At 41.8% G+C, this 144,179-nt stretch overlaps 1 protein-coding gene across 15 annotated transcripts; it reads left to right on the top strand.

Annotated features, from left to right (window-relative positions):
* The first annotated feature begins 36,226 nt into the window (after positions 1–36,226).
* Positions 36,227–106,952, top strand: RHOBTB1 (Rho related BTB domain containing 1). Of its 15 annotated transcripts, none has more exons than XR_014016990.1 (12): positions 36,801–37,039; positions 39,104–39,154; positions 67,864–68,065; positions 68,583–68,686; positions 85,149–85,334; positions 87,906–88,885; positions 90,580–90,698; positions 97,714–97,864; positions 99,276–99,360; positions 101,383–101,471; positions 102,453–102,725; positions 103,692–103,874. XR_014016990.1 is itself a non-coding variant. In XM_081248187.1 (12 exons), exons 3-12 carry the CDS (start codon positions 67,874–67,876, stop codon positions 104,782–104,784), a joined length of 2,031 nt encoding a protein of 676 aa, XP_081104313.1. In that variant the 5' UTR covers positions 36,801–37,039; positions 39,104–39,154; positions 67,864–67,873; the 3' UTR covers positions 104,785–104,918. The 15 variants fall into 15 exon arrangements, 14 of the variants coding, with proteins under 14 accessions (XP_081104308.1, XP_081104307.1, XP_081104312.1 ...); XM_081248187.1 differs by lacking the exons at positions 102,453–102,725; positions 103,692–103,874 and adding exons at positions 104,136–104,241; positions 104,766–104,918; XM_081248182.1 differs by lacking the exons at positions 36,801–37,039; positions 99,276–99,360; positions 102,453–102,725; positions 103,692–103,874 and adding exons at positions 36,227–36,309; positions 104,136–104,241; positions 104,766–106,952.
* The last annotated feature ends 37,227 nt before the right edge of the window (positions 106,953–144,179 follow it).

The raw sequence follows: 144,179 nt of genomic DNA, 5'->3' as shown, positions 1-144,179 counted from the left end.
AACTCTAAACCCAGATCTCACCCAACAACTGGGTGTTCTGTAAGTCAGGGGTCCCCAACCCCCAGTCCATGGACCAGTACTGGCCTGTTAGGAACCAGGCCACACAGCAGGTGGTGAGTGGTGGGCGAGCTAGCGAGCGAAGCTTCATCTGTATTTACAGCCGCTCCCCATTGCTCGCATTACCGCCTGAGCTCCGCCTCCTGTCAGATCAGCAGCGGCATTAGATTCTCATAGGAGCGCGAACCCTACCGTGAACTGCGCATGCGAGGGATCTAGGTTGCACGCTCCTTATGAGAATCTAATGCCTGATGATCTGAGGGGGAGCTGAGGCGGTGATGCCAGCACTGGGGAACGGCCGCAAACACAGATTATCATTAGCAGAGAGGTGTGACTGCACAGAGACCATAATAAGTCAATTGCTTCCAGACTCATATCAACACCCTATCAGTGAGTGGCAAGTGGCAATTAAGCAGCATCTGGTGGCAGGCTTTAAGTCAGAATCCGACACTTAGTTTAGTCTGCCCATTATTTCATTTACCACTTCCGTCTGCGCCTTTTTCCCACAATGAGCATTGTCTCAGCCACAGTTATGGTAAGCCAACAAGCCAACCCTAGCCAAAATGAATAAAACACAAACGTCGCTGGAGAGCTTCTCTGTAAAGGGGGAAAGACCCAATGATGAGACAGCAGAAGACTCTAAGACTGCCCACAAAAAGAAAGCTGCGTTTAAAAGAAAATACCGAGAGTCCTACTTAAATTACGGGTTCACCGCAACAGGTGATTCACATTCTCCAAGCCCGCTTTGTATAATATGTGGTGACGGGCTACCCAAGGAAGCCATGAAACCTTCAAAACTGCTGCTCCACATGGAGACCAAGCACCCCGCATTAAACGACAAGACTTGGGCTTCCCTGGTGGCGCAGTGGTTGGGAATCTGCCTGCCAATGCAGGGGACACGGGTTCGAGCCCTGGTCTGGGAAGATCCCACATGCCGCGGAGCAACTAAGCCCGTGAGCCACAACTACTGAGCCTGCGCATCTGGAGCCTGTGCTCCGCAACGGGAGAGACCACGACAGTGAGAGGCCCACGTACCGCAATGAAGAGTGGCCCCCGCTTGCCGCAACTGGAGAAAGCCCTCGCACAGAAACGGAGACACAACACAGCCAAAAATAAATAAATTAAAAAAAAAACCAAAAACGACAAGCCTTTGTGGAGTTTTTCAAAAGAAAAAAATGTGAACACAAAGAACAGCAGCAATTACTGAAGGCCACCACTTCATCAAATGTGTCTGCACCAAGAGCATTATTCTTAGTGGCTAAATGCATTGCTAAAGCTAAGAAGCCCTTTACTATTGGTGAATAGTTGATCCTGCTTGCTGCTAGGGACACTTGTCATGAACTTTTAGGAGAGGCGGCAGTTCAAAAGGTGGCACGTGTTCATCTTTTGGTTAGCACCGTAACTAGACAAATTGATGCAACAGCAGCAGAGGATGAGACACAACTGTCAGAGAGGATTAGTGAGTCTCCGTGGTACGCCATCCAGGTTGACGAGTCTACCGATGTTGACAACAAGGCAACAATGCTTCATTTTCTGTGATATATTTTTCAGGAGGATGTGCACCAAGGACATGTTATGTGCACTTCTGTTGCCAACCAACACCACAGCTGCAGAACTATTCAAGTCTTTGAATGATTGATTACATATCAGGAAAACCGAACTGGTCATTTTGTGTAGGTATATGCATGGAGAGAGCGGCTGCCATGACTGGACGGCTTTCTGGGTTCTCTACTCAGGTCAAAGAGGTCGCTTCTGAATGTGAGTATACGCACTGTGTCATCCATAGAGAAATGCTGGCTAGCCAAAAAATGTCCCCTGAACTTAACGTTTTGGAGGATGCGATTAAAATTATCAACCACGTTAAAGTACACACCCTTAACTCACGTCTGTTCGTGCAGCTCTGTGAGGAGACAGACGCAGAGCACACATGTACTCTCTTATACACAAGAGTGGGATGGCTTTCTAAAGGCAGATCACTGGCCAGCGTTTTTGAGTTACGAGAGCCACGCCAGAGATTTCTTTTAGAAAAACAGTCACCACTGGCAGCACATTTCAGTGACACAGAATGGGTCACAAAACTTGCTTACTTGTGTGACATAGTCAACCTGCTCAGTGAACTCAATCTGTCACTTCAGGGGAGAACAACCACTGTGTTCAAGTCCACAGATAAAGTGGCTGAATTCAAAGCCAAACTGGAATTATGAGGGTGATGAGTGAACGTTGGGATTTTTGACACGTTTGAAACATTAGCAGAGATTTTGAAAGAGACTGAGCCAGGGCCTTCTTTCTCCCAGCTGGTGCATGATCACCTATCCCAGCTTTCAAAAGAGCTTGAGCATTACTTCCCAACCATAAAAGACCCCTAACTGGGAAGGAATGGATCCACGACCCATTTGTGAATAAGCCAGGTGAATCGGCTTTGTCCGTGCTAGACGAAGATCAACTGCTTGAGATCGCAAATGACGGTGGCCTTAAAAGTCTGTCTGAGACAACTTCAGATCTCTATATGTTCTGGATTAAAGTCAAGGCAGGATTTCCTGAGATGGCCACAAAGGCACTGAAAAGCCTGCTTCCATTTCCAACATCCTATCTCTGTGAAGCAGGGTTTTCTGCAGTGACAGAGACCAAAACAAGATTACAGAGTAGACTGGACATAAGCAACACACGTCGGGTGTCACTGTCTCCCGTCACCGCCAGGCAAGACCATCTAGCTGCAGGAGAACAAGCTCAGGGCTCCCACTGATTCTGCATTAGGGTGAGTTGTATAATTATTTCATTTCATATTACAATGTAATAATAACAAAGTGCACAATAAATGCAATGCGCTTGAATCATCCAGAAACCATCGCCCCACCCCCAGTCCATGGAAAAATTGTCTTCCACACAACCGGTCCCTGGTGCCAAAAAGGTTGGGGACCACTGCTGTAAGTGGTACTCTTATCTCCGTGGAAATTGGAGAAACCCTGTCTGATCATTCACCTGTATGTATATTTTGGAATCTGATTTTTTAAATTAATTAATTTATTTATTTTGGGCGGCATTCGGTCTTTGTTGCTGCACGCGGGCTTTCTCTAGTTGTGGCGAACGGGGGCTACTCTTCCTTGCAGTGCGCGGGCTTCTCATTGCAGTGGCTTCTCTTGTTGCAGAGCACAGGCTCTAGGTGCGCGGGCTTCAGTAGTTGTGACACATGGGCTCAGTAGTTGTGGCGCACGGGCTTAGTTGCTCTGTTGCATGTGGGATCTTCCCGGACCAGGGATCAAACCTGTGTCCCCTGCATTGGCAGGTGGATTCTTAACCACTGTGCCACCAGGGAAGTCCCTGGAATCTGATTTTAAACTAAACACTGTGAACACAACGACATGTGTTCGTAGTGAACTTAAGAGTTTACTGTACACTCCTTATCAGGGAATTGGAAAAGCAAAGAGAAACAATAGTTATTATACTAAGCAGTTTCATAACTGTCTTTCATTGTCTATTCATATCTCATTATTTGGTCTGGCTATAGAATTAGTTATGAGTCCAATTCCAGTGATCACATTTTGTTACTTGATCACATTTGTTTGCTTCCAAGTATACATTTATATTATTCACCGAAAACTAATCCGAAAAAAGGTCTTAAATCTGTTTAATTGGAGCTGGTAGGAGTGAGGGTACTACTAACTAATTAGAAGCTTAGTGATGCACAGATAAAATATTCTGGATTTTGACCATGCAGGTTGGGTATTAGGAGTCTTACAGTCAGCCCTCTGTATCCGCAGGTTCCGAATCCACAGACCCTGCATCCCCAGATGATTCAACCAACCGCATATCGAAAATATTCAGGAAAAAAGAATTCCAGAAAGTTCCAAAAAACAAAACTGGAATTTGCCATGCCAGCAACTATTTTCATAACATTTACATTGTACTCACAACTATTTACACAGCATTTACACTGCATTATGTATTATAAGTAATCTAGAGATGATTTAAAGTACACAGGAGGATGTGCAGAGGTTATATGCAAATACAATACCATTTTATATAAAGGACTTGAGCATTCTTGGATTTTGGTATCTGTGGGGTCCTGGAATCAATCCCCTTGCTAATGCTGAGGGATGACTGTATGTCAGGTTATGGAGATAGACGTAAAATTTTGGAGATTATTTTTTCATCTTAGAAAATAATAGGTATCAAATGTCATTTATTAAATCATTCTGATTTAATTTAATGAGGTCATCTTTCCAACTTGCAATAATTTTGCCTAAACTAGTTCAAATATTAGAAACTTTTCTTTAAAACAAAGGTCATCACCGAAGACTGAAATTGTATAACCTAAACAGGAACTCATTTCAGTGTTTACCATACCTCCCCACTTTGAGTAAATTCTTCCTAATATCTAACTCAGTTCTCTCCCAAAATGTTCTCTGCAAGCAATGTAATACTGAATCATCTTCCTTCATCTGGATTTTTCATGCTTTTAATGCTTGCTTTGAATCCGTATTCTTTTCGCATTCTCCCTGGCCTCGGGTTTCCTCCAGACCAGTATTTCTATTAAGAAATTAGTTTCCTCTGTGTTACTGACAGCATCATTTCAGTTGCCAGGGTTGTTTCTTTGGAATAGAAGACCCAAAGGGTGTGGCCCTCCTCACTGTATTGATAGTTCCAGTGTTTCTATGATACAACCCCCAAATAATTTTTTCAGCATTCCTTCAGAAATGAGGCACTCATTAAAAACAAAAACAAACAAAAGAGGGCTATCTTCAAAAAGAGGTCTAAGCTTCAAGAAGAGGGTGGGGCTTCCCTGGTGGCGCAGTGTTTGAGAGTCCGCCTGCCGATGCAGGGGACACGGGTTCGTGCCCCGGTCCGGGAAGATCCCACATGCCTCGGAGCGGCTGGGCCCGTGAGCCATGGCCGCTGAGCCTGCGCGTCCAGAGCCTGTGCTCCGCAGCGGGAGAGGCCACAGCAGTAAGAGGCCCGCGTACCGCAAAAAAAAAGAAGAGGGTGAACGCTTTTCTTTCCTGGATGCTATTTGGAATGCAGACAGGAAGATGAACTAAATGACCTCTTGATGATCCCCCAGCCCTATGATTTCGTGATAATCTTACCTTCCAGCACCTCATTTTCTCCAAACACTAAAATCTGCCCTAAGATATGAGAGTGTTTAACTGATGAAAACCTTTTTATGGAGGAAAGATTCTGCCTGTCTCCTTGGAAGTAATTTCCCTAACAATTGCTTACATTTATATTCAAGGCAGCCCATCTCTAATCATTAAATCCAAAGAAAGTCATAAAAGAAAAATTAGCAGACATACTATGTAACGATACGCAATTTATTTCTTGACTTTTCCCTTTGTTGCTCTTCATTAGAAACATTTATTCTTATAGGCGTGGTTAAAGGATTCATGAACTCTACTTTGTTAAACCTAAAAATCGTCCTTGCTTTCTACACCACGGTGATTGTTAAACAGGAGAGCTTTGTGAACACCAGTGGACATTTTACTTCCAAGGCTGCCTTCTGAGCAGGGTTGCCATAGAGCAAATTACACCTGACAAGGCTGTTTGGGGAAGATGAGCTGCAGTTAGATTAGGCAATCCCTGAGCCTGCCATTCAATCCACTGGTTTTGCACACCAAGCCAATGATGCTACTTGGAAGCACAATTAGGTTACTAGCTCTTATTACTTTGTAATCAGCTATTTGTGGGCCAGCAGAAAACTTTAAAAATAATTCCTACAAATGAAAAGTGAAAAACAGACCTCTTACATATCAGATGGATGACCTGCTTGACTCTAGATTCAGGTGCTATTGGTATTATTTATTACATTATTACTACTAATAATGGGGACGGTAGGACTGCTGCATAAAAACTCTACACTGAGCTCATCTCTGGCGGGGCTTTACATATTTTTATTGACTTGTGACAACAGTTCTTTGAAGTTTTACCAAAATAAAAGTGGTGAGTTACTCATATATTCTGGGATCTTTTTTCAGATATTGACTTTGTGTGTCCATGAATATTTTTACAATGAGCTGTTCAGCATTCCGCTCATTATTTTTTGTTGTTGTTTGGTCCAACTGCAGTTTGGATGATCTAGAATGAACAGAGAAAACCGTAGCATTAATCTTGAACTGTAAAAGCCCTATTTGTATTGTGACACAAATATAAACGTAAAGCAAGCAGGAAAAAACACTAAGTAAGCTCTTTTCTGAGCTCAGTATTGTTAGAAAATATTTAACTCTTATGTTGTTGGGTAGCTTTTCTATTGTGTGTACTGTCAGTGCAAAAAAGAATGATGCTAGGGTCAAAAATGGTTATGAACTTTTACGGTAAACTATTTTTATGAAAATTTTACCAGTTTCTCAGGTAAATGTGCAGCACTGAATTTAATTACCAAGATCCATGAAATATAAAATTAATATTCAATACAGGTCTGAATTGTATGGATCAGCATATATTTTATATAAGGCAGTAAAAGAAAAAAAGATATGTTATTAGGCTCCCCTGGCGGCGCAGTGGTTGAGAGTCTGCCTGCCGATGCAGGGGACACAGGTTCGTGCCCCAGTCCGGGAGGATCCCACATGCCATGGAGCGGCTGGGCCCGTGAGCCATGGCCGCTGAGCCTGCACGTCCAGAGCCTGTGCTCCGCAAAAGGAGAGGCCACAGCAGTGAGAGGCCCGCGTACCGCAAATATATATATATATATATATATATATATATGTTATCATTAATATTCCTGTCCCTTGAATAAACACACGTCTTGTGGATGGAATAGAGGGTTTATACACCTAAAGAAGGTAGCATTTAGTTGTGTCTACCACTCATATCACCTAAGCCCCACTGTATCTGAAACTGGAAAGCATTTTCTATGCAATCAGCCTGACTGGACCAACAAAACCTATTTTTTTTAATTACAGCACTGAGAGAAAGGTTGATATTAATTATAATAGGCAAAGGATCACTGACCACAATGACATTCTGCTAAATGACAAACCACAGTCCATAGCCTTGAATGACCCCTCTGCCAGGTATCACCTGAGACCACACTGAAATGCAGTTTCCAGGGGATGGTTTTACCCAGTTGGCCTTATATGTATCAATCAAGCAGTTGCCTCAGTTTGCCAGTTCTCTCCTTGCTGACATCAGAACTGAGATGGTTAAAAATGTTTGAAGGCCTGTAGCCTGCTCTCTAGGGCTTTCACCTTGGGATGGCAGGAGGGATTATAAGGTCTCTATTATTCCATGTCCACAACTCCTAAGACTGCAGCTTAAAAGTGACCCAAAAAGCTACATCTATGTCACTGTGTAATAAATGGTTAGTTGTTTGCTAATGAAAGACCTAAAGACTCTCAAGGTTGAGGGGGACCTTAAAGGTCATGAATGACTATCCTACACTCTTCTGATGACTGAAGTGACGTTCAAACACCACTGACTATAGGAATCTCTTGGCCTCCCAACTTCAGACTGTTCTAGTTGATAGAAAGTCCTTAAATCAAACTATGTGTCTCTCTGTAAATTCCCCTTACTGGTCCTAGATGTAACCTTTAGCACTAAGGAAATGTTTACTTCCCCTTTGATATCCTGACAAGCTCCTTTCCAATACTTCCTCATTCTCTTGGGTTTCCTTCCTTCAAAGTCCTCGTTACTTTCCTCTGCACCATGCTCCAATTTTTTGAAACATTTTGCACACATGGAGTATAATCTGACCTGCACAGGATGAAACACACTTAGCAATAGCTTTATTCTAAGCACTGTCTTTCTGTAAACACGGAACTGCTTTTATGGCAGCTATATCCAAGTGACACTTTAAATTCCTAAGTGCTACTCAAATATCTAAGCCAAGTCAAATGTACCCCATCCTGTATCTGCGTAGTTGGCTTTTTGCCTTTCTGTTCTGGTCCCTATAACGGACTTCACATTTATTGCCAACAATGTCACCTCATCAAATTTGTTCCATCCTGTCAACTTCAATTTTTTTTTTCCACTTGGAATGGGGAGTATATTCTAATTCTGTCATCTCACTAAGTGAAATCTTAACGTGTGTCATTGGCAAATCTGACTAGCATACTTTCTATTTACTATAATACCTGTTTTTTTAAAGTGTTGACAATACTGAGAACAGGGGCCTCACCATCTGACTGTCCTTCCAGACAGACACTGATGATTTCATTATTATCCTCTGCGTGGGGCTATTCAACAAGTTGCCAACACCCTTGACTTCTCGCTCCTACCTCCTCATCCTAGCCACAAGGATGCTGTGGTGCCGCCTTGGCACACATCCTGTAGAAATCCAGGTGCACTGAATTATCCCCACTGGTTAGTCCAGTCACCCTTTCAGAGAAGGGAAGGATGCTTATCTACATGATCTCTTCCTTGGTGAAGCTTTTGGAGCGCAGCTAGAAGCCTCACCACACTGATTTCAGGCTCAATGGTACGTAGGTTTTGAGAAGCCACCTCCCTCCCCCTTTTGAAAATCAGGTCCCCGTGTGCCAGTCCTTCGCTGTGTCTACATCTCCTGCTTCCCACAGTTCCTCAAGGATGGTCAGCAGTGGTTCAGCAGGTTTCATCTGCAGCAGGGACCTCACCTCACACAATGTCCCTAGAACCTGCCTCAGTGTCTAGAACATCAGAGACGTCCTGTTCTTTTTAAGAATCTAAACACTCAGAATTTGGTATTTTGACCTAAATGGGAAGGAAACCCAAAAAAGAGGGGATATATGTATATGCATAGCTGATTTATTTTGCTGTACAGCAGAAACTAACACAACACTGTAAAGCGAAAATTAACTTTTAAAAATTCTGGAATTTTCGTTGTTAGATTCATGCTTTAAAACTCTGCAATAGGGCCTCCCTAGTGGCGGAGTGGTTGAGAGTCCGCCTGCCGATGCAGGGGACACGGGTTCGTGCCCCGGTCCGGGAAGATCCCACATGCCGCAGGACAGCTGGGCCCGTGAGCCATGGCCGCTGAGCCTGTGCGTCCGGAGCCTGTGCTCCGCAACGGGAGAGGCCACAACAGTGAGAGGCCCACGTACCGCAAAAAAAAAAAAAAAAAATTCTAATGTGTAAAATGAATTTTTTCTTCAGACAGTTATATATATTTATTGCAGAGGGTTTTGGTTTTTTTTTTGCGGTACACGGGCCTCTCACTGCTGTGGCCTCTCCCGTTGCAGAGCACAGGCTCCGGACGCACAGGCTCAGCGGCCATGGCTCACGGGCCCAGCCGCTCCGCGGCATGTGGGATCTTCCCGGACCGGGGCACGAACCCGTGTCCCCTTCATCGGCAGGCAGACTCTCAACCACTCCGCCACCAGGGAAGCCCCATTAGAATTTTGATTGGACAAAGCAACACTCCCACACCTGACCACGTGGCACACCTACTGAACGCCCTTCTGAGTTCTCTTCTTGTGCTTGTAAATGGCATTTCCCGGGTTTCCAGAAAGATGGTTTCTGGAAATTCATCTGGAAACATTTGGGGCACTAGTTTTCCTGCTGGGGCTAAGATGGAGTCAAGTTTGAATTGTTTGCTGGGAGGGAGAGCAAAGGGCAGGGGCATTAAAGAACACAAGAGGAAGGTGAACTCGGGTCTGGAGGAGGAGAAAGGGATGCACGTTTCCAGTTCGGTCCCTTGAAGCCTCACCCTTCTGTGCCCCACACAACTGGAGTCCCTCTGTTCTCTCTTTATTTTCCTCTAGGGACAAATTCTCTTAGGACCTGGCCCCTCTTCTACTAGTACAATCTAACCTGCACCTCTCCCTTCATCAACCCCTTAAGGGAAATTTAAGCCAGAGGGAAGAGAGAATTTCAGGAGAAACAGCTTCTAAAAACAACAAGTAAATGATGACCAAACCTCAGATTTCAGTGAAGCCCTGGCCATTGAGATTATTCAAAAGAATAATAGGAATGCTAACATCACTTCTTTGCCCCAAGATTGCAATCATTTCTAAGGGGTGAAAAAAAAAAAATGGGACAAAGTTCCCACCAAGCAGAATCCTTGAAAGCATCTAGAGCGTAGGCATCCTCTTACATTCTCTTTCTTCATCTTCTCTTCCCTCTTAGCAACAGTCGTCTATCATTTCCATTCCAAAGACACAAAGAAAACAGAAATCTTACAAATCTGTTCTCTTTCTCATCTACCCATGTTACCATCCCCTCTAAGCTGCAGGTCCATCTTTTATTGGAACAATGTGTTCCTTTAACTTGAAGAGCAGACAAAGAAAAACATGTGTATCCTGAGGTTTGTTGTGTTTTTTTTTTAACTGGTCTCAGATCATTTGGGGGTTTTCCTTTATATCTGCTATTCCCTTGTCTGCACAACTCTTCACTTGGATTTTCCCAAGGCCGATTCATACCATTCAAGCCTCCCATCAAGAGTCACTCCCTAAGGAGTTCCCTGGTGGTCTAGTGGTTAAGACTCCACGCTCCTACTGCAGGGGACCCGGATTCGATCCTGGTCAGGGAACTAAATCCTGCATGCTGCAACTAAGATCCCACATGCCACAACTAAGACCTGGCGCAATCAAATAAAAAAATAAATATTAAAAAAAAAAAGAGTCACTCCCTTCTCAGAGGACTGACTTCCTTAACCAGCACATCTGAAACTACAACACCACGTTGTTCCTTCTCCTCTTACCTTCCTTCATTTTTCTTAAAAGCACGATTGCTGCCTAGAATTAAAGACATGCTCTATTTGTTTGCTGTCTTTCTCCCCTACTAGAATATCAGCCCTCTAAGAACAGGGATGTGACCTTGTTCGTATCAGAGTCCCAGTGCCTGGAACACTGCTGCTACATGGAAGTTTCTCAGTAAACATATGCTTAATGAGTGAAGCAATAAATGGATTATTTAAAGCAGAGATGCAGAGACACTGGAAAGAAGGTCATATAAAAACCACCACAGCAGAATGATGTGCAGCCACATGGCAGAAATTGTTTTAAAGTAACTTTTGTTTTATTTTTTTAGATGATAATATAATCAAAATTGCTCTGACCATCTGAAAACCACTTCATAGACAAAAATGTGGAGAGGTAAAATTTTAAAGAAATTACTCATAATCCTAATACCGAAAACAATGACGTTAAGAGCTTTAGGGTATGTTTAGAATTTTTGCAAGCTCCTCAATCTTTTCAAGGCATTTTTCCTTTTGAAATTTACATGCTATAGAATTCTTCTAATCTGTTCCCTGAACTTTTAAAAATCTGTTCTCATAAATTTACCATACTTCTCTGATATTTTTCAGAACTTCTATCCCATCACAGTTTTTAAAACTCTATTTTTATCGTTCTTTAAGATTCCTGTTACTTCCACCTGTTCAACCGGCTCTCCCTTATGAGTCAGAATTTGATTTCTTTGAGCTTTCAGTTCCTCCACTCATTTCCTCCAATATTTGGACAATGAAATTGCCAAGAAGGCAGGTCAATGACCTATCTGATGTCCTGAGTTTAGCTGAAAATGAATTCCAGGATAGCTGGTTAGAGACCACCATCAATACCATATGTCATAAAACACTTGTCTCATTTAGTCTTCAGACTTTATTCTACCATTAAGGATATACCATAAGAATGAAGGTAATGGAAAAATGCTCAAAAGAGACTTCCTAAGAAATCTATATTCATTCATTCAACACTTAATTATTGGGGACCTGTTTGAAGCTCTTGAGATACCAAAATGAAAGCAAAGAATATACTACTTGGGAAAAGCACACCAATAATTCTTCTACAAATATTTATTGAACACCTATTATGTGCCAGACACTATGCTAGGCATATAAGCAGGGAGGAATCATAATATCAATGATCAGACACACCTGGATTTAAATCTCAATTACATTCTAGCTTATAAATTGCTGAATAATTTACTTTATCTAGAAACTAAGAATAACAACGCACACTTAAAGGACTACTGTTAGGCTTGAGAAGTTAAATCATCCAAGGTACTGGTGATATAAAGATGAGCAAAATAAATTCCCTTTTCTCAAGATGCTTGAAGTCTAGTAGATAATATACATAAAAACTAAGCATTTCGATAATACTTATTGAATAAAATCAAATCTAATACAGGACAAAATGTGATACTATAATACTAATTAACTTTCCTACTGAATGGTAAGTTTCTTTGCACACCTAGAACCCCTAATATAGTATCTTTTGAGTAATGGAATACTCAACAAATGTTAAACGGATGAACAAGTAGCTATTTTATAAGTGACTCTTGCACAATATCACCCTAAAGTCATGAAATTTTCTCTTAAGGCAGAATATTTACTTCCAGAAGCCTCACTTTAGTATTATTTAAATTCTCCTTTAAGATTTAGAAATGAAAGCAGATTAATTTCTGCCTATACAGTAGGATTACAGTAGATCCTGTCCCTAATTTTTCAAGTTTTATATAAAGAAGGTTGAAAGCCCTGAGGGTATTTTAAGTTGTATCTCCCATGTAAAACTCACAAGTTGATTTTCGCTCTTCACTTCAAATTCTTCTGTCTAGAAATAAGTAACAATTTGGCAACTTCGGAAATGTTTGCATATTTTCCTCGGTACAAAATGACTTTATAAAGAAAGACTGAAAGAGCCGGGGTTTCTGGTTGTTGGAGCACTGAAAGGTAAAAAGTACAAACAGTGACTAACACGTTAGTCATAACAAGCAGCTGTTCCTTAACAGGACAAGAAATAACATGTTTAAAATTCTGCAGGAAAGTCAGGATAGACAGAATGAAGGATTTTTATCAGCTGAGAGTGACTCAAAATTAGGTGACCCTAGAAAAGCATGTGATGTAAAGATTTCTTAGGATGATACAGCTATCCTTGAAGTAATTTTAATTAGCTTTTCATTAAGCTTTCCTTAATAAAAGGCAGACAAGATGACTTTCCAACGTCTTAAATTTCTAGCAGAAGCATGAGAGACTTTGCTCATTTTCCATGTGTCCCCTAGAGGGCAGCGGTGGCCCAAAACACAGGAAAGGATTTTCTGTCAGTCTCATCCGCTGGTGACAACCTCCACGCCAGTCCCTTTACCATCTCTCACTGGTCTGCCTTCTGTAAGCAAGCTGGCAGTGCTATGTTTATTTCTGAGTACCTAACTAGTAAAATCATCAAATACTAGAAAAGAACGTTGCATGGAGTATATTTTTACAGAGACTGGAAGGAAAGAACATTATATGAAGATTGTTATTTTATGTTTGTGTATATCACTTCACACACACACATACCCTAGCTGGTCCTTTTTATGCATTTCCATGCATTTTGGAGTAGAGAATGGTGTTAAACATTTGGGGGGAAAAATAAGATGGGTCAAGACAAAGAAATCAAAGTTTTTTTCCTTTAGTTGGCTTGAAACAATCCATAGTTATTACTGAATGCCTATTCATTCATTCATTCACTCAGGAGTTAGCTACGTGTAAGAACCATTGTATTAGATGCTACATTTGGTAATGTGTGAAATAAAGCAACTACAGCAGGGAGCTTATGAATAAGAAAGTGATGCTAAATCACATGATACAGAGAAAAATGACACAGGAGTGTACCCAACTATCAACAATGTGCCATAAAAATCTTTGCTCCCCTAACACATGGTGTGGATTTCTTTTGGAGGCCCATGGGTCTGAAATCCTTGCCCAGTCCAACAGAGCACAAAACTTTCTATTTAAAAGGTGATGATGAAACACAGGAAGCTTCCTAAATGGGAAGGGAGAGCCTGAGTGTGTGTGCTTTTCTAATGCTGAGGTTTTCTTTTTTAGTTAATATTGCTTGTTTAAATATTTTATTCTGCTCATAGATATTTTTATGCAAAGGGTGCAACTTTCAAAAGAGACTTTTTGCAAGGCTGCCCTAAAAGCCTCTTATCATGCTTGTGGAATTTATCTTCCGGGATCTTTTTTATTGTATTAAGATTACTTGCTGATTAAATTTCTTCATTCACTTTCATTTTATGAAATTGGGAGCAAGATGCAAACCTCAAGTCTGTGAAGAAAAAGATTAACGATGTCAGAATTATAATTCAGTCAATATGTGCTGAGCCATTTGGGTTTTCTGTATGAGCAGAGGGTAATGAAAACGGTCTACCTGTACGGCAATGAGTGGCTCTGAGGACATTCCTGCCATAACTTTGGGTCAAACCAAATGACATGGTTTGTGTGATTGCTTGTTTATTCAGACTGCTTTGGCTGGAAGTTACACATATTTGCAATACTTCCTGGGGGACTTCTGCCATCACATCTGAATCCATGGTCTGCACTACAATCGAAGACTTTAAGACATGAGAAAATGGACTTCCAGTCCTAACGATATAGCAGATGGTCTAACTCACCATTTATGATGGTCCAACTCTAGATTAGGAATGACGTATTTGTTTAAGTACATTGAAACCTGTGGATAGCTTAAGTGATATTGTTTTGAAGAGGGCAAGTAGCAGAATCAGCGCTGTCAGTTATGTACAGGTTATGTTTAGGAATCCAGGACCAACCCAGCAAGGGGACAAAATTGTTACAAGTGGACAAGAAACCATTGCATTTTTTAAATTATTTCTATTTGGCCAAAATTGACTAAGCCATATTTTATTTTCAGGGCTGCAGTAAATAACCTTAAATCTTCATCAAAGGACGGGTGAGTGTCTAAGTACTTGTCAAGTGTAAAACTTCTTTAGAAGAAAACAGAAAATGAGGACTGTTTGAGAAAGACTTAACCATTTACTCTAGACATTTTATGAAGGGGAAAAAAAACACTATATAATTTGCTTCTTCCTGAAGATGTGGAAATTTCCCCTAAAAGGTAAAAAAAAAAAAAATTGTTTGTAGAAAGAGTAGATATTAGAGCTAATTTGCCCTCCTGACTTTATTTTGCATTTGTAGTTTGAGATGAGCCTATAAAGTGGCTACTCTTAGACATTAATCATTTCTCTCTCCACTACCATTTCTGAGTGCTATATTTAAAAGGAAAATAGAACCATTGTGTGTATTTTGATGTATTATCTGTTGTAGAAAAGTGTCTCTTTTCCTGTTCAGAAGGGTTATATTGGAGGTCAGAGATAGCCAGATGATTTTAATGTCGGTTCCAACAAAAACTACAGATCACTAACTGCAAATAATTCATCGGCAGACATTTTCTACCATGTGGCTCATTTTGAAAGTTTCTTCTCATAACACTCCTACCACTGGATCTCAGGTGCAGAAAAATGACCAGTTCCTTTAAAAATATTATAAACAATCACTACATTTAATAGCACTGCAATAACATATTAATAGAATAACCTATTTTACTTTTATAGCTTTTCTTTTTAAAGTTTAAATTTGTAGCTTTATTAAATTTATAGCTTTATTAAAAGCACTTCCACACATGGCAACTCATTTAAACTTCACGCTGATCCTAGATGGGTGTAGTTAAATCCATTCCAGAGAACTTGGGGGACTTTCCCAAGGTCGCATAGCTAGGAAATGGCTGAGCTCATTCTCGGGCCAGGTCTCCCCACTTTGAGTCTAGATCTAAGTGACATTCTAGTGACTCTGTATTTACAATCATTGAATTCATTTTATCATACAAGGCAGCCTACTTATAGCTGACGTAACATAGTGCTATTATCATGTGGCGGGCAGCAGACTCAAAGCACAGGTCTCCTTTTTAGAGAGGAGGAAGCAGAGCCCCAGCACGTCTAAACGCATCCAGAATCACACAGCTAGTGAGCCGTGGAGCCAGGGACACACCAGGTGAGTCCGAATCCAAAGCCACACTGCCTGCCAGAAAAGCACTTTCTTTCCAGGGCGGCTATTATTCTAGACCGGGCTTTCACACTTCCCTAGTTGTTCTATTCTAAAACTGTCGGCGGGGCGGTTCTGTGCTGCCTTCTGCCTTGATGTTGTACATTTTCATTGAATCCGAGGTTTTCTACATGTTCCAAATGATTGGTGTGGGCCCTCTGTTTAAAGTGTAACTTGCAAGGCATGGCACCTCCCAAACATCAACAGAGGACCAACTGAAGTAATGCCGGAAGCCTAGCCCTCTTAAAGTGACAGCCACCCCTCCCGTTCCTGTGGTTAGCTGAGTACAGAACAGAGTTAGTGACCCTCCCCTACCCACAAACCGAACCCCAAGTCACAAAAGATACGGAAGAGCTGTAGAAAGAAGTTTGAAAAAGACTCCGCAAGCCTGCTCTCACCACTGTGGCCGTGATGGGGATTGCATCTTCCTGAAGCTGTAATAACAAGTTCAAGGGTATTAGAGGTGGTAAGCAATGCAGCAGGCCAGTGGGGGGACGGCGGGGGAGGTAGCTAAGCTTCCAGCACTGCCCAGAACGCCACAGAAAATGCAGTCCCACTGTAGCCATTACAAGTGCTTCATGACTTGGGCTGTGATTGCCCGTAAGTAAGAACGTGTCGGATGGATGGTGGGGACGTGGTCCAAAAGTAATATCATTTACAACTCTCTCATGAATATTTCCAGTTTAAATATTTGGCCCAACTGAATAGTTCAAACTCTCAGATACTATGAATATGACTTTCGGAAAAAGCAGTCATTTATTTGATACAACGTGATGTGTTGCAAACACAGATCATTAAATTTCCCATTCTCTAAGGGGGTACTTTGTTCCTGTGGGCAGCTTACTTACAACTGGCAAAACCACATGCCTGACTGTGGACGTCAGACTCTTGTTGGATTACTTAGATAAACATACTATTTGATTAAATTCACCAGCGTAATCAATAGGGGTTCTGGCTGTCTCATTAATTACATTCTATGGAAATTCTATGGATGCATCATTTAATTAGATTTTTCACTTAGTACTTATCAGAGTATAGGAAACGTCATCACAGTTTCTTTGCACATAGTAATGAAATCACTGGTACATTACCAAGATTAAATCATGAAAGAATATCTACCCTTCTGTTTTCCTTCCTGCTAAAATTATTCAAGCTTCTTACAGCACCACCTGTGATAGGCGGGACATGCAGAATTTCAAAGCTTTCCACAACACTTACCAATCTCCATGTCGAAAAATATTAGTATTTCCAGTCTACTATTTATCATTATGGCATTTTAGACCCTAATAGCTAATTCTTAAGAATATTAATAACATCTACCTTTATTTAGTGCTCAATATGTTCAGTGAATGTGTTAAGTGCTCCACTTACATGATCTCACTTAATCTTCAGAGGAACACATTGAGGTTTCTGTCCATTATACAGATGTAGAAACTGAGGCACCAGTCACATAGATGGTAAAGGACAGAGTCAGGACTGAAATCCAGATGTGACTCATACCAAGGCCCATCTAATCTAACCCACTTATTTCACAGATCCAGCAACAAGCCCCGGGGTGGGGTAACCTGTCTTTCCAAAGGGCACACAGCTGGAGAGTGGCATACAAAACTAGGATTCAGGCTTCCATCTGTTACCTTTATTGCCATGAGCCATCACTACAGACCTGAGCTACTCAACTTTTAATTTGTTTCTTCATTTCTATGTCAGCATAGAGCAGCCAGGCTCAGAGACATGTAAGCAATATCCATTAGCACTGCTGCCTGTGATGTGTAGAGCAATCACATTTTTAATGGACTCTGTCTGAGTCCTTCCTTGCCTGCATAGCTCTTAAGGAGGTCTGGAGTTAATTTATTGCTCACCTGGAGTCAGCACTTGGCATAGTTCCTCCAATGGTAGAGTTGGATGTCTGTGGATTTTGCTTTCTCCCATACCCCTGGAAACTTTTCCCAGAGAACGTCATACTGTAGCTCCCTGTTCCAAGAACCAAGAACTGTGACTGCTTCATAAAGAGCCTTCTACTCTGAACAGCACAGATGTGGCCATGGCTTTTCCTTGCATTAAATAACTCGGATGAAAATTTTTATCATGAATGAGTGTTGAATTTTATCAATTGTTTTATCTGCATCTATCGAGATCATGTGGTTTTCTCTTCTACTAATGTGGTGATTTACATTATTGATTTCCTTAATAGTAAACCAACCTTGCATTCTTGATCACTTGGTCTTGATGGATCATCCTTTGTTCAGTTGCTGGATTTTCTAATATTTTGTTCGGGACATATGGCTCTATGCTCCTGACATCCTTCTCAGGGTTTCTCATATTACGCTGGCCTCACCTTGGTCCGAGTGGTGGTCACATAGGTATTTGCATACATTAAAAGTCATTGAGCTTAAGATGTTAGACATTTTACTGTGTGTAAATTGCATTTCATTTAAGTACAATGTAAAAAAATCGTTCACATGGCTTTACCTTGTCCTGGAGCCAAATTGATGAGAATGGCCTTCAAGGCTTCTGTCTGCTTGGACAGCTGAGTAACCACTGTTGCTGCACCTTACACTGTGGCTGCAGAAGACTTCGCTTAGTTACTCTAACCATCACATTATTTCACGCTCTCAGAACTTTGCTACTGCTCTTCCTCTGGCACAGAATGACTCCCCCATACGACTCTTTCTCCACCTGGGAGAATTCCTTTCATCTTTCAAGGCTTAACACAAATGCCGTTCCTTCTAGGACATTTCCTGGAAGAGGCTGACACCACCACCCCCCGCCCAGCCCAGCCACTGGCAGATGAGTCAATCCCTTCTCCGTGCTGCCACTGCACTAGGCACACAGTGTTCTAGCACACAAAACAGATGCTGTGTGTGAATGTTTCTGTCTCTTCTGTTAGGCTAAACGATTTTCTGAGTCTCCTTCTCATCTTTGGGTATCTAGGGCCCAACAGCACGCAACAGGAGGACTTGGAAACACTGAAAGAATGAATGCTTCCTCCAATACAAAGCTGGGGGAAGGGAAAGAGTATAATATGGTAAAGTTGTTACCACTTTATAAAACCAATAAACAAACAGATGAATGTCTCCTCCAAAACAATTTTGAGAGGAGGGGAAAAGATATGGTATAATTATGTCTATGTATTGTTGCATTAAAAATTAACTCAAGGGACTTCCCTGGCAGTCCAGTAGTTAAGACTCTGTGCTTCCACGGCAGGGGGCCGGGTTGAATCCCTGATCAGGGAGCTAAGGCCCCACATGCTGTGCAGTGCAGCCAAAAAAAAAAAAAAATTAACTCAAAACTTGGAGGCTTAACACAACTACTATTTCACTTATTTGCTCCCCATTCTGCAGCTTAGGTAGGACTCTGTAGGGGTACCTGCTCCTCATGGCATCGTTTTGGGGTGCCTCAGCTGGGGCTGGAGGAGCCACTTCCAAGACAGCTTCATTCAGCTGGCTGTCAGCTAGGAGCTCAGCTGAGGTTGTCTGCTAGGGCCTGCCTGTTTATGGATACATGGGGCCTCTCCACGTGGCTAGGCTACGCTTTTTAAGAACGGCAGTCCCAGCGCAGTCCAACTTCTTACATTGTAAGTAGTTTCCTACGAAGTCTGCAAGCAGAAGCTGCCAGGCCTTCTTAAGGCTTAGGCCCAGAAGTTCAACCACACTCTACTGGCTAACGCAGATCCCAGGGCCAGCCTTCCACGAGGGACCTCCCTCGTGGAATACTGAGAGGCGGGGTCCACTGGGGACCACCAAAGTAACATGCGACCACAATGAGAACATCACCATATAAATTGTAAAACTGAAGTCATTTTTACTTCAAACTCCTACTCTTTCCTCTCTGTTGATGGTTGATATTTTGTGAGATGTTTTTGAAAAAAAATTTAGAAGTTCATATCTACACAATCGTTTAATTCCCAGTTTTGCCTTATAGATCCAGTCATGCTTACTCATCAAATAAAAAGAAAAAACTTAGCTCCTCCGACCTGTGCAATATCAAGGTCCCAAACCCTTTAAAAACTAAAACCTGTTGGGTTTCTTTTGCAAGAGACCAGCTCAGAAATGTTGATTTCTAAAGGAAATGAGAGTTTAGCAATTTTATACTGGACAAATCTTCAGAAAATTTACAATCACATAAGTGTTCTTTACAACACACTGTGCTCAAAATTCAATGTTTTCAGGCTTCGATTGTATGCTTATAAAATGGTATCAAGTTCCCTGTGATTCCCTCATTTAGAGGTGCTTGACTTTCCCACCTCCCTAAATTTGGCATTAGCCTTCTTGTGCCCTGTACTCAGTCTTTTAACCACATGTTCTGAGAACCCAATTACTGACTTTGTAATCCGATTAACGGTGGGGGTCTGTCTGTCCTGGCAGAGAAAATACACTCACAAGTGATATCTGCTCGCAGTTAAGTCCTTCCACTTCGCAGAGGTATTGTATAGTGGTTATGAATTTGGGTTTGAATCTAGACTTAGAATTTTAATCCTTAAACTGCCCTTTCAAGGGATATGATCTTGCACAAATGACTTAGCTCTCTATACCTCAGCTTTCCCATCTGTACAGTGGAGAGGAGACTAGTACCTCAGATGGCTGCCATGAGGATTACATGATTTGATAAAGCTTGCAAAGCACTGAATAGAGTGTGTCAGGCACGGAGTAAACATTCAGTACATGTTATTGTTGTTATTATTATGACCAGTGGACAAACTGTTAAGAATACTCTTTCAGTTTTTCAGAAATAGATTACTCAGTTTGTGATTATCCTAAAACCTTGGGCTCCATCCCCTTACTTATTCTGTGGACTTGCTCTTTAGCATTTTCATTATCAATTAGCAATTGATTCAGGTTGGTTTTGAGGATGGGAGAAGGACGGAAGGTGAACTGACTTCTAAGGCTTAGTGGCGGTTACGCCACTGCACCAAATTGTTTGGGAACAGCTGTAGTCACTCCGAAGAGGATTACCAGCCTATTAACAGATGAGGTCCACATGACAGTATTTCAGTGTGTTCACTGATAAAAATTAATGGCTAAAAATGGTTATGAATTTAATAACATGTTTAAACAAAAAATACCTCGTCTACCATGAGAGTACATATTAATTTTCAAAGTAGTGACATTCTTTTTTCAAACAACAAACAAGCTTGGTGTACACATGGGTTTTTGTTTCTTTTGCAATCAAACACTGGACCCTTTTGAGGATCTATCATTAATAGGTTATAGATGACAAATTTAGACTGAGAATGCTTTCCAATACTGGGTCTGCTGCTACAGTGCTACCTTAACTACTTACAGTGTTTTATAATCAGCATTGCTGGTATATACTGAACTGACATTTTAAATGAATATATTTGTGCTGTGTAATGATGGCTGGCAGTTATCTGTGGTTTGGAGTAACCCAGGACAGTTACTCCTTGACTAACTGACCACAATGACCCACATGTCCGCCCAATCAGGGAGGAGCCTCCGTGCTGTTTAGAAGGACTGATCCGCGCGGTACACTTGTGGTATTATTAACATTGATGTTCACAGAGTGTGTTTGAGGAACACTGTGGGTTGTTGATAGGTATTCTAAGACCACAAAGAACGGATCCTGGCCAAATAAGCACAGGTAGCTCAACATAGACTATTTCCCACTGAGAAATGCACAATTAACTTTCACCTATAAATGCCCTGAGAAGTCTTGTAGTAAGAAAAATAACTTTGCTTAAGAGGATAAAATGTAAAGTATTTCTCCAACTGACTCTACCGTTTATAAAGAAGGACTTCTCCCCTTCATTAACAGAGTTTCACCCAGCGCCGGTCCAACAGAATCAACTTTGGGAAATGCTACTTGACTATTTTATCTCCTTCTGTTTATTAGTAAATTCACTACTAGATAATTCCAAAAATTCTTTGGTCTACTTTCCTTCAATTCAGTTTTGCTCCCCTCTCCTCACCCTTTCCGACCCACTAAATTGCCAGATTTAGCAAATGAAAATACAGGATCCCCAGTTAGATCTGAATTTCAGAAAAACAATGAATAACTTTTTTAATGTAGGTCCCAAACATTGCATGGGACAGCTGAATGTAATTGGGGGTCCTGTATTTTATCTAGCAACCCTGACCCCAAGCCGAATGAGAGCCATCAGTAATTAATGAAACTGTCAGCTTAATTTAGTAACAAGTACATGGAAATAATTCATTCAATGTCTGTTGAATATGTTTTTTGAATCTTTCATAATAACAAAAGTGTGAAGTGCTTTTTGAGATCACCAAATCTTTGGTCTCCTTATCATAATTTCAACATGAAAAGTGTATTCACTCTGGACTGCCATGAACTCTGGTACTCCAATCTGAGCACTTTCATTTTAGAGATGAGGAAATTGGGCCCTGAGAGAAGTGACTTGACTTGCCCAAGGAAATTCTCCCGCAAGGAGTTGATAACGGCCAGTCTCGAGTTCTCGTTACCTAACTCTCCAGCCAATGGTCTGAACCCCCAACCAGGCTGTCTTCATTGTTGTACACTGTATTTGGTAGAGCCAGAAAATACCAATTAAAAAACAAAAAGGTGACGAACGGGTTAATAAATGTTCTGAATAATAGAGTTAGCTAAGTTTACCATTTTAACTGATAAAATCACAATAAAATTGAATACACTAAAATACATTTAAAGCTTAAATTATACTGAACATAACTTAAATTTTTATGACTCATAAGGCACATGAGTATGTCCCAGTATCCCAGTCCCCCATTTTTGTATAATATGCAAGAATACAAATTTAAAGAGGATTCCAGGTATCTTTCGGGTGCCTATGTGTTTCTATTTGTAAACTATTGTTCAGGATATGTACACTTTTCCAATCCATTTGCCACCTCAAACGTGTTACTGGGAAGAAACATCAAGCTCAGCAATAATCAAACAGTACGAAAGTCATGCTTATAAGAACAGTTGTGATGGGTTCCTTTCCATAGAAAGCAGAAGAATTATTTACACGCACAGATGGTATATCATCTTTACTATTAAAAAGAGGTATTATTTGGACTGAGGTATAGAAAACATGCTGCACCGTGCCCAACACATAGTGGATGCTACCTAAATATTGACTAGTATAATTACAGATTAAAAAGTCAGGTGGGGGCTTCCCTGGTGGCACAGTGGTTAAGAATCTGCCTGCCAATGCAGGGGACACGGGTTCGAGCCCTGGTCTGGAAAGATCCCACATGCCTCGGAGCAGCTAAGCCCGTGCACCACAACTAATGAGCCTGCGCTCTAGAGCCCACAAGCCACAACTACTGAGCCCGCGTGCCACAACTACTGAAGCCTGTGCGCCTAGAGCCCGTGCTCTGCAACAAGAGAAGCTACTGCAATGAGGAGCCTGTGCACCGCAACAAAGAGTAGCTCCTGCCCGCTGCAGCTAGAGAAAGCCCGCGTGCAGCAACGAAGATCCAACACAGCCATAAATAAATTAATTAAATTTTTTTTAAAAGTCAGGTGGTCATGGATTCAACTAGAGTTTATCATACTAAGTGAAGTAAGTCAGAAAGAGAAAGACAAATACCATATGATATCACTCATATGTGAAATCTAAAATATGACACAAATGAGCCTATCTGTGAAACAGAAGTAGAATCAGGAACATAGAGAATAGACATAGACTGGGGGTTGCCAAGGGGGAGAGGGGTGGGGGAGGGATGGATTGGGAGTTTGGGATTAGCAGATGCAAACTATTATATATAGGATGGATAAACAACAAGGTCCTACTGTAGAGCACAGGGAACTATATTCATTATCCTGTGATAAACCATAATGGAAAAGAATATGAAAAAGAATATATATATATGTATAACTGATTTACTTTGCTGTACAGCAATAATTAATACAACACTGTAATTTAACTGTACTTCAATAAAAGTAAATTAAAATAATTATCAATATCTCAAAAAGAAAATCAGGTAGTGATCATGGTATTTATTACTATTATTCATGCACACTAGTACCTTACCTGTTTATTATACTTTACTCTTTGCAGAATATTTGCATGATCTCAAAGTGCCCTTTCATGGATGATCAATGTAATGTTGGCAGTGGTTACAGTGGAACAAATAAAGCCATAAAGGATAATTTTCCATTAAAACTGCAGCTCTGTCTTAAGTCACATAGGTGGCCTTGTATAACTAAGGAAACCTGTGAAAGTTTTATCATTCACCTTTATTATAAACCAGTTACTTTGGGCTTTCTCGCCCACAGAGACACGACACTTTCACCAAAACTCCAGGCTCCTCTAAAGTTGATCTGTGATGGGAAGTGAGATTTTGTCCCTGGCCCCAGGAGTTATTGGCTTACGTTTACAAGCTAAAGGACTAGACTCCTGCAATGTTGATCACAATGTGTTTAACTGCTTATATCACTCACATGTGATTCAGTTAACTACTTGTTCATAAAGCGGGAAGTTTACGAAGTAGTAAATCAGAGGTCCTGTGAAATATTAAGATAAATAGAATATTTACAGAGCTAAGGAGCGATTGCAGTAGTATGCACGAGACATGGTCTTGACTCCAGAGCAAGGAGTCAGATCCTCAGTTCTTTTAGACAAGGAACCATGATGAAAGCAGAAGTGATGACAATTTAGAAAAAGCCTCACAATTCAGCTTTTTTCTGGGGACTGACTGGTAGGTTTCCTTCCAGGTCATTGGTGTTTCTAAAAAAATTTGTATTCCTTTTAAGGTGGTATCCATACATAAATTAGTGTACTATGCACTCAATTACTTCAGAATATTTACTTTCATGTGGTCAGAAGATCTGAGTTAGGATTCTGCGTTAGACAGAATTCAGGTTCCCCGTCTGCTAACACACAGCAAGTCACTTAACCTCTAGTAAACTTCATTTCCCCATCTCTCGAATTTTGAGATAATAATTCTCAAGGTTGTCATGAAGATTAAGTGACATGTATATTAGAGATGCTTGGTAAGCAGAAAACTGTGATATGAATATAGGTGGAATTCGTTTTCTGACATGAGCTGTGTGTGCATGTGTGTGTAGTCCATTTATTTTTCTAGTTTCCACATGTAGTTTAGCTCACTTCTAGGGAAATGCAGCAATTACAAGTCACTGGCACAGCAAAAAGCTCAAATCTTAAAAACTAAACCTTCTACCTTATGGATAGAATTTGGTGTAGGCTATTCTGTATACTATTTATACAGTCAGCATTTGGGGCTGAGTTGTGGGAATGATATAGTTCCTATAAGACCGATCTTTGCTACGTCCAAATCCAAGGATACCCTGTGCTGTACAAAATTTTTAAATGGCTTCAGGATGAGTCATTTTACACTTACCAGTATGTATAAAGCTTCACATTTTACAAGACATTTTCCACAAACATTCTTTCATTTAGTCTTAACAACTTTTTAGAAAGTTATTATTCTCATCTTCATCTTATATATGGAAATTTGAAATGCAATGGATGAAGGAACTAGCACAGAATTACATGACTAGTTAGTGGGATGGCCAAAACACAATTCCATTTTCCTACCTTTTCCACTACTCTATGCCCCCTTTAATGTGTTTCCGTTTGGGGTTTTTCGGGGTTTTTTGTTTTTTGTTTTTTAACTTATGTCATGAAGAGAAATACAGTTTTGTATTTTTTGTATGAAACAGTTGGTCGGGCAAGATAGCCTTAAACATGCTATGACACATAAATCTTGTCATTTATTTGTAATTAGGTAAAGATGAAGCCTAATACAACACCTTTTGTAATATTAGGAACATAGCTTATTTTGAACAAATGTCCCTTTCAAATGCAGACTTTTTTCCCAGTACAGAGCCCCATTTTTACTTTTTTTAAAAAAGCAAAGATAATGTGCATTAGACTACTGTGTTTTTCTTCTTTCTAGAGGTGTGACATACTGGGGTTATGATTAGCAACGCCATACTAAACAAAGCCAGACAGAGGCCCATAAAAGCTGTTTGCTACCTCCTTTTACACATGCTGAGCTAGACTCGTGGAACACCACCTTGGTAAGAGAGATTCTGACAGGAAGATGAATGTAGTTAGAATTGCCCAGCCCGCAAAACCACATTTTTACCAAACTTGCCCCACCGTAACAGAAAACCTAATGAAGGGATCCATACAGAAAGGATTTTATGCAAACCTGCACAAATACATTTAACATGCTATAATCAAAGGACACCTTTTTGTCTATTTCCAACACATGGCCTATATCCACTGGTGCCCAGTAATACAGGAACTTCAATGTAAAAAGCATTTTCACCTTCATAAAACTGACAACTAAAAAGCACACTGTATTTAGCACTTCTGTCTTTAAATAGGTAACCAAGGAAATGCCAAGACTGGATCCACCAGATTACCCTGAGTGTTCTCCTATAAAAATACATATATTTTTTCAATCATATTTAAAAAAAAAAAAAAAAAGCTTCTCCTAGAAGCTGCATCAAGGACTAGTTAATTTACACTTGTAGCTTTTAGGTAAAAGCCAATCTCCTTCAGCTGATTCCCAAAGCCAAGATTAGCTCGGATTTCCCCAGAAAATAGGAACTCCAGGGACCACAAGGGCTGGTTTGAGTAACACCTGAGATAAATTCCCAAGTAGTCAAAACCCCACACAGCTAGGCTCCTGGAGCTAAAGGGTCTTCACTCTAGCCAATTGAAAGCGATTTGGGCAAAGCCTGCCTGTGGTATTTGGGACAGAAAGGGTTCATGATGGTACGTAATTGCATGTGGCTATCAATGACACGAAAGCTGGCGAGGGGGCCCCAGAAACAATGCTCGACAGGCTGCAGAGCAGTCTGACATCTGGGAGAAGCACCTACTCCGGCAGAAGTACTAAAGGTCCTGAATACAAGAAAGAGTTTCAAGAGAAACAGAGGGCCCGGGAGGATCAGGTCATTTTCTTTTAGATCCCGCAATACTTTGCATTAATCTAGAGCCCCGAACAGGGGCTGTCTTACCTTCCTGCCACCGTTCGCTGGAGCCGCATACAGCCCCTCCTGCCAGCTAGGTCCAGACAGACGCCACTGCCTGCAAGTGGGAGCCAGAGCCCCGGTCCTCCCGGGCAGCCAGCAAGCAAGACGATTTGTACGGGACGAGGAAGTCGCCCCTCAGCCAATGCTGAAGTCCGGTGCCCACGGGCCTCACTCTGTTCTCCGGTCCAGAAGCATTTCTTCAAAAGCCAGAAAACCCGAAAACATGAGACAGCATGCCACTCACTAGGTCTCCAGCCACCATCTCTTTAGAGTACCGCAAAGTTGTTGGCTGTTCCACATTAACACGAGGAGACTGCTCCAATAGCTGTTTTTCAACATCGTTCTACCAAACACATCTCTCCTTAAAAGAGGGGCATGTCTTCAAACGCTGGTAATGCTTGTCCATGAAATTTCTCAGTAACACCTGGAATTCGCCACCCAGGATAATATCCTCTCAACAGCCAAGTACAGCATCCTACCGGGCATCCAAGGAGAAGGAAACAGACGAAGCAAAGGCGGCCTCACTCAGGCTTCTGCTGCAGGCGTAGCTGCGTCGAGCGCGCACACACATCGCCGGAAGGGGCGTCTGCGACTGCGCGGAGACGAGACGCCCACTACTTGCCCTGCGGCCACGTGTGGGGCGGGCTCTGCGTGTTGGTTACCGACAGCTGAAAACCGAGTTCATTAAATAAACCTGAAAGACCCTCTCTATAGGAGTTTTATGTAAATACTTGAGAATACTTACTGTAAATACCTGAGAATATTCTCTATAAAACGGATGGCAATAGAAGTGTTGAACAATAGTGACTGACCTGAAAACGGACTTATCTTAAGGTACCATTTAATTTGTATCTGCAAATTCTGTGAGCCCAGAATATTTTTTATGTTTATTTTTATTTATTTATTTGTTCTTATTAGTCATCCATTTTATACACATCAGTGTATACATGTCAATCCCAATCTCCCAATTCACCATATCACCACCGCCACCCCCTGCTGCTTTCCTCCATATGTTTATTCTCTACTTCTGTGTCTCAATTTCTGCTAGGCAAACCAGTTCATCTGTACCATTTTCTAGGTTCCACATATTTGCGTTAATATACGATATTTGTTTTTCTCTTTCTGACTTACTTCACTCTGTATAACAGTCTCTAGATCCATCCATGTCTCTACAAATGACCTAATTTCTTTCCTTTTTATGGCTAATATTCCACTGTATATATGTACCACATCATCTTTATCCATTCATCTGTCGATGAGCATTTAGATTGATTCCATGACCTGGCTATTGTAAATAGTGCTGCAACGAACATTGGGGTGCATGTGTCTTTTTGAATTATGGTTTTCTCTGGGTATATGCCCAGTAGTGGGACTGATGGGTCATATGGTAATTCTATTTTTAGTTCTTTAAGGAACCTCCATACTGTTCTCCATAGTGGCTGTATCAATTTACATTCCCACCAACAGTGCAAGAGGGTTCCCTTTTCTCCACACCCTCTCCAGCATTTACTGTTTGTAGATTTTCTGACGATGCCCATTCTAACTGGTGTGAGGTGATACCTCATTGTAGTTTTGATTTGCATTTCTCTAATAATTAGTGATGTTGAGCAGCTTTTCATGTGCCTCTTGGCCATCTGTATGTCTTCTTTGGAGAAATGTCTATTTAGGTCTTCTGCCCATTTTTGGATTGGGTTGTTTGTTTTTTTGATATTGAGCTGCATGAGCTATTTATATATTTTGGAGATTAATCCTCTGTCCGATGATTCACTAGCAAATATTTTCTCCAATTCTAAGGGTTGTCTTTTCATCTTGTGTATGGTGTCCTTTGCTGTGCAAAAGCTTTGAAGTTTCATTAGGTCCCATTTGTTTATTTTTGTTTTTATTTCCATTACTCTAGGAGGTGGATCAAAAAATATCTTGCTGTGGCTTATGTCAAAGAGCGTTCTTCCTATGTTTTCCTCTAAGAGTTTTATAGTGCCCGGTCTTATATTTAGGTCTCTAATCCATTTTGAGTTTATTTTTGTGTATGGTGTTAGGAAGTGTTCTAATTTCATTCTTTTACATGTAGCTGTCCAGTTTTCCCAGCACCACTTATTGAAGAGACTGTCTTTTCTCTATTGTATATCCTTGCCTCCTTTGTCATGGATTAGTTGACCATAGGGGTGTGGGTTTATCTCTGGGCTTTCTATCCTCTTCCATTTATCTATATTTCTGTTTTTGTGCCAGTCTTCATTACTGTAGCTTTGTAGTGTAGTCTGAAGTCAGGGAGTCTGATTCCTCCAGCTCCTTTTTTTTCCCTCAAGACCGCTTTGGCTATTCAGGGTCTTTTGTGTTTCCATACAAATTTTAAAACTTGTTGTTCTAGTTCTGTGAAAAATGCCATTGGTAATTTGATAGGGATTGCACTGAATCTGTAGATTGCTTTGGGTACTATAGTCATTTTCACAATATTGATTCTTCCAATCCAAGAACATGGTATATCTCTCCATCTGTTGGTATCATCTTTAATTTCTTTCATCAGTGTCTTATATTTTCTGCATACAGGTCTTTTGTCTCCCTAGGTAGGTTTACTCCTAGGTATTTTATTCTTTTTGTTGCAATGGTAAATGGGAGCGTTTCTTTCATTTCTCTTTCAGATTTTTCATTACTAGTGTACAGGAATGCAAGGGATTTCACTACATTAATTTTGTATCCTGCAACTTTACCAAATTCATTCATTAGCTCTAGTAGTTTTCTGGTGGCATCTTTAGGATTCTCTATGTATCATATCATGTCATCTGCAAACAGTGACAGTTTACTTCTTCTTTTCCAATTTGTATTCCTTTTATTTCTTTTTCTTCTTTGATTGCCATGGCTAGGACTTCCAAAACTATGTTGAATAATAGTGGTGAGAGTGGACATCCTTGTCTTGTTCCTGATCTTAGAGGAAATGCTTTTAGTTTTTCACCATTGAGAATAATGTTTGCTGTGGGTTTGTCGTATATGGCCTTTATTATGTTGAAGTAGGTTCCCTCTATGCCCACTTTCTGGAGCGTTTTTATCATAAATGGGTGTTGAATTTTGTCAAAAGCTTTTTCTGCATCTATTGAGATGATCATATGCTTTTTATTCTTCAGTTGGTTAATATGGTGTATCATGTTGATTGATTTGCATATATTGAAGAATCCTTGCATCCCTGGGATAAATCCCACTTGATCATGGTGTATGATCCTTTTAATGTGTTGTTGGATTCTGTTTGCTAGTATTTTGTTGAGGATTTTTGCATCTAAATTCATCAGTGATATTGGTCTGTAATTTTCTTTTTTGTACTATCTTTGATATTGGTATCAGGGTGATGGTGGCCTCATAGAATGAGTTTGAGAGTGTTCCTTCCTCCTCAATTTTATGGAAGAATTTGAGAAGGATGGGTGTTAGCTCTTCTCTAAATGTTTGATGGAATTCACCTGTAAAGCCATCTGGTCCTGGACTTCTGTTTGTTGGAAGATTTTTAATCACAGTTTCAATTACATTCCTTGTGATTGGTCTGTTCATATTTTCTGTTTCTTCCTGGTTCAGTCTTGGAAGGTTATACCTTTCTAAGAATTTGTCCATTTCTTCCAGGTTTTCCATTTTATTGGCCTAGAGTTGCTTATAGTAGCCTCTTAGGATGCTTTGTATTTCTGCAGTGTCTGTTGTAACTTATCCTTTTTCATTTGTAATTTTAGTGATTTGAGTCCTCTCCCTCCTTTCCTTGATGAGTCTGGCTAATGGTTTATCAATTTTGTTGATCTTGTCAAAGAACAAGCTTTTAGTTTTATTGATCTTTGCTATTGTTTTCTTTGTTTCTATCTAATTTATTTCTGCTCTGATCTTTATGATTTCTTTCCTTCTGCTAACTTTGGGTTTTGTTTGTCCTTCTTTCTCTAGTTCCTTTAGGTGTAACGTTAGATGGTTTATTTGAGATTTTTCTTGTTTCTTGAGGTAGGCTTGTATAGCTATAAACTTCCCTCTTAGAACTGCTTTTGATGCATCCCTTAGGTTTTGGATCATTGTGTTTTCATTGTCATTTGTCTCTAGGTGTTTTTTGATTTCCTCTTTGACTTCTTCAGTGACATCCTGCTTATTTAGTAACGTTTTGTTTAGCCTCCATGTGTTTGTGTATTTTACGTTTTGTTCCCTGTAATTGATTTCTAATCTCATAGCATTGTGGCCAGAAAAGATGCTTGATATGATTTCAATTTTCTTAAATTTACTGAGGCTTGATTTGTGACCCAAGATGTGATCTCTCCTGGAGAACATTCCATGTGCACTTGAGAAGAAAGTGTAATCTGCTGTTTTTGGATGGAATGTCCTATAAATATCAATGAAATCTATCTGGTCTACTGTGTCATTTAAAGCTTGTGTTTCCTTATTAATTTTCTGTTTGGATGTTCTGTCCATTGGGTAAGTGAGGTGTTCAAGTCCCCCATTATTATTGTGTTACTGTCGATTTCCTCTTTTAGAGCTGTTAGCCATTGCCTTACGTAATGAGGTGCTCCTATGTTGGGTGCATATATATTTATAATTGTTATATCTTCTTCTTGGATTGACCCCTGGATTGTTATGTAATGTCCTTCCTTGTCTCTTGTAACATTCTTTATTTTAAAATCTATCTTATCTGATGTGAGAATTGCTACTCCAGCCTTCTTTTGATTTCCATTTGCACGGAATACCCTTTTCCATCCCCTCACTTTCAGTCTGTATGTGTTCCTAGGTCTGAAGTGGGTGTCTTGTAGACAGCATATATATGGGTCTTGCTTTTGTATCCATTCAGCAAGCCTGTGTCTTTTGGTTGGAGCATTTAATCCATTCACGTTTAAGGTAATTATCGATATGTATGTTCCTATTACCATTTTCTTAATTGTTTGGGGTTTGTTTTTCTAGGTCCTTTTCTTCCCTTGTGTCTCCCACTTAGAGAAGTTCCTTTAGCATTTGTTGTAGAGCAGGTTTGGTGGTGCTGAATTCTCTTAGCTTTTGCTTGTCCGTAAAGCTTTTGATTTCTCCATCAAATCTGAATGAGATCCTTGCCAGGTAGAGTAATCTTGGTTGTAGGTTCTTCCCTTTCATCACTTTAAGTATATCATGCCACTCCCTTCTGGCTTGTAGAGTTTCTGCTGAGAAATCAGCTGTTAACCTATGGGAGTTCCCTTGTATGTTATTTGTCATTTTTCCCTTGCTGCTTTCCATAATTTTTCTTTGTCTTTAATTTTTGCCAATTTGATTACTATGTGTCTCGGTGTGTTTCCCCCTGGGTTTATCCTGTATGGGACTCTCTGTGCTTCCTGGACTTGGGTAGCTATTTCCTTTTCCTTGTTAGGGAAGTTTTCGACTATAATCTCTTCAAATATTTTCTCGGCTCCTTTCTCTCTCTTTCTTTTCCCTCTGGGACCCCTATAATGCGAATGTTGTTGTGTTTAATGTTGTCCCAGAGGTCTCTTAGGCTGTCTTCATTTCTTTTCATTCTTTTTTCTTTATTCTGTTCCGCAGCTGTGAATTCCACCATTCTGTCTTTCAGGTCACTTATCCGTTCTTCTGCCTCAGTTATTCTGCTATTGATTCCTTCTAGCATATTTTTCATTTCAGTTACTGTATTGTTCATCTCTGTTTGTTTGTTCTTTAATTCTTCTAGAGCTTTGTTAAACATTTCTTTCATCTTCTCCATCTTTGCCTCCATTCTTTTTCCGAGGTCCTGGATCATCTTCATTGTCATTATTCTGAATTCTTTTTCTGGAAGATTGCCTATCTCCATTTCATTTAGTTGTTTTTGTGGGGTTTTATCTTGTCCTTCTTCTGGTACATAGCCCTCTGCCTTTTCATCCTGTCTATCTTTTTCTGAATGTGGTTTTTCTTCCACAGGCTGCAGGATTGTAGTTCTTCTTGCTTCTGCTCCAGGATATATTTTTGAAGGAAAAAAAAATCTCAAAACTCAGTAGTTAAGAAAATCCAATTACAAAGTAGGCCAAAGAGATGAACTGATATTTCAGCAAAAAGAGACATGGGACGTGAGATGTTCAACATCATTAGTCATTAGGGAAATCCATATTAAAACCACAATGACTTGTCCCTACAAAGCTGTTGAACAATTGAAAACAAAATTTTTTTAATACTGATAATACCAAATACTGGTGAGATCTTGGAGAAACTAGATTTCTCATACATTACTGGTGGGAATGTAAAATGGTACAGCCACTCTGGAACATAGTTTGACAGTTTCTTAGCATCTGACCCAGCAATGGCATTCTTGGGCATTCATCCCAAAGAAATAAAAAACTTAAGTTCACGCAAATACCTACAATGCAATGTTTACAGAAGTATTATTCTTAATGGCAAAATACTGGAAGCCACTCAAAAGTCCGTCAATGGGAAAACGGATGAACAAATTCTGGTATATCCATCCAATAGAAATTTACTTAGCAATAAAAAGAAATGAACTACTGATATATGCAACAGCCTGGATGAACCTCAAGAGCATTCTGCCTAGTAAAAAAAAATTTTCATTCAATCTCAAAATGTTACATACTGTATGCTCTTATTAACGTAAGCCTCAAAATGTCAAAATTCTAGATATGGAGAAAAGATTAATGGTTGGTGGGGGGATGCAAATACCAAGATTTAGCATGAAGGAGTTCTTTTATGATGATGAAACTTCTGTATCCTGATTGTGAGAAATTTTTTTTAATCCTGTGACTTTGGTAAATAATTACCGTAAAAGGTAGTCAGAAGTTTTTACACCACTTTTGTGCAGTACAATCCTGAGTGTTTAAATACACAGTGTTGGTTTAATTAAGCTTAAGTACCAAATTTTTCTTTTATTTTTGGCTGCATTGGGTCTTTGTTGCTGCGCTTGGGCTTTCTCTAGTTGCGGCGAGCGGGGGCTACTCTTCGTTGCGGTGTGCAGGCTTCTCATTGCAGTGGCGTCTCTTATTGTGGAGCGCAGGCTCTAGGTGTGTGGCTTCAGTAGTTGCAGCACACGGTGTCAGTAGTTGTGGTGCACGGGCTTCAGTAGTTGCAGCACGTGGGCTCAGTAGTTGTGGCTCGTGGGCTCTAGAATGCAGGCTCTGTAGTTGTGGCGCCCGGGCTTAGTTGCTCCGCGGCATGTGGGATCTTCCTGGACCAGGGCTCGAACCCGTGTCCCCTGCACTGGCAGGCGGATTCTTAACGGCTGCACCACCAGGGAAGTCCCACCAATTTTTATATTTATTAAAAGTGAATGGTATTGACTTTATTAGCAAGCCACAATTTTAGTATACACATGTGGATTATTTTGTGGTAATAACAAGAACAGGGCAATAACAAGATTCATGGCAGTGCTTCAGAGGATTATTTGCTATTGTTCTTTTCCTTTCCTGTTGGCAAAATATAGTCTGTGCTCATTTTGTCCAACTTTTCTAGAATCCTGAGTTTTATGTGTAAAATTTGGGGGCTACATAGCACCATTGTGGCAACCTCTTTCTCAGATCACTGCCCTGGTTGGGAAGGACTTCCTTAAATCATGACCTTTCCTCTGCCACACCTGAATTATTGTTTACACCAATTTATTTTCCTGGACATTCTTCCGGTCATTTTCCCTCAGATGTAGGCATCCAACTGGGTAATTCCATAATGATTGTTAATTCTTTGTCCCCTGGAGAAGAAGCATCCTTTGGAAGGCCTATCTGAGCCTCAGTGCCCCCTAGGGGTGGAGGGCAACGTCTGAACAGTTGCCTACCAACTGGGGTCTTTGTATAGGTGTCCTTCTGGTCCTACCACCTACCTGCTGCTTAAACAAGCCATTTAATTCTTTTTAATTTATAACTGGGGAAATGAAAGAAATTGAGAAGAGGCAGGATGTCAAAAAGCCAATTAGTGGTAAAATAAGGCCTTAGCACAGGCTGACCCAGGTGCAAATGCAACTCTCAAAATCTCAGGAAACTGCCTCTGTGTGCCTCAGTTTTCTCATCTATAAAATGGTTATGTTAACAATGGCATCTACCTCATCCACTGTTGTGAGGCTTAATTGAGACAATGTGTTTGAAATCTCCTAGCCTAACGAATTGCCTGCCACATATGAAGGCCATAATACATGTTGATTCCTATTTCTTTTGAGGTTTTACACTATTTCTTAGCACCTCTGGGCAGTTTGAAGAGAAATGGCTTGCAGTAAAGAGAACTGATTGCTAGGAGTGAACAGGGTCAATTAACTTTTCCCAAGAAAGAAATGTGTTCCTGAAAAAAATGTATAATATATTGATTAAACCTTTCAAAATGGAGTCACTTTTAAACAGACTAAGCAAAGTCTGTTTTGTGCCAAGTAAATGATCACCCCCTCATGTATCTGTGTTGAAGTTCTTAGAGTAGACGCCCATACTTGACTTTTCATTATCCTCTCCTCTGGGTACCAAAGATTAGGGACTAATAATTCCATTCCCAAAAGACAGTTCAGTGAGGCTGGCTTAAACAAAGCAGGTTGCCCTTAATAACCTTCCTTGTAAAAACACTGAATTTCACTATATTCTGGGGTCTCTGGGAAATTCAGAGAGCACCAGGCAAGACTTGGTCCCCAAAGGGAATATAAACTAGTGAGGAAGAGTAGGAATATCCAATGTAGTAAAACTCATCTGGGGAGCCTAGGAAGGGAGAGCAAGTATTCCATCTGGGAATCTGAAGATGGTTTCTTGGAAGAAACTGAGGGACAGAGGGGTATGTTTGCATGTATAATTTTTTTCTAATGTTCTGTTTCTTGAGGGATAACACAAAGAGACAGCCTTTGCAATAGAATGTGGGTCCCTCTTTCTCAGCCCTGCAAACCTTCAGGAACCCATTAGCTGAGAACTCCTTGAGGACTAAGGACACACTGTTGCCATCTTTGTATCCCCAGCCCTTAGTACACAGACAGCCTCCTCGGTGAAGGTTTATTAAATGAACAAGCCCCTTAAGGTAGCTGAACACATCAATACCTTTATCTCCTAATTGCCTCTTTATAAGCTGGGAATAAGGAGGTTTAAAACACAGTAATTTTAATAGGCTGACTGAAAGCACGTTGAGGGCCGGCACCAGGTTGGTTGTGTTCGCTGTCACCTCCTTAGAGCTTGACAGGGTGCCTGACACACTGTATGTAGACACTAAATAAGTACCTTTTACGTGCGTGCATGAAAACTGCCCCTGGTCCTGTCCTCAAAGCTCAGAGTCAGCCTGGAAGAGTAAGAAAGAAAGAGCTCACGAGGAAGGACGGACTGTCGTGGGCATCCAAGAATTCTGACAACCCACGAGCGGCCAGAAGTCAATTTCATTTCCTCACTCAGCCACTTGTAGGCGGTTGTAAATCGCCTACTTACTCGGGTGGGGGGGTGCAGCCCATGTGACCTTACCGCCCCCTGCGGGGACCCCCACGAGCCAAGTCACAGAGGAAGGTAACCCAGAGGGGGGAGCCGGCCAACACGTGCAGCGCCCAGGGGAGGAGGAGGCTGGGCTAACGCAGCCCTTAGTCAGCAGCTGGGCTCGGTTTTGAAACAAAAGCCCATGTCCTCCCTCGGAGTCCGCGGCCGGTCAGCTCCCAGGGGGAAGAAAACCATGCCGCCCAGCCGGTTAGTGGCCCAACTTACTTTTCCGGAGCCTAGGACAAAGGGCCAGCAGTTGTACGGGAATGGGTGGAGTGCTGGGGACAGAGGACGGGGTGGGGTGGAGGTTGGGGGGGGGGGCGCTGGTCGTCCTGCCCCTCCCTGCCCGGCCGCTAGCGAGCTGGACTGGGGTCTGCCAGGCCCTGCGCACGTCAGCCCCGGGCAGTCTGCCTCCGAGCCCGCCCCCCGCCGGGTCCGCGTCAAGCGGAGGCACCTTTGCAACCCGCGCCCCAGCGCACAGACACACCAGGCCCCGGTTTCATGAATGAAATCCAACCGTGTGGCTATAAATAGCCGCGAAGGCTGCTAACGTCACGGAGCGAGCGGCGGCCGCCAAGGCGGCGGAGCTGGGTGCCGAGCGCTCTGTTCCGCCCGGCCGGCCAGCCAGCCTGAGAGCCGGGTGGGGGCGGGAGGAAAAGGGGAGGGCTGGGGGGCGGCGGCGGAAAGGGGCGAGCCCCTCCGGCCCGGCACCGGGAAGAGCGGCCGCGGCGCCGGGCGAGCCCGAGAGGCGAGGCATTGCCATGCTGCCTTTGTGCAAAGTTGGGCGGCGGGCGGCGCGCCGCGCGCAGGGGCCCCGCACACCCGCGACCGCGCGCAGTCGTGGCTGCTGCTGAGTGGCGGGGGCCAGCGCCCCCCCCGCCCCCCGCTCCCCCAGCCCTTGAAGGCGGAGAGAGCTGGCGTCTCGCTCGGCTTCAGGGTAGGTTCTGTGTCGTGAGTGCGCTATGCTGTGAAACTTCTTCTCCGAGCGGCCGCCGCGGAGCCCCGCTCCACCCGCCCCGGCCCCGGCGGGTGGCCTGTGGGAGCCCCGGGCCGCGCGCCACGCGGCAGGCAGCGTCCCGAGCGAGAGTCGTGGGACCGAGCTGCTCTGGGAGCCGCCCTCGCCTGTCTCGCGAGGCCGGGAGCCCCGCCATCAGAGGCAAGCAGAAGAGATTCCTAGGAGCGCCCGTCCAGCCGCACCCCTAACTTGGAGCTGAGAAAATGCACAACAGGCACCCTTAGCAGGCGGGCGGGGCGGGGTGCCGCGCAGACCAGAGGGATCTTTTCCTTGGAAGGACGGTGGTGGGGCTGCAGAGGGGGATATCCGAGCCCTTTGGGCGCTTGCACCCCCCTGACCGGTCAACCCAGAGTTCGGCGCTCCCCACCACCAGCCGGTGTCCATGGAGTCTGTTGTGAGTTGCTGTGACAACAGTAGGAGCTGCCATGAGGGGCTGGCAAAACACCTTACCTTGTCTCTGCGCGCTCAGATTTCGGGGAGAAAAACGGGGGGTGGGGATATGCAGACAGGGAATCCAGCCTCTACTACAGAAGACGAAGTGGAAGGAAGGCCCAACTATGTAAAAATGGACCACCTGATCCTACTGTCGCTCTGCCGTTTCTACCCTCAGCAGTATCAAACATCTCAACTGAGAAGCAGTGTCAATATTTAGACTTGGACGAGCCAGAAACTTAGAGGGGAGCGCCAGGCGCAGGGTTCTGACTTGGTTTTGCACGTCAGCACACGAGCTTTGCCTTTCGAGCTGACTGCACGCGTTTGCTGGGGTTGGGGGCGGGGAAAGGCACGAAGATCGGTATATACACAAAGGCACCCAGACCTAGGAAGACCTAGGAAGACCTAGGAAGTTAGGACCAGAGGAGTCGCCTTGACTTTGAACTTCCCCCAACCCGTGCTGTTCACGCAGCTCTGTTGAACCCCAGCCAGACGCTCAGCTTGAGGTTTCACTAGTTTGGGGCTCCCCACCACCAACCGGGGCAGTGCTGCATATTCTACACCGTATTGTGGATCCTCTCTAAGCTGCAGAAGTATGTTATCAGTAGTTTTCATCTCTAACTGTGCTCTCACTATCAGCAGATATAAATAGCCAATAGGTTGTGTGTGCAGCAAACGCTGGGCTTTTCTAAACATACAGATAAGTTTGTTTAAAAACACTCTTCAGAAATTTGGAATTATATGTCATTTCCGGTAACTCTGTAGATGCCCAAAAGGGTCACTGATTGCTAGAAAAGAAACACAAGTTCTTTTCAATGTAAATAATGTCTACACACCGCTCCACAGGTGAAGTGGGCAGCGAATTATTATTCAACTGGGTTTCCTCTGAGATGCCTGGATTGTATTTGGACGTATTCGTGGGAAGGGGATTTAACTTGTTCATCCCAGCGTGGAAGACTTTGAAAACTCAGTCGGAAGCAATGAAATCATAGTACTCTAAGCTTGCCCCGTTGATTGTTGTTTTGAGAGGAGCGTAAATTTAAGTACACAGGGGCTATGTGTGATCAGAGAGGTGAAAATAGAAACATAGGTAGTTTGATGTCACTGGCACAACAGCATAACTTATTAACTATACAAGTGTAATCAAATAGTAAAAACCAGAATCATTTGGACTTTTACTTATGATAATATGGTCCCCAAAAATGCTATTTTGGAGGAATAGCATGTCCGCTTCGTTGACTTCCATATTGTTAAATGCCTGTAAGGTTTTCCTTGTTCCTATTCCTGAGTTTGTGGTTAAATGCTTTTTTCTGTATCATCCCCAAAGGCTCAGAAACAGACTTTCAGAAATGCTGCAAAAAGTTAACCTAGCTATTTCAGGATGTATATGACCCCAAGAAATGCCATTTTAACACTGACACTTGGCAAAAGTAAAGCAGATTCTGCCCTTTTGGGGGGAGAAAAGGAAAACAATGTATGTTAAAAATGTCAGTGGCTCCCCATGTGCTCCTAGCAAGTAGTAGGATTTATAAAGTATTTCTCTCTTTTGTGTAGGTAAGTCCAGCTGTGAGCAGGGTGTTGTGTTCTTCACTTCCAGCAAGCCAGGTCAGTGTTCTTTGTGCAAACCCATGACCATAAATTGCTGACATCCTGTGTCTAATTCTGAGCATGCATTTCAGAACAAGTTTCTTAGTCATCTGTCTTAAAACAGTTTGTCTTTGTCATGTTTTTATTGACTCAATTATATCACAATTTCAATGATTATTAAAATTATTCTATTTACTCTGAGCAAAATGGTACTGAAATGGGCCTTGAATCAGTTTGTTCTTTATAAGACTTTTCATTTTCACTTTGGGGATCCAAGTGGTGCCAAAATAGCTGAAGATACTGGGGATTTGGGTGCTTGATAATTAAGATTTTACATCTATGCTAATCTTAGCTCTCTAAAGCTGAAAGAAAATTGATACAATAATACGTGACATTTTTGAGCATGAACCAAAGTTCAGGTAACGTGCCGCATTCTTTATACTATGTTCTCAATCTGCATCAAAAAAATCCCTGTTAGGTGTAACTACTCCCTTGGTCGCCAAAGGACAGGTGAGGAATTGAAAGTTCAGAGAGGTTAGGTAATAGGTTCAATTCCTGCTTCTCTAGTAAATGGAAGAAATAATATTTTTTTTCAAGTGCTCTCTTACTCCAAAACCTAAATTCTCTAATTGGAAAAATCTTATCTCCAGTAGAGAAACTGGGACCACGAAAGGTTAAGCGACTTGCCTAAGATAACTTGATAATTACAGCTTATGTAGTAACATTCAGTGGCACAGCTGTTACAAAAGAATAAATTCCATTCTCTTAAGTATTGTAAAACAGCAAAATACGAAATATTCATGTGTACTTTCTGGCATGGCCCTGTCAAAAATTTAAGAAAGTTTTTACCATGGGGTCTCTGGTTTTAAGGATCTCACAAACAGATTTAAAAGACAAGATATTAAACTTTCATGTAGGAAAAGTGAGAAAATAAATCAAGATCTTACATGCCAGAAGTTTGAACTGAGGGTCAATGGTACATTTACGAGAAGTTCAGTGTTTTCCACCCTGTCGGACTACTTTGCAATTCTATGTATGCATGGAAAAAAATTTCCAAGCACATTTTTGTCAGGATAGATAATAAAAGGGTGAGAGATTGAAGAAAGACAGAATGTAGAATTTCAAACCAAGAGGGAGACATGCATTCATTTAGAACTGCTAAATTACAGTATCTCAAACTCAAGGTGTTATTGCTTCAAAAGCATTGAAACAGGGCTTCCCTGGTGGCGCAGTGGTTGAGAGTCCGCCTGCCAATGCGGGGGATACGGGTTCATGCCCCGGTCTGGGAAGATCCCACATGCCGTGGAGTGGCTGGGCCCGTGAGCCATGGCTGGTGAGCCTGAGCATCCGGAGCCTGTGCTCCACAATGGGAGAGGCCACAACAGTGAGAGGCCCACGTACCGCAAAAAAAAAAAAAAAAAAAAAAAAAAGCATTGAAACAAAATTGTGAGCTGTCTGAATCTTCACAGCATCAATGAGAAAGCATTACAATTTGGCATACTGGATTCCTTCTGAAACCTCAGTTTGTCTGATATGTGCCACGTAGATAGATTTGGATACCTCATAGTTAAATACCAACTAAAGTTCTGAAAATGGCCAGTATTTAAAGATTAAGCAGGACATTTTCAGTTTTTGCCGGGGTTGACAACCCTCTCCTTCCCCCCTTTCATACTCCCCTCCTACTTTTTGTAGAATAATTTGTAACAGTTGTTAATCCTTCTCAGAGGGTATTATATAAAGGGATAATAAAAAATAAAATGGGGGATAAATTACTAGAGAAAGCTTTACTATATCATCTTTTTTAATGTACTGAAAAACCCCAACTCAAGCTAATAACCCTAAAAGCTTAACTAGTTAAGAGATACTTTTAAGCATTTAAGGGGTTGTTATAAGCTGTCCTATTACACCTTTGTCCTGTGAAAGTTGTTATATAGTGTATCATTACAAAATAGATCATAAGAGCACTGTTAGACTGGGAAGATCCCATTACAGGTTAAGGCCTCATTATCAACTGCTATTTGCTTAGCTCTGACCATGGTATGTCGTAAATTATCCATATAACAACTATAAACCTATAATTACTTAAAGAGTAAAATTATACTCTGAATCATATAATGTTAGCACCAAAAGAAGCTTCAGAATGAACATGGTATCTCTAGTAGTAATTTAATTAGCAATCATTTGTTTGCTTTTTTGAACTTCAGAGGCTTTGGTTAATACGCTTGACTTATCTTAAAACATGCCTGGAAATATTTGACACTTTACTATGTTTTTTTTGCTCAGGAAATTTACCTGTAGAAAACAGGATTTTTTTCATTAACCTTTCTATTGGTCTTCCTTTTAGAAAACAGGCAGTTCAACCTCATTATGTGAAGGACAGGGTTCAAAGAGTACATGCGATTTGAATCTGGTTCTTGTGTTCATCTTCTTTTGTTCACCCAGGCTTCCCACCAACCTGGCAACACCAAAACAAAATTTGGACAGGGAAGGAAAAATAAGTCACAAAAAGTGTGGTGTATGTAGAAAGGGGGAGGGGGTGGGAGAGTGTTTGGGTGCTGGGGGAGGGGATGGGGAAAGGGAGAGCTTTGACAGGAAGGGCAAGAAGCAGTCACTCAAACGGATGGGATGTGTATGGATTGGTTATTGATACGTCAGCATCAAAATTGTTTGGTTTTTTTGGTGGGGCTTATAAACAAAGTAAAGTCACCTCCTCCTAGAATCTTGTGTTCTTTGTGCGCATTGGGCAGAAACTGGGAAATAGGCAAAAAAAAAAAAAAAAAAAAAAGCCACTAAAATGAAATGTGGGTCTGACAGGCACTCTTCCAGATGTCCCAGGACACTCCTGTCTTCAGACACTCCCTCCAGCTGTCCTGTCATATACATCAGCAATTCTCTTATAAGGTTTTATCCACTGAGGGTGAATTAGAAGGTTTTAGAAAGAAAGAAAGAGATAGATGCCAGTAGGGCCAGAAGAAGCATGATTACATTTCTCCACTCTGCACCTGAGTTTGTTATTGCATAGACACAGATTAATGGCAAGTTCCCAGTGCTAATGAGGTACAGTCTCAGGCTCCATACCTCTGTGGAGAAATTTCCTTTGAATTGTTACCCAGTGGCAGTCCAGACCCCTAATGACCACTGGAATAACAATAACCAGTACTTACTATGCTCCTACTAGATGCCAGACTCTTTACTGCATTACAGCTAATATTCATTGTTAATTCCAATTTTACAGAAGCCTAAGGGAAACTCAGATATGTTAAGTCAGAGAACTAATTAAAGGTAGAGCTTGGATTTGTACCCAGGTCTGTCTAAGAACCTGAATATATATTTGTTTTAAATATATCCTAGGGGGAAAAAACACTTTAAAAACATTAAACTCCAGGTTATTCTTGCAGATGGTAGAGTACAGGAGTTAAGTAATTATTCTTATAGGGTTTTGTGAATTTGGGGGTTTTTTTGTTGTTGTTGTTTTTGTTCTATATTTGGTAACTTGAACCACACAGCAGTCTTGTCTGGACAGACTTGTTAACTCTTCAGGTCATTTCTAATATATTTTGATGGAAGTCACAATTGTAAGCAGTTGAGTCATGGAGGGTTGAATCATGGACCCAGAAAGGTTCTTAAGGATACTTAATCCAACCTCATGTTGGTGAAAAAACTCTGCCACCCAGACAAGCAATGTAACTCACCACTCTTACAGTTCGTAAGTGGCACAGCTGGAACTGAACCCAGGTTTCCAAGGCCCAGCCCAGGGCTCAATTCTATTACATAACACTGCCTGAAATGTGCCAAGTCTTCTGAAGCCTCCAACTTAGCCCAAATTACAGCTATCAAGTTTGAAGTACATCTGAAACCCAATATACATCCGGAAATGGGTGATAAGAGGATTCCAGCAGTATAAAAATAAGGTGGGTACTAGGAGAAGCCTCACTTATCTTCACTGACACCAGTATAGACCAGTCTTGCCTCGTATTCGAAACATAACAGCTCCATACTCTTTTTTTTTTTTTTTTTTTTTTTTTTTGCGGTACGCAGGCCTCTCACTGTTGTGGCCTCTCCCGTTGCGGAGCACAGGCTCTGGACGCGCAGGCTCAGCGGCCATGGCTCATGGGCCCAGCCGCTCCGCAGCATGTGGGATCTTCCCAGACCGGGCTACGAACCCGTGTCCCCTGCATCGGCAGGCGGACTCTCAACCACTGCGTCACCAGGGAAGCCCACAGCTCCATACTCTTGATCCCTTCCAAGCTGTCTTTGTTGAGATACCTGTTTTCATCAAGTGTGGAGCTTTTTAATTTTGTCTGTGGAGTTCTGGCTTTTTATTAACTATGTGATGTGGGTGACACACTTCTTTGAACCTTATTTTGCTCGTCTGTAAAATGCTAACAGTATCACCTCTGTCAGAGGATTATGAGGATGCTATGGAATCACACATGTAAAACAGATAGTAGGAGCTCAATAAGGGTGAGTTCTCTTTCTCGCCTTGCTAAAGTATCTTAACGGAAAATGTTATAACACATAAGGGCATTCATGTCATTTTGCTGCTAAATGTTCTTCAGTCATTTGGAGTCTGATATTGCAAGGGATGATTACAGTGACCTTTTTTCTTGGGTAAAAATGGGCCCAGTCGTGTCTCAGTACCAGTGGCATCTCTGAGTACCAGTGGCGTGGGCACGCCTGGGTACAATTACATTTGTCTTCTTCATGCTCTAGGGTTGCCAGGGTTTACTTGCATTATTTTATTGCTTCGGTTTCTGCCTCAGACTAGTACCAAGCTCCTCTTGGAGATTTGTGGTTCTCGTTTCCTTCCGGACACTGTTTAAGTATCTAACGTGTTTTCCACATAGACCTTTTCATCTCAAAGCATCCACTATGTTTTCAGCCAAATAACTAAGAAATATTTCCAGAGAATAGTGTTGCCAGTAAAACATTTTTGCTTTCAATTTCAAAACATGTGAGAGTTTCCTCCCATCATTTCAATTAACTCTAGTATTGAATCTTTCCTGTGCATTGGCCCTGTCTTTTCTCTTTGCCCTGGGTTGCTGACTGCTTTATTGATTGGGAAAAACATAACCACTACAGTTTCCCCCTCTCACCCTCAGCACTTGATAGCTACCCTGGCCTGAATTACATCCCTGGGAAGTGTTTCATCACACTCCTCTCTCCAGCTACCACACTTTGTCATGTGGCACTTGCTGCCCTGCTTTGGGTTTTAGGAACCAAGCCTTTGGCAATGTGTCCTATTCATCATATACATACAGGAAAGCTACTGATAACGATTATTTTCTTACTTGTACTTTTCCCCCGTTTTTGACATTAAGAATCCAAGTGGCCTAGAATAGCCTTTATTTTCCTAGTGGCTCAGTTCCCCTTTTCAGTATTTGACAAATGTGACAAATGGCAAGATGTATGTCCTTTTCTTCAGGCTTAGGTGTAGCAATTAGTTGTTTTCCCCAGTGCTATGGCTCAGTGGGTGCGAGATGCTTACAGATCACCAACTGCTAGATTGTGACTAGTCTCGAATCGGTTATATAAGTTTCAGTTCATACTAAGAAGTTTATTTTTAAAGCAGCGCTTCTCAAACTTCAGTGTACATACACATCACCTGGGCATCTCGATAAAAAGCAGATTCTGATTCAGAAGTTCTAGGATGAGACCTGAGATGTTGCGTTTCCCAGGGCTTCTCACTGATGCCAGTGCTACTGGTCCGAGGACCGCATTTTGAGTAGTGACATATACTGTACTCTCTAAAGTATAGTCATTACTCTATCTTATGCTGAAACTCATGCCTTGGAGGCTGTAAGGCTCCCATCTTATTTTGTTTGCTTCTTTCTTAAATTGTAATAGAGAGTCATGGAATCTTAAACTTGAAAGGGATATGCTGGTAAATCAACCAGCACTCTGGGGAAAAAAGGAATGCATTTCTGTGCATACATAAGTTGATTATAAATTTTACTGACAAAGGATGTGTGTAGCATACAATTTATAAATCATAATAAAATAAAGAATACTCTTTGTTGTGAACTCCATCTAGCTAATTGGGTCTCACAAAACGCTTGTTGGTTTTTGAGAACTCACCTATGGTACAACTGATGAGTGTAATTCCCATATAAACGTTGGCTGATGTTTTCCCTTATGTTTATGAGTCAGATAAAAGTGAGATAACGAAGACAGATGTCAGAACTGTATGCATTCATCAAATATATGAATGACTTCTTTGCTGAACCAGATAATAGCTTTTAAATACTATAAAGATATTTCCTTAAATGTACTATTCATTATGTAACAGCTAAACATATTACACACTTTTAAATTTAATCTGCATTATTAACATTTTAAAATCATTTTATTAAGTCAAGACAATCAACAGAACAATAAAGCAAGCCCTGATGTGAAGCGGTTGCCAATTTCACTGGTATAAATACTCCCATCATGGCCAATTTGAAGCCACCATTGTGACTGAGTTGGAATTGGAAAGAGGTGGTACAGTAGCACACCGTTATATAGCATTTCCACCATATACAGATAAAATTTGCACAAATAACCTCAAAATATAGATAACAGTAAAATAAATACAAAGTGATGAGTTCTGAGTATTTAGTACCTTTGTTTTTCGTATACTTCATTGAATTGAAACTTTATCTACTTTAATTTTCAATACTGACCCTATTTTAACAGGCTTGCAAAAGTCCTGAAAATTTAACAGTTGGTTCGTGGGCCAGTAGAGGCTGGCTCCAGCACACCACTGGATATGGATCATCTGGTCCCAGTGAGTCTCAACCTCTGCTATACACTGGAATACCCCCAAGAATTTATAACCTACAGTTTTAGTAAATTCATGTCAGGGCCCAGGAATCTGAATTTTTAAAACATTTTTATTGAACTGTATCTTATTTAAAGAAAAATACACAAATCATAAGTATATAACTTAAAGAATTATCACAAACTGACCACACACCTTCACCTAATCTAACCAACACCTAAATATAGAAACAGAACATCACCAGCACCCAGAATCCCTTCTTAAGCCCCTATTCAATCACTACCCAATCAAGGCAACCACTGCCTTGACTTCTAATACCAGGGATTAGTTTTGCCTGGTTGTGAACTTTTATAGAAATGTAATCTCTTTTGTGTCTGGCCTCTTCCCCTCAATATTATGTTTGGAAGATTCATTATAATGTATGCAGCAGTAGTTCATCCATTGTTTTTTAAAGAAATTCTTCAATTTTATCTTTTTTTAATTTTTATTTTATTTATTTATTTGGCTGCACCAGGTCTTAGTTGCGGCACGTGGGATCTTTTTTGCAGCATGCAGGCTCTTAGTTGCAGCATGCATGTGGGATCTAGTTCCCCGTCCAGGGATCGAACCCGGGCCCCTGCATTGGGAACGTGGAGTCTTACCCACTGGACCAGCAGGGAAGTCCCAGTTCATCCATTTTTAGTGCTATATAATATTCCATTGTGTGAACAGGCCTCAATTTATTATTTCTATATCCATCATACTGTTGATGGTTTGTTTCCAGTTGTTGGCTACTACAAATAGTGCTACCGAGGACATTCTTGTGCAGGCAGCAGTATTTGAAACAAAACAATTTCCTCCAGTGATTCGAAGGAGCAGCTGATTTCTTGACTGCCTTCTCTATAATTTCCCCTCCTGTCTTTTATTTCTCATATGATGTGACCAACGCTATTGCTTGTTTCATGTGAATGTACTTTTAACACCTTAGGCCTTGAAGCTGTGTGATTCCATTCATTACAGCATGTTCTCCTGGCTCTTTTCAATATAGGTTCACCAACACCCCCTTTCATCAAGACATCTGCTCTTGTGCACTCTAAATAGAGATGAGATTTGGCCTCACATCAATAGCATGGAGGAATATTAGACATGGTGGAGATGGAGCCAAGGCTAAATTTGGCAGCCGATCGTTAAGGCTCCTGGAAAGAGGCTTCAAGGAAGGGAAATTGTTTCCCTTTGTGTGTATCAAACAAAAATCAACAGCAAACCTTTGGAATATTTCCGATTCTAAATTTTTAAAAAATTGATTTATTTGAAGTAGACCAGGGACTCTCTTCTGACACGAGAACTGACATCTCTCAAAGTCTCATGACTTGATCTGGAAAGAGTACAGAAGGAGGTGTTCCCCTGGGCTTGTTCTACACCTAGTGTGCAGCTGGTGTAGCCTTGCTGCATTGTTCTAGGCTGAGTGGCTGTGTAATTTGTGTCTTTGGGCCTATTGAGATATTAGTTCCTTTGATAGAAGTCAAAGGAGCTGAATGACCAGGAGCTCCAAGATGATGCTGTTGATGGAGTAGGATGGGTGCTCAGAATGGAAAGAAAGGTGCCAACAGCAGCAAGGCTGTTTCCTGCCATATGAAAGAGACGTCACTTACAGCTTTCATGATATGCAGAGAAAAAGTAAAGAATAGACACTAATTCCACTTAATGAAAGAAGAATGTATTCCCACACACATAAATATCATAGTCCCTGGTTTTCCTACCTCCCCACCCTCACTTTTTTGTAAAATGTCTTTGTTATAAAATAACATATGTTCATTATAGAAAAGATGGAATATGTATGTAGATAAGAAAAAAATTAAATCAGTTATAATCCCAGTTGGCATTAATATTTTAATGTATCTCTATCCCAAATATTTTTGTGTATATTTAGTTCCATAATTTTTTTTAGGTACATGATTTTTAAGGAATGGTGTTACTCATGAAGCTCTAACTAAAATAGTAAATGTACTCCTATAACATATTTTTAACTGCTATATACTCTCCCATTATATGGACACTTCTTAAAAATCCCTCCCCTGTGGTTGGATTTCTAAAATTGTTTCCAATATTTTGTTTCCACAGTAATATGATGAACACTCCCTTAATGGAATCTTTTTCTAATCCTAAATATTTTTTTAGGAGTAAAGTCTTATAATTGGATGAAAGTTATGGACATTTTAAAGTCTTTTGAGTGCCAGTGGCACTCCAAAATAATGGTACCATCTTCCACTCCCACAAACAGCGCCTCATCCTGCTTTTAAATAATGTACAATCTTTCATGTAATAATTCCTACCTGCAGTTGGAGGGTATAAGAACATGGCCTGAAAATACTAGCTAGAATCCACACATTGCTGGCAGCCAATAACCTTGAATAAAATAAGAGATTTTTAAGGTTTTTGTCCACCAGCATTTTTGCGTTTATTGTCTAATGTTGCTAAGAAATCCTGGGGGGCAGGTAGTGGTGGGGGAATAGTTTTCTTCATTTGCCTGAATGAGAGCATAAGCTAATCCTAACCGACATGTTATAGTCTCATAAATGATTAAATGCAATTGTTTGATTGTCATCATATCTGAAGGTTTCACAGCAGGTGGTCTTTCTGGTGCTACAGACGCTAACCCAAGTGACATCTTTAGAGAATACTTGGAATGAACAATTTATGACAGAGGACTATAGAGACTTCTCTATACAAGGACGGATTTTTAAGGGCATCTAGTCTGCAGACTTGACATGAGCTTTCTCAGACGAGCACTTTGACATCTCTTTAAAGACTTGACCAATATTTTAATTATCAATTCTTGACAAAGCTTCCTGATCCAGCCCTTAGCTAAGGCTCACCCACATCAGGACTACAGACCCTCTGAAAACAATGTATAGTGTCCTTTGTTGCTTTATATATATTTTTTGACTTTAAAAAAGGATATTGAAGTATAACATGCATAGAGAAGTGTGTCTAGATCACAAGTGTACAATTTGATGAATTTTTGCAAACGGAACATACGTCTGTAACCAACACCTAGATCAAGAACCCCACTTCTGGTCACCACCCCACTGCACCCTCAGTATGTCTGAACCGCTTCAAATTTTATGTCCTGGGTAAGTCACTCATTTACAGAATTTGATTTTTTTTTTTTGCGGTACGCGGGCCTCTCATTGTTGCGCCCTCTCCCGTTGCGGAGCGCAGGCTCAACGGCCATGACTCATGGGCCCAGCCGCTCCGCGGCATGTGGGATCTTCCCTGACTGGGGCACGAACCCGTGTCCCCTGCATCTGCATGTGGACTCTCAACCACTGCGCCACCAGGGAAGCCCCCAGAATTTGATTTTTGACTGAACCCTTCCTTAATATGAGCTAGCTGCAGTCAGCTTTGATCGAACTATCTCCCTTGTAACTGAGAATATGTAGAATCTGCCTTTCCAAGTAAAGATTATAACATTAAATTCATGCACTGAGTGTGCAACAATATTTATGTGTTTGTGATTTGCAGGTATACAAATACACAACAGGCATACAAACGAATTTGGAGCTTTTTTTCTTAATGAATATAAAGCTGATTGTACTACATTTATCCAACTTAAAAAAATCTTAACTACAATTGATTGCCACAGAATAGTTCATGGGCTGAGTTCCCAACAATTTCTTAAAATTGCTCATTTTCGTTACCATAAGTATTCCCTTTAAACACTCAAAATTTAAAAGCCAAGAATTTTTCATCTCTTTGAGATAGAATCATATATTAAGTATCCTGGTTGTCCACAGCTGTCTCTTTTGGCTCAATTGCTATGTCTGATATTCAGCAAGATATCATTTAGGTTCCTATGTTCTTTTTAGTCGAGAGGTTGAGTCAGAAAAAAACAGGTTTAATAGGCTCACTGTGCTTTTTAAATACATGATTTTGAAAAACAATTAATGTATCATCAAAACTCATTTTTTTTTCTTTTTTTCTTTTTTCTTTTTTTTTGTGGTACGCAGGCTTCTCACTGTTGTGGCCTCTCCCGATGCGGAGCACAGGCTCCGGACGCGCAGGCTCAGTGGCCATGGCTCACGGGCCCAGCTGCTCCGCAGCATGTGGGATCTTCCCGGACTGGGGCACGAACGCGTGTCCCCTGCATCGGCAGGCGGACTCTCAACCACTGTGCCACCAGGGAAGCCCCAAAACTCATTTTTTATTATTACTGGAGTGTACCAATGTACTCTTAGTAGAATTAACAATCAAGGGTTATGCTTATGTACTCATTACTTTTTTTAAAATAGTTTTCCCATTATATAAGTAATACATCTAAGAATATTATTCAGCCAATAAAAAGGAATGAGGTACTAATACATGCTACAACATGGATGAACTTGAAAACATTGTGCTAAGTAGAAGAAGACAGACACAAAAGGCCATCTCTTGTATGGTTCCATTTATAAGAAATGTCCAGAGTAGGAAAATCCATAGCAACAGAAAGTAAATTAATGGTTTTCAGAGCTGGAGGGAGGAGGGAATGAGAATGTCTGCTAATGGGCACAAGGTTTCTTTTAGGGATGATGAAAATGTTCTAGAATTAGATAGTGGGAATAGGTGTACAACTTTGTGAATAAAAAAAATAAAAAAACACCCTGAATTGCACACTTTAAAAGGGTGAGTTTTATGGCATGTGAATTTTATCTCAGTTTACCAAAAAGAGGTAATATATGTTCACTGTAGAAAGTTTGGAAACTACAGGAAAGCAGAAACCTGGCAACAAGTTACAGCCCCATGATCCAGCCACAATCACTGGCATCTGTTTAGTGTACTTCCTTCCAATTTATTTTCCATGTATTGTTGCAGGAGAAGAAGACTGGTATTATTGCCCTTTAGATGGCAAGGGCACAATTTATTAAATTTTAAGTATTCACTTATCAAAACCCACCCATCTCTTCCCCTCCAAACAAAGGGCGGGTCCCCAAGGAAGATCCATTCGTTGGCTGAGGGGAATGCACGTGAGAGAGGCAGAGAGCAGTGGCCAGCCGTGTGAGAGGGGATGAAGCAACACCTGAAGGGAAAAGCTCTAGGGTCCTGAGAGGCAAAAAGACAGGTTTGAGCAGTTGCCATGGAGGCAGAACTCTTCAGGGAAACATCCCAAAGAGACTTTTTAGAAGTTTCGCTGCAAGATGCCTGATACATTATGTGAACCACATCTCTCTATTCTTCAATACCTGTATTGTTTTCAAGGCTTTCTGATAGTCACATTTTTTGTCCCTTTTAGATATGTCACTGTGGTAAGGTGGTACTTAGAGGGAGAGAGCAAGGAGGCTTGATTTTATTCGAGTTACACGTATTCATTTTATGTAGTTTTCGTCAACTATATTTCAGATGACTCTCCTGCACTTTCCCCTCCGTAGTGATACATTAGCACTTCTCTCAGTGACTGCAAACTTAATGTAAACATAATTTTTAAATAATGATGATCTTAACAGATCAGACTTACTGAATGTTCTCTTGATGGCTGGCATAGTGACTAAAATATTTTACAAGCATTATCTAATTTCATCTTCACAACAACCATTGAGGGAAGTCATTATCCCCAGTTTACAGATAAGGAAATAGAGGCTTAGAAAGATTAAGTAATTTGCCCAAGATCACATACCAAGTACCTTAAATAATTATCCCCCAACTTATCATAGACAGGTGGTTTGCAATTTTTCCTTATTCTTTTTTTTTTTTTTTTGTGGTACGCAGGCCTCTCACTGTTGTGGCCTCTCCCGTTGCAGAGCACAGGCTCTGGACGCGCAGGCTCAGCAGCCATGGCTCACGGGCCCAGTCTTCCTGGACCAGGGCACGAGCCCGTGTACCCTGCATCGGCAGGTGGACTCTCAACCACTGCGCCACCAGGGAAGCCCTCCTTATTCTTAATAAATATGTGATAAATATATTTGCTTTTAAAACATTTTCCATTTATAAAGTTATTTCCTTAGATGGGTATTTTTCAAATTTCCAAGTGGTTGAGTTTCTTGCTTGCTGTCATAAAACCTTTCCTCTTAACTTTTTCATTTATTTCTTTGTGGCTAGAGAATTTGGTTGCTATAACTTACGTTTTGAAGGATATTTGTCTTTATGATCAGTCCATATATAGTCAACTTTTATAAATGTGCCAAGAACACTTGAAAAGAAAGCACTCTCTTATAGATTTTTTTTAAATGTGGGTTATCTATTAACTTAATCCCACTTTTTATGCTACTCAAGGCCTCCATGTGTTGTATTTCATTTTTGCTTTCTTCATCTGATGGCGATTCTGATTATTCATCTTGTGTCACTTATTTGCATTAACTTCTCTTTTTACTTATAGAATTTGTCTTCCTTTTTATTACATGCCTTTTAATCTATGAAGGGTAATTATTACTGCTATGCTTCTACTATGAATTGCCCTTTTTTACCTTCTAATTATCTTTTACAGATAATTTTTCTATATAAATTTGAAACCAAAGGCTAACTGTAGGCTAGTCTTATATTCTCGACTGGTTTTGGTTTCCACAGTTCTTTGAAACTGAAATGCCCTTTTTTTTCATTTTTAATTATCTCTGGTTGTTTTGGCAAGTATCTTTGAGCAGTTTAATTCCTTAAAGACACTTGAGTTTTTGCCCCCTGCGTCTTTTTTTTTTTTTTTTTTTTTTTAGTAATGCAGATGACTTTTTTTTTTTGGTCTGCGTCGGGTCTTAGTTGCGGTACGTGGGATCTTTCGTTGCAGCATGCGGTCTTCTCTCTAGTTGTGGCGTGTGGGTTTTCTCTCTCTAGTTGAGGCACACGGGCTCAGTAGTTGTGGCGTGTGGGCTTAGTTGTCCCACGGCATGTGGCATGTGGTATCTTAGTTCCCCGACCAGGAATCAAACCCATGTCCCCTGCATTGGAAGGCGGATTCTTTACCACTAGACCACCAGGGAAGTCCCACCCCCTGAGTCTTTAATATCCAAAAATAACTTTATGTTGCCTTCACACCAATATTAATTTGACCTGATTCACAAATTTGTTATTATATCCTTTTTCTTTGAAAGCTCTGTGGTTTCTATTGCATTAAAATAATGTATTGGTGAAGCATATGGTCATCTGTATTATCATTTCTTGATAGAAATGTTTTTCGCCATTAGTTTTAGAAGATGTTTTGCTAAGATACTTACAGGATTATTATACAATTATTTTTTGCTGAAAAATGTATAGCTTTGGAGTCTTCTTATCTTCTTCTCCTTCTTTTTCTCCCCACTACATCCTCCTTTTAATACTGGGAAAAATTTGTTCTATTAAATCACATTTTGCCACCTTATTTCTTCAAGAGCCCTACTACCTATGGGATTGCTTTTCAACAGTTAGCCTCTTACCTGGTATCTTCCATTACATCATTTTCAGATGGCCTTCCTTCTATATTTAGAGTTTCTCATGTATGGCCTCTACCTTACGAATTCATTTTACTACATTTTCAAGGCTGCTATTGACTGTTGCCAGTATGATTTTGAATTTGGCTGACTCATATTCCATTTATACATGGCCTTTACTTACCATGTTCTATTGCCTATGTATAGCCTCATCTGCTGCTAGTATACCTGCATTATCTCCTTTTGCGTGATCAAGTATATGGATAGGATTTTTTTTTCTTATGTTTCTTAGAGCATATCTACTTCAGTAGAAGAATTTTCTCTATGTCTTTAGCTAATTGCTCGTACTTTTCTTTTTTTAATTAATTTTAATTGGAGTATAGTTGATTTACAATGTTGTGTTAGTTCCTGCTGTATAGAAAAGTGAATCAGTTATCCACATACATATATCCACTCTTTTTTTTTTTTTTTTTTTGGCTGCGTTGGGTCTTCATTGCTGCGCACAGGCTTTCTCTATTCGTGGTGCCTGGGCTTCTCATTGCAGTGGCTTCTCTTGTTGCAGAGCACAGGCTCTAGGTGCACAGGCTTCAGTAGTTGCAGCATGTGGGCTCAGTAGCTGTGGCTCGCGGGCTCTAGAGCGCAGGCTTAGAAGTTGTGGCACATGGGCTTAGTTGCTCCGCGGCATGTGGGATCTTCCCAGACCAGGGATCGAACCCGTGTCCCCTGCACTGACAGGTAGATTCTTAACCACTGCGCCACCAGGGAAGTCCCTCCACTCTTTTTTAGATTCTTTTCCCATATAGGTCCTTACAGAGTACTGAATAGGGTTCCCTGTGCTATACAGTAGGTTCTTATTAGTATCTAATTTATATATAGTAGTGTGTATATGTCAATCCTAATCTCCCAATTTATCCTTCCCTCCACTTTCCCCTTTGGTAACCATAAGTTTATTTTCTACATCTGTGACTCTATTTCTGTTTTGTAAATAGGTTCATTTGTACCATTTTTTTTTAGATTCCACATATAAGCAATATCATATGATATTTGTCTTTCTCTGTTTGACTTACTTCATTCAGTATGAGAATCTCTAGATCCATCCATGTCACTGGAAATGTCATTATTTCATTCTTTTTTATGGCTGAGTAGTATTCCATTGTGTATATGTACCAGCTCTTCTTTATCCATTCCTCCATTGATGGACATTTAGGTTGCTTCCATGTCCTGGCTATTGTAAATAGTGCCACAGTGAACACTGGGGTGCATGTATTTTTTTGTGTCCGGGTTTTTAATAGACCATCTGTTGAATGGTCACTGTTTAGTCCATCCATATAAAAAAGGATTTATGCTGGCCAAGGATTGAAGTATATTTACATTCCAAATGCTTGGAATAAGCTTAGGCTTTCAGGGACCAAGGCAGGGCTCTGTAGAGATCCAGGAACCCACCCAGTCCCCAGCAGACAAGCAAAGCTACTCAGTTTGGTTCAGGTTGAGAGGACTTAGGAGGGTGAGACAAGGACTAACGTGAGAAGTGTCACCACGGAGGATATACCGACGTCCAGCCTTGTACGCCCTCACCGCACTCCCTCTGCCGTCAACATCACAAGCTCAGTCACTTCTGTTTGTGGTGTCAAAGCTGAAACAGCCTGGTAGAGCCAGCTGAAGGAAGCAAAAACCAGTCTCCTCCATGCTCGGTGCTGTCTGCCTGGCCCAGCCTCAGGAAGGGGCCATCACTGCAGCCTGCCGGTGTCATAATGGCTCTCCAGTGGCTCCACAATCTCCTCTTTCCACCCTGTCCCAGTGAGTCCAGCTCGCATCACTCCAGATCACAGGCATCTGTGGCAAAGAGCCTCCTGCTTCCCTCCAGGCCAACTCTTTTCCCCGTGGAAAAGAGTGACCTTCTCGTTGGCTCCATGGAAGTGAATTGGGTGGAGATCTTTTCAGGTTCTGGTGAATGGGTACTTCTTATCTTAGTTTCTGGTACTGTTTTGGAGTCTGCTATCTGTACAGGATAAGGTTAATTTTAGTGAGACATGGGTAGAGGGGGATCCAAGGCATCTGTGCTTTCATGGCTAACTTGCCTTAAGTCCAACTAATTGCCTTTTGTGATGTGGCTCTTTTAGGCATAGACTGAACTCTGTCTTCCAGACTCATGTTCATATCAGTTATGAATCTTTCTCCCTATGTAGTGGATACATATGCCTCCCTTTTCCTCTTCTTTTTCAGCCAAGCAGTGAATAGAGTTGGGAATCCCTTGAATTAGGATGTCAAAGTCTAAAAGTGGATGAGAACTTTATATGTCCCTTATACATAAATATTATCAAGATTCATAAATTGGCTATAGGCACTAGAGCACAGTGAAAGACCACATTCTGTTATTTTTCTAAATCAGATCCAGCCCGAAGCTACTTTTATCTGCCTATATCGGGGCTCCTCCCTGCCCCCTGCCTTCCCGTTTGGTGGAGGGGCCTGGACCTTGGTCCGTGGTGGTTCCCATGGTTACTGATGCTCTTCCTGCTGGGGGAGCCATGGGTGGTGCACTGCCATCTGTCAGAAACAGCTCTCATGATGGGCCACACAGATGTCCCTCAACGTGTTCCTCTGCAGGCTTGGCAACATGCCGCAGCTTTCGAGGCCATGGGCTTAATGATCAGTCACCAGAGACAGCCAAGCGCCAGGTCTCTGCCAGCCCCAGGTAGAAGGTTTCCTAAGGAAGGTGGAATGACTGTGCTTGTATATGCAAGTGAACAGATATTTACAGCAAGCCACATACGGCCAAGGCACCATGAAAAGATCTGAGGATTTAAAGGTAAATAACAGTCTCTGTTGTCAAAAGTGCATAATCTTGATGAGGTGGAAATGAGATACATATAAGCCTAACTGTGAATATTACAAAACAAGGATTTGATAAATACCCTAGGAGACAGGATAAAGGGAGAATGTGTTAAGTGCATCTAGTTCCAAAATGAACTTGAACTTGTCTGCTTTGCTCCATCTCTGCCGATTCCACCCTGGTCCCAGCCGCCACCCTTTCCCTCCTGGAGAACTTAGGAGCTTCCTAGCTGGGCCTCAGCCACTGCTCAGAACACCCACCACATGCTCTCCACACGGCAGTCTCGGTGAAACCAATGATCCTTTAAAAAAAGCAAATCAGAACCTGTTATTCCTCTGTTGAAAACGCCTCAGTGGCTTCTCACTTCATTGAGAATAACATCCAAACTCCTGACCATGGCCTAAAAGGCCGTATATGACCTGGCCCCTGCCTGCCTTGCAGCCCTCTCTTGCCCCAGTTCCCTACACTTGAGCTTTTCCCACCTGCTTCGTTCCCATCTCATGACGGGGCCCTTCTCATTCTTCAGAGAGCAGGGAAATGGAGCCTCCTCGTGGAGACCTCCCACCCATCATTTCCTCTCATAACCCCTTTCGTTCTTCCTCAGGGAGCTTATCAAATGTACAGTTATGGCCCCAGGTTTAGTGGTCTCTCCCCACCTGACTGGGAGGGTCCCTGAGGGCCAGCACCACCCCTGGCCTGTCTGCTGCTGTCCACCTGTAGGCCTGGCACTCACTAAGTGCAGCCTCTATTTCTTTAACTATGACAGCCCGAGTCCTAAGAACTATTTCGGCGGATGGATCAGGGGCACGAGAAAGGGCATTTGAGCAGAAATAATGGCACAATCAACATCAAAGGCGAGGTTACATGGCATGTTTGTAGGCATGTAGCACACACTTTACTTATGGTGGTTTTGAAACCTACCCTGGAATTTGTATGCACCTTTTAATCTGTTTTCGATTTGTTGTTTATTTTTTCACTGAGACAGCATTTATTAAGGGCAGTGGATAGATAGAAGAAGAAGTCTATTTCTAATCCTGGCCCACCTTCCCCACTGACAGAGTTTTAAAAAATGAAGGAACGTGACCTGGTGTAGGTCTTTACAGGGCTCTGCTGAGAATGAGTGAGTGTTTCTACAAGTGTCTCTGTATTATCTGTATTCCTGGACTTCTCTGCAGTGCTCTTTCTGTTACTTAATCTCTTTTTTGTTTTGATCACAACTTTCAATTGAAAAAAATATTGTTGCTTTGAATGATGAAAGGCAGTTTTATCCTGGAGATATATTTCGGTGAAGTTTTGATTTAGGGAAGCCCAGCCCAGCCCAGCCCAGCCCAGCCCTGACTGTCTCTTTTCCCAGGTCTGGACCCATTCTCCATTCCAGCTGAGATGTTTATATAATGCATAAGGCAGCTCCTGCCTGACTAGGACTGGTGATTAAGAGCTCAGGATAATGAAATCTGCACAGTTGAAACTTGGCTGTTGGCTATAGTTATTATGCAACTCTTAACATTTCCCTTTTGTTCCTACCAATAATATAAAATTCTCAGTTTTTCTTTCGGTTAACTCTTCAAAGATGCTGAAATTTGTTCCACTAGCATTTTTAATGACCAAGTTAAATTATTTCCTGAAGTTCAGAGTATATGCTTTTCTAAAGGACAAGAAAGTTTAGTGGCTGTGCAATAGCCCTGTTCAAACTGTTAATAACAGCTGAATGGAGCTTAAAGTACAAAGGCCCCTCTATGGGCCTTAGATTTCTGTCTTTTAAGCAGACTGCTCACCTGGCCTTGACTGCCGTAGCAAATATAACAAAAGATATGGAAAAAGTGACAGTAAGAGGCGGCATATTCCGAGAGTGGGGTGATGCGGAGGAATTAAGAGATGCTCAGTGAGGCATCTTAGACAAGTGATAAATCTTTCCTTGCTCACCCTCTCTACTATCTGAATTTCTAGTGTTAGAAGAGATTTGCACCCTTACCTGAATTCAGATAGTGGCCCTATCCTAATGTGCACCCGCCTGGGACAAGCAGAAACATCTAGAGTTTTATAAGCCACGGTGCCTCTGAATTATTCAGTTATGGAGACGAGACTCTGATGGTCACCTAGCTGTCGTATGATTGAGGAAGCGAACGTGTCTGAGACGTCCTGAGAACCTGTTTCTTAAGAGAAGAACAGGACAGTACAAAGGCCATAATCTCAAGGACTGAAGGTGGGTGTGGGGAGCCATCACAGGAAGGAAAATGCTTTGAAAAGGAGCCTAGGGCAACTAGGGTCATGTTAGGCTCCATCACTGTTTTGCCCATAGTTTGCCCAGGAGTAGATTAGGGACCCATGACAGAGCTTTATAGAAGAGGGGCATTGTATGCTCATATATTCCAAGCACTTCCGTATATAGTAGTACCCCAGAAACAGTTGATGATTCATTCAGTGCACAAGACGGGCACTTTGAAGTTACAGCCACAGGGAAAAAAATTAAAAGGTCACAGACCACCATTCAGTGATTTGCTAATATAAGAAAAAATGAGTGTGAGAGAGAGGAAGAGAAAGAGAGTATTTATGTTTTTGATTGCTTCTCCTAAAACCGTTTATTGGTACGGAGGAGCAAGTAATTTAGTCTGTGGGGAGGTGGGGCAATTAGAAAAGCTTTTTAGAGGAGGTATTATCTGAATAAGATTTTAAGGAATGAATAGAATTCACCAGGCAGATGAAGAATTGTGGAGGTACACACAGCGTTTAGAATTTTTTTTTTTTTTTGGCCATGCTGTGCAGCACGTGGGATCTTAGCTCCCCGACCGGGGATGGAACGTACGCCCCCTGCATGGGGAGTGCGGAGTCTTAATCCCTGGGACGCCAGGGAAGTCCCCAATGTTTAGAATTTTGAAAGCCATTTTGTGTGGCTAAAGCAAGCTGTGTTAGTTTCCTACTGCTGCTGTAACAAGTTACCCAAAGTTCAATGTCTTAAACCAACAGATTTATTATCTTATAGTTCTGGAGGTCAGAAGTCTGAAACGGGTCTCACTGGGGTAAAAATCAAGGTGTTGGCAGGCTGTGTTCCTGCTGGAGACCCCAGGGGAGAATCTGCTTCCCTACCTGTCCCAGCTCCCAGAGGTTACCTGCATTTCTTGGTTTAGAGCCCTTCCCTCTATCTTCAAAGTCGTCCTTTATTTCTCTCCAACTCTCTGACCTTCTGCCTCCTTCTTCCACATGTAAAGGACTCTTGTGATTACACTGGGCCTACTCAGATAATCCAGGATAATCTCTTTATAGTAAAGTCAGCTGGTTAGCAACCTCAATCCCATTTGCTACCTAATTCCCGCATGCCATGTAACAGAACATATTCACGGGTCCCAGAGATTAGAACATGGACCATTATTTTGCCTACTGCACAATTCAGTACAGGAAGTTGAGGGTGACAGTGTAGATAAGAGTTGGCATGATTCATCAACCCTAGGTAGAAAAGATCCTCCAAGAGGGGCCTATAATCTGATATGGAAATGTATATATTTTTTAAATGGAGGAGTCGAGGTTCTGGAGATTTTCCTAAAGAATAACGAGTATGTTTCAATGAACTATCGCTCTGTAACAAACCACCCCGAAACTTGGTGGCTTAAAGCAACAGTTTATTATTTCTTACGATTCTGTAGGTTGGCTAGGTGATTCCTCAGCTGGTTTCAGCCGGTTCACTCATAAAACAACATTCAGCTGGAGGGTTGGCCGGCCTAGAAGATTCAAGATGGCCTCACATTATGTGGCATTTGGTGATGGCCGACGGCCGGACTGCCTCGGGTTTTCCTCACTGAATCCTCATCTTCTGCTGGGCGGGCCTCAGAGGACGGCCTTGACATTGCTCCAGGAGCATGAAGGTGGAGATGCAGGGCCTGTGGAGGCCTTTATTCTGGAACTCACACAGCGTCACATTCACCACATTCTTTTGGGTTGGGCCAGGAAGTCACTCACATTCAAAAGGAAGGGAAATAGATTCCACCTCCTGATGGGAGTTGCTGCCGTGGCCATATTTCACCCAGCACGGGCTGTAAAGACAGGACTTTTTGCTCTTAGAGTAGGATTTTGAAATTGGAGAGTTCAGAGGAAAAATGTTTCTGAAGGACAGCAATATCCAGCACACGGCCAAAAGGTACGAATGGCTCCGGTATGATGTGGTGTATGTCACTGGCACTGAAGAGGCAAGGAAGCTCTGAGGCTTGGGTGTGGGGTGCATCATCCTGTGGATGCAGCAAGAAGACTGAGTTGGTGGTGGATGTGCAGGAGTGACGAGAAGTCCAGTAGATGGCAGTAATAATGGCGGGGGCAGATATGGGATAACCAAGCCGATGGCGTAACCTGAGAGCTAGAAGATCAGGACCATGCTGTTCTAAGCCAGCCTTGTGGAGGGCACCGGTACCCAGAACGGGGGCCTCCCTGCACCTCCTCACCAAGTCCTTCACTTCCCAACCTCCACAATATCTTGTTCACTTACCAGTTTTTTTTTTCTTTAATTGAAGTATAGCTGACTTACACTGCTGTGTTCGTTTCAGGTATACAGCACAGTGATTCAGTTATGCATACATATATGTTCTTTTTCAGATTCTCTTCCATTATAGGTTATTACAAGATATTGAATATAGTTCCCTGTGCTATACAGTAGGACCTTGTTGTTTCTTTTATATACAGTAGTGTGTATCTGTTAATCCCAAACTCCTAATTTATCCCTCCCCCTCCCTTTCTCCTTTGGTAAGCATAAGTTTGTTTTCTATGTCTGTGAGTCTGTTTCTGTTTGATAAATAAGTTCATTTGTAACATTTTTTACATTCTGCATATAAATGATGTCATGAAATTTGTCTTTCTCTGACTTATTTACTTAGTAAGATAATCTCTAGGTCCATCCATGTTGCTGCAAATGGCATTATTTCATTCATTTTTTATGGCTTAGTAATATTCCATTGTATGTATATACCATGTCTTCTTTATCAGTTCCTCTGTTAGTAGACATTTAGGTTGCTTCCATGTCTTGGCTATTGTAAATAGTGCTGCTATGAACACTAGGGTGCATGTATCTTTTCAAATTACAGTTTTCATCTTTTCAAGATATATGCCCAGAATAGGGATTGCTGGATCATATGGTAACTCTTTTTTTAGTTTTTTAAGGAGCCTCCATACTGCTCTCCCTAGTGGCTGCACCAATTTACATTCCCACCAACAGTGTAGGAGGGTTCCCTTTTCTTCACACCTTCTCCAGCATTTATTGTTTGTAGACTTTTTGATGATGGCCACTCTGACCAGTGTGAGGTGATACCTCATTGTAGTTTTGATTTGCATTTTTCTAATAATTAGTGATGTTGAGCATCTTTTCATGTGCCTGTTGGCCATCTGTATGTCTTCTTTAGAGAAATGACTGTTTAGGTCTTCTGCCCATTTTTTGATTGGGTTGTTTGTTTTTTTTTGATATTGAGTTGTATGAGCTGTTTGTATATTTTGGAAATTAGTCCCTTGTCAGTTGCATCGTTTGCAAATATTTTCTCCCATTCTGTAGGTTGTCTTTCTGTTTTGTTTATGGTTTCCTTTGCTGTGCAAAAGCTTTTAAGTTAGTTTAGGTCCCTTTTGTTTATTTTTGCTTTTATTTCTTTTGCCTTGGGAAACTGACCTAAGAAAACATTGCTACGATTTATGTCAGAGAATGTTTTGCCTATGTTCTCTTCTAGGAGTTTTATGGTGTCATGTCTTATATTTAAGTCTTTAAGCCGTTTTGAGTTTATTTTTGTGTACCATGTGAGAGAGTGTTCTAACTTCATTGATTTACATGCAGCTCTCCAGCTTTCCCAACACCACTTGTCAAAGACACTGTCTCTTCTCCATTGTATATTCTTGCCTGCTTTGTCATAGATTAACTGAGCATAAGTGTGTGGGTTTATTTTTGGGCTCTCTATTCTGTTCCATTGATCCATATGTCTGGTTTTGTGCCAATACCATGCTGCTTTGATTCTGAAGTCTGAGAAGGTTATGCCTCCAGCTTTGTTCTTTTTCCTCAGGATTGTTTTGGCAATTCTGGGTCTTTTGTGACTCCATATAAATTTTAGGATTATTTGTTCTAGTTCTGTGAAAATTTTGATATGGATTGCATTAAATTTGTAGATTGCTTTGGGTAGTATGGCCATTTTAACAATATTTATTCTGCCAACCACCATATGATCCAGCAATCCCACTACTGAGCATATACCCTGAGAAAACCATAATTCAAAAGGACACATGTACCCCAATGTTCTTTGCCGCACTATTTACAAGAGCCGGGACATGGAAACTACCTAAACGTCCAACAACAGATGAATGGATAAAGAAGATGTGATACATATACACAATGGAATATTACTCAGCTGTAAAAAGGAACGAAATTGGGTCATTTGTAGAGATGTGGATGGACCCAGAGTCTGTCATACAGAATGAAGTAAGCCAGAAAGAGAAAAACAAATATAGTATATTAACGCATACATGTGAAATCTAGAAAATGGTACAGGTGAACCTATTTGCAGGGTAGGAATAGAGACGTAGATGTACAGAACGGACAGGTGGACACAGGGAGGGAAGGGGAGGGGGGATGAGTTGGGAGATTAGGATTGACATATATACACTACCATGTGTAAAATAGCTAGCGGGAACATGCTATAAAGCACAGGAAGCTCAGCTTGGTGCTCTGTGATGAACTAGATGGGTGGGATGGGAGGTGGGGAAGGAGGTGCAAGAGGGAGGGGATATAGGTATGTATATAGCTGATTCATTTCATTGTACAGAAGAAACTAACATCACATTGTAAAGCAATTATACTCCAATAAAAAATGAAGCTAAAAATATATATATATATTAATTCTTTCAATCCAGCAGCATGGAATATCTTTCCATTTCTTTCAGTCATGTTCAATTTCCTTTATCAATGTTTTATAGTTCTCGGTATATAAGTCTTTCACCTCGTTGGTCAGGTTTATTCCTATGTATCTTTTTTTTGTACATGATTTTAAAAGGGATTTTTTTTTTACTTTCTCTTTCTGATATTTCATTGTTAGTGTCAAGAAATGCAACAGATTTCTGTATGTTAATCTTGTATCCTGCTGCCTTGCTGAATTCGTTCATCACTTCTAATAGTTTTTGTGTGTAGTCTTTAGAGTTTTCATATATAGAAATACCATGTTATCTGCATGTAAAGACAATTTTACATCTTCCCTTTCAATTTGGACACATTTCTTTTTTTTTTTTTTTTTTGTCTGATTGCTGTAGCTTGGACTTCCAATACTATGTTAAATAAAAGTGGTGAGACTGGGCATCCTTGTCTTGTTGCAGATTTTAGTGGGAAGGCTTTCAGCTTTTCACTGTTTAGTATTATATTGACTGGGGGTTTGTCATAAATAGCTTTTATTATGTTGAGATATGTTCCCTCTATACACACTTTGCTGAGAGTTTTTATAATGAATGGATGTAGAATTTTATCAGATGCTTTTTCTGCATCTGTTGAGATGATCATGTGGTTTTTGTCTTTTCTGTTGTTGATTATGGCATATCACATTGATTTTATGTATGGTGAACCAGCCTTGTGACCCTAGGATGAGTCCAACTTGATCATGGTGTATGATCCTTTTTATGTGTGGTTGGGTTCAATTTGCTAATATTTTGTTGAAGATTTTTACATCTATATTCATCAAGGATATTGGCCTATAATTTTTTTGCTAGTGTCTTTGTCTGGTTTTGGTATCAGGGTGATGGTGGCTTCATAGAAGGACTTTGGGAGGGTTCCCTCCTCTTCAGTTTTTTGGAAGAGTTTGAGAAGGATTGGTATAAGTTCTCCTTAATATGTTTGGTAGAATTCTTCAGAGAAGCCATCCCATCCTGGACTTTTGTTTGCAAGGAATTTTTTCTTTTATTATAGATTCTATTTCATTTTTAGTGGTTGGTCTGTTCAGATTATCTATATCTTCTTGATTCAGTTTTGGTGAGCTGTATGTTTCTATAAACTTGTCAGTTTCTTCTAGGTTTCCCCAATTTGTTGGCATAGTATTCTCTTATGTTTTTTTTTATTTCTGCAGTATCAGATATTATTTCTCCTCTTTCATTTCTTATTTTTATCACTTACTTGTTTTTAAATAAACTTCTGACTTCCAGAGAGTGTACAAGTAGATTTTTCAGGTAGCATTTTAACTATCAGCATCCATGTCCTGAAGATTCAGTGAAAGTATGAAATAAAGTTCAAGTCGGTTTTGAGTGACATTACAGAGCTGCCACAGTATCAGGTTACCAGTATCAGTTCTGCCTAGCTATTCTTTCCGTTTTATACCTTCCTTGTCTCCCCAGATATGGATCTAAAGGCAAAAGGGTATCTTCATAGATCAGCAGGATTTATGGTGGTGAAATTTATTAACAATGTTAAAGGAATATTTATTACTGTCTTTTCCGGATAAATAAAAATCAGAAACCAGAGAGTCATTATCCAGATGGTCGTAAGCGCGCATTCAACCATAAGAGTGCTAGATATGGATAAATTTGAGCCCATAACAAGCAAAGAAGGATACAGTTGCATATTTTTATAATTAGACCATAATATAATATTTACTTGTTTATGTGTAACAGATGAATAATTGGTTTACAGTACAAAAATAGCATGAGTTTACATCCTTGGCTGTGACTTCATACTCTTAAAGTACTTTTTAGAGTACCACTAAGTAAATTTCTACCCAAAAGGAAAGATTTGGAGCCTCGGATTTTGGAAACCCAGCAAACTCTTCCTGGAAGTGCCCCATGTAGAGTGCATGATCCGGGCTGTGAGAATTTAATTCTGCCTGCCTTTCACTTCCCTTATATGCTGTTACCTTTGCACAAAGTTCAGCACCTTTGGCAGTCACTTCAGTTTTGCGCAGATTGCTAGAGATGAGAGGACCAACGGATGTTATTCTCACCTCTGATACAGAAATTCTTTTTAAGACTGTGCATGAGATGTGTCTATAAATAAGTAAAGTGATGATATTTTTGTAATCATGGCCTTAATATAAAACCAGAAGGGCTTTTATCCCCCTCAAAGTCATCTTCTGTAAAAGCTACACAGCTATTCCACCTGAGCTGCCACTATTCAAATTATTTGGGGGACTCCTCTTTGGGGGGATGCTATCAGAGTAATAAGTTTGCAAGCCAACGAGAAAACCAATGTTACAGTTTTTGTGTCATGTCTGAATCTTTACTAAATCCAAACATTCTCCCAAATTTTATGGATTGGTTCTCTTTGACTTTTATCTATCTAAAAAATAAAATAAAATTCACTCAAAAGTATGAAATTTTGGGGCTTCCCTGGTGGCGCAGTGGTTGAGAGTCCGCCTGCCGATGCAGGGGACACGGGTTCGTGCCCCGGTCCGGGAAGATCCCACATGCTGTGGGGTGGCTGGGCCCGTGAGCCATGGCCGCTGAGCCTGCGCGTCCGGAGCCTATGCTCCACAGCGGGAGAGGCCACACAGTGAGAGGCCCGCGTACCACAAAAAAAAAATGCCTCCAGACATTGCCAAATGTTCTAGAGTTTAAGCACCACCCATCTAATGCCAAAGTAATGCTTTTGCCACATTATACTATTAAATCGAGAACTAATACAATCATAGGATTTTAAGGCTGGATTTTAAAGAGGTTGATTTTTGGAATCACCACACCTGGCTAATCACCAGAATTGGAGATATTTAAAGACTCTTTTCCCACCCAAGACCTTCAAAGTCAGCATTTACCAGGTGGGGGACAGGTATCTATTTTAAGCCTCTTCATGGGTGTAGGATCAGATCTTAACCTCACCACACATCTGTTCCTTGAATCACTCCACTCCATTCCTGCCGGATAGTTCTCCAGCCTCCGGTTTAACACCTCCTGTGATGGTGTTATCCACATTCAGATGGGCCTAACTGTGCAAAAGCATTCTTCTTTAACATTCTTCTGCTATCTCTCCCTCTATACCCTTAATCTCATATTATCCAAATTATCATTTTTCTTAAGTCAATTGAATTAAACATGTATTGAGGGACTTGCCTGGTGGCACAGTGGTTAAGAATCCGCCTGCCAACGCAGGGGAGATGGGTTCGAGCCCTAGTCCAGGAAAATCCCACATGCCACAGAGCAACTAAGCCCGTGCGCCACAACTACTGAGCCTGCGCTCTAGAGCCCACGAGCCACAACTACTGACCCCGCACGCGGCAGCTACTGAAGCCCACGTGCCTAGAGCCCATGCTCCGCAACAAGAGAGGCCACCGCAGTGAGAAGCCTGCTCACTGCAAGGAAGAGTAGCCCCCATTCGCTGCAACTAGAGAAAGCCTGCGTGCAGCAGCAAAGACCCAACGCAGCCAAAAATAAATAAATAAAGTTATTTAAAAATTTTTTTTAAACATGTTTTGATTCCCAATTATGTATTACGCCCTACTCTGAGCTTTTTTTTTTTTTTTTTTTACCATGGCTGTTAAGACCATTATGGACTCTTTTTAAGAAAACAGTTTTCTCAGTTTAACAATAGACTTCCTCAGAAGAGCAATCATAATACATTAAAATCTTAAAATCTTGCATGGTTGGCCACCCATCCAGCTGCTACCGGGAAGCAGTCCGCTCTGCAGCTTGTGGGGTTCCTGTTTTGGGGAAGCAGAGCTGCCAGCAGCTTTCTTCTGCCTCTTCACCCCTCACCCAGCAACGCTCTTTTAACCTTTGTTGATAGTTTCAGGAAGATTCCAAAGTAGCTCCTCATTCTGTTAAAATCATTCTCTACCACATGCTCCAGATTTCTTCTCTGAAAACAGAGAGGAAGGGAATTTTTTTCAAAATCTTTCTTAATAGTGCTCCTCTTAAGAATATCTTTTAATGAATTTGATTAATAAAAATTAATGAATGAATATAAGGATAAATTAATTTTAATAATGTATCAAGGGACTTCCCTGGTGGCACAGTGGTTAAGAATCCGCCTGCCAATGCAGGGGACACGGGTTCAATCCCTAGTCCGGGAAGATCCCACATGCCGCGGAGCAACTAAGCCCGTGCGCCACAACTACTGAAGCCCGCACGCCTAGAGCCCATGCTCCGCAACAAGAAGCCACCGCAATGAGAAGCCTGCGCACCGCAATGAAGAGCAACCCCACCCGCCGCAACTAGAGAAAGCCGGCACACAGCAACAGAAGACCCAACTCAGCCAAAATAAATAAATTAATTAAAATAATAATAATGTATCCAATCTCACACTTACAGTTCACTCTTCTTTAAAGTCAAGTAGTCCCTTTCTGCTAATACTTTGGATTCTCCCCTAAGTCACCAGGATAGTTTAGAACCTATAGGAAATTGCTTTTTAATGAGAGATCTTGGATCACCGGAAGATTGTAATGGACACTCATATTGCAAAGGCTGCTTATGCCCGAATGTGTAAGCTTAAACCTGCAGGTGCCCAGTCTCTTTAGCGGGTCGACGTGAGTAGCCAGTGAGCTAGAAATGTGTGCAAGCAGCCCTGACTCGCCTGGATGGAGCTCCAGTAGGCAGGTTGTGTTTAGAGAAAACTAAGGAGAAAATAACATGTTAACTGGAATCAACCGTTTGGGGTCAAAATAACAATCCGGTGTTTTTGTACTTGTGTGAGATATAAAAAGAAAAGTTGAGTTTCAGTTTGGCTTAGTAGGAACTTCCAAACTTCTAGCTTCTGCCTGGGTACCTCCAAAGAAGTGCCTGGACCAAGGGAAAACCACCTGGCCCCCTCCCATCTTTGACTGCTCTGGAAAGCACCAGTGTCTTGAATGTGGTGTCCGCTCTCTTCTTCTAGAGTTTTATAAATGGACACTGACATGGACTACGAAAGACCCAACGTGGAAACCATCAAGTGCGTGGTCGTGGGAGACAACGCCGTGGGGAAGACGCGCTTGATCTGCGCCAGAGCGTGTAATACAACACTGACACAGTACCAGCTGCTGGCCACCCACGTACCCACAGTGTGGGCCATTGACCAGTACCGGGTCTGCCAGGAGGTAAGACAGACGGCGTTTCTTTAGAATCCTAAGGGTACATCATTGCTGTTGCCAATCTGATTTTTATTTGTTTATTTTTTTGGATTTCTGTTTACTTGATTTTTTTTATTGAAGTATAGTTGCTTTACAATGTTGTGTTAGTTTCTGCTGTATAGCAGAGTGATTCAGGTATACCTGTGTATACATTCTTTTATATTCTTTTCCATTACAGTTTACCACAGGCTATTGAATACAGCCAGTCTGATTTTTAAAAAGCAGGGGAAGGGGTTAACTTGTATATTCGAGACAAAACTCACCTTTTTAGTGTCACAAGAGAAAACAAAAGCCAGAAGGCCGACTTGGAGTATGGCTATGGTATCCTGAGGGAGGGCTTTTGAGGCATGTGGTTCCAGGAAGAGAATTAGGACTTAGCTAAGTCCTGTTAGATAGAAGGAGAAGACTAAATGCAAGTGCGTCTCGGGGGCTCTGAGGGGGAGCCTCTGACTGATGGTGAGCGTGGGTGCTGTCTCTCCTGCAGGTCTTGGAGCGTTCCCGGGATGTCGTTGATGAAGTGAGCGTTTCTCTCAGGCTTTGGGATACTTTTGGCGATCACCACAAAGACAGGCGTTTTGCATATGGCAGGTAAACCAAGACTAGTGCAGTTCAGTTCAACTTCAGTACAATTTCCTTTCCCAAACCCATCTCTGCTTCGTAAATCAACACAAACCACATAATATGGCCTTGAGATATGTTGGGTTCTGCAATGTGTCTAAGAAAAGAGAAGACAAAAAAAAAAAAGAACAACCCAAAACAGCATTGTTTCCTGTTGTCAAGAAAAGCACTCTGCGTGGCCACTTGGTTCCTCCCAGGAAGTACTTTATTTAAAACAACCAGTGCTAGTTAAACTGGACGTTTGCTGGATGTGGATTCTGTTGTGCTCTCCAACCTTGGGCTGCTTTGATTGTTGTCTTCCTGAATAATACTTAATTTACCTTCTCTTAGAATGTTTTAAGTTTTTTTAGCACTTGGCCACCCCACTTCAAAAGGTCTCTTTGGTCTTTTTGTGACCATACTGCAGTCTGATGTTACTTGCTATGGGCTTTGTTGTCTGAAAAGTCGATTATTTTTATTTGAAGGTCATTTTTAAAAAAGAAAGAAAAATATCTCTGAAGTCCTTCACAAAGGCACATTTCCAAAATGAACTGAAGCATTAATGTCTACTTTTCATTTAAAAGAAAAAAAGGAGGAGGAGGAAGAATCCAGTAAAGGGAAGATAAATCTAGGACATTAATATGAGTGGGAACAAGGTCAAAGTACCATAAAATATTTAGCAACTTCTCTTTGTCACCATAACTCCAAAGGAGTCTCCGGGACTCCAGCTGTCTTAAAGTCCATCTCAGTGAATCTGTTATAACTATCAAAATCCAGATAAGGAGGAGATCTCCTTACCCCTTAATTGTAAATGAAGACATTTCCTTTTAAGTTTAGAAAGTTTAGACTTTAGGTCTCTGTTAACGTCAAACATCATGCTACCTCACAGGATTGGATTAGATACTCCAAACGAGTTACTCCTTTGTATTGAGATAAGCTTTTCTGAAAGGACCTCTCTTTTCTTCAAGCCAGTGGCCCTCTTAAGCCTCTGAACTTCTATTGGCATTTATCCAAGTGGTCTAAAATACTGAATAAACTGCTGAAAGGGTTTGCCCTAGTCCTGAGAAGTCGTTCACACACTGAAAGAATCTGCAATTTAGGCCAGTTTGTTCAAGGGGGTCTCAGAAAGAGGCATGTAGAAGTAAGACTGTGATTTTAATGTCCCCTTGAACAACGAGAACTGTTGAACTTAATATCCAGCATTACAGCTATGTTTCTTCTTGAGTTTCCTGGTTTTTTTTTTTTTTTTTCCCTTTCCATGATGTTCTTGATTCTTATCTTAGTTGCCATTTGGGTTTTTTTCCGTTGTCTCATCATTACACACGCACAAAAATAAGAATCAGTGAACCTGCTTGTAAGTACTATGCAGTCAGATTTTGTAATACCTGGGGTTTTAAGGAAGCATAATAAAATGTTGACTGGAATCAAAGTAAGGACAGCACAATAGATTTCAAAGGACTGTTTGCACCCCAACTTCTAAACAGGTGTGGTGAATAGAGATGAGCTTACTGAGGTATTGGGTTTAGCTTCTACATGCTGTCTCAACAGCTCAGTGGTTTATTGCCACTTGAAATTTATGCATTTGGGATGATGAATTTTAACTTGGTTCCACCATGTAAAACTTGTTTTGTGGTGATAGAAAGGCTGCTTCATTATCATGGGAGGTTCCTGCTTAGGGCTGATTTAATGGCACAGTGACCTTCATAGGTCTGATACTGACAGGCATCTACACTGGGCCTCATCCAGCTCCTTGATGTATGTCATGCCTCTGCTTGGTCCCTCCCAACAGAAATAAGCTGGTCTCTCATGTGACTCTATCAGTTCAAAGTGCAGTGTTCTGGCTCCGACAGTGTTTGGCTCTGTCAACTGTAGCCATCCCCCGCCCCTTTGGTGGAAACAGGACGCGCTTTCCAAGCCAAGTCTGACTCCCTAAGCAACACAGAGGGGCTCAGGAAGCCCTCCCGTGTTTCTGACCGAGCTCTCTGTGGGCCTCACTTTATGTGCATGTCTGGCCTTGCATTTCCTCTGTCTTTTCTGATTCTCCGCAGCCTCCAGGCTTCCTGCCACAGACCCCACCACGGGTAAAGAACGAAAACCAGGGCTGTTCTGTCTCGGATTCCAGCCTCTGTCTATAAACGCTAAATATGTCAGACCACATTGCTGTAGCACCAAAAAGTTACAGTGTATGGCAAAGTCTGGTAGTCGTAGAAGTTTCTTTTACTCAGTATAGGGCTCCAACCACTGGATCTCATTGCTGTGCGAGACCTGTTTAATTTCTGTATCACTTCCATTTTTAGCTCCCTATCATTCGTTACGGAGAAAAATCATAATTAAGTTTCTGACATTCAGTTTGGTTTGCAAACCTGTTTTTTCACTGATGTTTTTACTATACTTGGTATGAATTACAAGTCAGCGAGATGTGATATATTCCTGAGATGCAGAAATGTATTTGGAACCTTTTTAAAATAATTCATTTGATTCTTATGGTGACAGTGAGAGAAACCAGATTCATACCAAGATGCCTTAGACTTCACCTTCAGTTTCCTCAGCTCCTTAGCACCAAGCTAGTTAACAAGTTACCGCCTCAAACCTTCTTTGGCACAGGCACGTTCTAGGTTGCAGGGTGGGCCAGGGTGGTGCCAGTCTGCTGACTTGAATTTGCAATTTTCCTCATGTGGTATAACTACAACCAGAATGTCAAAGCTCTTGTTATAATTTAAAGGTAATTATTCAACCCATTTTTTTAGCCAACTAGATTAATAGCTCCAATTCATCAAAGCCCTACAGTGTGTCAATCAAAATATTAGGTGCTTTGCCAACACTAGTTTAGTTAATCTTTCCAGGAACCCTAGGAGGCAGAGATTCTCTCCATGCCGCAGTTGAGTAGAGAGTTGAGTTCTTTTACTACCATAACCTGCCCAATAGTGAGTTTCAAAAACAGATTCAAACCCAGCTCTTCCTGACTCCAGGCTCCCACTCTTTCTATTGTGACAAGCTACCTTGACCTCATTTTAAACAGGATGCAACTGAAACCACCACCCCACATTGATGAGCTGGGTGTCCATTTGCTCTTCCATATTTGTGTGGTGGCTTAGAATGAGAAGAGATCTCAAAAAGTCATCTGGTCAACCCCTTTTCTCCAGAAAGGGAGATCATCCATCCAAGAAAAAGTAGTGACAGGAGTCCTTCTGTTCGATGGACATGAAAGGTAGCAGAGTGGCATTAGCATCCTGACACTTACCTAACACATTTGAAATACTTCAAACCCTCTTTTGTCTGGAGCAAATGACTCCAACTTTTAGTAGCCTTTCTTCTTCCTACCACCTACTTTCTATCCATTTTCGCATGAACTTTTGAAGCTCTTTCCTGGATCTTTTAAAATGTCAAGAACAAAACTGTACATAGTAGCCATGACTGTGATCAGCTGCGCTTTTTTGGCAAGAAAAAAAAATAGCTTCTTTTTAAAGGGATATCACTCAAGAGTTTTCCCCTAGAACTATTAAAAGAAGGAAGTGTGTACGCTTAGGTACCTGGCACTGAAAATGTAGGCATGTAGGATGGGCTGTGCCCTCAACAGAATACCTGGGCCCCTCTGCCGCCATCCTACAGTCACACCACACATAAATAATTACCCATTTTATTGTTCACTTTCCTTGAAAACCTTCACCATTGCTGTGTCTCGGGGTCACATAACCTTCAAACACATAAAGCCTATGGGGCTGGAGGTGGTGATAACAGCAGCTACAGTTTAATCAGGGCTCCCCATGAGCCGGGCCTGTGCTCATGGCTCTGCGTATCTTGTTGCCACGTCGTTCTTGTGGTGACCCTGTAAACTAGGCTCATTTCACAGTTGAGCAAGCAGGTACAGAAAGGGGCCAAGGTCAGATGGCTAGGAGAGAGTGGGACTGAACTTTTCCTGGTAGTTCTGTCTGGCTCCAAAGCCTGCTTCTTCCCTTCCCCCCAGGCTTCTGTGGCTGATGATGATGATTGATGGCCAGCTTACTTTACATTGATTCCCCGTCCAGTCTAATTCTTACACTATTCTGTGTGGACATGGAAGACCAGCGTTCACCATCTATCACCAGCTCCAACTTATATTCCATTGTTCCTCTTGAGTTCTTTAATACGTAGCAAATGACTTAATTCTCTGTATGCATCCATGAGTGACTAAACATGAGTCCTTTCATTTCCAGTAAAAATGTTACAACCCAGCAAACTTTCTGAGAGTGAGTGGGATGCTTGGGTACTCTCTATGGCATGTTTTCTCCCCCCAATTTTACGTAAGCATGCAGAATCACTGTATTTACCCTCACGCCAAAGAGTTTCTAGGCATATTTTCAGTGCAGTTGGAACTCTTATTATATAGATTACTCTTACACACTTATTTTTCTCAAGTGTTTTTACATCCAATGAGAAGTACACTACGTGTTTTAAATGATAACATCAATCAGAGCCATGGTTTCTGTGTATCTGTTTAGATAAGACAGCTCTAGTTTCACGTTGAAGGCACATGTAATCAGATACAGCATGAATACATCTCATCTTGAATGTTTGGTTGAGGCCCTTTAAAAAATTCAGGACTGTGGGTGACCAGTGTTTATGTCTTTGTCTGGGATTGGCTGAACTTGTAGTTAATGGCATGGGAAAAAAGCAAGAAACAACTAATGTGCCTCAATAAAGTATTTTGAAGTAGTTCTCGTCCATGGCACTTTCTAAACGCTTGGCCAGAACTAACATTGATGATGATTTCAGGATGGCAAACAGCCTGTCAGACAGAGAAACATAGCAAGTGGAAGTGGACCTGGGCCAGGATGAGGGCGAGGCAAGTAAGGCACTCACCTTGGGTGTAAAATGTAAATAATAATAATTTTTAAAAGATAGGATCACTGTTAACTGATCTTTTCGTTCTGTCTCAGGCTCAGCATGGCAAATGTTACTGGTCCTGACCTTATTTAAAATTTTGGTATTTTGCTCATCATGGATTTTTTTTTTTTTACCTTAATTTTGATTTTTGAAAAAATAGTGTTCATCTGGATTACTGAGGTTTGGGGCACCTCTTTAAATTTTGCACCTGAGGCCAGTGCTTCACTCTTCACCCAAGTCCTGGCCCTGAAGGTGGACTTTATAAATGGATAACAAAGCAGCAAAGGGAGGAAAGTTCCCAATGCGGGTACTTGATGGAAAAGTCATCCAAACCACACTTCTAAATGTGTGGTCCAGAGGGATCTAGGAAAACTACTGCAGCTTGTTTCCTAAAGATATTTAGTCCTGCTGTAGCATAAAGGACTAAGACTTGCCCGAGTTATAGAAAACAGTAGAAAGACATTAGAAGAGCAGCTAGTTGGACCAAGGGACAGGAATCGTTGTTCCCTAAGAGGTTCGACTAAAACTGCTCGTTCTCATACTTGATTATGCTGAAGCTACTGGTTATCTGATGTCAGAGATCTGGGGAGAGGTGAATCAGCATGTTTTAGCCAGTACCTGGATGATCAGAAAGCAGCTAGTACTCCTCAGGCCACGCTTTGGTAAACACGGTCACGGAAATATCACAGTACTCTCTACTGAACCTCAGCCAAACGGGAAGAATCTCATGAAGACTGGAGAGAGCTTTTGAGTGAGGGAAACCAGGGGAAAAAAGAGCACATATTGTGTGTGAATCCCTTGCTGTGAAATTCTAGAAAATGCAGTGTAATCTATACTGACAGAAAGGAGAACACTCGCTGCCTGGGAAAGAGAATGGAGGGAAGGAGGGATTACCAAGGGACACAAGGACACTTTCAGGGTGATGGAAATATTTGTTTTATTGATTGGGATGACAGTATGGAGAGTGTATACCTATGTCAAAGCTAATCACATTGAGCACTTTTAGTATACAAAGTTTAGTGTATTTCAATTGTAGCTCAATAATTTTTTAAATAAAATATTTTTATGGACAATCTAAGTAGTCTATGATATGTGAGGAACTTTTCATGGCTGACAATATATGTTTTGATTATTTATAGAACTTAAACTTAGTTCTCATTGAAAATATCAATAGAAATCATTTGTATGAACTTAGGGGTGAAAAAAATAAGACGAGATCCTTAATAGCTGAACATGGGAAATGAAATGGTTCTGGCATCTCAAAGCCAATGATGGGACACTATCAAATTGTCCCCAAATCATGCTGGATCCCTTTTCCCAGAGACAGAGCCCTCAGCTGTGTGGATCATAATTCACCCAAGTGGCCTGTGTCTTTGGCTGTGGTTCTGTTTGTATCTTTTTCTGAGAAGATACATTTGAGCAGGTACCCTGTGATAACTGAATAAAGGACACCACATTCCTGAAAGTTTTCCGTTTCTCCATCAAATAGTAACAACTTTGTCTTTCGTAGTTGGTTCTTTCTGGAACTAGAGAATGGTGCGAGGCCAAGAGAAAAAGGAGGGAGGCATAGTAAGCCACACCACCCCAAACCTCCCCCTTTTTTGCCAAATTTTTGAATTTATAAATTGGAGCGGGGGGAGAATGCCTTGTTTGAATGAGTATTCTTAAACAGAATTACATGTATTAACACTAATGTTTTTCCAACTATAGTTTGTTTCTCCTCTGGGTATCATTTCCAAGATCTTTACAAGAATCATTTAAAAAAATAATTATATACTTATGGTAATCCATTTACCCATAGATGAGGGCATTAAGTAAAACAGTTGAAAGTGGATTATTACTGCTTTGTGCTAATCCAAAACAAAAATATGTTAGACTAAATGCATACAAATAATTAAAATTTTTAATGTACTGGAAATTTATGGATTCTGTACTAAAGTACTCAAGCATAGGATTGCAGTGATGCCAAATCATCTGGCACAGAGAAAATATGTCTGTGCCGTGCTCTGTGCCATCCTCAGCCTACTGTCCTCCACTGTCCTTCCTGCTCTGAACTGGTACATCTTTTATTGTAACCAGAAGACGCAATATCAGAAGAGCTGGGATTCCTGTTCCCGGGATGAAATCGTCCTTGGGAAGCAGCAGTGCCAAATGAGACAGGAACAGGGCTTGGTTGATGACTGGGGTCAGTCATGTTCTGGGACCTGGAAGGATGCTGGCTGCTGCCCAAACACTGGTCACATGACTGGGAAAGGTGGTCCGTTATGGTTGAGCCCAGAAAAGCACTTGTGGACCCAAAAGATGCGGCAGACATATGAATAATGAGGCCACTGAGATGGGTAAGGAGAATAAGGAACATATATACTGTTCAATACATTAACACCGTGTGTTCTGCCTTCTTTTTACCTTTTTGCTGTTACTACTTAATAACTTCAAGCTTGACAAGTCGGGTCAAATACAGCTAAGTTTGTTGACTTTTCATCCTTGGACAAAGAGAAAACATCAGTTTGTGATGTTTCTATACTGGAATCATCTGATGAAGAAATATGTATTTCAGCCCGTACAGTTTTCCCTTATAAATTAGGTGGTAAGAAGAAAGAGACAGCTGCTGGGTAATTCTGCAGTGTCCTCAGAGGATAATTCTATTACCATCTTTCAGCAATTCCATATCAATGAGCTAGTCAGCCAAAAGGGAAAGATCTCTTGATGAGAATGTCCTGCCATTCTTATTAGCTGCAATATACAAGATATGTCTTTGGTGACTTTTGAACCCATAATCGTATTTGTCTGACAATAATTGGTACCATATGGTTTACAGACCACTTAGATATTTTTCTTAGTGAATCTTAACAATAATCATATCAATAACTTTTAATTTTGACCATTTATTAGATTTCCAAAATTATTCCACTGCTTTGTTCTCTCCCCAGAACTCCTCTGCCTCTCAGCCTAGAAAATATAGTTAGAAGGACAAAGTACTGAATTACCAAAAAGATAAAACAAATAAGCAAAAATCTCTTCTAAACTTATCACCTTGGTTATCTTTCTATTTTAGTACTTTTGGGCTGGGGCGGGAGAGTTGGCATGTTTTTTAAAAAACAACATGGTCTGTGAAATAGAGGGTGATATCTTAAGCCTTAATTCTGTGAAACTAACCCAGAATTAATCCTGAAAGTAACCTGCCCATTTCTTTATATTTCCTTTGCTTCTGGATACAATCTAATTCCTAGAAGAGATCATTAATCCATTTTTATTCTGGCATTATGAAAGTATCCAATTAGATGGGTAAATAGATTTTTAAGATAAATTCAAATAATTTAAAGATATATATTTAGTGGATAATCTCTGCTATATACCAGAGAGTATTATATAGCTGTCTTTCAGCCATAATTGTCTGAAGAAATGTAATAGCTCACATATCATTTTTTCCATCAAAACTTTAAGCATATCCCCTAACTGACTTATTTTAGGCCTAAATTTATTTCTTTTAGATTTTGAGTCTGCAGACATATTTGCATCTACATCCTGCAATATCTATAAGGCCATTTTATTTGATAAACAGTCCTTGAGGGCCTCTTTTGTTACAAACACTGTGTTGTGCACAATGGGAGAGAAACTAGTAGGAACAGAACAAAATCCCTAAAAATGAAACTCAAGAGTAGTGGGGAAAGACAGCAACATAAAGAGGTACAATTCAGTGTTAAAATGCTGAGCTAAAGATGTCAGTACCAGGAACAGGGAAGAAAGAATTGCTCTGAGCAAAAATTCCAGCATCATTCTTGACTCCTTTTGGTCATATCTGACACCTGCTCCATCAGCAAACCCTGGTGGCTCTAGCTTCCACGTGTATAAAGAATGCAGCCACTTCTCACCACCTGCACCACTCCCAGGCCGAAGTCACCACCATCTCCCTCTGGATTATTTTTTTTTAACCGGCCTCTCCTTCTATCTTATCCCTCCTGACAACCCACGCCCCACCACCATTTAGTCAGTTCTCATGACGGCAGTGGGGTGATCCTGTTAACACATAAATTAAATCATTCTGCTCAAAAACCCCTAATCGTCTACCAGTTCACTCCGAGTAAGAGCCAGACACCCATTAGGCCCTCTGTACCTCAGCCCAGCATTGCCTCTCTGAGCTCAGCTCCTGCTGTTTTCCCCCTCGCCCTCAGGAAAACAACCCAGGAATGCTCCTGCCTCAGGACCTTTGCACTAGCCATTCCCTCTTCCACAGTGTTCTCCCCACAGATATCAACATGTCAGCTCCTTCACTTCCTTCAGGTCTCTCCTGAAATGTCACCTTCTCAGTAAGGCCCTCCATGGCCACCTCATTTCAACAGCAGCTTATGCTCCCCAATATTTCTGTCCCCCTTCCCCACTATATTTCCTCCTTAGCACTTGTCACCACCTAGCATACTAAATATTTTACCTATTTGTCTTGCTTATTGTCTCTGTTCTCCAGCTGAATATAAGCATGACGAGGGTGAGCACAATGAGGACAGTGATTTGTGTCTTTAACTTGTTAACTTGTTAAAGACACAAATGTCTGGAAGAGCACCTGGCACATAGTAGGTTATCAGTTAATAGTTCTGGGAGGAATGATTGAATGATTGCTTATTGATACTGAATAAGTGACTTGGCAAGTCCTTGTACCTTTATCGATTCACAGAGGATTGGGGAGAGGCCTGGGTAAAAGTGGTGGGATGATCTTGCTGGTTCACACAGTTTTGTTTCAGAAGAGTCAGCGAGGTTAATCCCGGAGCCCTCCCATCTGGCCGTCTAGCTGACATGTAGGCATTGTTACATGTGCAGCTAGTCTTGCTCTTAGTAGAAAATAGTGCTGGAAGGCAGTTCCTCAGTCATGTAGCTTCAGGGCAAGCCGAAGAGAAATGAGAATGAGGTGGAGTTTAGGCAGAGAATTTATTACCACAATTTCACTTTCTCCTGTTAAGGAAGCTTTCTCTGTATCAGTGTTTCCTGCTTTCATTGATCAGGAGTTAAATGAGATTGCTTAAGCTATTTATTTTATTTTATTTTATTTTTACATCTTTATTGGAGTATAATTGCTTTACAATGGTGTGTTAGTTTCTGCTTTATAAGTGAATCAGTTATACATATACATATGTCCCCATATCTCTTACCTCTTGCATCTCCCTCCCTCCCACCCTCCCTATCCCACCCCTCTAGGTGGTCACAAAGCACCGAGCTGATCTCCCTGTGCTATGTGGCTGCTTCCCACTAGCTATCTATTTTACATTTGTAGTGTATATATGTCCATGCCACTCTCTCGCTTTGTCACAGCTTACCCTTCCCCCTCCCCATATCCTCAAGTCCATTCTTTTAATTAATTACTTGTGCTTCACCCAATTTCACATGCACTCCACTTTTTCTGATGATTGTGTGAGGTGTAAGAATACAGACAGTCTCTGACTTATAATAGTCCTATTTACAATTTTTCTACTTTACGATGGTGCAAAAGTGATACACATTCAGTAGCAAACATACTTTAAATTTTGATCTTTTCCCAGGCTAGCGATCTGTGGTACTGTATGCTCTCATGCTGCTGCGCATTGGCAGGGAGCCACACAGTCACCAGGGTAAACAACTGATAAATTTACAACCACTCTCTGTACCCAGACAACCATTCTGCACATTCAGTACCATATTCAATAAGTTACATGAGATATGCAATGCTTTATTATAAAATAGGCTTTTTGTTAGTTGTTGCCCAACTGTATGCTAATGTAAGTGTTCTGAGCACATTTAGGGTACGTGAGACTAAGCTATGATGTTTGGTAAGTTAAGTATATTAAATGCATTTTTGATTTATGATATTTTCAATTTAGATGGGTTTATCAGGACATAACCCCATTATAAGTCAGAGCAGATTTGTACACTAAAGGGAGCATAGATAGAAAAATGGGATACCAAGTTAAAAAAATAGCTGGTTTCCATCAGATGATAACCCACAGCTTTCTATATGGTCAGGCCATTGCCTTCTGTGATATCTGCACTATGATGGCAGAACCAACCATTTTTAAGACTTGAGCATTATCTATTTTAGGATTTGGTGGCATTGGTGGGATGTTGACATGGCTTCCCTGTACTTGAGAGTGTGCATTGCTTGGTCCCATGTTTGGAGGGTGGGGGAAGACTGGTTTAAAATGTTGCTTCCTACTAAACATGCAGTTATGGGCTTGGAAGAAATAGTTATGCATGCTAATCACTCCCCAATCTGGATATATTTCAGGGTGTTTTCACAGTTTTCCCCACATAACATCTGTACTTAAGAAGCCTCACTGCTATTGGTAAAGTATTGACTTGATTTCTCTGCTCACATCCAGGGCACTGCATGGTACTGCCCTGCTCTCCCTAGATCCCCTGCCAGGCACTCCCCTACAGGCCTCTCCATTTTCCATGAGTGTGAGCTTACACAGCCATTCATCTCCAGGTGGTTATGTTCACCATCACTGACAACTCCCTCCGCATCTCATACACACCGGGCTGCTCCCCTACTAAAATTTTCCAAAGCCACGTGTTACACATTCCTTTTCTCTGCCATGCTCCCAGCTGTTTTGTGCTGTTTTTATCTGTCTGTTTGCACAGCGCTGTCAGATTATATGCATGAAAGGTGTATTGCTGACATGAATGGTTTTGAAAACGTTTCCGTAGAGGCTACCTCGGTTATCAGTGGGGAGAAGGAGGTCAGGGACTCCTACTTGAGTCTTTGCCAGAAGAGGACTTGTGTACATTGACAAAGAAACCCACTGAAATGTGATCATGATCTCTACCAATATATAAAGGATATGGTAGTCTCTACTAAAGAAATAATAATAGGCAGTAGTGCCATAGAAAGGCTTAAAAGTATATGTTAAAAGGAGATACTTCCAAGCAAGACTCAGGTAAATAGAATTGGTAGCTTACTCTTGGTTACCAAGTATTCATCAGCAAGAGACCCAACCAAAATTGGCACACTGGAGAAGGGCCCTTGGATGTCCTGCTCACAGCTATCTGGAGGACTGGATGGAATCCACTATCCTTCATGTTGCCCACGTTGGCCTGGTCTTACTTAGATAAAGGATAATTTAGCAATTTTTTTTTCACCTAAGCAGATAAGAAAACCCAAGGCCCATGGCTCCTTAGCTGGACAATGATGGCAAAGTAGAAAACGGAAGACAAACTAAAAAGATGGAAAGCACTTTTGTGATAAGAAAGAACATAGAAAATTTATTCTTAACAGCAAATTTTTGATAATGATTATCTACCTTTTTTTAAATTTTTTATTATTATTATTTTTTTTTTTGCGGTACGCGGGCCTCTCACTGTTGTGGCCTCTCCCGTTGCGGAGCACAGGCTCCGGACGCACAGGCCCAGCGGCCATGGCTTGCGGGCCCAGCCCCTCCGCGGCATGTGGGATCCTCCCGGACCAGGGCACAAACCCGCGTCCCCTGCATCGGCAGGCGGACTCTCAACCACTGCGCCACCAGGGAAGCTCTATCTACCCTTTTTAATCACTTCTTCAAAGGATAAACTTAGCTTCTGTTTGCTTCCCTGATCTTTTCCCACCAAGTTTGCTAATTTGACCGTAGATATTATAAAGACAGGCCATGAAAACGTGTGGCATTTAATGTTTAAAGTCTAGCTTGAAAAAGAAAAAGAAATGTATATATACACACATTATTACCTTAAAAGGAAAATCCACCATGTATTTAATTTCAATCTATTCTTTAAAGACTTCACATAAAAAAAATTTTACTCTATGCCCATAGCCGTATATAATAAAGAGTGTAATGAATAAAGTACACTTTTTAAAAAGTCTATCCCAGGCCAAGATATGTGGGTATGGTGCACCATTTTCAGATTTTGTTTTCTTTAATCCTCCAACAAAGATTGGTCCCAACTTTGCATGCACGCCTTATGTTATCCAAATATCTCTGCCAATCTTTCACATGCTATCTTTGGCCAGTGTTCTTGAAAGATAGCTGAAAAAAATATGCTTTTCTGTTTGTTTAATATCTGAAGAAGAACTGCTACAACTGAGGTTGGCTTTATCAGCTCAAGCATTTTGGGGATGACTAGGTCTCTCTCTGGTCCCACCCCTCCATGAAACTAGGGATCCGCAATTGTTTCAACACATAGATTTACTTTGGATTGTTTTTCACTTGTCTAATCAAAACATTATTTCATGGGCATTATTGGATGTGTCAGTATCCTAGTGAAACTTTTATACTGAGATTTTCCCCTTAGAAACAATAAATCACATTTTTCTCCAAAAAATAAACATTCATAGGCAAGCAGCACTCTAAAATCCTTTGTAATCCTGGCTTTCTTTAATAAAGCCACTTAGCCCAGTCCAAAAAAATCCAAATCTTTCCTTTCCTTCTCAATATTTCAAGTTCTGGAGTTTAGAGTTTTGTCTCCTATGTGCTTTGCCTCTGAATTCTCGTGCTTTCTACCCCAAATAGCTGTAGGACTCCACTTAAATCCCATCAGATTCTTTTTACAGCTGAAATAGGAACCCTGAGGTCATTTCTAGGCCAACCCTGCTGCCTAATCTGTGAGAATGTCCTCATCACACCTCCCCCTCCCAATTATTTTTAAACTCAACTCTTCAAAGTAAAAAAGTGTAACAGAGCCCATAGAAGCAGAAATGCTAGAACTTGCCTTTTTCTTTTTATCTTTTACAGGAATGGCATTTTTAAACACCAGCTTGTGTCAGACGTTGAACAGTCTCCACCCAGGAATGAATGTTTTGATTAAAAGTTATTTAGTATCTCTGGCTCCTTGGAATTCTGCCTAAAGCTGGAGATATTCTTAGCTGCAGGTCTTGTGCCTTCTTTGACCAGATAGAAAAATGGCTCAAAATCTACAGGGAATAAATGGCATTCTCAAAATAGCTACTTGATTATATAGGTGTTTATATCATAGAGGATCCTGATGTGTTGAGAATTAGGAATTAGAAAAGAATGCTGGGATGAGAAGGAATATGTCAAAGCAGCGTCTTTCTATAGCTCTATCCCTATGGCCATTGATTCTCAGGCTTTTGCTTAAGATCAGGTTTAGAACACTACATTCATATGGCAGGCCTCTGCACATAATGTTTCTTAACTTGAATTTGTATTTAAATCAACAAGGGTTAAAGATATTTAAGCAGGTTGGTAGATAAAATATGATCTCATTTTTAAACTACTTTTAATGTAAAATCATGGGGACAGATTTTCATAGCATCTAAACGTGCATTTCAAAAAAGGAAAAAGAATAACCTTATTCCAAGGATGCAAATAGAATTTTGACTCAAGTTATTTTCACTTCAGGGGTAGCGTTGCTCTCAGTACAGCCTCTTCTCTTTAACTATCATCCTTTTGAGGCAAAATATTTACAGAGCATTGAATTCTTTCTCTAGCTTTCCAACAGCATTTCATGCACTGAAATATTGATTTGACATAGTTAGAAGTTGGGCCCTCCGGACCTGTATTGTGCAATGGCATTGTGCTGCTATCATCAGGAGATGCCATTTTTTCCAGCCCCCAAGGTCCTGTCTGTACTTGTTTACAGGTCATGTGGATAGAAACTAGTATAGGTTCAGTGGCATGAGTGTTATCACGGTAACCTTGGCAACAGAGCTGCTCTGATTTCAAAACCTCACATGCTGTATCATAAAATTAGATAGCAGAATTGACATTTTGCTACATATCTGTCATATAAATTAAACTCTGAGAATGATTTTCTTTATAGCCATGTGCCTTAATATGGAAATAGAAGGCACCAATTAGAAAAAATTTTATACATATATCAATATGTACTGTTCCACATTTAGGTGGTGGATACATTTTCTCAATTCTTTCCCTATGATTTTGAACCTGAGATACTGCCATATTATTCTCACTGTGCAGAATTCTTGGCAGCTTTATTTTATGATCAGGCTGAAGCTTACAGCAGAGCTGCATCAGATATCCTATATAAATAGGATTATGAATAATAGAAAACTCAGCTCCTAAAAAATGTAAAATTCAAAGCATTCTTGACTTTACTGGATACTATTATTTATGCTGATTAGAAGTGAGACTGTGCACAGAATATTCTGCTAACTAAATCAGAATCCCAAAGACAAGACATGCTTCCCTTTCATTTATATAGTTATGCATATTTTTACACACATTATATTTTCCAGTACCCAAGAATTTTTGATAAGATCTTTATTTCAAGGGCATTTTAAACATGCAGATTAATACACTCATCTGCTTTGAGTCCTAGGGTCCTCTTTTATAATTAGTAAATATTTTAATGTCAGGATTTTCCCCTCTATTTGTTGTGGTCTGGTGCAGTTTTTCTTGGATATAAATTTAAATACTCAACTTGTGAATTACATTTTATGTAAGCACCCTGCTGCATTGCAAATGATTATTTTTAGAAATTTTATGGTTGCCTGGATATATTTGTTTGTCTTCATTGATATGTAGGGAGAGAAGCTCATTAATGATTTAAAAAGATGGTGTTTTGATTCATCGACTTGATTCTTCTCATTATATAAACAATAAAGGCAATAAATTAACATCTAATAAAATTGTAAGTTTATTTCTGAATGTAGCTGCAAAATAGTCTTGAATCCTTGGTTATAACTTTTTCTATTCTTTATATTCTTCTGCCTCCATGTTTTCAAAGTCATCATTCTACATATTTGAACCTAGAAAGATGGTATATAATTCTTATTAAAGATACCTTTTAGCAGTTATCTGTCAAACACCATAATTGACAACTGTTTTGTAAAACGGTTCTTTGGCTCCTAGAATGATAGGTTATTATATAAAACATGGAAGATCCTTATGTCACAATTGACTATAAAACAATTTTCCTTTTTTCCATATATCTGCTCTGTGTCATATATCACATTTGAGAAATCTGCTTCCAACATTTTCTCATCCATCTTATTAGCTGTCTGACTAACTCCGGCTAGTTTTACGTTAAACACTGCCTTCTTGCCTTATACCTAGCAAAAAGTCGAAATTCCTGCAAATTCAGGACTTTTCCTTTTCAGAAAAAGATAAGTGGTTGTGCTCTCTCCATGTGCGCTTAAGGGAGAAGAAGGGCAGAAATCCTTCTGTGTATTTGCCAACCCTGTACAGCAAATACCTGTTACATTTTTTTGTAATGTTTAAACTGTTTGCTTTATCTCATTGAGTCATCATCACCTTTCTGTTTACAGTGGTAAATGGTATTTTTTATTATTTTCTTTTATCTTGAAACTATTTCTTGTGATGAACAGAAATAGTTCAGCATGTGGTGGTTCCAGACCTGAGTCTAGTTTGGATAACCATCTGTACTGTAAAATAACATCATTGGAAACCTTTCAATGCATAGGCCTTCTGCAGTGCAACATGGAAATGAACTCAGGCTGTGTGGGTGCTGGAATGTGGAGGCTTAATGGGCTGTTTGCATGACACCAAGATGTATTTTAATATCTGGTCTTTTTTTTTTTTTAAACTGTGACATGATATGGCATTAGATGGATGGGGGAGGGGAAGAACCATAATGATAAAAGAGAAAATAAAAGTTAAAAGGCAATACAGCTTCTTTTGTGATTTCCTTTTAGGTCCGATGTTGTGGTCCTCTGTTTTTCGATCGCTAATCCCAATTCCCTAAATCATGTGAAAACGATGTGGTATCAAGAAATCAAGCACTTTTGCCCTCGCACACCTGTTGTTCTAGTTGGCTGCCAGCTAGATCTCCGCTATGCTGATCTTGAGGCTGTTAATAGAGCCAGACGCCCTTTAGCAAGGTAAGCCGAGGGACGCAGTGTTTCACTGTGCCGGCCAAATTAAAATTTAGAGGTTGCAGTCGTCTCTGTAGCCTTGGGTTCTGTTCTTCAGTGGCTCTGGGACCCCATCAATCAGCCATATGCTTGAGGTTTGCTTGTTAAACATGAGGAAGGGGTGTATGTCCCTGACCCCTCTCAAGCTCACCATCACTTCTTAGGCAGGAACCCATTTTTGTAAAATGGTTGACCAGCGATTGAAGTGAATTCTCTAATTATGAGATGGAGTGTATTAAAGTGCTTTGAACTTTGCAAAGTATTAAACAAAATGTTAGCTACTCATAATAATGTCTTTCAGGAAATTATATTACAGTAAAGTTAACTGACATTCAGAGCCATCAGCCATAATTCTTGCCCCCAGGAACATTAGGTTCATGCAAACACATATATCCAGGTGTTTTTAATCTTCTCATTTTCCTCCATCCAACCTCTGAGAGTATTTCATTCCAAAGTTGGCAATGTCCAGTTTTTAAAAACTATATAGACCTATGGTTGCAAAACTGCAACACTGCCTTTTAAATGGCTCTAGTGGTGATACGTTTAAAGCGTCACACATTTAAAATACAACTTGAAGGAGAATTTGTTTCAGTCTGTATAAAATGTGGATACCAATCTTGGTGGCAGGGGCATGGAATAAGAGCTTTTCCAAAAGCTGTGCTCCTTCAATATTCTCTTTTATAAAATAATTTTATACGTTTTATGCTCAACTCCGTTTTTTGCTGGTGAGCATAGCTTTTCCCAAAATGTTGATATTAATACCTTCCTTCCAGGTAGGTACTTGCCTTAATAGGGTTGTTAGAAAATTTTATACAGATACAAGTTTTTATGCTCTCACAGCAAAAGCAAATGGTACTTTGTTGAGATAATTTCTGATGTTCTAGGTATGTCTTGGATGAATGTTCTGAAAACAGTTCATGTTCCTTCTATTCTTAAATGCATGGACTAGGAATTGAATATCATAAGCCACGTAGAGGGAAAGAGGACTCCTGGCAAATGAGGGATTAGCCCCTGGCCTCGGAACTTTCTGTTTCAAAGGTTAGGATAGCCGGGCCTCACACCGTCGATGTGCGGAGGCCTGGAGGAGGGTTACAGAGCTTCAGGGGACAGTCCTTTCCATAGACAGTTCTGAGATTTCATGAAGGAGGTGGCATCTGAGCTAAGCCTTAAAGAGATTCATCAGTTAGTGATGAAGTTATCCCTTCTTCCTCTCCTCACTTCCCTTCCGCCTTTACAACAAGCTGCAGTTTTCCCCCTTTTCCATCTAGGTCCTCAAATCCAAATTCTACCCAGTGTTCTTATTGCTCCTAAGGCCGGTGCCTGTCACACACATCACCCTTGGTCTTGTAAGCCAAGTATTTATTTAGGAAGATCATCTCCTAAGAGTGTGTCTCAGAATCAAGGATGTGTGTGTGAAGAGTATAACGACAGATCCCTTCTTGCCTACATTCTGGAATCCATCTGTGTCTTGACCACGGTTCTGCCATTATTACAGCACTATTCTGCCAGTACTGCATCCAAACATTTGGCTTCCTGGGGTTCGATTAGATTGTAAACGGGCCTTGTGTGCCAGTCTAAAGGGTGTAGACTTTATTCCACGGGCTCTGTGGAACCAGAGGAAGTTTTTTTAAAGAACTGCGGCTAAGTCGTACTTGTATTATGTGAGGAATTTTCGTGCAACCGTGAGCACTGTGAGCGAAAGTGTGGAGAATCTGAAGAAAGATGAGTTAAGAGGCTTATGTACTAGTCCAGGCAAAAGATGATGAGGGCCTGACTGAAGAGTGTGGAAGTAAAGAGAAGCGGTGAGATATGATAGAAGGCTCACAAACCTAATAGAGGAGACTTAATGAGCTGTTGGACATGGATCATTTAGTCTAGAACCAGGGGTTCTAGATTCTCATTGCTTAGGAAAGGTCTCTCAGCAACTTGCAAATGTGACCTTAGGCAAACCCTTTAAACTCTCTGCCTCAGTTTCTTCAGAATGTAGAACAAATATAATACCCATAGAGTTGCTGTGAGGCTCAAGTGAGAAAATGAATATGGATTGATTTTTAAGGTATAAAGCAAAATGTAAGCATAAGGGGATAATGATGAAAATGATGCTGATGATGGTGGCAATGATGATAACAGCTAACACTTATCAAGCACTTACTGTGGAACAGGTACTATGCTGGGCAAATATCTCATTTAAACCTTCCAATCGTCCTTTAAGATGCAAGTACTCACTATTATTCTTCCTGTTTTACAGATGGGAAAACCAAGGCTTAAAGAGGTTAAGTAACTTGCCCAGGATCACATAGCTAGCAAATGGCTGATACTTGAGTTATTGTTGTTACTACCAGAAGCATTTTATTTTTCCTGCAGTCGTAAGTCCTTTCTATTTGCAAGTCTTAAGGTTGGTAGATTTTTCAAGAGTCTGGTTAAAAGCCTGAATAGGATTTTAAATGTATAATCCATTTAGGTGCTTAGATAGGCCCTGATTACTATTTTCTTTCCTGAAATAAGACTGATTCTAATTTTTAAGGTATTCTATTTCAGGCCCATAAAGAGAGGGGATATTTTGCCCCCAGAAAAAGGCCGAGAGGTTGCAAAGGAACTGGGCATACCCTACTATGAAACAAGCGTATTTGACCAGTTTGGAGTCAAGGATGTGTTTGACAATGCAATCCGAGCCGCCCTCATTTCCCGCCGGCACCTGCAGTTCTGGAAATCCCACCTAAAGAAAGTCCAGAAACCTTTACTTCAGGCACCATTCCTACCTCCAAAAGCCCCTCCACCGGTCATCAAAGTTCCAGAATGTCCCTCCACAGGGACGAACGAAGCTGCCTGTTTACTGGACAATCCTCTGTGTGCTGACGTCCTGTTCATCCTCCAGGACCAGGAGCGGATCTTCGCACACCGAATTTACCTCGCTACCTCCTCTTCCAAATTTTATGATCTCTTTTTAATGGAATGTGAAGAAACCCCCCACTGGAGCGAAGGAGCTTTTGAGCAAGAGAAGCAGAGAAGGGATGTCCAGGGGCGGGCCCTGAGTCTTGACCCAGACGAGGAAAGGGAGGAGGGCACCCCAAGGACACCTCAGGCCGATCAGTGGACATCCTCAAGCCAGAACCTGTCCCAACAGGAGACCCCGGGGCTGGAAGCTGAGGGCTCAGCGGTGGAGACACAGACCCTGTCAGGCTGGAGTAAGGGCTTCGTTGGCATGCACAAGGAGATGCAGGTCAACCCCATTTCAAAGCGGGTGGGCCCCATGACTGTGGTCAGGATGGACCCATCTGTCCAGCCAGGCCCTTTCCGGACCCTGCTCCAGTTTCTCTATACAGGGCAACTGGATGAAAAGGAAAAGGATCTGGTGGGCCTGGCTCAGATTGCAGAGGTCCTAGAGATGTTTGATTTGCGGATGATGGTGGAAAACATCATGAACAAGGAAGCCTTCATGAACCAGGAGATTACGAAAGCGTTTCACGTCCGGAAAGCCAATCGGATAAAAGAGTGTCTCAGCAAGGGGACATTCTCAGGTGAGTGGGTCCAATGGCAAAGTCACCGATACCTCTGGTTGCCTTTGATCAAACGTTAGCCAAACACGAGGAGGGGAAGGGTAACCATCGCTAGCATACATAAGTACTCTTCCCCCACGTACCTAAGTTACATGTATTTTACTTATTTCATTCTCACAGACTTGAGGGTTAAATGTGATGATCTCCGTTTTGCTGATGGGGAAACCGAGGGACAGAGAGGTTAGGTAACTGGCTAACTGGTTATACAGGTAGTAAATGATTGAGCCAGGATTTGAATGCAAGCTGCCCCCTAAAGCCCCATGCTATCACAGTGCTTCTCAAGGGTAGGTCGAGCTACCCCTGAGCCTCAGCCAGTCAGTTGGATGCTCACAATTGCCCTTCAGGATTCCTTCCCTGATCAAGTGTGTTTTGACCCTTCGGCACATACCCATGACAAAAATCAGTGACCTTTGTTCCCGAGGCCACTGAAATCCTTGAGGCCGTTTTGGTGACCCTCTGCATTCCCATCTGGAAAGCCTCATCTGTCTCTAATCCCTCTCCTTTCACTTCTCACCCTCCTTTACGCTGCTTATCTGTATCCTTCTCGCCCCTTCCTTGTCTTTTGATAACTGTGCCGAGGGCTGCCCACAGCGCCCTTATGTAATTGCTTAAGCACCCTGGTGGCCTGTATCCAAGACGGGTGACTGGCCCATGCTTGTCCTATCTTACAGGCTTGTGCTATTTTTGTTCTGTAATTGTCCTCTCTGTGTATGTTTCATTGTAAAACTTTGACTTCCTGACTTCTATTTATAGGGATACTTCTGTTTTTCTCTTTCTCTTTCATAATGCCTGTCATAGTAATATACATGTAATAGGTGGTAGCTGAATCCGTTCATTAATTTTGAAGCTTTCAGTAATATTTACTCCAGACATTGACCATCATGGTACAGAAGCAGTCTTGAAAGTTAATGAAATGTTACAAACCCACAGTAAACAATAGACCTTAAGTGAAAGTGATGAAATCTCCCTTTCCTTACTATAGAGGTATATTAACCAAATACAGTGTGGGAGCTTCAATTGGATTCTGTTTAATAAAAAAAATACTTATAAAATACAATTGGGGGTAATTAGAAAAATTTGAATATGAACTAGATAATGGATTATATTAGGGAATTATTCCTAATTTTCTTAAGAATAATGGTATGGTTATCTAGGAGAATGTTCTTAGTTTTAGAAAATTCTTTATTAATAAAGTAGTTAGGAGTGAAGTATCATGCTGTTAAAAAATGTCTACATAAATGTAAAATATATATAAATATATGTAGAGCTAAGGCAAACACGACAAAATGTTAAGCATGTGAAAAGCAAGTTGTCGTTGTACTATTCTTTCCACTGTTCTCTATGTTTGAAATTTTTCATAATAAGGATAAAAATATATTCCTCTCCTTTACATTACTTTATGGTTCAGAGAATTTGTGTTGTGACCCTTTGTGTAATTTTAACTGCTTACTCCTTAATCCTCGGAGGACACGGTGAGAATTGGGTGTGCCCAAGGCGGGGGATCGGGGGGTGCCGGGGAGGATGGGGAGGGGTGGACACAACATTAGTGATTAAAGGTATGGAGGAGAGAAGATGAGAGACGTAGGCTGAGGCGCGTGGGTGGAAGTCTCTCGGGGACGTTGGCTCACGCTTATGCTTCCTCCATCCTTGGGCAGATGTGACATTTAAGTTGGACGATGGAGCCATCAGTGCCCACAAACCGCTGCTGATTTGCAGCTGCAAGTGGATGGCTGCCATGTTCGGGGGGTCGTTCGTCGAAAGCGCCAACAGTGAGGTAGGTGCCTCCGAAAAGCCCAAGCGTCATCTTTATGAATGTGCGTGTGTATTTATATTAGAAAATGTTTAACTGGCCAGAGGACTTCGATTCTTTAAGTGCTAACTTGGAATAGGTTTGTTTGTTTTGTAATTTTTCTTTTTTTTTTTTTTTTGGCCACACTGCCAGGCACGCAGAACTTCCCTGATCAGAGATCAAACGTGGTCCCCTGCAGTGGAGGACTGGAGTCCTAACCACTGGACCGCCAGGGAAATCCGGAATAGTTTTTTGTTTTGTTTTGTTTTTTATATACTTATTTTGGCTGTGTTGGGTCTTCGTTTTGTGCGAGGGCTTTCTCTAGTTGTGGCAAGCGGGGGCCACTCTTCATTGCAGTGCACGGGCCTCTCACTATCGCGGCCTCTCTTGGTGCGGAGCACAGGCTCCAGATGCGCAGGCTCAGTAGTTGTGGCTCACGGGCCCAGTTGCTCCGCGGCATGTGGGATCTTCCCAGACCAGGGCTTGAACCCATGTCCCCTGCATTGGCAGGCATATTCTCAACCACTGCGCTACCAGGGAAGCCCTGGAATAGTTTTTTAGGCAGTGCTTCAGTGTCAGGTCACCGTCTTCCTTTTTTTTTTTTTTTTTTTTTCGGTATGTGGGCCTCTCACTGTTGTGGCCTCTCCCGTTGCGGAGCACAGGCTCCGGACGTGCAGGCTCAGCAGCCATGGCTCACGGGCCCAGCCGCTCCGCGGCATGTGGGATCTTCCCAGACCGGGGCATGAACCTGTGTCCCCTGCATCGGCAGGCGGACTCTCAACCACTGCGCCACCAGGGAAGCCCCTTCACCGTCTTAATTCTGCAATTATGAGGAGCTGTTGTCTGTCGCTCACTTGTTCTGTGTGAGCCCCTATGTGCTCCTGTATCCTTCCATCCTCACAGCTCTCCTTGCCCCTGAAAACATGCTCAGCTATATTTTTTAACAAATGTCACCACGCAAAGTACTCTCAAAATCACATCGAAGCGGGGCAGACTGTCTTCCAGAAGGTGGAGACTGAAAAGTGTCTTTAGTCACTTATGTCCTGGGCTCAGCTCTGCTAGTAACAGACGGGGGAATCTTAAAAAGCCACCTTCTTGGGCCTCGGTCCCCTTATCCGCAAGACGGGGGATGCACTAGGTCACGCTCAAGGTGCCTAGAGCTGCAACTCTCCCTGAGGCTGTGCCCTGATCTGTCTCAACTCTAGGGTTTGTCAACTCTAGGGAAACAGTAATGGAGCAAAGTGTGACTCCTCTGAAAGTCCTCTTGGAGTGCTTGTTACATCTAGTAGAAGCCACTGGGTAACCTGACAAACGCTGGCCTTATCTCCAAAAGACGGATATTCTTACAGCAGAGCAAGCAGTATCTTGGAGACCCTGTATCTCTACCTTTTTACAAACTGTTGGAAAAGACAGAAAAACTCCCTTCAAGCGTTTCTAACTTTAGTCTAGAGGTAGGCATTTTTTCTGTCGAGTTTTGCAGGTATTTCTTAACCATCTTTTTTAAGAAAAAAACAAACAAACATGGGGACACAAGCTTATTGTCCTAAGAGGCTTGTTATGCTTATCTCAGCATCTCTCCAAACTTGTAACAGAAATACAGAAAACAATAGCTAACTTTTCCAAAGGGGTGCCCTCACACCAGAAATCCGAGCACTCCCTTTGTGACCCAGACGCCTGCATTTGCATCCCCAAGTAGGGAAACAGAATCCTAGAATCACAAGCCAGGATAGCCAGCTGTCACTAGGCCACACTCCTGCTTCCAGAAAAAACTACAGCTGCCCCTAAACCGACCCCCAGCCAAAGACTGTCTGCTGTTGGGGGAAAAGATGTTAGAATTATCCTGATGACCTCTTCTGGTGTCTGCCAGCCTTTGTAAACCAGGAGGTCCTTACCTGTAGCTAAATGAAATCTTTCCTGGGCCATCAGAGGTGTTTGGGAGCATCGTTACTAAGATGACAGCAGCTGGTAGACGCCGCCCAGTGAAGAAAGGGCTGTGAGGCTCAGATCCCCCAACTCCCCTACGTAAAAAGCTGAGTAGCCTTGGGCAAGTGACCACCTTGCTGGGCTCCAGCCTCCCCATCTGGAAAAGGCGATCGTAACCCATAATGTGGTTGTGAGGTGTAAGAGTTGATACTTGCAAAGCACGTCGTTAAGTGCTAAATGCAAAATGACCTCAGTCCTATTTGGATGCTGGTAGCGTTGATGATGTTCCTTCCCTCTCACTTCCAAGAAAATTGGGGGAAGCCACCAATTCATAAAACCTCATCCAACTGGCGCGTCGCCGACTTCAGTAATCTCCTGAGATAAAGAGTCCAGAGGCTCGCTTCCCTTCTTTTTCCAGCTCTCTGAAATGTGTGCCACAGACAGCCTGCTCTTCACCCAGCAGAGAGAAGTTGATCGAGGTCAAGAGCCCACTGTCCCACAAAGGGACACTGTCAGAGCTGACCTCACAAATGCTAATCCCCTTTATCCCTTCCCAGAATGGACTGTAATTGTCTCCAGATTAAAATGTGCGGGAGAGGTGACCAAAACAAAAACCTGGCAGCCGATGTGAACCACACGTGTATGCGGCGTCACAGCCTCTCCCAGGGACGGCACCTGTTTAGCTTCACCCTGCCCCCCACCCCCTAAGGACTAGGTCACTCACCATGGAGAACTGCAGCTGAGCCTGATAGGGATGTAGAGATTCAACCCAGCTCAAGAGACAAAGGCCGTGGAACCAAGCAACTGAAGGTCTGTGCCAGGGCACCTCATATACGAAGAATGGCATGAGCTGTGGATATGTCCAGCCTTTCCCGCCCTTTCTCGTGATTTCCAGGGTAGACTGTAATTTACATAGTTATGAACTCTAGTCTCAGCTTGACCTTGGGCAAGTGTCTGACCCTCTTTAGACCTGTGTCCTCATCTCTAAAATGGGGACCACAAGAGAACCTTTTTCAAAGGGCAGGTAAGGCATGAGGATATGCGTGCAAAGCATCAGATTTGGTGCCTAGAACATGCAAAGGCTCAAGGAGTGTCAGTGACGATTATCCTGGAGGATTCTTATTAAATTGTTTCCATGAGGAGCTCAAGATCTTCGTCCCCCAAAAGCCTTCAGGTAACAAGCCCCCAGTTCCCTTCCTAAACTAGCGAAGTGTAGTAGAGATGGTTATGGGGGTAAGAAGAGGCATTTGGTTAAAGGCTCAATAAATGCTTAATGGTTAATTGAGATGCATATTCACATGGGCCTTTTCTTTCTAGGCCACCTTTTAACTCTTTGTCTTCTGAAAATTTGACATCCTCCACAAAATCCAGTCTCTCTTTTTTTTTTCTTTGCATTAATAGAATTCACATGCATATCCAGAAAGGAGTAAAATATGCCCACTGATGTTCCTTTAACTTTTTTTGTCATTTAATATTTAAGAAGACACTGTATTTTACTTCTGTTTTTCTCATTACTTTTAATGTAGCAGTAAGCGTAATTTTCTCCCCAGAGGTACTCAGCAAGTGGTTCATTAAAAATGCATGCCTGGCTTGTAGGAAGCAATGCTCTGGATCTAGAATACTTTATCATTCTCTATGAGACCATCTCTAATTATAAGCCTGATAGTCTGAGCTGATCTTCGCAATTAAAATTTTAAACCAACTAAACTGGAATATGGGTCGTTGTTTAGGGTAGCATTATATTCTTATATTTTTTAAAGCTACATTCAGCAGGTAGGGCACAACATTTTTTTTTTTTTTTTTTTTTTTTGCAGTACGCAGGCCTCTCACTGTTGTGGCCTCTCCTGTTGCGGAGCACAGGCTCCAGGCGTGAAGGCTCAGTGGCCATGGCTCACGGGCCTAGCCGCTCCACGGCATGTGGGATCTTCCCAAACCGGGGCATGAACCCGTGTCCCCTGCATCGGCAGGCGGGCTCTCAACCACTGTGCCACCAGGGAAGCCTGGGCACAACATTTTAAATTCCATTTCTTTTATTTGTATTATTTTTTAAAGTTCTATAAAAACGGTTGCTCTGTTGCTATTCAGTTCATCATGAATGTTGAAATCACAGAAACAGCCTTTTAAAGAAAATCAGCAGTGAGGGGAAAAAAATGCGTGTTCTGAAAGTGTTTTAGTTTTTTCTCATTTGCTGGTTACTTCTGAGGGTCCCTAACATTATTTGCCAAAAAGAGCCATTGCTTTAAAAAAAAATGTTAGGGCTTCCCTGGTGGCGCAGTGGTTGAGAGTGCCCTGGTCCGGGAAGATCCCACACGCCACGGAGCGGCTGGGCCCGTGAGCCATGGCCGCTGAGCCTGTGCGTCCGGAGCCTGTGCTCCGCAACGGGAGAGGCCACTACAGTGAGAGGCCCGCGTACCGCAAAAAAAAAAAAAAAAAGTTAGCGTTATAATAAGCAAGAAGGAAACAGTAGGTCATGGATGATTACAAATATCAGAATGCTCCGAAGACAGTGCAAGTGTTGGGCCAGGGCTGCTTGCTGGAATCCACTGTCATCTCCGGCTGCCAGAAACAACTTCTTTTCATTTAGGATGTCCATTTTGCCATTACTTAGAACACACTCAGCAAAAATTGCTAAAGTCATCTGGGTATCTTCAAAATCCATAATCTCAGTGAAGAGAAGCTTTAGATGTCATCTATTCCAAACCTCTCCCATGTCACGGATGAGGAGACTGAGGCTCAGAGAGGGTGAATGATTTGTCAGGTCACAGAGCATCTTAGCAGCACATCTCTGGGCCTGCCCCAGCCTCTTGCCCTGTCCTCCAAGCCATTATTTTCAGAAACAGCAGACATCCCCATCCCTGAGAGAACAGGTGCTCATAGGAAGCTCTGGGACTTTTTTATATTTATAATCACTAACACTTTAGAGCACTTAGCACTTTGTAAAATGTATATATTTTTAGTATCACAATGGCCCAAATTTTAAAGTTTCACAAGTTAATTAACCTTCAGTTATCTAAAAGGTGTACTAATCCAAGCACCATTCTAGAGAAATGAAATTTTGCCATGTCATTTGCCATATTTGCCATAAATAAATTCATATCTGTATAAGATAAACACATGTGTACATAAACATATATACACACAAATATAACCAGTGTTAGATTCACTGGAATAGCAATTACAATATGACAGCTTCTTTATTTCAAAATGACATAAGTAATAGTTTCTACTTGCCAGGTTTTATTTATTGTAGAGGTTGTGCTAGAAACTTGAAATGATCACACTTGTCAAGTCATTGATGGTAGTAAGCCATGCAGCTTATTAATAGAATCATAATTGTTTTCGCTCTGTCTGAGAGGGGAGGGGTAATTTTCTTAATATTTCTAGGAATTTTTCTGGGCCCTCCCTTTGATACACTTAGGGAAACTCTAACTGAAAGGATATTCCCTCTCTGAAGTGGCTGGTGTCTATGCAGGAAAATTATATAGATGGTTGCCATAACTTAAACAGTTCTGCAACTACACCACTAGAAGACTGCAATGGCCACAAGGCCCTTGTAGATTGTGGAGGCATTTTGTGTGTGTGTGTGTGTGTGTGTGTGTGTGTGTGTGTATACACACACACACACACACACATACATACAAATGTATGGAGAGAGATTAGATATATAGTATAGATGTAATCATATATAATATACAGATATAATCATATATAATTCATAAATGTAATCATATATAGATATATATTTTTCTATGCTGTATAGAGAGGTTTATCAAGTACCAGAGTTAAGAAGTGTATGACTGTTCATCCCTTTAAACTTACTAATCTAATTCTAAAAAACTGTTAATGAAATAAGGTGCTGTCATGGAGCTTTCTTCCTTACCATGAAGGGTTCCCAGTCCTGCACAGCAGTTCTGAACATAGACTTTAGAATCATATTTCCTGAGTTCAGATATCAGCCCCAACCTCTGAGCTCTGTGACCCTGGGCACCGGACTTAACCTCCTTGGACCTCCATTCCTTTACCTGTAAGATGGCAAAAATAAGAGTCTCTTCCTTCTAGGGAGGATATAAGGATCCAAATAGATAATGCATGTGGAAAGCTTATTAGCACAGTACTTTGTGCACAGGAGGCCTTCTGTTAGGTTCATTCTTATCATTCCAAATAGCAGGCACTAGTGGCACCGTTCTGTGTTATGCCAGGGTACGTCTCGTGGAGTTAGAATCCTAAAGTGAAGAATACCTGCTATAACGTGTATATCCCTGTTGATCCAGGCCCAGTCATTCAGAACTCTACTTCCCAGGCAGTCCCTTGCTTCCCAGCAAACTCTAGTTTGTAGGAATATGGGCAACAACTACAGGTACTCAGGAAGGAGATTAGGGGGATCCTCCAGGGGACAATTCCCCATACCCAGCCCTTCCCCTAGGTGTCCCAAGTGCAGGTTTCTCTGGATTCTCTGCATCTGCTGATATCTGATAATATTCCAATAGTTCTATGTCTATGCCATAGGAAAAATAAAGTGTGTATGTCATGCTAACATATACTTTTTAATTTTTTTTTATTGACGTATAGTTGATTCCATGCTAGCATTTAGTGAAAGAAGGCTGGAATCAAGCCAGTCACTGTGGCAACTAGGGTGGCTGCTCATCCTTTGTTTTGACATCTTAGAGAGCTGGGCTCTGTCATGTGTCAGCAACAGTGCAGTTTGCAGCTCCCCCCAACACCTGTCATGTTGCTAGGAGATTTCTTTCCCCACAATAGAGTATTATAAGGTACTTGGCAAGGAGGGCCTATAATGTCATACATTTACAGCCCATTTGTCTGATTTATAAGCCCAAACAGCCATTTAAAAATTCCAAATCAGGCTTTGTCAGGCAGCCCCACTCTTTTGTCATCTACAAATCAAACAGTTATGTTTAAAGCCATAAATAGTAAATGACTTCCCTGCACAGCCTCAAAGCAAGGTGTCCCAGACTCACTAACAATGAATCACACAGTGGGGATATTTACAAGCAGTAGCGCCTGAAAATGTGCCCACTGCTTTCTTCAGCAGAACTTACCTTTTCAAATAACATTTCAGGTATATCTCCCGAACATAAACAAGATGTCAATGCAGGCGGTACTGGATTATCTTTATACCAAGCAGTTGTCACCTAACTTGGACCTGGACCCACTGGAACTAATTGCCTTGGCAAACAGATTTTGCCTGCCACACTTGGTTGCACTTGCAGGTAAGGCTGATGACTCAGGGCCATGTGGTGTCTGACTGTCATATTTATCAAAATCGCATTTAAGCAAAAATAAGATTTCCAGGGAATAAAAATTAATTTTTTATCACCCAATATAGGACTGTCTGGTACAGGGTGATATGAACTGATCAAATGTATCAAACAGTCCAGTTCAATTCAGCAACTATTTTTTAAGCACCTACTTTGTAGTAGGTCCTGCTGATGCACAATTTAAAGCTGAGTAATGCATGGCCCCTGCCCCCGAGGCCCATGCTCTATGCCCTCTGCCTCATTTGTGGGTGGACCACAGAATTGGAAATAAAGCTGTTGTGTCCAGTTATCCCCATAATGTGTGTTCAGACACAGTGTCTAAGAAAGAGGCAGGGGACTTCCCCGGTGGCACAGTGGTTAAGAATCCACCTGCCAATGCAGGGGACACGGGTTCGATCCCTGGTCCGGGAAGATGCCACATGCCGCGGCGCAGCTAAGCCTGAGTGCCGCAACTACTGAGCCTGTGTGCTGCAACTACTGAAGCCCACACGCCTAGAGCCCGTGCACCGCAATAAGAGAAGCCACCACAGTGAGAAACCTGCACACTGCAACGAAGAGTAGCCCCTGCTCGCCTCAACTAGAGAAAGCCCGCGCGCAGCAACGAAGACCCAAAGCAGCCACGAAAAAAATAAAAGAAAGAAAGAGGCAGTGGGAGGCAGTGGTTAAGAACACAGGTTACAGATCCAGATTGCCTGGGTTCAAATCCTGGCTCCACTGTTTACTGGCTGATTTCCTACTTGATTTAACTGCTCCGTCTCAGCTTTCTCTCTCTTTAAAATGGGGATCATAATATTCTACTACAGAGTTATGAAGATTACATGAGTTAAGAGATTATATATATATAAAGAGAGAGAGAGTCCTTAGGAACAGTGTCTGGCACCTAGTAAGCGTTATGTAAGTGGTTTTCTTAAAGCTATTTTAGAAAATGTTCTGACATTGTCGAGATCATTTTGGGAAAGAGAGAAAAAGGGAGACTTGGTTTAACTTCACAGAATCTTATGTATTATTTCTAGATTTGCTCAGTTGGTAAGCCAAAGCAGGTCAAAATAAGATATACGCTTTCGAATATATTTTTTCTTGAATTTAAACCTTGTGCTTCATTCACCAAAGGTGTCGATTAGCAATAAGTGTGTTTATTGCTACATTTAGTTGACTTTTATTAACCGTGAAAGCAGAATAGTGCCTGTTTTGCTCACTGGCTTATCCCCTGCACACAGAAAAGTGCCTGAGCATATGAGGTTCTCAGTAAAGATTTGTTGAATCATTAAATGAAAATGAATGTATGAACAAACCAACCAGTCATATCTGCCCTTGACTTTCTGCCAGTGTCTTTAGAGAAAAGATTTATTTCTCTGTATTCCAGGTTTCTACTATACTCAACCAACTGGAGATCAAAGTTTTCTCCTTACCTGCCGTCTTCACCAGTTGGATAACAAGAGATGGTTGAAGTATTGCTATTCATTTTTTTAAACGGTTTTTAACCAATATACCTGAAGTCATAGATTCAAATGAGTATTGCTGCTTTTTAAATACTAACTATAGGAGGCTGCAATGGGCAGTTCTTTTTTTCAGAAGTAAGAGTCCCAAGCCACTTGACTATCCAGTTTTTACAAGTATTTGTCCTTTGAAAATAAATTGAATTTTTTTAAATAGTCAAAAGTAATTTGGAGGCACATCTGTTGAACAAGGTTTGCGATCAGTCTTGAAGTAGTACCGTTTTTGCTTAAATATTAAGTGTGGTGATGAAAACATGGGACTGATTTCTCCATGAAAGAAACTGACCCAAAGAAACCTTCTTGTGTGAACTATAGACTTCTATATATGTTTACTTTTCTTATTAAATGCTATTATTAACTGTTATGTTTATTTAGTAAATAGCTTCCTAAGGTGATTCCTTTAATCCTTTATATAGTGTTTGGTGTGTAGTATAGCGTGTTTAGACCATAGTGTTTAAAAGTCAGTTTCTGGGGTGAAAATGCCTTGCAAGGCAAAGTGTTAAATGAATATCAAGAAATATTGCAGTTCCCTAAAATTTAAAACCCAGTGACTGGACTTCCCTGGTGGCGCAGTAGTTAAGAATCCGCCTGCCAGTGCAGGAGACATGGGTTCGAGCCCTGGTCTGGGAAGATCCCACATGCCACGGAGCAACTAAGCCCGTGCGCCACAACTACTGAGGCCACGTGCCACAACTACTGAAGCCCACGTGCCACAACTACTGAGCCCATGTGCCATAACTACTGAGGCCGCGTGCCACAACTACTGAAGCCCGTGCACCTAGAGCCCCTGCTCCAGACCAGGAGAAGCCACTGCAGTGAGAAGCCCGCTCACCACAACTAGAGAAAGCCCGCGCGCAGCAATGAAGACCCAACGCAGCCAAAAATAAATAAATTAAATAAATAAATTTATTTTTTTAAAAAAAACAAAAAAAAAACCCAGTGACTCCTCTGGGAGATTTAGTTCCAAATAGTTCTTTGTTTGTCAATCGAGCTGAGGAAGCTTGTGTCAAAGAAACCATCCCAATCTTGATACCCTGTTGACCAGATGGGGGCGTACTGACTAACAAGTATGGATGGATAGAACCAGAGCAGAAAGTAAGCATGATTTGTACCATATACTAGAAGAATAGGTGCAGTGCTAGAGATGAAAAAAGAATACATTGGCATCAAGGAGCCAGAAATGCCGGGCCAAGACTGTACCCACACGTCAGTGCCAGCCTAACAGAGGCAAGAGACAGCTCAGTCTCAGAACCACAGTTTGAATTCATCTTAGAAGCCTGGAACACAGCTTCGAAGCAGAAATGGCTCTCCCATCTAGACTTGTCTGACTTCTGGCTGAAGGTCCCCCCCCAGCCTTTGGAATCTGAGAGGTTGAGCATGTCCCTTGTCTGCTGCTGATGAGACACATGTACACATTCACAATTTTAATTCCCCATTTGGACTCATTCCAGTTACTCAGTCTCTCCACGGTCAGAGGGTAATGAGAATTGGAGGGATGTGAATGGGGAAACTGTCAAGCAGGAAGATATGACGGAGTCTAGAGGATTCTAGGCAGGTATTGGCCTGTCCAGAGCAGCACGCTCCAACAGAACTATCTGCAGTGATGGAAACCTTCTGTGTCCACATTGGCCAATACACATGAAATGCAGCTTGCGTGGCTGAGGACCTGAAGTTTTTACTTTGTTTACTTTTAATTATTAATTTAAGTTTAATAGTCTCAGGTGGCCAGTAGTTACCATATTGGACAGAGAGGGTCTGGAGGACTCTGGCTGTTTCAGAAGGCTAACAAGTATCCCCGGAGTCGCTGGTGCACTGGCTGGAGACCAGGACTCCCCGTGCTGAAAGGCCGCGCGTCCGAGTGGGCCCTGGATTCAGTTCACGTGGAGCTGTGACCCGTGCTTACTCCCCTCTTGGCTGCTGCCGGGCCACGGCCTCCAGGCACTAACTTTCTTCCGCTCCCTCTCTCCTCCCCAGAGCAACACGCTGTTCAGGAGCTGACCAGGACCGCCATGAGTGGCGTGGGCATCGATGGGGAAGTGCTCTCTTATTTGGAATTGGCCCAGGTTTGTAGCCATTTGCCTTTCACCTTTTCAGTGTGTTCAACCAGTTCGTTTAACGCTGCTGAAACATTCCACTGTTGCATCTGTCTAAATAAAGATGTCACCACCGAGTCACAGAGGCCCCCCACTGTGTGCAACGAGAAGATCTGAGAGTTTTACGTTTCATGCACCGTTCACCCTGCTGGGCTTTGTTTGAATAAAACAACAAGGACCCCACCCACACGGCAGCCCCCTTGTGCCCCCCTCCCCCTGCCCCGAGGCACCAGCTTCACATGTGGGAGAACAACTCAGGGCATGGGAGGAGAAGGCATTCTCTCTCCTTTTTTGAATTCTCAAACACGGATTGGCCGAGATCAGACAGTGTCTAGAATTTCGTGAAGTCCAGTGATGGATGCCTCGCATCTCACTGCAGCTGTCCTGGGTTTTTTTTTTTTTACATCAGCACTTGTTACTGTTGACGTTGTGGTTCCATAATCCCCATACACACTTGCCCTCTTCCTCTATAGAGGGTCTGAGATCCAGCCTCAGCTTTGTCGCTGCATAACTTACTTAAGGCACAAAGCTAAACTCTGCCACAGTTTCCTCATCTGTAGGAAATAAGGGTGGTAATTCACACCCTGTCAACCTTACAGATTATTTTGAGGATCAGGTAGGAGAGAATGTTCCAGAAAGAGCACCAAAGAGAGGAAGCCCTCTCATAATACAAGGCACGTATGCAGAGTTATCTAGTCCCTGGCCTAGACTCACTGGCAATGAGTTTACACTCTGAAGGAACTAAGAATAAACTCTTTAGTTTTTTCTGTGGCCTATTAGGTTTGGCTTTCTTCATTCCCTTTCTCAGGGCAGTGGTTTACTAAGTCTTAGGTCAGGCAGTTTCAATCGAGATTTCTCAAAAGGGAAAACGGTGGATCAGGATTTCACAGCAACCTGCTCATTCTGACTTAACATTCAACAAGGATTTGTTATTTTCTCCCCCTGTACCAGGCACCACCCTAGACAAGAGGACATGGAGATACAAACACGGTAGATTCTCTGCCCTTGGGGCCATCCTAGGCCACTGAGGGAAACAGACACAAGCACAAATTATGAAAATCCAATGTGAAAAACAGCCTCATAGGGGTTACAGTTAAAACTGAGAACAGACATCAATCACAAGTAAAATCAGCAAGCCCCCATCAACACTGACTGTCCAAATTTGGAATTTGGGGGTGTTTTGAAACAGGCCTGGAGGACAGCTTATGACTTGTGCCCTCTCCAGTAAGTATTCCTCCTTGAGAACAATCAAATGACCCAGAACTTCATATAGGGCCAGCCCACTTGAGGTAATGATTTACTGTTGTGTCTATTTGTTTGCTTTGTGTTCCCACCCTGTGCCCTCCGCTGACCCCACCCACACATACACCCTGCAAAGAAATAATATGATTCCTGCTAAGCTCTGACAAACCTTGGCCGGAAGAGTTTAGGACAGAGTCTCCCACATCTTAGCTCATTTGTTAGACCCTAACCCAAGGGGTAAGTATTTAACAGTCAGCTTGGGGACAGGTGGGACCCTGATCTGTTGCATTTTCCAGTTTCTGGGGTGTAAATACCCCTACCTGGCCAACTTTAACAACTTGAAGTCACCGAGCTCAGAGTACAGAAGGGGTGCCCCCAAGGATGCTCTTAAGCAGGTACAAGAAGCCAACTCCAGTACCGCACTGCTCTGCTCTGACTTTCAGAAGGAAATCTATTATCAAGACAAGTTGGAAGCACCTGCTAAAACTGTCTGTCATGTTGGGCTTGTGATCTGCAGAGAGTTTCTTGAGTTAGTTTCTGAGGACGTTGGCTTTTCTCTTGGCCTCTGTTCAGGGCACTGACAGGGGCCCTGGAGGAAGCGCCCTGTAGGTTTCAGGGGTTCACCTGCTCAAAGAAACTTCAAGAGCAACAGACAACAGAATGGGTGTCTGAAAGGGGCCTGGACAGAAAGAGTGAGGGATGGGGGGACCTGCCAAATTTGGGGAGGGAATGAGGAGTGGACTCCGGATTTCTGAACATCGGGTGTTTTGCAGTCACAGCTTCCTCAGCTGCCACTGTCCTGAGCATCTGCTCAGAAAGGAGAGGGTGGATCGAGTGTCTCCCTCCCCGCCCACACTGCCTGCTCTTCTTATGTAACCAAACGACAGGTATAGGACAGTCACCCATGCTGCAGTGCTCCTGCACTGATCTTTCATGCTCCTCTTTTAGATCTCTGGCCCCAGCCAGCTGAGCTTTGACATGCAACACGGAGGATTCTGTTGCCGAGGCTTCCTTAAACAGAGATGACATCGCTGCTTTCTCCTGTGGGCTGGTGCCTTCCAGAGGCCACGCCACTTATCATTAGAGGGCAGGTGGAAGGGGAGAGGAGGAGGGCAAGGCATACTTCAGACCCCTGATCTGATACAGTGATTCTTTTAAGGGCACATATCCCAGTGGGGGGTGGGGGGTGGGGAGGGTAGGAGTGTGCCGAATGCTTACACATGGCTGGTGTCGGAACCATGGCCAAAGTCAAAACCCTGTAGTCAAAACGAGAGGTTTCCGAATTAGTCATCTGGGCCCTTTATTTCTTTGACCCGTACCGTGGCTTTTTCTTTCTTTGTAGCCCCACTTTAGAAAACAGAGTCTGACCCCCTTTTGGTCACTTCCCTGCAGTTTCACAATGCCCACCAGTTGGCCGCCTGGTGTTTGCACCACATCTGCACCAACTACAACAGTGTTTGTTCCAAGTTCCGCAAGGAAATCAAATCGAAATCTGCAGGTGAGGCCGTGCGGTCCCCATCTGTCCGGTTCTCATCACCTGTGACTGCCCTCGAGAAGGAACACGGGCAGCCCCCAGCTCATGGAGAATTCCTTGTACGGTAGTCACAGATTCATGTGGTGTGACCCAAGGAATTGGAGGTTGGAAATCGTCTCTGGAGAACTTCACGGCCGGGGGGATCTGGGCGGGGGGGGTGGGGATCAGGATGCCCTGCTGTGGAGCGAGCAGAGATTGCTGGCTCGCCCTTGTCCGGGGAGGCATGCTTGGGAGCGAGCTTACGCTCTGAAATGAAGGGATCCTGGGTTCAGGCTCTCTGTGTCCAGCTGTGTGATTTTAGGCAAGTGATTCTACCTCTCAAAACGGTGGTGTCACAGTCTGCCACTGGCCCTACTCATAGTCCCTGCCCATTATTGGGTTAAGATGAGCACACGATAATCATATATGAGAAGCCTAAGCACAGAACCTAGCACAAAGAAGCCATGAATGAAGAGCAGGTATCACCATCTGCATCTTTCCTTCCCCAGACAATCAGGAATACTTTGAGCGGCACCGCTGGCCCCCTGTGTGGTACCTGAAGGAAGAAGACCACTACCAGCGTGTGAAAAGGGAAAGAGAGAAGGAAGATATTGCACTAAATAAACATCACTCGAGACGAAAGTGGTGCTTCTGGAATTCATCTCCAGCGGTCGCCTGAGGCAGAAAAGAGAAAAATCAGCAATCTGACACACCACTTTTAAAAGCACTACTGTAAAATTGGTCTTACTATTAGAGATAAGATGTAGTTCAGGTGTCAGGCACTGATCTTCCTCCACTTTCATGCATTTATCTTTGTTGGGATCAAAGCACAAGCTCACCATCCATGAGCCTGGACAAAAAGGGAAGTTGACGCTCACTGCATTCCTTAAACTTGTATATTTTTTGTTAGAAGGCTTAATAAACTTTAGTCCGTTATCTCATTTCTTTTTATACAAAGGAAAAAAAATCCAGCTTTCATGTTTCGAATTCCAAATTGGAAGATATTTTTATATGGTCTCTTGTAAATGAAAATACTGTGTATTACTTTATTTTACAAGCCACACATTAACCATGAAGTCGCCCTGTGATTCTCTTTGCCCATGTGATCACCAAGCGTTATTACTTAGAGGGTTATCCTTTTGTCTTGAAGTAAAGGGTTGGAATGAAATTTCCCGAAGTGCAAATTAGGGAGTGTTTCATCTTTGTTCTGCCGAATGGCATCGGTATAATTACAAAGTCAACTCCAAGAATGTGTAATATTTACAATATTTGCCATGTAAGTGCTAGTAATGATATGGTTATATGTGCCATGTAAAATATAGTGATAACACATCTTCTGTTGTGTAAAACATCTAGATTTAAGAGGATAATCTTTATAATCATTAGAAGGGCTTATTAAATCCCAGCATTATCCAGGGCAAACTCTCTGGTGGACCTGAATACAGAAGATACCGTAAGAGCATTGGTGTTCGGATTGCTGTGTTAGGATGTACATCTATCTCTCAGTGTTCCTTGATCTTGCCATGTTTCTGCATGCAGATTCTCCGCTGACTTGAATCGAGATGGGCAAGGGAAAGGGTCCCCGGACTCTGTCCCAACATCTGCAGGCTTGTCACACCTCCCCACCAGAAACAGGCTTCCTCAGGTCTCTCACCTGCGGCCAACTTCACTTTGTAAGACCCAGATTTTTAACTCTTCCCAGGGAAAACTCACGTTGCTGCAGAAGTATAAGAAGGCAGACCACCCACCGCTGCTGAAATTCAGCAGGGCCTGTGAAGGCACGAAGCTGGAGGCTGGGTCGTCTAGGGTCACTGCATTCTCCAACGCAGACGGGAATTTTACTCCAAGAGTCTAGGAAATGGTGCTATTGTGAGTTAGTTCTGACCCTTTGTCATTCTGAGTTTTCAGTGTTAAAAAAGAAAATACTGAGCACGGGAGTTTTGAGAGGCCGTCAATCACTGCTTCTCTGTAAATTAAAATGTTACAGCACTCACGCAGAGCATTTTAAGGCCACACTTCCATACCTGTCATGGGATGTTGTATCGTGGAGGCTGGGAGTTATTCTGTCAGGAAGTCAATTTACTGATGCTAAAAGCTGTTGATTTTCTTTCTAGCTTTCAGAAGTTGGAAAAGAGACAGTTGAATCCAAACTCCAATGTTGACAGCCAAATATATTTGAAAATCTATCCAGATTACAGATGGACGTTTATTACTGGCAGTGGATACACACCAGATTCGAAAGCTGGGAGAGGCCCAGCAATAAAGAGGCTCCTTTATCACCCTCTTATGACAAAGAGGGGGCAGTAGAGTAGGGAAGGATGGGATGATTGTAAATGCATCTACTTTAATTTTGGGTCAATAGGTTGTAAGTCATTAAGGGAAGGAGAAAGGAGACAGAATGAGAGGAAGAATCGGCATATATCCTATCATAAAATGGTAGAAGTTGAGTTTTCGATGAGTAGTCAGAATTGAATTTATACAACCAAAGCTCCCATGTGATTGTAATTTTGCCAAAATGTAATGGACATATAAATGAACCTGGGTATAAGCAATAATATCCACTAGTGTTTGTTATCAGCTACTGTAACCAAGTGGCTGGTTCATTTGGTTGATGCTGATTATGGCCTTTTAACCATGGTGGTTTGTTTTCTGTTTTTTATTTCACGAAAAGCCAGTAAAATCGTTTAGCTATAAAATGCCTCCAGTTTTTCTTTAAGGACTACCATCATTATCATGTGTATAATTTTCATTGCTTTTTAAAAAAACTATCAGAACTTTAAAGGTGCTGGGTCATGGGGGCTGTGTGTCCTCTAGGAACCAGGCAGCTTGAATGACAGTCATCTTTGTCTTCAGTATTGCCAGCAGAGTGCAATGCCATGATGTAAATGAGGGGTCTGGATCTTTGCTCTTGGCTAATATGGTTATGTCATTAGACGTGGTACAGTTCTGGAAAAAACAAAAATGATGTCTTTACCCTAATGGACTTCTTATAATCGGATTTTGGGGGATTCCACCAGCAATTAAGTCAAATTGCATTGGTGGACTCATGAAGATCAGTCTTTTCTTCAGAAGCAGATCTCAGAAAAGCCTTTGGAAAAATCTGTAAAAAATGTCTGGACTTCTAGGTAGTGTAATATTTGCCCAAGCTCAGAAGGAAGAAGGGTCTCCAGTGAGGTCACAAAGCGGGATTTTCTGAGTGGCAAGTTCCCTATGACTCCATGGAACGGAGTTGACAACTATAAAAAATAACCGCAGGAAAAAGACAGTGAGTTCCCAATACATTTACACACCTTTTAAAGGTGGGTGGTCCAGATCAGACACCTTTTACATAACGCATACGAGTGAGGTCTTACATATAGAAAGTCTTGGTCTAAATCTCTCCTATGGCAATGCCTGGCAAACCATCAAGGATTTCAACAACCCTATATCAGCATTATAGGAACCACAAATTCTACTGGTTTAGAGGTAACTCAAGTATTTTCATTATAGACATTCAAAAGCAGGAATTCTATGCTTCTAAGATTTTTTTTCACACTTACTTCCATTGTATGGTAGGTATATCAGTTGTCAAAATTCAGTTTTTCATCACTGTGACATTGGCTAAGTAGAATAAATTCTACTAGTCAGAGGAAAAAACAAAGTGAATTCTGAATTTGGAAACTTAATGAGTGCAGCATTTCTGAAATGAATGCTTTTCTGCAAGCTAAAGATTTACCAGACTTTTTCTTATGGAAATATATGGGGTATTTCTTTCATTGAATGCCCTAATTGGATGCCAGTGGGCAAGTAGCAATAATTCCTCTTTTCTAGAAGAATGTGACTATTGCATAAAAGATGTAGAGTTAAAAGTTAGCCAGGGAGAATGTGTTTGTGTTCTGTGTGTGTGTGTATGTGTGTAAGTAATCAAGAAACAACACAAGGAAGAAAAAAAAAAAAAGGCTAAACACAATTTTAAAAAATAAAGAGGGAGAAGGGGCACTGACCAGAGCCACCGAAGTTGAATTAAGCTCTGTAAGCCTTGGATGCACCTCTTTCTTCCAAAGTGCTGATTTATGAGATTATTCCATATCTCATGACTTAATTTTCAGATGAAGACTTTGCTCTCTTAAATTTCCAATTAGGAGGCAGGTGATGTATGCACTGGCGTGGCAACACTGCTGACCTCCTGTCAAAGGAGAAGCCATGCTCTTCCCCCTTTGGCTGCATTTGAAAATCTCACCCTGTGCTGCTAGTGCCTTTAAGTTGGGTATTTTTACTTAAGCCATTTAGATGCGGGATTTTTCACTGGGTTCATGTGCACGTGCCTCATCAGTTAGACATTTACAGACTATAGTCTACAAAATATGGAAATAATTTGGGAGCAGATAACTCTTGGGTGGAAACAAATCCATCATACAGTTGCACATCCACAGACGTGAAAGTGTTAGAAACCACAGTAGGAGACATGAAGTGACTTGCCAGCAACTCCCTCCTGTTGCTCACCGGTTCTCCAGGAACAGAACATGTAAATGACATGCATTTCCAGAACGTAGATGAAATGGGTGATTCCCAAATGTGGCCCCTGGAAGGAGTATTTAAATTCTTTGAGTCTGAATACATTCTCAATCTCAAAGACAAGAATGGTTAGACGGAGCAGGCAATCAATAAGAAAAGAACTTGATTCATATCTCTCTGCTTGGATGCCAACCAAAGTTTGGGCATTTTTTTTTGTTTCCTCCCAATCTGATAAAAATAAACATCCTTTTTATTTGATGATTCATGGTAGTCCCAACCAGAGGGACAATACCCATGGAATGTTAAGTTTAACTGGTGTGGGAAAAGATACACTACCTCTCCAAGCTTTAGTTGTCCAAAAAAGAATGGAAACAACTTTCACTGAGTTTTTAGTGCAGATTAAGTGAGATGATTTACGTAAAGAACTTGGAACAGTGCCTGACACATAGTTATCACTCAGTAAATAAACCTGTGTACTCAGCATGTGAAATACCCAGGCAAGAAATCCAGGAGAGAGGACAACTCTGCACATTACAAAATGGAACAGTATTGTCTTTTCCTGCATTTCTCTGAAGCCGTGTGCCAGCCTGGCTGCTTAGTGCTTCGTGACAGTGATTAAAGAGTTACAAAATAAGAGCTATGGAAAGAGAAAAGGCAAGTGGTGGGAGGATGGAGGAGAGTATGGCTCTTTCCAAGAAGACACTGCCCTCACTGTTCCTCCCTTCTCTCCATGGAATAAGGCCTGGACCACCCTAAAGTGAAACTTGGCTGAGCCAAGTTTGAGATGACATCTCAAAAGCCCCTTGAATACTAAGATTACTGATTTTCTGCCTGTAAAAAAACCCCTAGAGATAAAAAACCTTTCCCCCCAAACCATCAAACAGCTCGGGGTTTTTGAGCACAAGCCACCTGTTCTCCTTGCTTGGCCCTGCAATAAACCTTTCCAAAAAAATAAATAAATCCCTAGAGAGCTTGTGCATATGCATTGAAGGTTGCCTTCTAATTTTATTTCACATATGAGGTCTAAAGAAAAAGTAACCTACCAGTACAAATTCTACAGATTTTTCAAAGAGTCTCTTGAATTCTGTGAATCATATCAACATGAATATAAAACTTAGTTTTCCATTCTTGGTGGTGAACCACAGAGCAACACTACCTAATTCATGAGATGGAAGGTGTTCAGACCACTGTGATTTCTCCCCCAGCCTCATGCCCATTGGGATACTGGGACCACATGACCACCACTAATATACCTTTCAATTTATGTATTGGAGAGAATTCTTTAAAAATAAGTAGAGTAAATGGCCAAATATTTGAAATTTCCAACTCTTAGAGAAATGGGCTTACCAATCTTTTAAAAAATAAAAATAATAAGCTGGACTCTCTCCGCAGCAAATTCTGTACTGCTGGTACCCTTGCACCCATTTTGCTGACATTTGCATAGGTAGCCAGGGTGGTGAGGCCTTGGAAGGCTAAAATGCACTTTCACATGCTCTTCCAGTCTTATTCCACTATTTCCTCACTGTGCCCAACCCGATGGATTGATGTTCCAAGTTTGACACCAATCCATCAGAGTCCAAAACACAGATATGAGAACCATGATAATAATATTTAACAATTTTTAGTACATATTGTGGCCAAACAATAAGTGTTTTACATGCAATTACCTCATTTAATTCTCACAACACTGTCTTATGGGGAAGGTAATGGGTTCCCCAGAAGCTAACCCTGAGTCAGAGAGTCACAGGCGAGTGATTTATTTAGGAAGTGCCCTTAGGTGAGACCAACATGGGAGGGAGAAGGAAGCAGGAAGGTAAGAAGCCAAGCAGGGGCACAGTTTCAGACAATCCCACTCTCAGCCTGGTCTTGAGGTGTGCCCTGCAGTATAAACTACACCTTGGAGTTGGCTTTCCTATTCCTGCACAGATAGTCAAAGGTTAAGTGCTCTGGGCAGGGGAGGGGATTAGTGTAAACTTCTGAGCATTTTAGGCCTGTGTTGGCGAGTTGAAAAAAGTGGCTCCAACCATACAGAAGAATAAATTCAAAATGGCTTAAAGACTTAAACATAAGATATGACATCATAAAACTCCTAGAAGAGAACATAGGCAAAACATTCTCTGACATAAATCACACCAAGGTTTTCTTAGATCAGTCTCCCAAGGCAATAGAAATAAAAACAAAGATAAACAAATGGGACCTAATCAGACTTACAAGCTTTTGCACAGCAAAGGAAACCATAAACAAAATGAAAAGACAACCCACAGAATGGGAGAAAATATTTGCAAATGACACAAACAACAAGGGCTTAATTTCCAAATATACAAACAGCTCATACATTGAACAAACAAACAAAAAAAACAACCCTATCCAAAATGGGCAGAAGACCTAAATAGACATTACTTACGCCAAAGAAGACATACAGATGGCCAACAGGCACATGAAAAGATGCTCAACATCACTAATTATTAGAGAAATGCAAATCAAAACTACCATGAGGTATCACCTTGCACCAGCCAGAATGGTCATCATTTAAAAGTCTACAAAAAACAAATGCTGGGGAGAGTGTGGAGAAAAGGGAACCCTCCTACACTGTTGTTGGGAATGTAAGTCGGTGCAGCCACTGTGGAAAACCGTATGGAGGTTCCTCAGAAAACAAAAAGTAGAATTACATATGATCCAGCAATCCCACTCCTGGGCATATATCTGGACAAAACTATAATTCAAAAAGATACATGCACCCCAAAGACGCAGACCTACTACAGAATGGACTTGAGGACACGGAGAGAGGGAAGGGTAAGCTGGGACGAAGTGAGAGAGAGGCATGGACATATATACACTACCAAAAGTAAAATAGATAGCTAGTGGGAAGCAGCCGCATAGCACAGGGAGATCAACTCGGTGCTTTGTGACCACCTACAGGGGTGGGATAAGGAGGGTGGGAAGGAGACGTAAGAGGGGGGAGATATGGGGATATATGTATACGTATAGCTGATTCACTTTATTATACAGCAGCAACTAACACACCATTGTAAAGCAAGTATACTCCAGTAAAAAATGTTAAAAAAAAATAACTACATAAAAAAAAGAATTAGTGGGAAAGTAGCATGCTTGCATCACATAGAGTGAGACTGGTATTCAGTTACCTCTGTTGCGCCAGTTTGTGTTGCAGTTTACCAATTCATTATAGCCGTGCATTTAAAATTCCTTTTTAAGATTTGTGGATTTTATTTTTATTAAGAATATAGATATTAAGTACTGTAGTTTACAGCTAGGCCTTGAAATGTCTTTTTAGGATCTGTTAAGAATAAGATTGATATTGTATTGTGTGTAACCTGCACAATGTGGAAAGCTGTGCAAAATCTTTGCCTCTGTGCTGTCAGTGTGATGTGTTTTCTGCATGGTTAGATACTACTAGTGATTTTATCAAAACTTCTAAAACTTAAATTACATGGTAAAAGATCTGTAAGAGGCTGCATAAATGTTAGTTGGCACGTAAAGACAATTGCAGAAGTTGAAGACATGATTGCTATATCTCAATGTTTATTCCCACTCAACATATTGCCTTCTAAGCTTTCTTTTTTGTTCAAAGCATGATCTTAAAGATATGTTTAAGTTAATGGATGTAATGCAGGGTTCCTACACTGTACTGGCGCATGTTGGTGGCCCTCTGTGCCCTAGATATATGCACACAGGGTGCAAGTAAAAATCTACAGAGTGGAAAAAAAAAAAGATATATGCACCTCAATGTTCACAGCGGCACTATTCACAATAACCAAGGTATGGAAGCAACCTAAAGTGTCCATCAGCAGAGGAATGGATAAAGATGTGGTACATATATACAAAGGAATATTCCTCAGCCAACAAAAAGAATGAAATAATGCCGTTTGCAGCAAGATGGACGCAACTAGAGATTATCCTAAGTGAAGTAAGTCAGAAAGAGAAAGACAAATATCATATGATATCACTTATATGTGGAATCTAAAATATGACACAAATGAACTTATCTATGAAACAGAAACAGAATCACAGACATAGAGAACAGACTGGTGGTTGCCAAGGGGGAGGGGGTTGGGGGAGGGCTGGAGTGGGAGGTTGGGGTTAGAGGATGTAAGCTATTATGTATATATAAACAACAAGGTCCTACTGTCTAGCAGATGGAACTATATTCAACATATATGACTGAATCACTTTGCTGTACAGCAGAAATTAACACAACATTGGAAACCAACTATACTTCAATTTTTTTAAATGAGTTGTAAAAAATAAAAATTAAGTGGCTCCAGTAGCATGTAGGAAATCCTCTGAGGTGAGTCATGGGTGTAGGCTGTTAAAGGTAAGCAGAAGAATGCAAAAGCCGGGGAGGGACACCCAGAAAATTGAAATGGACCTAACGGCGTCAGGATACTCTGGCCACTAACCTCTGTCTTGAAATTCCGAAAAACAACCTGGACTATTTGAGGGGGCACACTGATGGAAGTCTTGTGTGCTGACAAAACATTGCATCCTCTTTTGCTTCCCATCAAAAAGCTTCAGAAATCAACTTGAAGAGCATAAGAAGAGAAATTAATCTTGGATTAACTTTTCAAAGTTACCGAATCTCAAACATAACCATCCTCCCCCAAAATGTACCCAAGACCTTATTGGAAAGGGCGTCATTGAATTTCCCCTAGATTGTGCAAAACAACTTTAATAACGATTTAGTTGAACCTCAACAAATTTCTGCCACACAGCATTTTCTAGATTTACAGCAATTTCAGAAAAAAGCCCAGGATGGCAATTCTGATTCTCCCTCAACACACCCACCATCTCCCTACACACACCAGAATCAGTCCAGAGGAAATGATCAAAGTCTAAAGATTAAGTCTTTTAAAATTTTTATTTCAATACCAACTGCTTGATTTCCACGGCATTCACTGCCTGATTTTTACTGAGCTAACCATAGGACCTAAAGTCAAGTCGCTGCTCAGAGCCTACACAGTGGAATCTAGACCTAACTCCTCATTTTAGGATGTTAACAGAGTATTCCTCCAACTGGCCAAATGCTAAGCAATGCTTCCAGCTGCAGCCATAGAGCAATGCCTCCCCTTGGATCATTTTTCTGTTTATTCAGAAAATCCTGTGGGAACAGAACGGTTTTATTGGTCCATATATCTTCTTGCAACTTGCTGAGGGAGGCTGGGAGGAGTAAATATCTGAGCTCTTCCCAATGGGGTATCTTTTTTTTTTTTTTTTTTTTTTTTCCAATACGCGAGCCTCTCACTGTTGTGGCCTCTCCCGTTGTGGAGCACAGGCTCCGGACGTGCAGGCTCAGCAGCCATGGCTCAAGGGCCCAGCCGCTCCGCAGCATGTGGGATCTTCCCGGACCAGGGCATGAACCCGCGTCCCCTGCATCGGCAGGCGGACTCTCAACCACTGTGCCACCAGGGAAGCCCCCCAATGGGGTATCTTTCTGCTTTCTTTTCAGAGTTTGGGTTGTTTCTGATTGATGGATATATTGGTAATAAGGGTGAATGATGTCTCTATGTGTGATGATCATCTTTGTTGAAACTAACTCTTTCCAAAAATGGTGTTCACAAACGAATGGATACAAGGGGGAAAGAGGTTCGTGGGATGAATTGGGAGATTGGGATCGACACATATACACTCTTGATACTATGTATAAAATAGATAACTAATGAGAACCTACTGCAGAGCACAGGGAACTCTACTTAATGCTCTGTGGTGACCTAAATGTTTAAGGAAATCCAAAACAGAGGGGATATATGTATATGAGGATGTATCCCCAAAAGAGGGCATATATGTATAAGAGGGGATATATTCCTGATTCACTTTTCTGTACAGTAGAAACTAACACAACATTGTAAAGAAACTGTACTCCAATAAAAACTATAAAAAACAAGAAAACAAAAAATAAACAAAACAAAAATGGCATTCAGCTCTCATTTTCAACAGGGACGTTCTTCTCGACTTATGTATGCCCTAAAACAGAAATGATTGCCTTCATAACCAGTTAGGATATATCTCCCTTATCTTAAAAACACTTGGTATTAGTGAGGCCCTCAGATGACAGCCATGAAAACATGCTTCTATTGAGGGCATATTGGACCCAAAATCCACCCAGCAAGTTAGGGCCTTCCAGGTTCAAGATCATTCCATATCTCGTTTCTCCTAAAACAGACCCCACCCATTCCCAGCAAAATCTGTTAACAGGGTCCCTTGGATCCTCAAGTCTGAAGCCATGCATTATAGCTATCACGTTGCCAACCCACCCTCTCCCTCGCCCCAAGCCTGACCCTGCTTCTAGGCCTGGCCCTGTAGAAATCCTATGTGACCAACATCATACCATACCCAAATAGCTGATGCAAATAAAGGTCTGGATGCCTTGTGGCAGGATAGGTGAAAAAGGTCCACTTTCCAAATACTACAGAGGTTCATACTGAACACCTTATAACCCAAAATCTCTGACATCAGAACTGACTTTCTCATCTACCATATTTTGCCAGGAGGTAGCTTCATTTCATTCAGTCTTAGAAATGTCTTCTACTGGTGTGGTGCAAATCATCCACGCCTTATCTTGGGAAGCCTCATGATTATATGTTGATATAGTCCTCCTTCTACTTTACCAAAGGGTTGATCTAAAGCTTATCACAAATCAATTCAATTCACCTAGGACTTTCTGAACTTCTACTATGTGCCAAAAATAGTATGAGACTCGGTCTCTACTATGTGCCAAAAATAGTATGAAACTCGGTCTATGACCCGGGTGAGCACATAAAATCTGGTTGGACACACCCAAATAATAACAACAATAAGAATAAACATGCCAAAATTATACTCTGTAATGCATGATTATGTTGTGAGTTCCTCTGAAGCATAATCTAGGCTCCAGGGCAAAGAGTGCTGGGATAGCTTAACATATCATGTGTCTGACATGACTGGGAGAAAGAGCTGGTAGTATAATTGTCAAGTTTTATTCATTCCACAAATATTTATTGCACAGATACCTGCCTAATATGTGCAGCCACTTTTCTAAGTACCAATGTCCCTATCATTATGGAGTTTACATTCCATTGTGGGAGGCATGCAATGAAAGCAAACCAATATGTATTTTTATCAGATAATTGCTATGCAGGAAAAAGGAAGAGGATAGAAAATAATCAAAAGACCATTTCAGACAAAGGTGGTGAGGGAAGTCCTCTCCAAGGAGGTATTACTGGAGAAGACACCCAAATTAAATGAGTCAGAAATTCAGAGATGCCATAGCAGGGCCAGCTTGTCTCTAATTCCCAATGTTTGGGCCTTAGCCAAGAATTGGAGGTCAAGGGTTACTAAATGGCTAGGGGTTGGAATCATCTAGAAGTGTCTACCCTCACATATATGGTGGTTAATGCTGGTTCTCGGAGGAGACCTTAGTGGGGCTGTTGACTACACCACCTCTATAGGGTCTCTCCATCTGGTCTCTCTGCACGGGCTTGTTTGGGCTTTCTTATAGAATGGCAGCTGGGTTCTAAGAATGAGTGTACCCAGATAAAGAAGTAGAAGTACATGGTATACTTTTGATCCAGTGTCAGGACTCACATGGTGTCACTTCTACGATACTCTATTGTTTGAGGCAGTCAAAAAGGTCCACCAAGTTCAAGGGGAAAGGACACAGACTTTACCACTCAATGGGAGGAGTGGTAACTTATAAGAAGAACATGTGGAATGGGAGATGTTGTTACTGTCTTCTGCCATGATAACGTACAGTTCACTGGTTTTCCAGAGCTGGCTTTTGATTGGAGGAGAGAGAAAAAGGAGATGGAGAGACATGAAGAATACTCTATGCCCAAAGGGAGAAAAGGAGAGCCTGAGGTGGAGTCAGGGCTCAAAGCAAGGAAGCAAAGCTCTGCCACTGCTTGCTTTATAATGTGACATCTTCTTTTTCTTGAAAAAGAAAGAAACTGCCTGGACCACTCTCTATACTTCCTTGCCCGATTCCTGCATTAACCCACGTTCACTTAACTGACAGGAACTCCACCCACTGCACCCAAGCTTCTGGTCATCAAGATGGTTACCTCCCCCAAAACAGTGTTGCCATATGATCCAGCAATCCCACTCCTGGGCATATACGCAGAGAAAACTAGAAAAGATACATGCACCCCTGTGTTCACAGCAGCACTATTTACAATAGCCAAGACATGGAAACAACCAAAATATCCATCAACAGAGGAGTGGATAAAGAAGATGTGGTGTGTGTGTGTGTGTGTGTGTGTGTGTGTGTGTATAATGGAATATTACTCAGCCATCAAAAAGAATGAAATAATGCCATGTGCAGCAACATGGATGGACCTAGAGATTATCATACTAAGTGAAGTAAGTCAGAAAGAGAAAGACAAACACCATATGATATCACTTATATGTGGAATCTAAAATACGATACAAATCAACGTATCTATGAAACAAAAACAGACTCAGACATAGAGAACAGACTTGTGGTTGCCAAGGGGGAGGGGAGGTGGGGGAGGGAAGGACTGGGAGTTTGGAATTAGCAGACGCAAACTATTATACATAGGATGGATAAACAACAAGGTCACACTGTATAGCACATGGAATTATATTCAATACTCTGTGGCAAACCATAATGGAAAAGAATATAAAAAAGAATATATATATATATATATATATACATATGTGTATAACTAAGTCACTTTGCTGGACAGAAGAAATTAACACAACATTGTAAATCAACTATACTTCAATAAGATTAAAAAAAAAAAAAGATGGTTACCTCCCCAAGAGGGGCAGCTACTGTATTTCAGCAGCTTCAACTGTGTGAAAATTATTCACCTGGAGGCCCAGCTATTTTCCTATTGAATCTCCCACGAAAGACAAAACCTCTTTAAAGGCTATGTCCTCTCATTATCCTCACACAAACTCTTCAGAGAGGGTCTGACCTTCTTGAGCTAACGGCCTTTTGTTCAGTAAAAGTTCAAAGAACAAATATTTCTTCACAAACAACAATAGCAGGAACAATATTCTTTTCAGTAGAGGAACCAGACAGCCCAAAAGTCAATTCAGATTGAGGGGATGGTGCCAGGGTATCTGTGTTTTGAAAGCATTCCGGGTGATTCCAACGTGCATGGAGGCTGAGCAGCTCTGTCCATCTGATGTGTCCTGACTCCCTTCCTGACCCTGCTTCCCCTGGCTACCATGCTTCAGCCAAACAGGGCTTCTTCCTCTTTTTCTTTTTAATTAAATTTTATTGGAGTGTAGTTGATTTACAATGTTGTGCTAGTTATACATATACATATATCCACTCTTTTTAAAATTCTTTTCCCATGCAGGTCATTACAGAATATCGAGTAGAGTTCCCTGTGCTATACAGCAGGTTCTTATTAGTTATCTATTTTATATATAGTCAAACACATCTTTTTTTCTTTTTTGCGGGGGGGGTGGGCATCCTGATCTTACCCTGACCAGGAATCAAACCCAGGTCCCCCTGCTGTTGAAGCGTGGAGTCTTAACCACTGGACCACCAGGAAAGTCCCAAACAGGTCTTCTTGACGAGCTTTTACTAGGCTGTGTCCTTGTCCTGTGATCTCTGTACATGCTGTTCCCTCAGCCATCAGAAGCTCTTTCCCCGGTTAACTGCTCGACTCACTCCTCAATTCAGGGACCTGCACCAGAACCATAAAGCTTCAAGAAGCACCCCTCTTGCTCCTTGGATGTCCCACCATATAAACCTCATTGAGTTTCTATCCATTTGTATAACCATCTTCAAGGAGGCCCAAGAGGCTCAGGTAATAACTAGAAGAAACCATCTCAGCTTAGGGTTGAAAAGAATTCAGCCTGGAAGTTCTGTAATTACACACATCACGGCTCGCTTGTCAATTTTACCATCAGTGCAACGAAGCAGCAACCCAGTCTCCCACACGCCTGAAACGAGTGCTGATGATTTCTAGATAAACTCATTGTTCCACCTTCAAACTAGCCCTCTGGCCTGGCTGCAGCCCCAGCTGCTCTCTGGCTTCCCCCCTCCCTCTGGGTCTAAGGAGGCTGAACGCAGGTGCAGAAACAGTGGAGGGCAAAGAAATGACCAGCAGGGAGACCAGTTAGGAAGTCCTAGTATAGCAGTGAGGGCCAGAGGACGGGCATGCTGGGGAGGAAAAAGTCCCCCTTCCCCCAGGGTACCCTTTCCAACAACAGATATCCTGTTTCTTTCTATCAAAATCACCAACTCATTATGTATTCTTGGGCATCTGGCACTCTAAAGCTCCAGCTGTTCTGCCCTTGGCTTTCACAAACTTCAACAGGAACTGATATTCAGACCATGCAATAAATGGACACGTGGCAGATTATGTCTAAGACAGGTGTCAGAAAGGGTATTCATCCAATAGGTTTCCTGGTGCCACCCAACCACCAGACTTGCAAATACCTCGAGCCCAAGCTCTTCATAAGAGTCTAATTGTTATTTTCATCACTACAGGCATAACCACCTTAGACGGGAACCCTCAGCCTCCTGCCCATGCTTCGGCAGAGTTTTCACAGCCCTCTCCACGGTGGAGGATTCCTGGTGCAAAAGTCCCGGAGCCTCTCTGTAGCCCTGTGGTTCCTCCCCACAGAGCAGCAGAGGATGGGATGGCTCAGTCCCTCTCCCTTGCCTCCAGGAAGTGCAGAAAGGGAAAGGACCCTTTCTATTCCCTGCCCCAGTGGAGAGAACACCTGGGTCAGGACTTCAAGAGGCTGCCTGGGGACCGCCATTCTCTCAAGGACCTTCCTTTCTCTGCCAGCAACGGATGCTGTAAGCAGGCTCCCACCCTGCTGAAGCCCACTGGGTAAGAGTGCCCGGAGCCCACTGTGCCACCCAGCGCTCCCCACAGACAGGGACGAAGCCTTGGGTTTGAGAAGCAGCAGGAAGCCCTCGCTTGGTCTCCAGTCCAACTTCACCAGGAAACCCTGAAATTCAGGATTATTGCATACTTGACACTATGTAGCTAACAACTATCGCCTTCTGGGTGCTTATTTCTTTCCTCTAGTGGTTAGAGCCTGCAGACAGGAAGAGACGGTGGAATGGCTCCCCAGGCACACAACTACCTTTTTTTCTTTCCACTCACTCAGAGCCTGCACCGTCCTCACAACAATTTACAGTGCTCTGCGATACATCTTCCTATTTGTTTTACAAATGGGAAACCAGACCCAGAGAGGCGGGATCATTCACCAACTTTCCACACTTAGTACCAGAGCAGGGATTTTAACTTGCTTCAGTACCTCACTTGCACCCTTCGCTTGTTTGTTTACTTATTTACTTTTTAATTAGAGTTAGACAAATTTATTCTAAAGTTCTTAGAGACAGATAACAATAGCCATGTGCTATAGGCTGAATATTTGTGTCCCACCCCCAAATTAATATGTTGAAACCTACCCCCCCCCAGTGTGATGGTACTAGGGAGTAGGGCATTTGGGAGGTGATTAGGTCATGAGGATAGAGCCCTAGGAGTGGGATTAGTGCCCTTGTAAAAGGGACCTCAGAGAGTTCCCTCCCCCCTTCTGCCATGTGAGGACACAGAGAAAAGACAGCCATCTATGAACCAGGTAGTGGGCTCTCACCAGACACAGAGTCTGCTGGTGCCTTCATCTTGGACTTCCCAGCCTGCAGAACTGTGAGAAATAAATTTCTGTTGTTTATAAGTCACCCAGTCTATGATTTTTGTTATAGCAGTGCAAGTGACTAAAACACCATGAAAGCTCTAAAAACAAGGAGAAAAAAATAGGAGGAGATGGATAGCCCTATTTGATATGAAAATGTCTAAGGCGGCTTTACAATTAACACAGTTAATGCCAGCCCAAGAACAGACATAAAAATAGAATACAATAGAAAGTCTAGAAATAAACACCTGCAGAGTATATTTAGCCTATGATTAAAGTTGTACTTCACAGGACTGGGGAAGATATGGAATTTTTTTTTTTTTTTTTTTTTTTTTTTGCGGTATGTGGGCCTCTCATTGCTGTGGCCTCTCTCGTTGCGGAGCACAGGCTCCGGACGCACAGGTTCAGCGGCCATGGCTCACGGGCCCAGCCGCTCCGCGGCATGCGGGATCTTCCCGGACTGGGGCACAGACCCGCGTCCCCTGCATCGGCAGGTGGACTCTCAACCACTGCGCCACCAGGGAAGCCCAAGATATGGAATTTTTAATACATGGTGTTGGGACACCTGGATAGCCATTTGCAAAGGAAAAAAATGAAACACATCCATACTTCCACATCATTTTTAACTTTAGAGATCTCAATGTAAAAATAAAACAAATATAACTAGAGGGAACTAATACAAAACTGTGGGTGAATTTCCTGAGTGGGATGACATTTATAAGTCTGATTCAAATCTTTAGGAAATAAAAGAAACAACTGATAGTTTCAACTATATAAAATCAAAATTATATCCTGAGAGCCAGAGAATGTAAGTGACGTCGCCCAGGCCACAGGGAGTTAGTGTAAGCTCCTGAGGGTAAGGCCAGGTTCTTTGACCTCACTCTTGGGTACTTCCATATGCTGTCCCCGTGACTTTCCCCTACTGCCCATAACCCTCCTGTTCTCTTCTCGAGGCCACGTCTGCAAACTGTCTCTCACACCTACAAAGCCCTCTTATCACTATGTGCACAGAACCCAGTGTTAGGTTCCAGGATCCTTTGAATGAAATGTGCATCTCCTTTCCACCTCACTAGTTGGCTAAAGTTTAACCTATAATGGGATTCTGAAGTCATCCAAAGTTCACCAGAGCTGTAATCTGCAGCTATAGATAACAGATGAGCCCCGAGTCTGGCAGACGTGGGCTCTGCAGTTGCATCTTTGTTCTCTGGAGAGGTAGGAGGCCAGCTGGACACAGTATTTCTCCGGTAACCCCTGTTTAGGAGACACTTCATTGGGAGAGGTAACAATGACACAGAAAACCTATTCCCTGCCCTCAAGTGTCTTGGCAGCAAATTTGGAAATTACGAGGATGGAAGGGACCTGTGAGGTCATGTAAACAAAATGCTAGCTAGCCTTTAAGGAGGCCATCAGTGTGAACCCAGTAAGCAATCCTAGTAATCAACGCTGGTGTGTGCAGCACAGAAGGTGCTAGAGTTCAGAGAAGGACAAGATCAGAGGAAGAGAGAATGAGGTGCCACATGCAGAGACAGATGGCTAGTGAGAGCCTTACCCAGGTTTCATTCATGATTTATCCCCAGCCCTAGCCATAAGCCCTCAGCCTTCTTCCTGTAAACAGCCTTGCTGTTCTAACCCACCTTGCTCATAGCAGGCTCTGTAGCCTGGGTTGTCACTTTGGGTGAGGACTCTGAAACGTTTCAGACCTCCCCTCACCCCGGTCTCTTCCCACTACAGCCCCCTTAGTTCTTTTGCCCTTTCTACCTTCTTTGCCTGTGTCTGATATCATTCTCTCTTAGGCCAGGCTGAGAAGAAAGCTCCTCTGCCCTCTGGAGAAACACAGTATCCAAGCTGTGCAGCGGGCATGCAAGGTGCCAAGGAAGACTTAGGGAGAAAGGATGAGGGAGGAGGGCAGGGTTAGCAGAGCCCGAGGGAAAGTCCAGCCACAGCCCAGAGGCACTGGGTGATGGTCATTGGGAATAGATGGTTCATACAGATGACCAAGAAGCACATGAAAAGATGTTCAACATCTCTAATTATTAGAGAAATGCAAATCAAAACTACAATGAGGTATCACCTCACACTGGTCAGAATGGCCATCATCAAAAAGTCTACAAATAATAAATGCTGGAGAGGGTGTGGAGAGAAGGGAACCCTCCCACACTGTTGGTAGGAATGTAAATTGGTGCAGCCACTATGGAAAACAGCATGGAGGTTCCTTTAAAAAACTAAAAATAGAGTTGCCATATGATCCTGTAATCCCACTCCTGGGCTATAATTTGACAAGATACATGTACCCCTATATTCATAGCAGCAGTATTTACAATAGCTAAGACATGGAAGCAAACTAAAGTGTCCATCAACAGAGGAACGCATAATGAAGATGTGGCACATATACACAATGGAATATTACTCAGCCATCAAAAAGAATGAAATGATGCCATTTGTGGCAACATGGATGGACCTAGAGATTATCATACTAAGTGAAGTAAGCCAGACAGAGAAAGACAAATAGCAATATGATATCACTTATATGTGAAATCTAGAAAAATAATACAAATGAACGGACTTACAAAACAGAAAGAGACTCACAGATATAGAAAATAAACATGATTACTAATGGGGAAAGGGTTAGGGAGGAATAAACTAGGAGTTTGGGATTAGCAGATACAAACTACTATATATAAAACAGATAAACAACAAAGTCCTACTGTATAGAATCGGGAACTACTATATTCAATACCTATAATAAACCATAACAGAAAAGAATATGAAAAATTCTCTCTCTCTCTCTCTCTATATATATATATACATATATATTATATATATAACACTGAATCACATTGCTGTACAGCAGAAACTAACACAACATTGTAAAGCAACTATACTCCAATTAAACAAATATAACACGTGGTTCAGAGCTACTTAGGCACCTCACTCTGCTACTTAGCTGCTGTCTTGGATTGTGGTGTGGCTTTCTGAACCTGCTCTGCTATAAGCAGAAGGAAGATACAGTCTTATCCCTTGGATTCACTGCTTCACTTCTTAGGACATCATTCCCATTGAGAAGCAGATTTGATGGTGCTGACTCTTCTGGAAGGGCTATTAAAGGCTATGCTCCCTAACTAAACTCCTTCCCAAAGCAAAGATGCATGGTGACTTCCAAACCTGTCTCATCAAGAGAATCACCCAGGGAACTTTAGATAATTACATTTTTCCAGGCTCCATACCTTATCTACCAAATCAGAATCTCTGGAGAAAGGAGCAGCACAGGATTCTACTTTTTTTATGGCCCGCCATTAAATTCTGATGCTCGGCCACTTTGCAGAAGCAGCTAAATTTAAACTGAGATTGAAGGGTGATGATCTAGAGACCCCATGAGGGAACTATTAGCACACGTGGGAAGGTCTCTCCTGAAATGGTGAGTGTGTGTTCCAATTGTGTCCAGAGCCAGGAAAACACTGTGCCGTGGGGATGAGCAAGAAGAGGGCATGCCACCCCCCAGACTGCCCCAGAACTTCAGACTGGTCCCCCGTGGAAAAGGGTGCCACTTGCAGAAACCCAGTGGCTGTTCTCACAATGCATTCCGTTCACAAGAAGCAGGGGCTCTGAATGACAAAGAGAAACAGTGAGAACGTCTTTCCGGGGTGTGCTGGGGCTGACCTGTACCTGTTAATGTCTCAGGAATTCGGCAAGCCGGCTGACAACAAGTTGGTAGCTTGCAATCAGCCATGGTGGAAGTATTTATACCACAGAAAGTAAAAAATACTATAAATCAGAAACTTTCTTCTTTTTTTCTGGAGAACCTGTGACTAAACATTTACTAGCACCCTCCTGCCTTCTTCCCATTCTTTGGGACTACAGTGCATTTGGTACATAAAGCCTTTGGCAATCAGCTGCATAGACGGAGTCGTGATGGGCATGAGAGGCCCTCCTCTAGCAACTCACAGGCACATGACATCAACAAGCAGGATGATTCAAAAGAGCACAGGAAAGGCATATAGCCAGAGAAAACCATAATTCGAAAGGATGCATGCACCCCAGTGTTCACTGTAGCACTATATACAACAGCCAGGACATGGAAGCAACCTAAATGTTCACTGACACAGGAATGGATAAAGAAGATGTGGTACATCAGAAAGAGAAAAACAAATACTGTATGCTAACACATATATATGGAATCTAAAAAAAAAAAAATGGTTCTGAAGAACCTAGGGGCAGGACAGGAATAAAGATGCAGACGTAAAGAATGGACTTGAGGACGTGGGGAGGGGGCAGGGTAAGCTGGGATGGAGTGAGAGAGTGGCATGGACATATACACACTACCAAATGTAAAATAAGTAGCTAGTGGGAAGCAGCTGCATCACACAGGGAGATCAGCTCGGTGCTTTGTGACCACCTAGAGGGGTGGGGTAGGGAGGGTGGGAGGGAGATACAAGAGGGAGGAGATATGGGGATATATGTATATGTATAGCTGATTCACTTTGTTATAAAGCAGAAACTAACACTACATTGTAAAGCAATTATACTCCAACAAAGACGTTAAAAAAAAAAAGATGTGTTACATATACACAATGGAATATTACTCAGCCATCAAAAAGAACGAAATAGCGCCATTTGCAGAGATGTGGATGGACCTAGAGACTGTCATACAGAGTGAAGTCAGAAAGAGAAAAACAAATATCACTTATAGTATACTATACACTTACAGTATACAGATTCCACTTATATGTGGAATCTAGAAAAATGGTACAGATGAACTTATTGGCAAAGCAGAAACAGAGTCACAGATGCAGAGAACAACCTTACGGTTACCAAGCGGGGAAGGGGGGTGTGGGACAAACTGGGAGATTGGGATTGACATATATACACTGGTATGTATAAAATAGATAACTAATGAGAACCTATTGTTTAGCACAGGGAACTCTACTCAATGCTCTGTGGTGACCTAAATGGAAAGGAAATCTAAAAAAAGAGGATATATATATATATATATATATATATATATACACACACATATAGCTGATTCACTTTTTTGTACAGCAGAAACTAACACAACATAGGAAAGCAACTATACTCCAAGAAAATTTTTTTTAATTTTTAAAAATAAAAAGGAAAAATAAATTAAAATAAATAAAAATTGCCTTGGAAAGTTAAAAAAAAAAATAGGAGAACTGATTTGAGCATATACAAAACACCTGGGGACTCCAGCAATAACCCAGAAGGCTTCTACAGGTGGAACACACTTTTCAAGTGTGGACTTAGAGGCTATTGTCGCCTTCTTTAAACCCACAAGTGGGCTTCCCTGGTGGCGCAGTGGTTGAGAGTCCGCCTGCCGATGCAGGGGACACGGGTTCGTGCCCCGGTCCGGGAAGATCCCACATGCCGCGGAGCGGCTGGGCCCGTGAGCCATGGCCACTGAGCCTGTGCGTCCAGAGCCTGTGCTCCGCAACGGGAGAGGCCACGGCAGTGAGAGGGCTGTGTACCAAAAAACATAATAATAATAAAAAAATAATAAAAATAAAATAAAATAAACCCACAAGTGAGGGACTTGGAGATTACAGTAGAAACTCCTTCTCCAGACTTCCTAACAGATCTGTGTGTGGCCTCTCCTTAAATAATTCTGAACACAGAGCTCACTGCTCTGTATTGGCCCATTCCATCCATGGGCAGCTCTAGGTGCTAGAAAGCTCTTTCCCACATGAAGCCGAAGTTTGCTTCTCTGTCATTTCCCCCATGAACCCATTTGGTCACTGGCATCTCCCAGAGCTGCTTCCAGGAGAACCATACAGAGATGCTCCCCAGTTTCTAGGGACGGAGCAGGCCCCCTGCCCGTACAAGAGCGCCTTCATCACAGTCACTCCTGGGGCTGTTCCCCTCGCCCATCATCCCATCGGGGAGGGGCTTTGCCCAAGTTTGTTTGCACTCTTGAATATTCTCTCTCCAAGAAAACAGCACTCTCGCCAAACCATGTTTCTCTCTCCTGCTGTTTAGTGTGATTTCCATTATTCATGAACTCTTCCAGGAGTCTTAATGCCAAAAGCTTTGCTGCCAGAGGGGCCGAATTGATTTTGTGGAGTGGTTTGCACACTATATATAAGATCTTCTCATTTATTTATGTGAAAGGAGCCTACCCTGGGCTGAGCATCAAGCTGGGCCAGGCAGTGCAGGGCACTAGGTTTCTGGGCCACATTGCCTTGGAAACCACGGGGCTTTGAGATGAAGCCCAAGGTGGGGCGGTGCCCATAGCAAATGGAGACCTCTTCCCTAAGGGGCTCCCCCAGCCCTCCCCCGCACTGGGTAATGAGACTCCAAAGGCTACTGCCAAATTCCACTCTGGCCAGCTCCCAGCTGTAGAAATATTCAAGCAGTATTAGTAAACATGGATTCCAGGGAGGAGGTTTAGCCTTCTGAATGAGCGTGCCTCGCTGGGCTCTATTTACTCTGAAAAAAATCATGGCGCCACCGGAAGAGGATGGGCTTTGCAATCAGACACACTGGAGTTCAAACACCAGCTCTGCCACCAGAGTACGGACCCATCTCTCCCAGCCTCTGTTTCCTCATTTGTAAACTGGGTTAGTATGCAAATTCAATGCTAAAAACCACAGGAGCACCTATAGCAGAGCTTGGCATATAGAAATGCCCAACAACGGTAGTGCCCTCTGATGACCAAGAGCTTCTTACCAACCTCATCTGAGCATTGACATGGGTTTTCTTCATTTACTTAGCGAAGTAAACTGCTGCTAATCTTTTTAGCCCTTGTGGTAGGTAAAATAATGCTTTTCTCCCCAAAATATCCATGTTCCAGTCCCTGGAACCTATGAATGCTACTTTACACGGCAAAAGAGATTTTACAGAAGTGATTAAGTGGAGGATTGTGAGATGTAGAGGACGTCGTCCTGGATTATCCAGGTGAGCCCAGTGTAATCACCAGGGTCCTTACAGGCGAAAGTCAAAGGTAGGGAAGTGAGAGGGAAGGACAGGTTAAAACCGAAGCAAAGGGAGAGATGCAAGGGAGAGATGCAAGGGAGGTTTGCAGATGCTAGGCTGCTGGCTTTGAGGCTTGAAGAAGGGGGTCATGAACCAAGGAATCCTCTAGAAAATGGAAAAGGCAAAGAAATGAATTCTCTCCTAGAGCCTCCTGAAGGCACTTTGCTGTGCGGATACCTTGATTTTAGCCTGGTGAAACTCATTTCAGACTTCTGACCTCCAGAATTGTAACATAATAAATTCGTGATGTCTTAAACCACTAAATTGTGGTAATCCGTCACCGCAGCAATGGGAAACGAATACAGCCTCTAATCCCTGTCCGCCCTGGAAGACCTGCCAATCCCCTCACATCGTGGAGCATCCCTGGAATCCTCCAGCTTGGCTCTGGCCCTAACCCAACGTGCCTGGATGAAGGAGAGAAGAAGTCAAGTCTGACGTGGGACACAACCGCCCCAACAATAGGTAACATTAGTTGGTTGCTTCTAAGTACGTGACAAGTCTTAATTCATTTAATCCTCACCACACATCTATAAGGTAGGTACTTTATATCCCCCTCTTACAGATGGGAAGCTGAGGCACAGAGATGTTAAGTAAAATATCCAACGCCCATACCACTGGTAAGGGACAGGATGCAGATTTGCACTCAAGAAGGCTTTCTTCAGAGTCCAAGCTCTAAACCACTTCTCTGTGCAGCCAAAGTCCCCACCCTTGAGAGTGAGAAGCTGGACGCACCATCTCAGGTTCTCCCCTTCCAGAGATTCACCCCATCGGCATGACCTGAGATTTAAAACAGCATTTTCCCCTCCCTCTAGAGGTTGAAGAGTGGTTGGAGAGAGGATGGAAGCCAGTCTACCAACCCCATTTCTGAGATGCAGTCACAGGCAGAATCCAGAAAGCTTTCCACAGTGCTTAGAAAAGGCTGGTCCAGATAGGGTGCCCCCTCTCACACAAATCTCCCCCCTCCCACATTATGCTCTGCCTTATGATGAGTCCCAGAAAAATGCTCCAGTCATCCCCCAGCTGACCTGGCCAGTATGGGGGCTCCATGGGACAAGGCACCTGTTGCCCTCCGGGTGGCCCTGACACAGGCATCAGGTGAGAGAAGAGTGCAACGGTGTGACTGATGGGGTCTTAGAGAGTTAATATCGGAAATGTGTTCAGAACATTGCCTAGTCCACAGTACGGCTATGCGAGCATTTGTTTACTGTACTGAGTTTCTTTTCCTGGACAGAAGGGTGCCAAGGGGCATGTCATGTAAAGCAGTGCTTCTCAAGCTTTCATGTGCACCCACATCACCTGGGGAGCTTCTTACAATGCAGACTCTGATTTAGAAGGTCTGAGATGGAGTCAAAGATTCTGTGTTTCTAACAAGGTAATGCAGATCCAGCCGGGCCGTGGATCGGACTTTGAGTATGGAGGGTGTAAAGCATAGATAACATTGCCAAGAAGCCAACCTCCTTATGAGAAGAGGCCCTGAGGGTCCAGTGTGTACCCTGATGGCAGCTATAAGTCTGGCCTTTCAAACCTTTCTCCCTTTCTGGGCAAGTGGCTCTGGGCGGGAGGCGTCCCTCAGTCTGGCCAGGATGGTGGCAGCTGGCCATTTCCACTGAAGACCTGGCCATGTCTCAAGTACAAAGGAGGCACGTAGCCAGGAGGTCAAGGAAGGAATTGACCAGTAGAAGCTTAAACCCTCAAAGCTTGCCCATCCCCTACAAGGTAAACACTAAGCTCCCTAAGATTCACACCCGTGTCAACAAGACTCAAAACCCTGACCTCCTTTTCACCACAAAGCTTCCCAGATATGACTGGCTCTGACCAGATGGCCTCCCACTTGATGAAACAATGTCTCCTGTCACTCGGAAGTCCCAACAGCTTGCAAGCTCAGACAATGAGGTGAACTGCACCCCTCTGGGCCGCTCAGAGCTCGTTGTTTGCCCCCTCTGCCTCCCAAGCCCTCACTTCTCAAAGTGTGGTCCGTGGACCGACAGCATAGGTACCACCTGGGAGCTTGTTAGATAAGCAGACCCTCAGACCCCACCCAGAGTGACTGGATCAGAAGTCGCGTTTTAACCAGAGCCCTGGGGGGGGGGGGGGCGGGGATTTGTGTGCCTGTGAAAGTCAGAGCAGCACTGGCCTAAGCCACTCCTATTTCTGCATTTGCCACACGGTTCACGCTCAGCCCCAATCTCAACTTCCCTCTCCCGAGCAGGTCAGCCTGACCCGCGAGCCGAGTGTAAATTTAGCCTCCCCTCCTGCTCTCTTTGGTTACCTCTCCTTTCAGACGCTTCCAGTCCCTTCCTCATCTTCCTCTATCAGGGCCAATTCTGAAACCCTGCCTCCTTCTTAAATTAGTCCCAGAATGTGTCAATAGCCCTCACTTGAGAAGACTTGCCATTTTTTCTTTCTAAATAAGAAATTATTTGCCTGAAGGTTTTAAGCTGTGGCCAGTCAAGTCGCTTTGCACAGGCACATGGTTGTGCTACGTTTGCCACTCCAGCCTCTGAGGCTGTCTGTGTACCTGCAGAAGGAGTCGGCGGGACAGAGGCGAGGCCACCACTTGGGGCCAGTTCTGTGTAGAGTTCTTGTCCTAATGGCACCTTGGACTGCAACAGGGAAAACAGCAAAATTGCAAGCAGCTGCCATGCCTCACATGGCACCAGCCAGGCTGACCCCGGTCGTCCCGGGGCAGGTGGGGTTATTCCAGGGAGTTGCTTTTAGAAATGAAACAGCAGAGGGTTCCTTTAAGGTGCTCAAGGCCTGAGGATAAATTTCGAATTTACCCTTGGAGTAATGAATGATCCTGTTCCCCTTTGTATTCGTCATGAAAACAGCCTTCACAACTCTTCATGAAGGCTTCTTAGATTGTGTTTTATTTTTTTAACCCAGTCCATCAATTTCTCACAGAACATAAAAATACATGTAGAAAATTTGTAATATAAATGCAGACACTTTTATCAAAGAAAATTACAATTAGTTCACCAAGCAGAGATGATCACAGATTATATATGGGTCTGTTTCCTTCCTACCTCATGTATGTCCTGTATGTCTAATATATACACACAATTATGTTTTATGCCCTTGCATACGTATGCACCAAGATATAGAACATCCTTTATAAAATGGGAATGATGCCATAGAGTTTTATACACTGCTCTTTAACTTAAGTATGTACTATCTCATGTCATTAAACTTTCTTTGAAAACATAATTGTTCACATCGTGAAGTTCTGTTGTGTGGATCTGGTCATAATGTATCTATCCACACCTCTAATGTTGATTATTTCTTTTGTTTTGATTTTTTGGCTATTTTAAATTTTTGATACCTTTACCACATGGTTTAATAAAAAGTGACTTAAATCTTTCATTTATTTACCAAACATGTATTGAGCACCTACTCAATGCCAGGTGCCCTGCCAAATGGTAAGGATGTAAAAATGAAGTACTGAGGGACTCACGGTCTTGCAAAGAGACAGGCGGATAAGCAAATGCACAGACTCTAGTAATACCTGTAATAAAGGTAAGTACAGGGTAGGAAATGAGACTCCTAGTCACAGACAGCAGGATTCCCCAGAGAGTCCTTAGTGTGGAGGATAATTTCAGAGAGTACTGAGTAATGCATCCCCTCCAAGATAAAAATCACTGTCACTTACGTATATGTCCTGTCTTCTGCCACGTCTGTGTTTATGGTGGCAATATATTTTCATGACCTTTTCCATTTCTCTCTCATTTTCAATATCAGCACAAAGCTTCTCAAATCTCTAGAGGCACCAAGAGTCCTCTGCAGTTCCCCGTCCCACGTAACCACATTTTTTCCAATAGAAACCAGTGCCAGGATGACAAGGATAGGATCCATCACCCTGGAGAGCAAGATCCACAAAGGTAGGTGGGTGGCCCGAGTTCCCACCACAAGGGCAGGTTCAGAGTAGGACTCCAGATCCAGCTGCCAGCACATTCTAACCATCTGTTATGGGTTGAATTGTGTCCCTCCCCAAAGATGTTGAGGTCCTAACCCCAGTACCAGTGAATGTGATCTGATTTGGCCATGGAGTGTTTGCAGATGATCGAGTTAAGATGAGGTCATTAGGGTGAGACAATTCAATATAACTGGTGTTCTTCTAGAAAGAGGAAGTTTGGACACAGAGACAGACACATACAGAAAGAATGCCATGTGAAGATGAAAACAGAGATGGGGAGCATGCATCTACAAGTCAAGGAACACCAAAGATTGCCAGCAAACCACCAGAAGCTAGGAGAGAGGGATGGTACGTATTCTCTCTCAGAGGCTTCAAAACAAACCAAACCTGTCAACACCCCGATTTCAGACTTCTAGCCTCCAGAAAATAAAAATTTTTAAGCCACTCCATTTGTAGCACTTTGTTACATACAGCAGCCCTAGCAAACTGATGTCATCACATGACCCCAAGTTGATATCAATCAACTGGACGATTCATATAACGTTGAACCTCTTAGCTAGACTAATTCTAAAGTGCACTCAGTTTTGCGAATCACGGATTTTAGAATCAAGCACACTGTACATCATATCTTTAATAAGGAAACACATAGCAAGAAAGAAGGCCAGGTAATAGCAGTCCCAAATACTTAATGAGAATCACAGTTTGCCATCACAGTTTGAAGACGGACATGTGCAGAAAGGAAACTCTAGGTAAACCTTTGCTCCAAATCCCAAAGTTCTTGTCTAATGAGCCACATTCATTACATGGGAGGTACTAGAACTTTTGTCCCTCCAGCCTGAGTCCTAAAAGCTCTGTGAAGGTAGGGACCCTTGTTTCTTATAATATCCTCGGTGCCTAGTAGCTTTGACCCTCAATATTTGCTCAAGAAGTATAATTTTGAATAAATGACTGAACAGCCTCTTTATTTCTTTCTAAACTCACAAGCTATTCTTAGCCATTTTAGATCACTAGTATCCAGATTCGGTTGTGTACCCCTAATACATGTGTACCTATTATAAACATGTGCAACACTATGTGATCAAATACACAGAAATAGAAACATCCAAAAGATAAAATGAAAAAAATCAACATAATTAGAGGTTCTAGTCAACTCTCCTAAAGCTCTAGTGGACGTTCTTATGCACCCCAAAGCATCCTCAGCCACCACCACCGCTGCAGATTTTACCACTTAATGACAAAGAAGAGCAAGAAAACGGAGATCCAAGGCAAATGAAGGCTTCTCCCTCAGACCCAGATAAGCAACCCCTGCTCCGACACCCGCTTCCTACTCATTTGGCTTTGGTAGGAAGAGGCAGAGTCAAAGGAGCCTCTGGTTGAAGAATAGAAGGTCATAGGTCCCTCTCCAGATCACACCCACGAAAAACGTTAATAGTACGATCAACTGATTTGTTAAAAAGATTTAGCAGGGTTTCTCTGGCGGCGCAGCGGTTGAGAATCTGCCTGCTAATGCAGGGGACACGGGTTCGAGCCCTGGTCTGGGAGGATCCCACATGCCACGGAGCAACTAGGCCTGTGAGCCACAACTACTGAGCCTGCACATCTGGAGCCTGTGCTCCGCAACAAGAGAGGCCGCGATAGTGAGAGGCCCGCGCACCGTGATGAAGAGTGGCCCCCACTTGCTTTCGAAGACCCAACACAGCAAAAATAAATTAATTAATAAACTCCCACCCCCAACATCTTCTTTAAAAAAAAAAAAAATTTAGCATAGGACCTCCCCGAGCTGTTAATATGCTAATACGCTTCGGAAAGCCCCGGGAGGCTGGAGCCTGGTTCCCCTGGAAGAGATTGAGAACCCTACAAACTGCGAATATGGGATTATATGATTCAATTTGTCTAAACTATTCAGAAAAAGCCTTCTTCTTTTTGCCTACCATCCCCCTGAGTGCTTTCTCCCAACATTTTTGATCACGGAACTCTTTTCTTCAGTGAATCCTTATTAACATTTTGAGAGAAATTAGTTTGAGGCTGAGGTAACCAGAGCAAACAGATATCTAAAAGTATTGAACTTCATTAGAAACATTCAATTTTTAATTCAAATATAACTAAATTTTTTTTCACTTAAGTTGGGAGTAAATTACTGTCTTCTAACAAATTCTCAGAAAGTTAATAAATTTGTCATCAATTGAATTTAGGTTCACATCTTTAAGCCCTAAATACATAATGGACATAAAAAAATAAATAAATGCAAGCAAAAACATTTAGCTCTAGCTCACAATGAAAAAACACACATTAAAAATGGCTATTATTAAATTAGAAAGAAAAAAGAGAAAGACAAAATGCTAGTGAGTATAATGAATGTGCTGGTTTGATATACTGTAGTGTTTTATTTCAATGGAACAACCCTTTTGAAAAGTAATTTAACAATAAATATTCAGAGCCAAGAAAATGTCCTATACCATTTTACCCATTAATCCCTTTTCTTAGAAATAATTGAAAGTCTGGAACCAGGACAAGAGATGAAGGAGGGGCACTTTATACATTCATTGTATTTTTTTAATGGAAAAAAAATCTAAATGTTTCATCCTACAGAAAACAGTGAATTTTGGCACATCTCCTAGAAGGAATATCATGTAACCACTGAAATTTTAAATTAAAATGTGGAATATGTAGCAACATAAGAAAAAACTTATTTTATAATAAGGAAAAAAAGAACAGGATACAAAATTGCATAACAATATGAAAACCATATGTCCACAAAAGATTATAAAAAGATGAGCTCTTGTAGCAGGCTGGTAAGATCATAAGTGAATTTTTTTGTTGTTGTTTTTCTAAAACTTTGTAATGTTATTGTATTACTTTTACCTTTTACTCTGTAATGTTATTGTATTAATTTTACCTTTTAAAAATATTTTTAAGAACATAAAATCAATTTGCTGCTATATACATTTTTAAATCCAAATTCTCATACCGTACAAAGCACATTTTTCAAACATCCTCCCACTCATCTGTAGACGCATTAAAATACTACTAAATTTTCAATGATACAAATTATCTTTCAACTTGAAAGGTGTGTGAAGGCCCTTAGATAAATAGAACCATTTCTGGTGCCCAACATGATTATTTAAGTAATTTTACAAAATCTACTCCATTCTTACTGCACCTGGTAATTAAGTTCAAACATCCTGAAGAAGGCAGCCTCATCTCCCCGAGGCCCAGAAAGAATTTCAATTGCCATTTAAAGCTTCCAATTAGTTCACAACATAAAATTACAATTCACTTTTGATATTTTTTCCCTCTGGGTTTTTTTCTTTTACCATTTTTGTAACCCATATTGTAATTATGCCTGCTCAATCTGACGCAAAACAGCCCCTCTTTTTATGCTAGGCTTATAAAATACAAGCTGGCTAGCTGGTCACTGTGCTGTTTAAACATACCTGTTCCTGGGAATTTCCTGGCGGTCCAGTGGTTAGGACTCCGAGCTTTCACTGCCGAGGACGCGGCTTTGATCCCTGGTCCAGGAACTAAGATCCCGCAAGCCACCGCCAAAAAAACAAAAACAAAAACAAAAACACCCGTTCCTGAAGACAAAGGGTCACTCCAAGCTTCTGGGAAAACCTCTCCCAGAGACTGAAGACCTCCAGACTCAGGCCTCACCCACGCCCTTTGTCAGCTGACCTTTGAAACGCCATCACTCTCAGGTGGTGGGATTTGCAGGTGTTTCCATTTCTCTAACCTGGTTTCCAGAATGGCCCCCACTGCAATTCAGGGGCTGAAGATAACAATTGAAAGTTACCTCCCCACCAATCAGCTGGGAAGTAAGTAGCCATGCCAGTTACTGGCAGGGGAATTTACTGAGATACTAATTTCTGTTTGGTTTCCCTGTGACCTTCCCTCTTCCTATTTTAAGCAGACATCCGGACCCTTCACAACTCCTTGCCTCAGGATTGTCATCTCTCCCCCCCCACTCCACCTCCACCCAGAGATCTGAGGTTAGCTGAAGTCAGTTTTTTTTGAAATACTTAACTCATTAGAGAGATTATACAAAGAGTCCTTGAGAGAGACAGGAGAAAATAGATTTTGAGAGCAGTGAGATCGAGGGGAGAGATGGCCTTCTGGCACTCACAGCTCCCCTCACCTCCATCTCCCACCCACCCCTCTCAACCCTGGAGAGGAGAAGTGTATCTGGGAGACTAAGCCCCAGGAATTGTGTGGAGCAATAGAATGATGGGCAGTTCTTCCCAGAGGCAAGAGGCACCCCTGCCCTGGGCCCCATGGTTTAGAGGATTCCATTTAGTCACAAACACACACACACATAACTATGTTTATATTCATGAGAGAACGTGCTAAAAATCCGCTCTTGTGCATAACGACTTCTAGGTCCCAAGGAAATACTTCTCCCCATCTCTTGTTCTATTTCCTCAAACTAACTGCATTTGAATGCCATGAAATTCTGCACGTTGTCCCACTGACAATGTCAGAGATGGGGACTGCTTGGAAATGTAGGGGGGCTTTGAAAGAAGGAAGACTTTAGGTAAGAGAAAAGACAAATGAATTCATTTGTCAAATCCTTTCAATTGGCATGAATGCAGTAAGTCTAGCAAATGAAATATTAATTCCCAGGAGTGCCAAGGATTCTTTTTTCTTCATGTTCCAATTTATCGTTACAGAGCAAGTCAACAATTAGAACGGTGTTTGCAATATCTGCACATGGTAGCTGAGAAACATTTCACAATATTCAAGAAATCATATTAAAGTCTTTTACACATGTGTCTAGATTATTACACACACAAATGGATCCTGATTTAATTCAGTGGCAACTAGAAGAACAATGAACACTAGAATCGTGAGTAGTGTTTTTTAAATTTAATAAGATTAAATTAAAATTTCAAAATTAATTTTAAACAAGCTATATTATATATCTTTGATTTATCATTTTTAATATTAACTATAATATGTATTTTTATTTTATTTTAATAGATAATGTTAAAATATTAAAAGCTAAATAACTTTGAAAACATACAAATATTGTTATTGTTTTTAAATTTACATTTACCTTAATTCTATATTTTTTGATGAAAATATGTTCAAATTTCTTTTTTTTTTTTTTTGCGGTACGCGGGCCTCTCACCGTTGTGGCCTCTCCCGTTGCGGAGCACAGGCTCCGGATGCGCAGGCTCAGCGGCCATGGCTCACGGGCCCAGCCGCTCCGCAGCACATGGGATCTTCCCGGACCGGGGCACGAACCTGTGTCCCCTGCATCGGCAGGCCGACCCTCAACCACTGCGCCACCAGGGAAGCCCTTCTCTCTCTCTTTTTTTTTTTTTTTTTTAAAGAAGATGTTGGGGGTAGGAGTTTATTAATTAATTAATTAATTTTTGCTGTGTTGGGTCTTCGTTTCTGTGCAAGGGCTTTCTCTAGTTGTGGCAAGCGGGGGCCACTCTTCATCGCGGTACGTGGGCCTCTCACTAGCGCGGCCTCTCTTGTTGTGGAGCACAGGCTCCAGACGTGCAGGCTCAGTAGTTGTGGCTCACAGGCCTAGTTGCTCCGTGGCATGTGGGATCCTCCCAGACCAGGGCTCGAACCCCTGTCCCCTGCATTAGCAGGCAGATTCTCAACCGCTGCGCCACCAGGGAAGCCCCAAATTTCATTTTTTAATTCATTCAATCATTACTGTCAGCAGAATATGTTATGTGAAAACCTTGATAATAAAATAGTGATTTTTGCTGATATAAATAAAAGGAAAATAAAGCTATGGAATAAGTACATAATTTGTGGTGTATGTGTGTATGTGTGTGTGTGTGTATGTTCATTTTATTACTTATCTAATCATCACTAGCCCACTAAGAGAATGCCCAATTATGCTCAGTAAAAATTTAATTCCTTTGTCATTGCGTATTTGACAGTGTTCCATCATATAAAACCCACTGTTTTACACATTTTGATTCTGTCATAATGAAGGTGTATTTGTCATGGTAGGAGGAACTGAATATCTCATTAACCACCTTGGTACCTTGATTTATAACTTCATCATTTTTAGATGTAAGGCATGACCTTGATCTGTGCCCTTGCCACAGCAGCTCTGCTGTCAGCGGAGGCTCTGCTTCCCAACCCACCAGCTTCCAACACAAGCCAGAGCTGAGTCTCTTTGGCTCTGATTGGGTTATGTGACCCTGAACCCCTGAACCATTCCAACCAATTAAATGCAGTGTAGTATAGGCCAGCCTTCAAAGACCTGCCCTTGTAGAGTCTGGAATGGACCCAGCTCCACCTGAATGTCATAAAGTGAGTGTGATAAGACGGGTGGTTCCCAGAGGCAGATCAAGTTTTGTGAGTTACAACATTTTTTCAACTGGGGGGCAGGGGGAGCTTTCTAAGAAAAAGACAGAAATTACAAACTCAAAACTTCAAAATTAGATATTGAAAGAAAATATTTCAAAGAAGAAAAAACAAACCCCAAATCCCCCCAAACAAAAGAAGGTCACCATTATCACAAAATCCTCCCTAGAATATCTCTATTATTGTTGGTTTTTTCCTACAGTTTTTGGCTGAATACTCTTCAATCACTTCTTCATACAACAATCACTTCAAAATATCTTTTTTTGTTTTGTTTTGTTTGCAGTACGCGGGCCTCTCACTGTTGTGGCCTCTCCCGTTGTGGAGCACAGGTTCCAGACGCGCAGGCTCAGCGGCCATGGCTCACGGGCCCAACCGCTCCGCGGCATGTGGGATCTTCCCGGACCAGGGCACGAACCCTCGTCCCCTGCATCGGCAGGCGGACTCCCAACCACTGCGCCACCAGGGAAGCCCCAAAATATCATTTTTTTAAAGGAGAATAGAAAGATAATTCAGTCCTTTTTCTACTATGGTTGAATAACATTTTTTTAAATCACGATAACTTTAAAATGTACTTTCAACTTCATATTGTATTGGTAATTTTCTGTGTATTTTATGCCAAATTATTATTATATTATTATCATTGCCACATTTGGGACTTTTCTTCATATTTCTCCTATGAATGAGCTGGATGATCTCAAGATATTTCAATTTTGCTTCACAAAATTTGACTCATCTTAAATACTCTTCAAATTGACCACAGTCATTAACCAGTTTGCTGTCAGTGTCCTCTTGTCATATCAGATCAGTCACCGCAGTGGGCAGTAGTGAGTATTCCTGGAAGTCAGGAGTCACATTAGGATGCCAGCAAACACTGAACTATAATCGAGTGACTATGAACCACATAAAGTTATCCATTGAAACACAAACTCAACTTCCCCTTAACTGGACTCAAAAATATGCCTTCAGCCCTTCTAATACTTTAAACACAAGAGAAAGTGTGAATGAGGAAGGTCAGGATGGAAAGATAGAGTGGTGCCAATGAGAAGCTTGGAGGCTTAGGCTTCGGTAGCTTCACAGTATACCCACCTCTGGTGGTTCCCCAAGGAAAATTCTGAAGCTATTTCCTGAAGAAGGGGGAATGGATTCTGGCAGGTCAAAATAGTAGCTGTCCAGGGCTTCCCTGGTGGCGCAGTGGTTGAGAATCTGCCTGCTAATGCAGGGGACACGGGTTCGAGCCCTGGTCTGGGAGGATCCCACATGCCGCGGAGCAACTAGGCCCGTGAGCCACGACTACTGAGCCTGCGCGTCTGGAGCCTGTGCTCCGCAACAAGAGGCCGCGATAGTGAGAGGCCCGCGCACCGCGATGAAGAGTGGCCCCTGCTTGCCACAACTAGAGAAAGCCCTCGCACAGAAACGAAGACGCAACACAGCAAAAATAAATAAATTAATTAATAAAAAAAAAAAAATAGTAGCTGTCCACTACAATCATGTTGGCTTTTATTCCTTCCACCACTAAGTCCATGTTTTCCCCCATGAATAAATATACCTTCTACAAAAGATTTTTGCTGCCCTCAATTAAAACGACACTTTGTGTTTTGCTTTTGCTTTTCTCTCCCTAGAATATCCTGTACCCCATCTTTATTGGACCTAGTCATTCCCATCTTACAAGGCCCAGCCCAAGGGCTGTCTTTTTTACCTCTGATCTCCCTATCCCAGAAGTGTTCTATGGTCAAACAGATTTGGGAGAAGTTGCATGACTTCTCTCTTTCTCTCTCTCTCTCTCTTTTTTTTTTTATTTCTCACAATTGAATTTTATTATTTTCTTTTTCTAAAAACTTGAAGTTGGTTTACAATGTGGTGTTAGTTTCAGGTGTACAGCAAAGTGATTCAGATATTTTCCCTTATAGCTTATTACAAAGTATTGAGTATAGTTCTCTGTGCTGTATAGTAGGTCTTTGTTGGTTATCTATTTTATATATAGTAGTATGTATATGTTAATCCCCAAATCCTAATTGCTCTCTCCTCCCCCCCATCCCCTTTGGTAACCAGGTTTGTTTTCTATGTCCCTGACTCTATTTCTGTTTTATAAATAAGTTCATTTGTATCATTTTTTTCAGATTCCACATATAAGTGATATCATATGATAATTGTCTTTGTCTGGGTTACTTCACTTAGTATGATAATCTCCAGGTCCATCCATGTTGCTGTAAATGGCATTATTTTCTTCTTTTTTGTGGCTGAGTGATATCCCATTGTATGTATATACCACATTGTCTTTATTCCTCTGTCAATATGCCTGTGAGTACTTCAGGGCTTGAGAAGTTCTGCTCTACAAGAATAATCATTACTGAGAGCTTACTCTATACCAGGCTGTTCTAATTGCCGTATATGTCTTATTTAACCCTTACTACTTACTCTACAGAATACATTGATTTTACTGATGAGGATGCTCTAGGGTTAAATAATTTGACCAAAATTGCACTATAGATAAGAGAAAGATCCTGGTTTTCAGCTCAGACACTCTTAGCCATTTTAATATACTGCTCATTTACTTTTTTTTTTTTTTTTTTTGCAGTACGCGGGCCTCTCACTGTTGTGGCCTCTCCCATTGCGGAGCACAGGCTCCGGACGCGCAGGCTCAGCGGCCATGGCTCACGGGCCCAGCTGCTCCGTGGCATGTGGGATCTTCCCAGACCGGGGTACGAACCCGTGTCCCCTGCATTGGCAGGTGGACTCTCAAACCACTGCGTCACCAGGGAAGCCCAAAGATGTACTATTTTTGAAGGCCCTTAACTGAAAAGGAATGGAAAATATATTAAATAAAACTCAGAATCAATCGTAGCTTGATATCTGCAGCTTTGAAAGAGGAAATACAAAACAGCATTCTTAATAATGTCTAATAATTCTCATAGCACAGGGACACAAAAAGTATTCATTCTGAATGACAACATGTCAATTCAGGTTCTTGTCCTTCAACCTGGAATAAACAAGGAGCACCCTCTGAATGTCCTATTTTTAAGAGCAACAAATGCAGAAGGGATTTTAATTTCAGAAGATTCACATTCAAATCATGAGTCATCTTCTCCATTTCAATCACAATTCTGGCATACTTTTTATTAGCTAAAATGAATATTTCTTACTGCAGGGGAAAACGAATAGAATCTAAGCAAATTGGCCCACTCACTGTCGAAAACTTAATCCAAACACATTGTGCTACCAACATAAATAAGCCTCACCCAATTTTGCAGTGCCTTTCAAGACAACAAAATGGCTTATCTTAAAACTCCCTTAACCATATTATGAATATATCACATATCACAAATCCATATTATATTATTTTGATTCCAGTAAGCCAGTCCAAATATTTAATGTGGATAGTTTTGAAGAGCAAAATTCTCTGCAGGTAACAACATGTTGACCAGAGCTGCCCGCCAGGTAGGATCCCAGCTGTGAAACCAAATCCGATCCTCCACGTGACCTCCAGAATGTTCTTGCCCCTGCCTTGCTTTTAGCCAATCAGTGGCTCTCCAGTACCTTCAGAAGAAAGGGTAGACCAGCAAGGTCCTCCAAGACCTGGATTCTTCTTTGCTCTTTAAACTTATTTATCACCACTCCCCATACAGAACCACTTCAAGTTTCCTGCACATGCCTTTTTATTCCATACCTCCATGGTTTTGCTCAAAATGCAAAATACTTTCCAATTCTCATCCTCCTTCTTCCTCCCTCCTCTGACCCTCCCTGCCTCTTCAACCTAAAACCCTAATCTTTCGAAACAGTGTGTAGCCATGCAATTCCACTCCCAGGTATACACAGATGAATGTTCATAGCAGCGTTATTCATAATAGCCAAAAAGTGAAAACAACCCAATTGTCCATCAACTGATAAACAGATAAACGAAATGGGGTGTATCCATACAATGGAATATTATTTGGTACTAAAAAGGAATGAAGTAGTAACACATGCTATGACATGGATGAATCTTGAAAACATTATGCTAAGTGAAAGAAGCCAGATACAAAGGACCACATATTGTATGATTCCATTTACACTAAATGTCCAGAATAGGCAAATCTACAGAGACGGAAAGTATCTTAGTGGCTGCCTAGGGATGGAGGGGTTGGGGGAAATGGGAAGTGATCGCTAATGCATACAGAGTTACTTTGGGCGGGGGGTAACGAAAATGTTCTAAAATTGATTGTGGTGATGGTTGCACACCTCTATGAACATACTAAAAGCCACTGAATTGTGTACTTCAAACGAGTGAATTATATGGTATATGAATTATTTATCAATAGCTGTTATTAAACAATGCTCAAGGGCTTCCCTGCTGGTGCAGTGGTTGGGAATCTGCCTGCCAATGCAGGGGACACGGGTTCGATTCCTGGTCTGGGAAGATCCCACATATCGTGGAGCAACTAAGCCCGTGAGCCACAACTACTGAGCCTATGCTCTAGAGCCTGCAAGCCACAACTACTGAGCCCGCGTGCTGCAGCTACTGAAGCCTGCGCGCCTAGAGCCCGTGCTCCACAACAAGAGAAGCCACTGCAATGAGAAACCTGTGCACCGCAATGAAGACCCAGCACAGCCAAAAGAAAAAAATAAAAGGTACATACATATGAACACTAAGACCTTATTAATTTTGATTATCCAATGAAGACTGGAATGGTCCAGTCTGAAACTGACCTATGAATTTTCTCTGAGGGTATATTTTGCCAAGCAAAATAACAGCATAAACAAAACTTGTAGGAGTTTGTTTAACCTACTTAGCAGGAAGGAAAAAAATTAAGGGCTTTATCGACTCTATTATTTCTTATAGGCAACTTATACTGATTAAAATCAATCTCCAGTTATTTAAAATACTTCCAATAAGACCCCCTGAAGCATTTTATTGGTACCTGGTGCTGACTTCAGTGACAATGCACTGAACTCTGAGTCAACCTTTCACTAGTTCACTGGTGGTGCAGAAAATTAACCCACTTTTATATACAGAGTTATATTAATCACACACATATATTGAAGTACAATTAATCATGTACATACTGTACATACATATAAGCTAAATCTTTAATCTGCTAATAATGTAATAATGCTTTTGATAAGTATATCTTTCTAATTTTAAAATATTCATACTCAGAAAATTAGAAAAAAGAAAAAATATTAAAATTTTCGTAATCCCAACCACCCAAAGGCTAACATTTAAAGAAAACTATAAGGAAAAATACTAAAATGTATTTTTCCTTATCGTCTTCTTTCTATGCATATTTTTGCATAATTTTAATCATAAAGTAAATCACTTTTGCACATTGCTTCCCACTTAAAATTATAACTTAAATTTTTAATGGCTGCTTAATACTGCGTTTTGCGCATGCACCCTAATTTATATAACTCGTTCCCTATTATTGGACATTTAAGTTATATCCTATTTTTCAGATTTATGAATAATACTGCCATTATCTTTCAGTTAACAACATTTTTCATATTTCAACTTATGTCCTCAGAATAAATACCCCAAAATAGAATTACATTGTTAGCATCTTCATCTGTATTTACCAAAGTTCCATGAAGGTTGGATTGATTTCTCTTCCTACCAGCTGTGGAGGTTCACCAATCCATCCTCAGTCAAGATTGTTTTCTTCTGGATTATTCTCATTTGTGATGTGTAGGGCTGGCTGCAGACAATCTGTAGGAGTCAGAGAAGTGTAAAGCAGACAGCTAGTGGGAACCTGGGGTAGAGCACAGGGAGCTCAGCTCGGTGCTCTGTGATGACCTAGACAAGTGGGATTGGGGGGGGGGAAGGAGGTCCAAGAGGGAGGGGATATATGTATATGTATAGCTGATTCACTTTGTTGTACAGCAGAAACTAACACAACATTGTAAAGCAATTATACTCCAATAAAAAAAAAAAGAATGTCCTTGGTGCCACATCATTTGCTTTTTACTCCTGTTCATGCAGCCACCTTGATCCACCTCTGTCTTGCCTTCCCGTGTCCCTTTCCCCTTCAGCCCTATAGTGCCTCTGCCTCACCACATGAATCCCTACTGGGCCTGTGTACTCTAGTGTGAAGTTAATTGTTGGAGACACATTTTGGAAGAAATAGATAAAAGGGAAGGTATGCTCATCTTACTTGCATACTTGCATCTGCAGTATTCCTGGGAGCTACAAGGCTGATGGAAGGCCTTAGGGGTAGCCAGGAACTTCCTGGGGCCCTTGAATCTGACCATGTATTGATAGAAGCCTGCTGGCCTGTTTTGAAAGAATTGTTTTGGAGGAAAAAAAAAAAAGAAAAAAAAAGAACTGTTTTCATTTCAATGACCTTTATTTATTTGTCCTGGCTGTAAACGTAATATATGCTCCCTATTAAAAATCTGGAAAATACTAACTCCAAAAGAATTAAGAAAGAAACCAAATCACCGGGATTGCATCACCAGCTCAGGGCATTTACTTAGAAGCCTCTGTACCCTCAGCTGGAGCTCCCGTGGCATCTGTAGCCCACGGAAGAAGCTGGGTCCTGCCTGGTCCTTTTTGATCAGCTCCCAGAAATTTGTACTCAACCAGGTCACCAGAGTTGGC

The sequence above is a fragment of the Mesoplodon bidens genome (genome assembly GCF_964165515.1).
Source record: "Mesoplodon bidens genome assembly, chromosome: 1".
In the NCBI taxonomy this organism is placed as follows: Eukaryota; Metazoa; Chordata; class Mammalia; order Artiodactyla; family Ziphiidae; genus Mesoplodon; species Mesoplodon bidens.
Note: the sequence above shows the minus strand (reverse complement) of the source record. Positions and strands in the feature narration are given on the sequence as shown.

Excerpts from the sequence above, each read along its gene's own strand:
- RHOBTB1 (XM_081248182.1), top strand. The coding sequence starts at position 67,874 with ATGGACACTGACATGGACTACGAAAGACCCAACGTGGAAACCATCAAG. Across the intron at positions 90,699-97,713 it reads TCGAAAGCGCCAACAGTGAG|GTATATCTCCCGAACATAAA; the intron begins GTAGGTGCCTCC and ends ATAACATTTCAG. Across the intron at positions 97,865-101,382 it reads ACACTTGGTTGCACTTGCAG|AGCAACACGCTGTTCAGGAG; the intron begins GTAAGGCTGATG and ends TCTCCTCCCCAG.